This window comes from Protomyctophum parallelum (assembly GCF_964188405.1).
Source record: "Protomyctophum parallelum genome assembly, chromosome: 12".
NCBI lineage: Eukaryota > Metazoa > Chordata > Actinopteri > Myctophiformes > Myctophidae > Protomyctophum > Protomyctophum parallelum.
In genome coordinates, this window is record NC_139712.1 from 31,159,021 (window position 1) to 31,275,474 (window position 116,454).

Consider the following 116,454-nt stretch of genomic DNA (forward strand, 5'->3'; position numbering starts at 1 on the left):
ATCAGAAACTGTTAAAGGACCACTTCACCACTTTTCAACCTATCTTCATATAGGTCCTCACTACTAATCATGATAAAATTGCACGATTATTTTCTACCTAGTCTCATAGGAGGGCTGTGGGCAGTTTAGAAACCGTCCTCCAGTGACATCATAATTAGGCAGATCTTTTTTTTAAACAAGATATATTTATAAAAATGTTTCGATTTTTATTATCGATTAACGATGGCTTCCATTTTCACATTGCAAATTCTCAGGACTAGAAAGCCTGCCGTTTCTATTAGCTTGTATTCCCCATCGATGATGTCACTGGAGGACGGTTTCTGGACTGCCCACAGCCTGAGACACATACCGAGTAGAAAAAGATTGCGCCATTTTTTCATGATTATTAGTGGGGACCTATTATATGAAGATAGGTTGAAAAGTGGTGAAGTGGTCCTTTAAACAGCATCCAACTATATGTAGTGATAAATATATAAAGAATCCTTCAGACAGTTTATAATGTGCCTGTAATTGTACAGTATGTACAGTACAGTACCGAAAAAGGAAACTATAGTGCTATGTTGTACCTCTTAAGCAACCTACAGTATTATGCAAGTACATGCAGTAGGATATAGCCTTGAGATTGTAGTGGCTACTGGCTATAGCCACTACAATAAGAATCCCATGAAACATCAGTGCAGCCATCTTATCTAGTGCATCATTAAATCTCTAATCCTTCTGAGGATTAGCACTCTCATACTGTACATATTTTAGGCGATTTCTTCTTACTTTGACGTAATCTCTTATCTTTATAAGAGGCTTCTTGTGTACGCAAGAGCTCCTGAGGAGTTCAAAGCATGCAGTGACGGAAGAAATACTCAAATGTTTTATTCAAGTAAAAGTATCAATATCCCCTATTGTAGAAATAGTCCGAAGAAGTTCGGTATTCAAAATTTACTTGAGTAAAAGTACAAAAGTATTGGCATCAAAATATAGTACCAAAAGTGATTAATTATGCAGCACAAGGTCCCATTTCGCTAGTTTTCAAATGTATTAAAAATCCTTTGAAAATATCTACAAAAATAAATAATCTACAAGCTCACAACGCATCGCTTTGCGACACGAACTGAACTGAACTTGTAGACTATTTTCAAATTGCCAAATATATACAGGTATATTATAGGTCTGAAGTTTTGTAATAATAATCAACATCTACAAACTAACTATAACTAAAGAGTTCAAATATAAGTATAGTGGAGTAGAAGTACAATATTTGCCTTTGAGATGTAGTGGAGAAGTACAAATATTGAGAATTGGAAGTACTCCAGTAAAGTAACAAATGCCTAGAAAATATGTACTTAAGTACGGTACTTGACTAAATGTACTTAGTTCCTTAGTTTTTTCTTAAACACTAAAACTGGTTTGAGGAGTGTATGAATGAGACGCCCAGCAACAGACCGTTAAATACTGTAATCCTTATATGTACTACCAAATACATTGAAGCATAGATTACAGGTCAAATGATAGCTACTGTATAGTGCAATAGGTGATAGGAGTTACGGCAAACAAATTAACTTTCATATTCAACCTAAAGCAAACAGCTACACACCCCATGGGCCTGATACCATTCATGGCACAATCAGTTAGTTATTTACATTTTAATTAATTAATTACTATTATTACCCGCGTTGCTTCTTTTGAAGTAGTGCCACAACCACAGTGAAAGACATCAAACATTTAAAAAATACAAACAAGAAGAAAAAAGAAGGGAACAAAACACTTTGCTGATCATGTTGAAATCAGCAGATGAACTTTTAAATTTGTATGCAATCTGGGAACCCATTCGGTAAAAAAAAAAATCCTTTGTTTTTGCCTCTAGGGGCACTGCCTCTTTTTGTGGGTAGAAACAGCAACTCAGTTTGGCTCCTCGCCTTCCTTAGTCCACTTCCCCCCGGTGCTTCTGTGTTTATGTCTACTAACAACAACACAACATGGCGCTGCATGAGAGATTATCCTTTTAGCCTAAAATGTATGACTGTACCTTGTGCTGTTTACATTTCTGACTAATAAAGTAGTCAAGTAAGAAAATGAACGCAACAATATATTTTGAGCTGTGCCAAACTGCTCCAATTAATGAAACCGGCTTGCATGTTTATGTCTGAATACGAACAGCTGCAATACCTCTGGCAGCCAGCCAGTGGTGTTGTTGAGCAGCCTGCACCGCTTGATGCAAAATAAGTGAACATGAAAAAATTCTTCTTAAAAAAATTATAAATCCTGCTTCTCCTCTCCGTCATGCTCCGCACCATGTGGTGTATGGTGTAATTCTCCGGGGAGCTGCAGGGCAGTCAGTCAGTGGCCAACAGGTGGTAACGTGAGAGAACTGACCTCCGGCGGCCCCGGAGGAAACCTTACTCGTCTGGGTAATCCTAGCTCCTCTAAAAGTGGCATACCACCAAGAGAGTGATGGGGAGCAGCTTAGGGGTAGCAGGGGGTTCTGATCCACAGACTGTACACCTGCACTGTCAGCATCGGAGATCAGTGTATATAATAGCACTGGACTGTGGAGAGAAAGTGAATAAGGGAATCTTGTGCCAGGTTTACAGGTAGAGCGGCAGAGACGGCCAATAGCAAAGGGAGGGGATTTGACAGAGAATAACCTACTTGTTCTTATCTAGTCAGACAAAACGTCTGCTCTGTTCAAAAAGCTTCGTGAGAACACAAGAGAGAAAGCGAGAGCTAGGGAGGCGGGGGAGTGTGAGAGCAAGAGAACGTGTGAGAAATGGAGCGCTCAGATCCCCCAAAAAACAAACAATAGAATAATAATAAAAGAATGCATTGTACTGTGGTACAGGTTTGTCAAAAATGCTCGGTCAAACATACCTACCGGTGGCCTGATAGCCGCGCAATTGAAAAGAACCATTCTTATCAGTGTGGCTGGCTGCTGCATGGGAGTGAATTCAGTGATGGAGGTAGAAGTCAAATGTAGGTGACCTAGATATACTGTAGGCTTTACGCTGGTGTGGTGTGGTGTACGCGCGGTAGCCATACAGCAGGAACAGGACGGCCTCCCCAAGGTCACACACACCCCTCTGTCAAGGCCCCATCCCCTCTCTTATCTCACTGGAAAATACACAGGTAATACTGAGATACAGTATAGCTCACGCTGCTGGGAGGAACCGACAAACATACAGCTGCAAAGAGCCCTCGAGGACCATGGGCGTTAAGAGAGAGACATGTCAAATACGCATTGAGCAGTTAAATCAGTATAGTGAAATTGGCAAACATGCCAAGCGTTATTGCCAAGTGCAAAGTCAATATCTGTTACAATGGTCTGATGACCCAGTGTGATCTCATTAATGTTAGAGCGGCAGTATGTAATGTGGACTGGTTTTATTCCACGGCACTAATGTACTGGTGACCAATGGTGACGCATCAATGTTGTCAGTTACAGGGAAGTCGGAGGTTAAGAAATTCCACAGAAAAGGGAGTTCGAAGAATCTGGGGGAAGTTTACCGGACTGACTGACTGAGTAATCATTTTTAGAAAATGTTAACATGAGTTAAGATTGGATAAAGTAAGTGGGATAGGTTCTCAACAACAAAACAAAAAAATTCAAACATATTTGAACACATTTAACATGTTTATTTATTCATATTTGAAATGGACCACCTGCAGGCCTAATTATGCCCTGCACCTGGCGCTTATAAATAGCAGATGTGCGTGCCGTTTTGCTCATTTCCTAATTCAAAACGTAATTGCCTCAAACTTCTAGGTCCATGGACAAAATTGACATAATTAATGCACAAAACAAAAACAAAAACATTTTTGAAAGCTTTATCACGATAGATTAAAAATACCGGATTATCTTTCAATCTCACTACAATAATGTTTGCATTTTTCCTCCTCATCATGTTGACAGAGAATATGATTTGTTATCAACAGCATCCTTCCCACACGGATTTACATATAATAACATTACTGTTGATGTTTGAAACTAAATATCCTGTCCAAGAGCGTTCCCTCATAGTGTTAGGACACTACATTTGCAAGCTACAAATGACTGCATGTTGTTCTGGAACTTGATGAACTTCAATTCCAACTGCTCTGTAAAAGTGGAGATTGTATTTACTCTGGGTTTGCATGGGTCACAGGCTCAGCTTGTTACTTGTGACCCGGCCAGCTGAAAGTGAAAATGTATTGGTGTTGGTGCTTGGGAACCTGCCCTTTTGCCTCAAAATTACATTGCTTATTGCTTATTTTACTGTCCAATGACATGGTCCAATGACATTTTGGAACATTTGGAACATTGGATTACATTTAATCCAATGTAGCCTATTACATTTCTGATGTGAAGTACGCCTTGTGTGCACACCTTGCGCACCCAGTATCTATGGTATTGGTACAGTAGGTATGGTATATTATAGTAGGTCTATCTACGTATGTGTATACACTGTGAGTGGCATAGGCATGCCTTCATATAGTGGTGCAAAGGGGTTTGTTTGATGGTAAAGAAGCAATGATTAAAAATGTAAATCATTTGTTTTATGGCTCAAATTGTTTTGTAGTTAACTATACTACAACACTAGACAAATTTGAATTCAGTGGAACCACCAGCACTGTAAGAACACAAGGTCAAACTACAAACTAATCCCTACACTGGTGTCTTGCTCCACATATAACAGACATAAAACAGATCTTATGTAATACACTGTACATAAAGCAGGATATGTTCCAGACATACAGTAGTACACCCCTTTCTGCTCACTTCAGGACTTCTGTCCCTCCTGGACAACAAACTTTTTCATGTCAATGATCCCCAAATTGATATTAGCCCGCAGACACCCATTTCAATGCGGACAGAGAGCAGGGCTGCACAAGGCAATCGAGTCTAGATCGGCACAGACTCACTCTTGAGGGCTTTATAAGCCACTTCCACTCAAGGCTGCTTGGTTTCGGACGACACTTAATATGGCGCAGCCTCGCGTGAACGCGCATATCGAGGGCAAGTGTGTGTAGGGCGAGTGGCGAGGAGCTGGTTTCAGAAAGGGGGCTCTGTTCCCAGTGTTTCCTTGCTAGTACTTGTGAGATTGTCAGGTCGATTTTGAAGGTGCAGTTTACCAGGTCGTGATACATAAATTGGCCTCGCTCTGCGCACATTCGTATTATGAAAGGCATATCGGCCCGTGTTGAACGCACTCGGCCCGTGTTGAACGCACACACATTTGGCATACCGCGTCCCTGAATATTTTAGCATTGTGGGAGTGTCCATATGTTAATTATTCTCGCTTTGCGCAATTTGCTATTAAGCCCCTTGACCTAAAGACACTCAGCGCATAACGATTAGACGTGGGTCTGACCACCTCATAAACGCAAAAAGCACTGTTTGATTTGACACTTGAGCGGCTCTGGAAGGCTGGTAGAGTGTTGCCATGTCTGTTTATTATAAGCGGCTTATTTTTCTGTAAAGTTGCTTTGTGTGGTTGCTTTTCTTGTTTCTAAAGTGGTTATTTGGGCTTTTCTCCTAATGTTGTTTAAACCAGTGATCGTCACACAGCACATTCCCATGTCAAGGATCCCCAGATGAATGCATTTGCCCAACTAAGGACAGCTAATCCAAAAATTAAATAAAAAGATTACTTTTGAAAATAGCAGATCTATACCAGCTCACAATGCATCACATTCATTCATTAAAACTATGAACTCTGACTGCAGGGGGATATATAATGATCATTATAACAATGTGCAAGAACATATTTAAAAAGAAGGAAGAACTTTATATTTGTGGACAATCAAAATATGTTTTTTTATTTTAATGTGGTGTCATTCAAATTAATCTGGATATGGCAGACTCACTATTTAGAAAATAAAAACATGGCACTTCATTTAAAATAGGTTACAGACCCCTGTTATATGCGCTTATTTTTATAGACCTATTTACTTGTTTCTATGAGACATGGCGGTTTTGCGTCTTTTAAAAAAAAATGTTGAGATTAGAAACGGCCATAATTCTTTCATTTCTCAACCTTAAAAATAAATAAAAACATCTCCATAATCCGTGGGAAATGTGCTTTCATATGCTGTATCACACCCGATTCAAGTCTTCTTCAATAAAATGCTACGAGCGAACTCAGCGAAGACCATACCATCGGGGCCACAGCATTACGCAGCACGCATTCAACTCATTCCTTCGTCGTGACTTGAATGAAATAAAATATAATAAACGTTATTTTACTGGTGTTTTTCAATAGAAACAAATAAAGAGCGTGTGTAGGCTACTGTGTGCAAGTGCAACAGTGCATATACATGCATGCACTAGGCTATATTTCTTCCGTGTCGGGATGGTGATTGAGCTCTTCAAGTTCACAGCCCGTTTGGTCTTTCATAAAAAAACGTTGATATTAGCCTATAAACACTCATGGTTCTCTCATTTCTCAACCGTTTTATTAAATGTAAAAATCTCCATATTCCTTATGAATCTTGCTTTCATTCGCTGTATGGTACATGGTTCTATCGTTATCGAATTAATTAATTACGCATGGATTGGCAATTTGCCAATATGCTGCTATCTACTCGCAATTCCATTCCGATCTGAAAGGTGGGTCTGTTCTTTTGAGGCATAAAGGTGACAGCATGCAGTGCAATAGGAATAATTAACCCAAATGTGACAAAGGCATGTCATGTCTTCTATGGTGCCAGCCTGAAGAAATGTCATACCACGACCCCCAAAGTGCGCATTCCGTATGTGACATCAGCTGACTGGTAAAGAGAATAGTACGGACATGTTGATTGGGTACGTCTCAAACACGCCTTAAACACACCCATGACTAATTCAAGGCCGTTTTGCGCACTCCGCGGGGTGTCAAAAGCGCTTCTTAACATGCCCAAAATTGCAATATGACATACTACACGCCCCCAGATCATAATACTGTAATTAGATTAGTAATATAGAAGTAAGTAACATAGAAGTCCTAAATCGACCCCTGTGTGTCTTTTGTTTTGACATGCAGTTCCTTAGTTATATTCTTTGTGGCTTTATTAGGTTTTGAGTTAAAACACTTTGAACCAACGTGCCCTGCCTCATCCTGCATTTGGGTCCTACATGCTATCCTGACTTAAACGCACAAACATATTGTTTAGATAGATGTACAGGTTTATGTTTTGCTTGTCCACAGATGCTGAGTATGTTATTCAGACAAGTGGTTCTCAACCTGGTCCTTGAGGGGATTCTACGTGGTCCCCAGCTACATTTTAATTTGCAATGACCCCCTTAACCCCTTAGCATTACAGACCTGTTATGTAACATTATTGTCCACTCATTTTGTATGTCTGTGGGGGGGGGGGGGGGGGGGGGGGGGAGTATTTTGACAAAAACGTCCACCACAAAACAGCATGGAGATGAACCCTGCTCGCCTCATGAGGAATTATCTTAACTCTGCAAAAGCATAGAAGCTTTGTTGAATGAAACTATCAGCACATCAAAGACAAGTTTGACATTAAGAACAACAGAGTGATCTGGGTGTGTTGCAGCATAATCATACTTGAGATAGTGTAAAAAATAGTGATGGGTGATTAATCGGCAAACACATCGGTATCGGCTGATTTTAGTTGTTTTTAGATTAATCTGTTCGATTAATCAATCAGACCGATTAATTCATCAGTCCGATTAATCGGTCTGTCTTTACAGATAAACAAGCCTAAAGTAACAGCTTGAACAGATCTACAAGCTCACAATATTAAATATAAATCTGACTTGCCTAAGCATGCAGTTGTAACGGTTTCCTCAGTAGCTTGGGGTGCCAGGCAGGTGTGTACCTACCAGAGAGGACTTAGCCTCTCCTTTTTTTTAATGTAGCCAGGTGGTTCGAGGAAACTGACAAAGGACTCAATAAAAGATAAAGAACCCTTAAATGTGTTGGATTGGAGCAGTCTTTGTATTGAAACCAGGGGTGGGTTAATTAGGTTACAACATTATTTACTTTTCAATGAAAACAAAAAGCATCAAATGGCGATCAATATTCAGAACGAAAATCAACAAATAACGAAACCCCCACAAAAGATATTCAATAAATGTTCAACTCAAAATCTTGGGCACAAATGGGGTTATTAATTCAATTCACCACTCCTTTGAAATAAAGCAAAATTGGTCTTTGAGAGTTCAGTTCCAACAAAACAAAGGGACACAGATCCTCCTGCTGTAGGGAGTGGTTAAGAATGATCCTCTTTGCTTCTTTGTTTTTCACCCAAATGTTAAAGGGTGTATTTCTCCTGTTGTCAGTGACAGTGTCTGGGTTACCTCGGAGTAGTTTAGGCCGGGTCAACTCAAAAATAGGGAAACAATCCTCCTGCAGAAAATCCCCTCCTCAGTTTACTTCTCCTCCCTGGATCTCAGCACAGTGGAGTTGGAAGAATCTCGGCAGGCCTTCAAAATAAAAAACAGGTAGAGAAAATGCAGAGAGAGTGCTGGACACTGTCTTTGAGAGCTGCTGCCAGCATGCAAACTGTTTCTCCCACACCCAGAGTGACACACCTGTGGCAACTATAACCTGAGTAGGGAGATTGCCAGGTGTCAATCATCGTTACCTGGTGATGGCCTGTTAATTATTCAATTAAGAGTCACTTAAGAGTCACTTGTGACTCTGGCCGTCACACAGTGCTGTTACATGTATTTTTCAGAATGGACAAAATTATTATATATTTTTGCCTTTCACAGAACATTATCCAAAATAAACTTTTCCATAGTGTCAGTGTAATTGTGTTGGGTGTCATTATATTGATCTATATCAGTTGTTCTCAGCCAGTGGTCTGGGGACCACCAGTGGTCCAGGTAAATTGGTAACTAAATTGCCCCGTATTAGAGCTTCAACTCTCTCTGCAAACGCCTGCATTTCTTAATTTACAACCAGTCTACACAAATAAAGAATGTAGAAGAATTGTTATTTTGATCAATGTTTTCCTGTTATCTCTCCTAATGTTGCCACATCTGATATAAAATAGGATGAAAACCTCTGATTTAGAGAGATGATATACTTTTCATGTGCACATTCTATCTTAGTTACTTACATTAATAATGTTTGTTTATGGTATAATAATTATACCATAATTATGGTTTCATGCAAGATGTCTAGTATGAACTGGACTTTCTTATCTCCTTGTGAAGGATTAGGCCTTATAGCGTGAGCAAACCTTTGTGTTCAGCAGTTATTAGAATAGTCAACATGTCATATATCATGTTGTCAAAGTGATATATGACTCATGAAACTCATGAAATTAAATAAATGTTTCATTAATCTTTAGGGCTTTCAGATGTTTCAGCCAGAAGTGTTGCTGTTTACATTTCTGACTAATAAAGACGTATTCAATCAATCATGTCCTGATGAATGCAAGTTCCAGACAGTGTGTGGGATCTCTTTCTTTGGTATCTGCCATTGATATCATAATTTGTGTGTTTTTATATTAAAAATAATTTGCGTCAAGTACAGTACTTGGTGAATTGTGTCTTTGGGAGGACGACTTGGACAACTTGAGAACATGGAGAGCTATATACTTTCACTGTGAAATGTCCAGCATTTGATAGATGGCACAAATTATTATTGAGGAAAAGAGGATGCCTTAGTTCCAAGCTCACAAAACAAAGGAGGGAAGACTGTACAGAGAACTTACTGTAATAAGATCTCTCTCTCTCTCTCTCTCTCTCTCTCTCTCTCTCTCTCTCTCTCTCTCTCTCTCTCTCTCTCTCTCTCTCTCTCTCTCTCTCTCTCTCTCTCTCTCTCTCTCTCTCTCTCTCTCTCTCTCTCTCTCTGTGTGTGTGTGTCTCTCTCTGTGTGTGTGTGTCTCTCTGTCTCACTCTGTGTCTCTCTCTCTCTCTCTCTCTCTCTCTCTCTCTCTCTCTCTCTCTCTCTCTCTCCCTCTCTCTCTCTTGCACGCACGCACACACACATTCATGAATGAACGCAAATTCATGAATGAACGCAAATTCATGAACGAACAACCGAACGAATTCATGAATGAATGATGCGTAGCAATCAACCAACCTCTCAATTAAATGATATGCCACTGGTTGCCAGTCAAGCATTCTTTAATATTTACTAGGGATGTCCCGATCACGTTTTTTTGCTCCCGATCCGATTCCGGTCATTTGATTTTGAGCATCTGCATGCCGATAACGATTTTTCTCGATCCGATATTTATATTTTTTAGAACACGTTTATGCCATATCACAGTAGTACAATATCCAAAATCACAGACAATTTGCAGTCTAATCATGACATTGATATCATTCCCAGTCACCATATTGTCGTGGAGGGAGGACTATGGAACTGCCACGCAGCTACCAAAAAGAATATGCCTGAATTCATTTCAGGCCACGCCTCCCTCAAGTCTCTGCATTTCCTTGCTCTGACTGAAACCTGGATCACCCCAGATAACACTGCAACTCCCGCCGCGCTCTCTGTTTCACACAACTTCACCCACACCCCTCGCCAAACAGGCACAGGGGGGGGTACAGGGCTACTAACATCCCCCAAATGGAATTTCCGTGTCTTAAATCTCTCTCACCTTTCTCTGTCCACATGTGAATTTCATGCTATCTCAATATCACAGCCAGTCCCCCTCATCCTCATTGTGCTATATCGCCCTCCTGGAACTCTCGGGAACTTCCTGGAAGAACTAGACTCTCTGATCAGCTCGTTTCCGGAAGATGGCACCCCTCTGATTCTACTGGGTGACTTCAACCTTCCTACCGCAGAGAAGTATCTTCCCGTTACATCCCTTCTGGCCTCATTTGACCTCTCCCTATCTCCCTCCCCTCCCACTCACAGGGCTGGTAATGTTTTGGACCTTGTGTTCTCCAGAGCCTGCTCTCCCTCCACACTCTCTGTTACCCCCTTAAGTAGGTCTGACCACCACTTCATAACCTTCTCCCTCTCTCTCTCCACCCTCCCGCCTAAACATACTAACCCCCCGAACGTCACCTCCCGACGCAATCTCAAATCCCTAAACCCCTCCTCCCTCTCATCCTCTATTCTCTCCTCTCTACCCTCCCTGGAGTCATTCCTCTCCCTCTCACCTGACACTGCAACCTCATCCTTCCTCTCCTCTATCTCATCTGCATTCGACCAACACTGCCCGCTCTCATCCAGGCCAGCTCGCTCATGTCCACCGGCTCCCTGGCTATCTGAAACTCTCAGATCTGAACGAACACCTCTAAGGGCAGCCGAAAGAAAGTGGCACAAGTCAAAGCTACCAGATGACCTTTCACACTTTCACTCACTCCTCTCTGCCTTTGCCCACTCACTAACCACTGCTAAAACCTCCTTCTACCACACCAAAATCCAATCCTGTACTTCTAACCCAAGGAAGCTCTTCTCCACTTTCACCTCCCTCCTTAAACCCCCTCCCCCCACTCAACCCTCATCCCTCACTGCTGATGTTTTTGTCAACTACTTCGAGAAGAAGGTTGATGATATCAGCAGCTCCTTTCCTCCCCTCCCACATAAAGTGGCATCTGACTCAACCAACACCAACCCCAACATACCATGCATGTCCTCCTTCTCTCCTCTTTCCCCAGACGAGGTTCTACAACTAGTAACATCCTCTAGACCTACCACTTGTCCTCTTGACCCTGTCCCGTCTCCAATCTTCCAGACCATCGCACCTGATCTGCTCCCCTTCATCACCTCCATCATCAACACCTCAGTAACCTCAGGCTGCGTCCCATCTGCCCTCAAGTCAGCCAGAGTAACACCACTCCTCAAAAAACCAACCCTTGACCCCTCAGATGTCAAGAACTACAGACCGGTATCACTCCTTTCATTTATTTCTAAAACCATTGAACGTGTCGTCTCCAACCAGCTCTCTCTCCATCTCTCACAGAACAACCTGCTGGATCCCAACCAGTCCGGATTCAAGAAGGCCCACTCCACAGAAACTGCCCTGCTGGCAGTCACAGAAGCACTACATGCTGCCCAAGCTGCTTCCCACTCTGCAGTACTGATTCTCCTAGACCTATCAGCAGCATTTGACACAGTGAACCACCAGCTGCTCCTAGAAACCCTAGCGGAGCTAGGCATCGGTGGAACGGCACTAAAGTGGTTCTCCTCCTACCTCACCGATCGGACCTACCAGGTTTCCTGGAAAGGTCTGCTATCATCCCCCCGAACCCTCCAAACTGGGGTCCCACAGGGATCTGTACTTGGTCCCCTCCTTTTCTCACTGTACACTAAATCCCTTGGCACTATCATCTCTGCTCACAATATATCCTATCACTGCTACGCCGATGACACACAACTGTTCCTATCCTTCCCCCCCGCTGCCACTCAGGTGGAAGAGCGCATCACTGCATGCCTGGCTGACATATCACAGTGGATGTCCTCCAACCACCTCAAGCTGAACCCAGACAAGACTGAGCTTCTCTTCTTCCCAGCTAAGTCCTGCCCTATGCAGGAGCTAACTATTTCCGTAGACAACGCCCTGGTAACGTCTGTCCCAACAGCCAGGAATCTTGGTGTTGTCCTGGACAGTCAGCTCTCGTTCAAAGCTCACATCACAGCTGTCACTCGATCATGTAGGTTCACACTCTATAACATACGACGAATTAGACCGTTCCTCACCCAGGAATCAGCCCAGCTCCTAATCCAGACAACAGTCTTGTCAAAACTCGACTATTGTAACTCCCTCCTTACTGGCCTACCAGCATGTGCACTTAAGCCTCTCCAGCTGATCCAAAATGCAGCAGCTCGCTTGGTCTTCAACCAGCCAAAATTCTCACATGTCTCCCCCCTGCTCCGCTCCCTCCACTGGCTCCCGGTCGCTGCCCGCACAGAATACAAAACTCTGATGCTGGCATTCAAAGCAACCAAAGGTATGGCTCCCCCATATCTTACAAGTATGATTGAACCCTACAAACCCTCCCGCGCACTCAGATCAGCCAACGCAGGGAAACTGGAAGTACCCTCACTAAAAACGCCGGGACAACGCTCCACACGTCCCAAACTCTTCTCCCTTCTGGCTCCAAAACTGTGGAATGCACTTCCCATTGCAGTCAGAACTGCAGCATCACTCCCAATCTTCCGCCGTAGCCTGAAAACCCACCTTTTCAGACTCCATCATGGCCCATAGCACTTACCCTAACCCCTTAGATAGAATTTCTGTTGGCTTAGATAGCATTTGACTTAGACTTATAGCATGTTATGTAGACAGCACTATAATTGTATTGTATATAGTCATAGCACGCCATAGTACATATGTATAGCATAGTAGTGAATATGTATAGTTTATTATGTATAGTGTATGTATAGTTTCATCATATAGATATTCCACTGTTACCTTCTTAGCTTACGCATGTTTCATGATAAATGCTTTTATGTGATGTATTCCCATGCTTTTGTTCTTGCCTAAATGTAAGTCGCTCTGGATTAAGAGCGTCTGCTAAATGCCTAAATTGTAAATTGTAAATTGTAAATTGTAATTTTCATACTGGAATGTCTCGACCACGTTTTTTGGCTCCCGATCCGATTCCGATAATTTGAAAATGACGTGATCGGCCCCGATTTCCGATCACCCGATCCGATCGGGACAACTCTAATATTTACCCACAGTGGTAAATACTGTCTCCTATAAGCACATCAAATCGCTGTTCCCAGGATATGTGCAGCCAGTGCCTGTGTCCTTTATGTGCGTAAACCCCCTCCTCCATATCTCTGTCACTGTGACCTTCATCCTGGAAGACAGCTGGGAAGGAGGAGGGCTGCATGGGGGGTTGGGGAGTAGTGACAACTGACAAGTACATTGTTCTAACACACCTATAGGTGTTAGAGCGTATTGCTGGTCATACTGCTTGTGAATGCCATACGCAAAGGATACTTGTCAGAAGGCTAGTCATTGTAAAAAGAAATCACACCCGTGTGAAGTGAGGCGCAATAATATATTAAAGTCTAACATCTATCATGTTCATTAGGTGATGTAACTGTGATGTAAAACAAACGGTGCCAACACAAACATTAAATGACATTAACAATAAAGAGACAATATGACGTAATGAGGGACAATATGACCTCACACCGACCACTCGGTGGGGAGGTTCTTGTATTCTTGTATTTGTTTTATTGAGGATAAATTTAATTTAAGTTTAGGGTCAGACATAGTTTTACTGAGGTTAAGTTTAGGAACATGTAGCCTCGATACCCAGGCTTTCATTTCGTCTGCGCGAAAGATGAAAGCCTGGAAAAAGCCGTGGGCTGAACCAGTCTAAAAGTGGGAGTCAACCCTTCCGGGTGGGCGTCGCTCTAAATGATGTGACGTAGCGCTGCACTAGGGGGGAGAGGAGGGGCCGGGGGTGACGGACAGATCGATGAGATCCAATCAGGGTGCGCGCTTTTCTGAGGCGCGACCCTCCCATCTAGGCCAGAAATGTCTCTGCTTAGGTCAGGCTAAGGAACATGTGATGTGAACATGTGATGTGATGTCTTCTTACCCCCCCCCCCCCTCTCCTCGGGAGACAAATAATAAAGAACATTGAACAGGGTTAGGTTTTGTCATCGTTTTACTGAGGTTAAGCCATTTAGGCATAGTTTACTGAGGTTACATTGTGGAATACCAGGCAGAGAGCGTTCTGCTGGCTGTAAGCCTGAGGCCACTATGTTTTGAGGCGAGTGTTCTGGTATTCTACAATTCAAGCAGTGCAGTCATGGTGCTCACCGCTGAATTCAGCGATTGACCAATCAGAATCAAGCTTTCGCCCAAGCCGTGTAATAAAGCATAACATCGTCATCATCTGACATGAGAAATTTACTATTTAGGCATTTAGCAGACGGACGCTCTTAATCCATTAATACCTGAGGCCGATTCTACAAAATACCTTCTAAATCAGTAGGTTTTTTTTTTCACAATATGAGAAGACATTGAACCTAGCCTAGAACCTTGGCAGAGTACATGAATAGTCTGTGGAAGTGTGGAGGTAAGTGGAGTGCTGGTCAGCTCGGCCCTATAGCAACCAGACACCACGTCGACCCTATTCTGATTCTGGTAGTTGCATGTGTTAAGAAATGTATTTACATTTTCAAACTAAAATGACTTGCACACCGAACAGAAAGTACATTTGTCAAATTCAACTTACAAAATCGTAGAGGTGCTGAAGGGAGGTGAAAGTTGCGTGTTGGGAGGGAGTGGGTGTATCAAATTAACCACTAGCTCAAACCCTCTAATAGCCCTAAGGTAAACTAATACTTGGTAGACCGAGGTCAGCTATGTTACTGAAGTTGTAACGCCTGGCATTCTAACCTGTCCCCAGCGTCGGAAAAGCCACAACATCTCATCTACTGGTGCAGTGTTTCACAACCCTTTCAGGCCGTGTCCCCCAAAATAATCACGTTTGAACTGTGGACCCCTACCCTACACCCTGACAACTTGACAAGCACTTGGAACCTAAGAGTTGAGGCATTGCATTTAGACTCGGTTCCACTGTGGAACGCCTTGCGTTGCAGTGTGTTGAGCTAGGACTATAGATCAGCTATATGAATCAACTCCGGTATGACTGTTCACCCAGAATGGGGACGCTAGGGTTCAAGTGGTTAATTAATATTTACATTTCTAGTTCCGAATACATTGACGCTGACAGGATAATGAGATCAAAGGTTGAAAGCAACACAAATTGACATTGATTAAAATGGAAAAGTCTGCACACATTGATTGTACTACGGTGTTAAGCCCAAGGCCCACTATAATTCCAACACACTTTGCTATTTTGGGATGGCTGGTGTGACGTAAAGGGTGTTCAATAGCATTGATGTATGAATAAAATCAAAATCTCGGTCTTGCACATACTTTGACTCTGTCTCAGACCAAGGGACTCGGGACCCTCTCCCACCGAGTCCACTCGAGTCAGGAGTCACTACAATGCAATGAAATAAATGTATTAAACCCATATTATGACGAGCCCATTCACATTATAGACAGTGCTTATAGACAGCTATCTTGTTACGTAACGGAGCAGAGTGTAAATTACGCGCCTGTCTGTTCTTGCAATGTTTTATATACCTACCATGAGATTTATTTATTTTTTATTCATAATCTGGTCTTGGTCTCGACTCAGTCTTGACCCACTCCCACACTCGGTCTTGACTCAGACTTGACTACAACACTAGAAATATACAAACTATAGGATGGCAGGTCAAGAAATTATCCTAGCATCTGTTTAACTAAACTGACACCAACAGAAAGTAAGTTGGTCAAATCTAATTCTTACCATTCTGCATTAAAAAGACAATGCACATCATGGCTGAAGTGAGGGTATCAAATTAATCACTTTGAACCCTCTATACCTAAACTAATACTTAGTGGACCGGGGTCAGCTCTGTATTGCCTGGTATTCGAACCCTGATCTCCAGCGTGAGAAAAGCCAATCGTATCCAGTCCACTAGCGCAGTGTTTCTCAACCTTTTATAGCCGTGACCGTGTGTTGGTTCCCACAGTACAAGCTTTTTGGCCGGGAGTTCTTGGTGTCGGTGGCAGTGGCCAGCTAGTCTCATCATCCTTACTGCTATCTTCTCTGTTACACTTGGTAATGCCCCGTACAGACGCTTGCTGGTGATGTGCTCGTCCCTATTGGTGTTAAGTACAACACGTAACATTCTGGTGTAGCACCCGTCCAGGGATTTCTGTAGGGCTTGTGTTAGTGTCCAGCATTCACAGCCATAGAGGAGGACGGACTCCACGGTAGCAGAGAAGAAACTGATCTTGATGTGTCGGGGGACGTTGGATTTCCACACACTGGACATATACCATTAAGAGCTTGCCAGGCAAGTGCCTTCCTCACTTTAAGGTCCTTCTCTGTGGAGGCGACCCATGCGCCCACCCGCCCAGGTATTTGAAGTCACTGACCTCCTTTAGGACAGTACCCTCTATTGTCGTTCTTGGGGGATGTTATAGGTTATGACCTCAGTCTTCTTTGCATTTAGCCTCAGGCCAACGTTGGCGCACTCCAACTCCACTCCTGTGCCTGCCTTACGTGGTCAGATAGCAGGCAGATGTCATCAGCGTAGTCCAGGTCTGTGAGGGTTTCTGCAGGGTGTCTCGTAGACCTTCTGGGTGAGATAGTGAAGCCGAGCTCTGGCTCCCTTCCATTAATAGCTTGTCTCAATTTTAACAATATACAAATTGTTAAAATAGCATCTACAAGGCCTCACATTGCGAAGTGTGCTTGTAGATCGGCTATTTTCACAAAATGTTTGACCAGTTTTTAAACTATAGGCCTATAGATTGTTGATTACTTTGATGCAGTATATTTTTTCTTTTTTCAAGGTATTAAAAAGGTCTTAAAAGTCCTTACATTGCCACTTCACTGTCATGTGGAGACCTCCCCAACATCATGTGGTCACTAGCCTACAGATTAATTCTTCCTCGGCCAGGAAGAAAATCTCTTATCCACAGACTATAGATCAGCTGAGAGTTCACCCAGAATGGGAACGCTAGGGTTCATTTATAGTTCAGAAATATGTTGACGCTGACAGGGTAATGATCGAGTTCAAAGGTCGAAAGCAACACAAATTGACATTGAATACAATGTGAAAATCAGGGGGGAATCAATTCTACACAAACCCACCACAGTTCTGGTATAGAAATATCAGCATTTGTCGGATTTGTTGGTATTATTGTGTTTTTGTGCTATGTTGATTAATTTAATACATAGGACCACAATAAGTTGTCCTTGTAGCCTTATTCTTCATATAATTGGTCCTCACTATAATGTTCATGATAAAATACCACAATTCTTTTCATACTTGGTTTGTATCTCATAGGAGGGCTGTGGGCAGTTCCATGTCCACCAGTGACATCATCGTTAGGCAGATATTTAAAAACAAGATGGTATATATATTTTAATATTTAGATATTTTTTTTCATCGTGAGAACGATGGCTTCCATTTTCGCATTTCAGCTTTTCCGAAATAGAAAGCCTGCAGTTTCTATTAGCTTGGATTCCCCATCGATGATGTCACTGGTGGATGGGTTTCTGAACTGCCCACAGCCCTCCTATGAGACACAGACACATTTTATTATAATTATTAGTGAGGACCAAATAATTATTTTAAGACAGGTTAAAAAGTGGTGAAGTGGTCCTTTTTATGTCTGACTGTACCATGCCATGTGCTGTTCTACATCTGATTCTCTGAAGAAACGATTGAATCAATCAATAAACCAATCAACCAATCAAGCAAGCAATGTGATGGTGGAAGGCCTATACTAAAAATAAACCAGCTTATTATAGGTGGATGATGTACAGTATGTGTCTCTGTGATGAGAGAGAGGTGCAGTGTTGATGTGCCTCAGTGTGTCTGCCCTGCCCGGAGGGAAACGGCCACATCCACTGTCCTTGTCCTTGGGTTTCATATGGTTATACAGCGCTCACAGAAAGAAGTGCACCGTCAGGCCCATCGATCACATGCACTGCAGTGGAATCCATTAGCACCACCGGCTGCTCTCACACATTCTATCTCTGGACAGTCTTCTATTCCTCTCAATATACTAGAGTATGTATCCTTTTCCTACGCAGGCAAATCCTGTATGCGTTTGTAATCCAAATTTTACAAATGGAATGAGTTGAGGACCATGCGTGCATCTGTCTCTCTATCCTCTGTCTGTCTGTCTGTCTGTCTGTCTGTCTGTCTGTCTGTCTGTCTGTCTGTCTGTCTGTCTGTCTGTCTGTCTGTCTGTCTGTCTGTCTGTCTGTCTGTCTGTCTGTCTGTCTGTCTGTCTGTCTGTCTGTCTGTCTGTCTGTCTGTCTCTGTGTCTCTCTCTGTGTCTCTCTCTTTCATGGGTGTCTGGGGGACAATTGCAGAGGCGAAGAGTTATGATGTTATGCGTGTAGTTCCTGTCTGTTTAATATATGTCACCCTCTACGCTGGGTTATGTAACAAACAGCACCACAGGCATGGGGAAGAGGCTGGGAGAGTATAATATCGTCGCTGTCGGGCAGAAACCTCTTATCTCCATTATTCAAACTTTTCTTAAATTAACGCCCTATAAGCTTTCACAAAAAGACCTACAAGCTTTAAACGTGATGCTTTGGGCCACGCTTTTGAATTTCAATCCTGAACAGCAGGCCTAACAGTTTGGGACATATGAGGTTTCCACCCGACCGAGATGACATACTAAAGCATGGCTCACCGACAAGCGGCGAGTGAGTCAACATGGGCCGACACGCCTCAGCTGTATAACTGAGCCCCAATTCAGTTCCTCTCTGTTTGTTATTAATGCTCAATAAACATGAATTCAAGGTCAATAAAGATCCAGCACACATTGATTACGGTGTTGAGCCCATGACCCACCTATAATGTCAACGCACTTTGCTATTTTGGGATGGCTGGTGTGATTTTTTTTTTTTATCTAAAGACAGACGTAAAGAGTGTTGCATTGAATTATGATTTTTTTTTTTTTTTTTTAATCAAAAACCTCAAAAATTGAGTTAGGTGGTTTCTGTATTACAAGAAATGAATATACATTTTCTAACTAAAATGGCTCGCACACCAACAGAAAGTAAGTTTGTCAAATTCAATGACCATTTTGCATCAAAAGGACATCATATTCATGAATTCAAGGTCAATACAGATCCAAATAAAGACACAGCTTCACCCACCACCAGCAGCACAGAGTGGATGGGTGCAGCTGTGGCAGCCTGCAGGGTCCCTAGCTGACTGTCCTTCCTCATGTCCCTCACTCACAGCTGTCACAACAACACCACCAGGCCCGGAACTAAAAACCCAGGCCCGGTCTGAGGAAGAGGAAGACGGATATGAAAGAGCAGGGTGGGAGGGAGGGGAGGGGAGGGGAGGGGGGAAGAGAGGAGATCAATGAGATTTTGTGCAATCCAGCTGAGACGATAACAAACACACACAGTGCACTGCCTCGCTCCGTGTCTTGTCTTTAATAACTAGAGCGCCGTCGGAACGTGCATATCTCTGCTGTCGGGCAAAAACCAGCTAACTCCAAAATGTTTTTTTTTTTCTGGAAATGGAAATGATTGATTCACCTGGAAAATGAAGAAAACCTTGTATTTTTAAAATACTGCCTCATCAAAGTTGGTATTGTGACTTAATTGAGGTGCAGTTAGTTGCTTTAGCACACAGTTATAATATTTTTTTAACCAACACACAGATGTGAGACACCATATAGATTTATGAAATGCAGATGTACGTTAAGACAGATCATCAAAACATGACTCCCTATCCTCCTTCAAAAGCTGTAATAGAAGAGTACCTATGTCTGCAATTTGCAACTGGAAGTCTCCTAGCTTGCCAAAAGTATTGTATATGATCCCCCACTGCTGTGCCTGTAAATGTACTTTTACTGCTCCTAGCATTGATGATCTCATGTATAGTAGCAATGGCTACAAAGCCCTCTGGTCTTTTTGTGTTATCCCTTTAAAAGATTTGCATACAGTAACTGTACATATGTCCTTGCAAACTGTTAATAAAGCATCCAATCAATCCAAAAACATCAAAACGTTTATGGGCACTGATCGAGATTGCAGAGATTACAGTAAAACATCTGTCTATTATTTAGTCTATTGAATGTCATTTGGTGTACAGTTGGAATAAAGATTAGAGAGTGCACACTGCACTCGGGGGACAGGGCCAGCTCTGTTACCGCCTGGGGACAGGTCCAGGGACAAGGCCAGCTCTATTCACGGCTCTGTGTGGTCCGGCCAAAGTCTGTGTTTCACTTGAAACATTCCTGAACACGACCTCAGACCCGGCTGAGAAACCAGGAAATGCGTATACCTCCAATGAGGAGGTGAAAATGTTCCTTCGCACCTTTCATCTCATGTGTGAAGTTTTCTTTCTTTCTTTTTTTATCAAAGAGTTGTGAGCTGTGAGCTGTGAGTGACCACATTTAATTTGATTGAGATGGAGATCTGTTTTTTCCTGTTTCACCATTTAAGCCTATACCTAATTCATACTTCATTAAAGGCTCCATGCTTGTATTTCTTCGATTGATCTTTAAGACATAGGCCTACAATAACAGATTATTACAAGAATTAAAATAAATAATCAGCACTAGTAGTAAAGTGTGTGTGTGTGTGTGTGTGCGTGTGTGTGTGTGTGTGTGTGTGTGTGTGTGTGTGTGTGTGTGTGTGTGTGTGTGTGTGTGTGTGTGTGTGCGTGTGCGTGTGCGTGCGCGTGCGCGTGTGTGCACGTGCGTGCGCTTCTTTGCCATAATAACACAAGCCCATTTGTTCATTGTCCACGGTACTATATGAACCTATGGCAAATCTTCACCCATATTAACATGCCCCAAAAATATCGACACTCTGTTAGAAGTAGATAAAGTCTTAAATTGCATTGGTGAAACGAGCAAAAATTATTAATAATAATAATAATAATGATAATAAATCTTCTTGTCCCGTAATTTTGAACTTCACAACATCCTGACCATCGATCATGTGATCAGGGGTCATTTTCATAGGTGAAGTAGGGGTCAGATGTTAGCTCCAAATTAGTCAGACATGTGACGCTACGTACTGCTGGTCATGTGGGGGTTGTGTCAGGGGTCACGAGGTCATCATGTAGTAGTCACATCCAGGAGAGCACACAGAAAATAGCACCAGAGAAACAGCCTGTTCACTTTGAACATGAGGATATTATATCTAGGATAGGTAGCAATAGAGTTTGACAGTTTTTAATCAATATAGTGTAGAATCATGGTTAATGATTAGCAGTATTATAACTAACAACTCACTTATTAGATCGTACAATCAGAGCTGTACCATTTTAATTGTTTTGAGAAAAGAAACTTGTTTTACCCATTAAAACCAGAAAAGCATCTGTCATTTTTGAACAGTGGTTTAGAACGGTGGGTTCTCAAAAACAATAGCACATAAAAAATAATCATCTTGAGTTACAAGCTTGCAGCAGCACTGCACAAAGTGACATGTGCTCTATTGTATATCTGCTATGTTTGAGAGCCACAGGTTCAATAACAAAAAAAATTGTTCTCCATATGAAGTTAGGCCTATAGTTGCTCTGTAGGTTTTGATTGTTATTGATTGTTATAACAACTTCAACCCTATACACATTTCCGCCATTTGAAAATAGACAATCTACAAGCTCACAATGTGCCGTGGTGCGCATTGTGAGCTTGTAGATCTATTTTCAAAAGCTTTTACATTTGAAAACTTGAAATGGAACATTTTGCATAAAGAGTATAGGCCTACTTTTACATCATGTTGATGCCAATACCTTTGTACTTTTTTTTTTTTCTTTTTTTTTAAGATATTTTTTTGCGGCTTACGCCTTTATTGATTTTTTTTTTTTAAGGGATAGAAAGTAGGCTGACAGGAAACGGGAGAGAGATGGGGGGATGACATGCGGTAAAGGCCGTGTCGGGTCCGGGAGTCGAACCCGCGGCACACCGCGACTGGATCACCAGTCCGGTGCCCAGACCGTTACGCTACGGCCTGGGCCTACCTTTGTACTTTTACTCAAGTATATTTTGAATTCCGGACTTTTACTTGTAACAGACTATTTATATATTGAAGTATTGATACTTTTACATAAGTAAAACATGCGAGTACTTTTTCCACCACCGGCATCTCGATATGGAGACCAACAATAAAGAGATGAGAAAGGCAAACGCAGAGGACAGATTAATTAGCAGGCGTCAATTAGTCACAAAATATATTTATTTAACCAGTAACATCCACTTTGCACAAAGCACAACACCAAGACATACTCACAGGAGGGCCCTAACAATGGCTGGCATAAATAATTAAATTATTTTTTGATTTACAATCATCCTTTCAGGAAATACATAATTTGGTTGAACTTTCATTGTGCTTTTACAATTCTTTTTTTATTTCCATTTTATTGTTTTAATGCTAAAGGGCAGGATTTCTTTACTCATTCACATTATGGTCTCTGGTTTCTCTATAAACCGCTGGCATATTGGCGTAGTTCTTTGTATTAGCATCATAATATTACACAATGGGATTATAAAACAAAACATCCTAGTCATCATCTTGCCATATTCAAGACAACATAACAAATGCAGAGCTCTTGTACACAAATCACAACAGCGGAATCACGTAAAAAAACGCTTCTATTTGCATTATGCTTTCAAACAAAGTTAGTATTATATTATTAACCACTTAAACCCGTGGGGTCCCCTAGGGCTCTGTACTAGATACTCTATATAGTGTCTATCATTTCCCTCTAGTCTACACCAAATCTACAAGCTCACAACACGTCACATTGAACTTCTATTTTCACTGAAAGTATACACCCCAGCATAGGGACTCTAAAGGCCGATCTGAATGCCGAAGTGAGTGAAGCATGCGTCGACCTTAAGGTTCAAGTGGTTAATAAGGAAAACAGAATACAAAACAGGAGTTGACAACTACATATGGGGGGTTGAACACTATGCTGTCAAAACACAGAAGTTGTTAGCTCTAAAACCACGATGATATGTCTTCATGTCCGTTCAGTGTGTGCAGCGATCCGTGCGCCATGCGCCATGTACAGCACGGAAATCCATAACCAGGTCAGCGCCTACAGGCACAGCCAACGCGTTGCAACTGCGCCAGATTGCCTTTCATGTGTGTGTGTGTGTGTGTGTGTGTGTGTGTGTGTGTGTGTGTGCGTGCACATGAGCGTGTGTTAGTGTGTATGTGGCAGAGAAGAGGGATTTTGTAGTTCAATGATTCGAGTGTGATGGTGGAGTGGGCCACAGCGTTTCATTAAGCTGCCGTGATCCTGAGGCACAAAGTCAGTCAGTCAGAGATTACAGCCAAACTGGCAGGATGCATGTGTACAGTGTGTGTGTGTGTGTGTGTGTGTGTGTGTGTGTGTGTGTGTGTGTGTGACGTGTGTGTGTGTGTGTGTGTGTGTGTGTGTGTGTGTGTGTGTGTGTGTGTGTGTGTGTGTGTGTGTGTGTGTGTGTGTGTGTGTGTGTGTGTGTGTGTGTGTGTGTGTGTGTGTGTGTGTGTGTTTGCACGTGCACATGTGTGTCTGTCTGTATTACTCTTCTGTCCTCTGTACAGATGGAGAGTTGATTCTATGTCCTTGCTTTGTCGTGGAGTGTTTGTGTTTTTCGGCTGCCTATTGGCTCATAAAGCATCACTTATTGGGTTAACTAATATTTCTGCATTTCAAAGCATCAACTTTCCCTTCAGGCTACTGTAGCTGCTTGACATAACAATATCTCACACACAAACAATTGTTCATTTGCAAAAAAAAAAGAAACGATTAAAAAACAAAATGTACTACATCATTTCATTCATAATAAATAGAAACAATCTATATTTTTTGCAAATGAACCATTAATAGCCACCTTTTTGCCGGTACTTTCAGAGTTAAACTAACACTCAGGACTTGCAGTGTGATTTTTGCCACCTACTTGTTCATGGCGCTCTCTGATACATTGGAACCAGGTGCGACATTCTGGCTAACGCGTGCCACTGTGGAGTATTTCTGAGTCTGGACAGAGGGCACCTTATCGCTCGACTCGGGAGGCGATAAGATGGTGGCAAAAAACAAACAAACAAAACAAACAAAAACGCTGGACCCTTCAAGTTTTCCCTTCCGCACAGTAAGACAGCACCAAGTGTGCATTGCATTTCAGGGACGGACATAATTGGCAATTAAACTTTCTTCAAAAACATTACAACAAAAAGTGAATGATGTCGATACGTTTGCTTTGTGCTTCGTTGCAGTCTAAAGCGGGCGAAAGGTTAGGAGGGGTCTGCGAAAGTAGGGCACAGAGGGTGGGGGGAGCGATGTTTGGTTCTCATTGGAAGGAAGCACGAACTTTGCGACCCTTCAGGGGTTGCGGGGGCCGATAGTTGTCCATCATGCAGCACGCGGTCTCACCCTCACCGGAGAAGAGCAGGCACCGGAATTTGGCCATCTGTAAGAAGAGGAGAGAGAGAGGGAGAGAGGGAGAGAGACCGAGAGTTAGAGAGGCCACTGAAAGACTTCATTGAGCTGCCAGTGTCTTTTTTGCCATGCATTTTTGAGTGGTGCAACCACTCCAAGGAACAGCAATGGCCGTCCTAACCTATGTGACTATGTTTAGAGTACCAGTAGGGGCAAAAGTGGCGCTGTTGTGCCAGAAACGGAGAGAGAGATAGTGTTGCACTGTTGCCTGCTAATTACAGAGAGAGAGAGAGAGAGAGAGAGAGAGAGAGAGAGGCATGGGGAGAGGGGAGTTGCACCACTCAGTTCACACGGGTGTGATTGTTTAAAGTAAAGATGAGCCCAGTGTGTAGAACATTGTGTTTCAGTATACTCTTGGCGTCCACTCCAGTGTTTTCTTTTTGAGTACCCCCAGGGTCAACAAACATGATCCTCCTTTGCTGTGTCTTACAAGCCAGTCAATTTACGACCTGACGTTTTGTGTCCGCCCTGAGACTGGGAAGGTCAGGGCTTGATCCCTGGCCGGGTCATGCCAACATCAAGCTGCCTCACAGAGACAGAAGACAGGCTCCTTCCCAATGGGCCTTGTGGTTCAGGCTCAGGGTCATGACATTGTAGTGCTACTTTTAGAGGAGAAGGAAAAACAGCGCCCTCTTTTCCTTTGAATTTGCGTGAGTCAACAGTCTGTCTCGAGAGACTACTTTTTTTCATAACCAAAATACGACACACAATGTTTTGCGAGTTTTAGGATCCCATCTCCAGAAGTAGTAGTAGTAGTAGTAGTAGTAGGATAGATCCTATATAGCCCAAAGGGACAGTCGGCAGAGTCAGCCGGTTTATTGGTTGTTGTTGGTTGTCAGGGCGATATCACAACCACAGTGGACAGGCTTTGCCTCGCCTTGTACGTTGCAGGTTGCGGTGAAAATGTTGTCTTTTGTGTAATATGTAAACAAACTAAATCAATTGACCAAAACCCTATATGTTTAGAAGTGAGGGATGCCCAATCCCCCGCACTCCCCCTCCACTACACCCTGGGTCATAACTGGCGTTACCGCAACAAGTCCACGTTTACTGTTATTTCAGCAAGGTCTGCTGATAATGCAGGTGACACAACATTTGAACGTTGCAGGTGTGTCAGTAATAAACACTCTGGGCATGATATCCAACGTGCTCCTCGGCTTTCTGTGGCCAAGGAAACTCAAGACATGTTCCTTGACCTAGAGCTTCAATTAATCTTCTAGATATTGGATCACAGGAGTACGCAGTGGCTATGAATTCACTCTACTATTATGCCACCAAAATGTACCCTACACTGTTACACTAATACGTGTAACAGCCAACAAAAATGAGATTCCCTACCCTCCTTCAAAACCGCCATAAAGAGCACCTGTCTGCAATTTGCAACTGGACCTACGGTCTTCTAGCTTGCCAAAAGAAATCCCCCCCACTGCTTTTCTTTAAATATACTTTTACTGCTCCTAGTACTGATGATTTCTTGTATTCTTCTATATCTTTATCTTGATTAATTGAATACATGGGACCACAATGGAAACAAGCCCTCAGGGATTTTTGTGTTATCCTTTTAGCATTATTGTATAACTGTACCTGGACTTTTTTGTTTGTTGCAAACCATTAATAAAGTAAAGTAATTAATCTGAATTTTGCTGTGGCCCTTGTTGTGTGGATGGTTGATGATTGTAACGTGGGGAAGCTTAATTTAGTTTGACATTTTTGTGTAAAGAAATCTCTGTGGGATAGAGTAGAGTAGTAGACTAAATGCCTAGAATAGTATTCTAGCTGCTGACCTCCTGTGACTGTCACTCAACTCAACACATGTACGCATCACTGCTGCTCCGTGTTGAATGCTGATGGAAAGCTGGAGTCAGGGACTCGGCTCGTCTGTCTGGCACATTTCTATCCTCAACGTCAAGCTTAGTGGCTCTCTAGTTGGTGCTTAACTCTCTGACTCACAGCTGTATGTATAATGTGGCGGATCAAGCAATCGGCTTTCAGTAACACAAATTAATTGCAGCTTTTCCTTGGGCTTTAGTTTCACCTCTTCAGCCTTGGCGCCCTTATATTGGGTGTGTAAATTACAGGCAAACCTTTAGGTGCCATGGACGACAAGACGTCTTATTGCCGTCTTTGTAATGGATGCCACGGGCGTTAAGACGTCTCTCCCTTGGGATTTATTCTTACTTTCTTTCTTCTTTTTTTTTCAACCATATTTTGAAAGTTCCTCTAATCTGGTGTACAGGTGATGACATGCACATTACATGCATAATAGAATTACAAATTATTTCTTTCTTTATAATGGGAGAATTGGCACTCAGAGCCTAAACTGGTGACCACCAGGTGGTGCTGAAAGAGAGGCAAAGCGATCGTTCATAAACCAGCTCTGCTGTGCTTAACAAGCAGAAACGAAAGAAAAGGCTTGACAAAGTAGCAGATCTAGTAGCTCACTATATGTGTCACATTGTGAGCTTGTAAATCTGCTATTAAAATATCACAGTTGTGTGAAGTGAGGGGTGCTCTTATCATCATACATGATCCATTTATTGTCAGTGGGAATTTTGTGTAGGACAAAAATATCTTCAAACGCCATGCATTATATATAGAGGACTATGGCCAAATACATAATTATTGTTACTGTCAGGGTGTCCAAAACCGTTCCCTTTGTATTACTATAGAAAATAATATAAAATAGAGAAAATAGCCAAGAATCTACAATGGAACCAGTTCTATAGAAGCAAAGTTCATTTGGTGGAAAAGGGGTCATGTGTGCTGCCATTCTCCTCATCTTCAGAGGAGATGAGGTGGGTGACCCCTGGGCCACTGAACAGTGCAGCAGCTTCAGCTATACAGATAAGGAGGAAGTGGCATGCAGGCGCAGCACCTCTACAACCACTCTCTTTCCTATAGGCTGTGACAGGAAAGATGAGGCTGTGACTTACGATCAACACGTTTGTCTGAATTCAAGCAGGAGCACACACACTCACTGTAGAATAGAATAGGCCTCACTCCTTGGGTGTTTTTTTGTCACAGTATGTTTGCAGATAATATGAAATGTGTCCTCTGCATTTACCCAGCTATAACAATGCGGAGCAGTGGGCAGCCATATACGGCACTCAGGTAGTATATATACTCAGATTTATTTTCTTATCAATAATTTATTCTTCGATTAGACTGTCATTGACTTCATAATAGGTTTGGGATTCAACATTGAGGGACCAGGAATCTGTTCCATGTCAGAGCTGGTATTTGTGGACTACACGTTAAAGGTACCAGAATCGTTAAAATCGTCAAAATAGATCCATATATTAAGACAATATTTCTACCCTGATGTGGTGCCCCTTTGAGGGAACAAAATATATAGAAAATGAGAATATTTCAAATTTTGCTTGAAATAGTAACAGCATATTGTTACCAACATTGGTTTTCTGTGGCTATACAGACTTATCAGCTGTGCCTGGTCTATATGGCAACATGTTTAAAGGTTATGTGTACACTCCCCATGTTTACCCTTGAGACACTGACTGGCTAGCATTCATTTTCACATGACTTAAAGACTCCTGCTGCAAGGGCAGACTTGAGAGAGAGGGAGAGGAGAGGGGGATTACAGGGTTTACTGATTGTAAAGATATTGCTGGGTATTGGCTATTTTCAAATGGCCAAAAATGTATAGGGCTGAAATTGTTACTGTATAGGCCTATGTTTTAATAATAATAATCAAAATCTACGAAGTTACTACTAACTAAAGTGTTAAAATAAATGTAGTGGAGTAAAAGTACAATGAGATGTAGTGGAGAAGTAGCCTACTGGAAATTGGAAATATTCAAGTAAAATACAAATAACTCAAGATTTTACATAAGTGCAGTACTTTATGTACTTAGTTGCTTTCCACCACTGATTATGGGCATGATGTACAGTAGGCTATGTGTTGTGTAGACTAGAAATGTAGACTAGAGTACAGTACATACAGATACAGGTGTACTGTATGCACTGTGTTTTTTTTGTTTGTCATGTAAGAAAGTGTAGAAATGCAATTAAACGGTTTGTTGTGATGAGATTAACCTGTGATCGACTTGTGGTTAATTCACCTCTGGCTGCCAACAGTTGGTTATACAGAAGCATTTACTGAATACTGTTGGGCAGTGGTGGAAAAAGTAAAAAAACAAAACAAAGTCAATAGTCAAAGTCAAAGTCAATACTGCAATGTAGAAATACTCTGTTACAAGTAAATGTCCGGAGTATTCCTATCAAAATGTACTTGCAGTATCAAAAGTAGAAAGTACTTTTTTGTTATTATGTAGAATGTCCCATTTCACAAGTTTTCAAATGTATAAAAACGGCTTTATAGTTATAGATAGCACAATGCATCTCTCTCTCTCTCTCTCTCTCTCTCTCTCTCTCTCTCTCTCTCTCTCTCTCTCTCTCTCTCTCTCTCTCTCTCTCTCTCTCGTTATAGATAGCACAATGCATCTCTCTCTCTCTCTGATCTCTCTCTGTCTCTTTCTCATTCTGTTTCTGTCTCTATCTGTCTCTCTCTCCCTCTCGGTTGCAGTATTGTGTTTCATCCAGCTACAAGAGGTTTCTCATGTGTCAGCGAGCCATGCTGCTAATCTCAACAATCAAGTCCTTGATTTCGACAGCAATGAAGAAGGAGAGAGAATGTGTAAGCCAATGAAGCCATTCCCAGACCCTTGGAGTGTGTCCAAAGTCAAAGCCCTCCCCCTAACTACACAGCATGAATGGTGTGGTGACCATGTGTGTGGGCGTGGCCAACACCGGGCATACCTGCTCAGTGCTGACACTGATTGGCTCCTTGCAGACGATCCAGGTGACGCTCTCCAGCAGAGGGGGCGTGGTCAGAGAGCCGTCGTAGGTCCAGTAATCTAACGAGCCTGGCAGCAGGGTGGCGGGGTCAAAGTTGGGGAAGGTGGTCTGTTTGCCCTGGAACAGAAAACAGTCGAGTGGGATTAAAAACAAAATCACACTCGATCGTGTGAAGTGAAGGGCAGCAGCCCTAAAAAAAAAAACAGATATTAAAATCATTTGTATAGAACCGAAGTCTTTAAAATGAAATAGACTTACCTTGGCCTGTATGGCATCAAATGCATCAAGCAGCTTCTGAAGTGCTGCATTGGCAGAACCAATCTGGGGAAAAAGGTGGTTTGAGTTTATGAAGAGTTAGCAAAAAGTAACAGTTACAGTATACATTCATGCTAAAAGGTTAACACAAAAGGTCCTGAGGACTTATTTCCATTGTGGTCCTGTGTATTCATCAAGACATATTAGAGACATACAATACTGTACAAGACATCATCAATACTAGGAGCAGTACAAGTGTATAATTATTAATTAATAGTTAGGTGCACAATGCAATCTGCTATTTTCAAAAGGTTTTTAATAGGCCTACATGTTATACATATGATACCTTGTGTAATGGGGACATTCTGCATAATGGGTACTTTCTACTTGATATTCTAGATTCTAGTTGATATACTTTTGTACTTTTACTCAAGACAATGTTGAATTCCAGACTTTAGTGTTTCCAAATTGCAGTATTGATACTTTTATTTAAGTAAGTGGAATTTGAGTACTTTTCCCACCGCTGATGAATTCTACTGTGGTCCACAACAAAGGGCTAGGCAGGGCATCATTTATCACTGTCCTAAGTACATACATACATCACAGCATGATACTGACTGTATACCAGTAGATGATTTAATGAAAAAACATCACTACTGACCTTCAGGAACACTCCCACAACAGCAAGCCCATCAGGCTTGCTAGCAGCATCCCCGAAGCTGGGGTATTTGGTGTTCCAGTGCACCAGATGGAGCTAAGAGAGAGAGACACACACAAAGGCCATTTGTAAATAGATTATTCAGAGATTTGCTCGCTTTTTTCTTTTTTTTTTACCCTGGGAATCCTTTCAATTCCGTCTGGGCTGCCGGGCTCTTTTGTATTCATAGTGAATCTGGGTGAGTTTCATACGCCCAGGGGACCTTCATTCAGATGAAGTGAAAGGTTTAGCTGCTATTCAATAAAAAACTGAACATTTTCAACAAGATGTGTCAGTAGATCAGAAAAGGAACGGGGGGGGGGGGGGAGATAACGTTCTTGATAGTGAAATAAAATAACTGGTTTAACAAAAGTATAGCAGAGCAACAAGCTCAAACCGAGCCGCTTCGCGCCATATTTCGAGCTTGCGGATCTGCTAAATTTGGTGCGTTTGTGTGATGCTGTAGGGACGCTAATTTACAAAAAAAGCACACAAAAAGTTAAAATAGGGCATTGGTGATAAGAGGCGCTCTGCAGTCAAGCATGGAGTAGAGGAGTCTGAAAAGCGCTGAAAAGCCGAACTGAAGCCGAATTTATTCCCATGCCTGCTCAGCAGCAAGCTATGTATACACTTAGATGATTTTGGTTTGTATTAGGTAAATTTGTGTGACTGCAAAGACAAAACGGAAGCGGGGTGGAGGCATGAGACCAGCCCGACAGAAAGGATAATTATGTGAGCAGTGGTTCCTACCTCGGCAGGATACATGGTCCCAGACACTGTGTGCTCAGAGCCCTTCACGTCAGTTGCACCCCAGTGGAAGTGGAACTGCTTCAGCCTGTACGTCCCCGAGATAGGTCCGTTTGTCAGAGCTGGAACACAGACAGACAGTAGTGTTGATTTTCACAGCACGTTTGATTTAGTTTTAGTCATAATTCTTTTTTTTTCAAATTTGTCACATTTTAGTCATCTGAAATGTTTTAGTGTTAGTCTAGTTTTTAGTCTCTAAATCTACAGTTGATATATAGTCGACTAAAGTGTATTTTGGCAGGCCAAGATGGCGTCGTAATGGCTAATTTTACACTTGGTCGAGTTGGTTGCACATTATGAAAATAGCCGATCCAAAAGCTCACAACGCGTCCGTCCAAGCAGGGGAGGATTATCCAACGGGGGCCCCTGAGCTTAAGCCTCCGCGCGACCGCGTTGATGTCACACGGAGGATCAAGCTCAGGGGCCCCCAAAAATTGCAAAGTTAATAACAGTTATTAACTTTGAACTTTTTGTCAGACAATGGGCTTGGCTTATTCATTCATGTCAATAAAATAACCCAAAGGGGGGGGGCCCTTTGCATGTTGGTGGCCCAGGGACCCTTTATCTCATGATCCACCTATACGTCCAAACATTAAACGACTGGATGTCTTTTCCACTAGTCCCTCCCTAACATTTTAGTCTAGTTTTTATTAGGGATGCACGGTTATGAAATTATGACCGATATTCAATCTCCAATTATTTGCAGTGTCATATCTGCCAATTACCGATTCTGTTTTTTTTTTAATATATTTTTTATCCCATGATTTTGTAACCCATTTTTCACCCCTGTGTCAATCATCTAATGTGATCCTGGACTCTACACACGCTCCACCAACCTAGTCCCCATATATGGGGGACAAGGGGAGAGCAACGGACTTGAACTCATGCTTCCTTCATGCCTGAGTGTCCAAGTTGCTCCTATACACCTGACAGGGGGGAGTTTCCCTGGTTGGACGTAGCGCGTGGAAGGAACACGTTATTCCAACCAGTTCCTTTCCCCTCCATCAGGCACCCGGCTGGCCAGGGGGAGGCAGTTTAGTGACCAGGATTACTGCATGTTTTTGTGAGGGTATCTACCCTAGGGGACACGGGGAGAACATGCAAACTCCACACAGAAAGGCCCTTTCGCCAACCCCGCCTTCGGGTATGGGCACTGATGACGTGGAGGAGGAAACACGCCGCCAGCACCCACAGCGTCCCGAGCGGGAATCGAACCCAGGACCTTCTAGCTGTGAGGCGACAGCACTACCAACTGTACCACTGTGCCCCCCCAATTACCAATTCTGACCGATTCCGATATTATACAGAGGCCCACAATGGAATCAAGCCTATAGGCCCTATAGAGGTTTGGCCCAAAGCCTGTCAATAAAGTATTCAATCAATCAATAAACACCATACTATTTTCCAAGTGTCTGTTTTCACAACTGAATGACTACTGAATAAGATAAGTAACAAATTAGATTTGTTTTTCATTTTAAATTTTTTTTGCTGGTGAAAACCGATCAAATAATCTGTATTATGTTGAGACCATTCCGATACCGATATGGCATTTTTATGGCCTATCCCGATTATGCTACAGATTAATCATGCATCGCTAGTTTTTATTTGTTTGTCTTTTTTGGTCATAGTTTTAGTCTGTCTTGTACCCTTTTGTAATGTCTATAGGCAATGTGCTTTTGTAACGTTGCTTGCTTTCATTATGCTATGGATGGAAATCTGCACTCTTGCCAAATCCGGTGTATGACTATAGGCCTACATTGTATTGTAATGTTGCTCACTATGCGCTGACCCGTCCAAATAAATGGATAAATTAAATAAATATGTCACACATCATTTTAAAATCGCATAACTTGCAACGTTTGTGTATTTGAGATCAAACGGTTAAATACTTGGCTCTTTGCCAGACAAAAAATAGGCCTAATAAATAATATCAAGCAATATTATGAACACAGTATTTGGTTTCTAATTCAAGAAAATCTTAAAATAAATGGAAGCAGTAGGTTCGTGGGAACCATGTTGACGCAATTTATTCGTTCATAAACAGGACATAAATATATTCCGTTTGATTGTATGATGCAACAGCTGCCTTTGTACTTACAGTACACATCGTCATCACGACATACAAACAAACACACATGTACGCGCACGCGAGCGCGCACACACACACACACACACACACACACCCTGACACACACACACACACACACAGGGGCAGGGCAGGCAAGCTTCCTTATTTGTTGGACGTGGTCTGAGAGTTCCTGTCGTGATCAGACTGAGAAGAATCGGATCAGATTTAGCCCAGGATGATGATGATGATGATGATGATAATGATGATGCTACTGTACTGAGGTATTTTAAGATCTACCCACCCCCTCCCTCTTCACTGTCTGCAGGACATTTTGTATTCATCTATTATTTTACAAATATGTAGCTGATATTTATAGGTCTCAGTGGCATGCTGATTGCTCTGATATGCCAGACGAACTGCAGTTTCTCTATATGGCCGGTATTTTATTTCGTTTTTTATTTCATTTTTAGTTTTTGTCCAAAGATAAATCAAATATTAGAAAGAATGATCTTAAATAATGAATGATGATGTGCATATCCTTCAACTTCTCATATATGCCCAAAATGATTGGATATACAGGTTTTGTAGCAATGTGTAGCAATTGTAAAAAATATTAGACACTAATTGTCAAAGTTCAAGCATGTTCTAATCATATACTTCATATTACTTATGACCATTTTCCAAATATTACACAGAGGTGCCCATACTCACTTTTCCTGTTACCATTTTACAGCCCAGCTGAAATACATATTGCTTGAGCAGTGTGCAGACAAAGAGACAAAGGCAGTCTACTTTCCACTGCACGTGCATGACGCACACACGCACACGCAGACACTGACACACACACACACACACACACACACACACACACACACACACACACACACACACACACACACACACTCCGGCCGATGCATGACTATGACGAGTAGGCTTTAGTCCCTATATAATATATCATCTCTGTTGGGTGGAAATCTCAAATGTACCAAAAGGGTTACTTTTCAGAATAATGGTTTGAAATAAACATAATGCTCAAAATCTTATAAAAGGTTAAGGTTCCTTACACCATAGTGGATGTGACATTTCGATCCAAGCCCTATAAGCATACTAACTAAGATACTTAAGTCATAGTATAAAACAGCTTATCTCTTCTTAGTGCAGACCACATGCTGTTAATCCACCCTGATGCAATTATTTCTCTCATTGTTTCTATACCGTAAACACAAGCAACGATTCTCAATCCAATTTCTTAAAAGGTTTGCACACACATTTCACTGATCACAGCATTCAAAGGCCTGCTATAAATGAGAGCAGTTCAAGGACATGCACGCTAAAACAAATACAAATCTCCAGTTACGACAGGCTGACACAATAGCCTGAATGTTTAGTAGAAAAGAATGAAACTTATCCTGCTATCCTTGTTTCGTTCATTTGCCAAAAAAGGCTGAAGCAATTTTAATTATTATTTTTCAATGATGTAATAAAAAAAAACCCATTTCATAAATAAATGTAAAAATCACACTTGAACTGAGGGGCGCTAAACTTTTCTCCATGACTGACAACACATCACATTCCGTGCTCAGCCAATCAAATAATTTCCGTGGTACACATACAGACAGACAAAGCTGGGCATAGGAGGGGCTAGCACCCCTCAAAAATCTAAGAAATGTCATAAATTATGGGAAACAAATAACTTTTAATAAATATAGTGAAAATACCAGATCTACGAGCGTGTATACCAGCTATTTTCACTAGTTTGAGTCCCGGCCCGGGCAGACATCAAATTTCTCTTTTGGGTCTGGAGTTAAAAGGTTTGGGAACCACTGCTCCAATGCTATAACTACCTCGAGATGAGCTCAACCAATGCGAAAGAGGGGACATTACAATTTCACTCCACATTATTATAAGGAAAGGGACTGGGATGCATGCTTTGTTTTAGTTGGTGACTAAAAACACATTCCAGTTGCACTTGAAATGTAATGTTTAACTAGTCTAGAGAACCGGTCCCATTTTGTAAAGAACCCTCTGTTCGTGCTCCCTTGACCTCACTCAGAATATGAAAAAGCCAGTCGTGGGAAAAGCTTTGCACCGGGTTTCATTACCAATTCAATCACTATTGTCTGCACGTTTTTCACTGGATCTCCTGCATGGCCATGGCTGTGCACCGTGCAGTTCCACTTTCCTAATTTCTTTTGTTAAATATTCCTATATGTGGTTCTCAGCCTGTGGGTCTGGACCCCCAGGTGGGTCCCCATGCATGTCCCAGATATGGCAACTTAAGATCCTTAATAGCCTATACCTCAAAAAGACAAGAAAAGAAAAGAAAAAGCCAATAAAAATGGTAAAAATGTGTATTTTAGAGTCTGTGAAACCGAAAATGTATATGCCTCAACTCCTACATTCCAAGTCTATAAAATAATGATTTGGGGGGGGGGGGGGGGGTCATGGCTTGAAACGATTGAGAAACATATAGTCTACATGCATGCATGGGTTCTTCAGTGGATCTCCTGGGCAATTCCCCAGGCTCTGCACCAGTTGCCTATTTGATTTTGTTAAATATTCCCTAAAATGTGCAGGGACCTGGGGGGGGGGGGGGGGGGGGGGGCTGCATTACATAACACTCTCATGCATAATATTAACATTAATTTCCCACTAACTTGAGCTGTCGGCGTCATCAAGGAAGGTCACTTGGAAGGAATGTCCGTTGTTGAGAATATCTATTGACGTGGAAGGGTCGTACTTGAGGCACAGCGGCTTCAGGCCGCCGTCGTAGTCACATTGAGCAGGTAGGATGTCAATGGGAGACTGGCGGGGTCCATCGGCGATGGGGAAGTTAGTAGCCCATTTATCGGGTCCTAAAATAACGGGAATGAAAGGATTTTAAGACAGACAACAGGCTGTAGCTAAATCCATAAACACAGAAAGGAGCTAGGAATAAAGGGGTTCATTCAGAATGGGTGATGTGAGGTGATGATCGGGTGATTAAAATGCACAAAATCTGCAAAGAGGGATGATGATGAATGAATGAACGAACCAACGAATTAATGAACGAACGAACCAACGAATTAATGCATGCAGCATTTATTTATTTATTCCGAACATATAAACGAGAAAAGACAAAGTAAATATTAAAACAAAAAAGATGCGTCGAAAAATACGTCCTTTCATAATCCTTAAAGCATGAATGAATGAATGAATGAATGAATGAAAATTGCCTGTTGCAGTCACAGTGTTATTAATACATTAAATGCATGGACTGTGTGCATTGTTCCAGAGTCCGCAGGTATATGTTGGCTATGTATCATAATTCATTAACAGGTCCTGGTGGTGGTGGTTATAAAGCAATAACAACAAGGACCATGCATGCACTATATATGACTATAAGGTGAAAGTGCCTCACCGTTGCCCGCTGCGTATCCCCATGCGTGAGACATTGTAGGTGAGACAGAGCTGTGTAATAATCCCTTGATAAGTGCGTCGTTTCCCGAGTGCAAACAGCCAGTGTCCTTCTACTGACAGCTGACAGCCTTATATACGGTCTGTCTGTCTATCTGTCTGTCTGTCTGTCTGTCTGTCTGTCTGTCTGTCTGTCTGACCCATGCTGCCGGTTCGCGCAACAGCTAGCAGGAGGAGTTTTGGTGTTTGCGCGCAATACGGCGATATTGATGAGGAGGAGGATCCCCCTCTCTCTGTCTCTCTCTCCCTCCCTCCCTCCCTCTGTCTCTCTCTCTCCCTCCCTCCCTCCCTCTGTCTCTCTCTCTCCCTCCCTCCCTCCCTCTGTCTCTCTCTCTCCCTCCCTCCTCCCTCTGTCTCTCTCCCTCCCTCCCTCTCTCTCTCCCTCTCTCTCTCTCTCTCTCTCTCTCTCTCCTTCTCTCTCCCTCCCTCTCTCTCTCTCTCCCTCCCTCCCTCTGTCTCTCTCTCCCTCCCCCCTTTCTGTCTCTCTCTCTCCCTCCTTCCCTCCCTCCCTCCCTCTCTCTCTCCTCTCTCTCTCTCTCTCTCGTCTCTCTCTCTCCTCTCTCTCTCTCTCTCTCTCTCTCTCTCTCTCTCTCTCTCTCTCTTCTCTCTCTCTCTCTCTCTCTCTCTCTTCGCAATTGAATGAGCTGGTGAGTGGAGCGTCTTTTCAGACTGATGGGCGTTTATCCGCTTTATCGCCTATATTGACAGGATTGAGAAGTAACGGGATTGCATCATTGCAGTTCACTTATTTAATGCTACGATGGGCGGATTTATATGCTATTTGTGAATTGATTGACAATCGGGGTTCGGGGATTTGTCTGCAGATGATTGGCTTAAATAAATCCTTGGATTGCAGCATCATGGTTCTCAAAGTGGCGGGGTTCCAGAATCCACAGTCCACATGCATGCACCCACTAGGTGCAAAATGTGTTATAGGGTTAGGGCCCCCTCCATTATAGCTACCACGCTATTAAAACAAACGTTTACGCCCCTTTTGGGATATTTTGCTGTAACAAGCTATGATGGATCGCTGCAAGCTAGCTACATTTATTTGAAATATATATATACATAATACAATTAAATAAATTAATATTATAATATATGATTGTGAAAATATTACCTAAATGGGTGTCGCGTACACATGTGGGACTTGACATGAAAAAAGTTTGAGAAGATAAAGATAAAGAAAACTTTATTGTCCATTACATTTACATTTAAAATGGAAATTTGGCACCCGGCAGTCAGTTACAACAATAAAACATTACATAAAATACACATTGCATTAAAATACTATAGCATTCACATACACAGCAACAGTGATCATGAACAGTGGGGATTAGGTGAACTATCTAAACATATTCTTATTTAAAATGTCCACAGCAGTTGGCACAAACAAAATTTGCCCTAAGCCTCCTGCCCGATGGCAACAAGTCAAATTCAGAGCTAAGAGGGTGGGTAGAATCATTGTAAATCTGAATTGCTTTTTTGGTTATGGAGCAATGGTTGCTTGCAGTTTAGCTAGGCTACTCGTTGAGTTATTGGATTAGTAATCATTACTTGGATTACTTAGAAGCTATATATAGGTTCATTGTGACCATCAGCATCAGTGGCATTAAGATTACATTGGAATTAGCTACTTCACAGACATATCCCATGACCTTTAGTCAGACTGCATCAAACATTAATCACTTTGCGGAGTGCCACTTATGGACACATGCTTGAGGAGCTTGTGGAGAGTCTATTGGACGGGGGACCAGATATTATGCATCAGACATTAGCTGTTCACCATACCAGTGGTGGAAAAAGTACTCAAATGTTTTACTTATCTACTGCTATGGTAGAAATACCCTGTTACAAGTAAAAGTCAGGAATTCAGAATTTACCTGAGTAAAGGTAAAAAGGTTTTTTTTATATCAAATTAAGTGTAATTAAAGTACTAAAAGTAAGTACTCATTATAGGCCTACAGAATGTCCCATTTTCAAATGTATGAAAGTCGTTTGAAAATTGCAAATCTACGGTCAGTCTATATCGACTATTTTCAAATGTCCAGACCACAATGTATAGGGCTGAAGTGGTTAATGTAGCCTAATCATAATAAGTCCTGGCCCCTGGGGACAGGTATGGCTGTGCTCTAGTCTAGCTGGGTTCTATGTTGTTGTGTTTGACAGTGTTTCCCATAAAAGGACATAGTGTCTGATTGGCAGCCAATTAGGTGTGTTCAAGCTACGTGCAACAGCTAATATGGTTTCATCTGCGGGTTTGAGTAAATGGTGTGCTGTGACTGGCCAGTCGCTGTGATTGACAGCCTACACCTAAACATAACCCTAACCTTAACCTCAGTAAAACCGTTCATTGAACTGAATTGAACTGAATTTATGTGATCGGTTAGCCGATTTGCTACATATGACGTAAAATTTCCCTACATTGTCATGGCATTTAATGTTTGTGTTGCCACAAATTTACATCATTTTTGACGGACATTTGACCTAATTTCTACTTTCATTGTCAATGGCAAATATTGAGACATGTGTGGACAAAAGCTGTATATAGGAGGGGCTAGTGCCCCTCAAAAATAACTTAGACGAAAGCCATAAAAAAAATATTTAAAATAAAACTTTCACCAATAGAAAACAAAAAATGCGATGTGTTCATTCTATAGCCACTGTTGAGTGCTATTAACCAGATGTCCACTATAGACCGATTCACAGAGGGTTTCCTGGGTGCGGCCATTACTGAGGTGTACCATTGAGTGCAGCAGCACTGATTAGCTACACCTGTCCTACGGAGCACCTGCTCCATGGATTACCCCTCAGTAATGGCCGCGCCCAGGGCACCCCTCTGTGAATCGGTCTATAATGGTTGTTGGTGGCGTCATACGCAGCCGCTCACCAATCCCTGATTGGCCGAGCGACGCCACCGACATTCACAGCCGATTAGGCTTTGTACACACATATCAGACGAACATTTTTTTTTTCTTTTTTCGATGCAATTGTGAACAATAGCCAAGTAATACATAGTAAGATACATATCCATTGGCCAATGAAATGGTTCACTGCAGCTCAACAGTCAGTGTGAGGGGTGGTCAGGAGATATCTGTGAGCTCTGCGTTTAAAGGCTTGAAGGCCGTTGTCTGTGATGGAGTCCACTACATGCTCTGGTAGGCTGTTCCACACCTGGACAGCAGTGTGGAGAAAGGTTCTGTCCAATGTCTGTGTTTTGGAGCCTGGGGGGCCGAGAGCATGTCCTGGAGGTCCCTAGGGCAGTGGGGAGTGTGCATTTTGTACAGGACTGTAGCGGCGGCAACGTGTCTTCTGTGGCTAAGGCTGTTGATGAAAAGTGTCGTACTGGCAGTGTCTTGGTCAACTCCAATTATTTTGAGGGCCTTCCTCTGAATATTGTCCAGCAGACCAAGATGTGTTGGTGGGGCACTCATCCAAGTGAGTGAGGCGTACTCCATGACACTGCAGACCTGTAACTTGTAGACCGTTGCACGGCTCTCGGTGGTGAGTTTACTGGCCACACTCCTCAGTGCTGCCAACTTCTGACTGGCCCGGATGGAGATTTTGGTCAGGTGTTTCGACCAGGACAGCTTGGGGTCTATTTTGACACCCAGGACGTCAAGCTCATTTGTGGAGGAGAGCCGGTGCCCATTGAATTGTAGGTCCAGCTGTGATGGGATCCTCTTTCTTGAGGAAGGAACATGCTCTGTGCTGTCCGTGTTTCATGGCCGCCTCAATGCTTTTCCAATGGAAGTCACGTGGTTTGACCAAACAGTTTTGTGTGATGGGGAGAGGGGGGCAATCAAACAAGTGGGAGAAATAATAATTACACTTCAATACCACATCGTCAATGTTACATTTTGAACCAGCAAATACAACATCCATAATACACCTTAAAGTACCTATGCATAAATACAACAAGTCACCTGTCCTACTTCTTAGTAGCAGGGCAAAATACACCATAGGCTAAGGCTATACACAATCTACACGATCTGAGCCGATATAATAAATATATAGGCATGAACATAGGCTAGTACATATCCAAACATGTGCAGGTGTTGGATTGTACATCAAAGATGATCCTTTTGAAAGTTCTCAAGGGAACTTTCAAAGCCATTTTTAGTCTGGACTGTAGATCATTCCACGACCAAGGGCCAAAGAAGGCCAGACATTTTTTACCCCCCTCGGATTTGAATGCTGGTACTACACACCGCAGCCAAGCATTTGACCTGAGGTTTAGGCCGTTTTGGTTTTGGTATTCCCAAACTGTTGTGCGTGCACCCCTTGTGGTGCACCTTCTAGGCCGGGGGTGCGTGACATGAAAAGTCTAATGGTGGTGCTATGGTTTTATTTTAAATATATTAACATATTATGCCAATATATGGCAAGTAATGCAGAATATAGCCTATGCTGCATATATTATGCCATATTCAGGTTCATATATGTGCATATATGTGGATAAAAAGGCAATATATGTCTCTATATAGCTTATGCAGTTTATATTTCCATGTGGGAGGGTGCATCAGCTAGGTCGGGAGGTAACAGGGGGTGCATGGCCAAAAAGGTTTGGGAACCGCTGCTAGTGTAGGCTATTGATGTGGTGTGTTGGGAATGGAATTTATGATAAACCGGAAGTGCTTGTTACCACCACAGGTGCTTTCTATGAGACTGTATAAACAGTAAACACGCTCAGTTCGTTGTCATGTCGACTGAGTTCCAGCAACGCTGATGCCTCCCTGTCTGTTCTTTATATAGATTTAATTATTCCTCTATATTTCCTCGTCTATATTCTTCACTTCATTTATTTCTGGTACGCCTAAGATTGCTGCAAAACTCAACACCAAAATGGACTCGATCCGGAGGGATCCCATGCAAGGCACCAACCTGCACATCGGGAGCAATTAAGTGTTTAGAGTCTTGCTCAAGGACGCTAACTCTGTGGGAGCCCGGGTTCGAAGGGATAGAGACTGATCTGGCGCGAAGCTCCGCCCCCTCCGCTATTCATGTCAGTGGCGTTGCTCAGTGGCGTTTTGAAGCCGCCGGAGGGACCGTTTATTTCCGCCTTTTTGGGCGCATTTGACCTCCAAAATTTGGAGGTCAAATGCGGAAGTGCAACCGAGCGCTCAATGTTAAAGTCCAGCTGCACGGGTTTCCTCGTCATGAATCCACGGGTCCGCCTGCAGTCCTTCCTCTTACCACTAGGGCCCAGCGCTTCAACGTTGGAGTGCCTAGCTGGCCCCTTGGTTAGAACCTTGTGGTTCCCATCCGGTCACTATCTCTACCCCTGAGCCCAATGGTTTACGTTTAGAAAGGCAGGAAGACCGTACGGTGGTGTTACGATGCCATCTTCTGGATACAATAAATATGGCTACAGCGCCTTAACCAGACTTTAGAGTTAGGCTGGGGGACTTAAATTGTAGCCTATATTCATGATATTACATTTACAGTCACAGTTAGTGGATTGAATATTATTATTGGGTTGCTTGAAATTATTAATTCCATTTCCATGCACCAAGTGGAAAGTCTCCCAGGCCCTCAAACAGCTGAAGGGTGCATAAAAGATTGGGTCTCGAGAGACAGCCGCCCGTCAACAAAAACACCTTGAAGACCCTAACGCCTGGACTTCGAGGGTATCTTGGTGGTGTATCGAATCTTATGGACCAGACCCATTGTAAGATGCTGTACTCTGTTGTCGACCCTAAACTATTCCAGCCTCTCAAAGTGTACAATCAATCAATCAAGCCAATGTAGCCTATACCTATAAATACTTCCTTATAATGTCAATTAAGTCCACACCCACAACACCAAAGGCAGTGCAACAAACCATGTGCAACCCAGATTCAGCACAAACAAGGGACTACATTAATTTTACAGTTTTTACTCCTATGCCACCAAAATGTGGAACGCCCTACCAACAGTCTTAAAACATGTTAATCCCTTGACTCCTTCAAAACCGCTCTCAAAGGGCACCTATACTGACGACTGCAATTCGAAACTTGCCCCAGAATCTGAATCCCCCCCACCCCTTTTCCCCTCACTGTTTATGTTTTTTTTTCCAGTTTACCTCCTTTTATGATGATTTTCCTGTTTTCTCTAAATGTGCTGATGAATTGAAAGGGGTGGACCCTATTGTAAACAATTTAGTGTAATGCTTTATGTGTCGTCCACAGTTAACAGTTTTTGTATTGAGTTGTGGTTGAAATGTACTGTAATTCTCCAATACTGTTAATAAATACTTCAATCAATCAATCAAACAGCGGCAGTGTCTATATTTTCAGCCCCATGTACGGGGGCTTTCTTTGACCCTGCGTTTCCGACCTGCCTGGGCCGGTTTTCCCAACCACTATTAAAGCCCCCCCGCTAGCCCGGGGGAACTGTCCCTCTGAACAGAGCAAGCGATCCACCTTAACTTGGATTACAGGCGCACGCCACTGGGCCAAAAACACAGGCACTTTTTAGATAAATCAAGTCATTGGTAATACTGCACTCTTCACGTAGCTCTTCACCACCATCTGGCGATGGAAAAGAGAATTGCCAGTATTGAAGTTGAAAGGGTTGAAATATGTGAGAAAATATGTATTGGAATGAAAAAACGAGTCGACATCTTCCTCTTATAAAATAAATTCCCATTTAAAGTGCAGCGTGGGACAAATTGTGACTGTTGTGTGTTGTAGTGTACGTGTTTCACGTTCCAAAAGATTTGACCCTGACGTGATTTGAACACGCAACCTTCTGATCTGGAGTCAGACGCGCTACCGTTGCGCCACAAAGCCTGATAGTAGTGGTACATTTTATGAGAATATCTATGCTCTATCTAATCTATTAATTCTTTTTTATTTTTTTGCAGGTGCATTTCTAGACAATTAAAGCAGCAACCTAACTTTAATATGGACTAAAAACTTGACTTGAGTTCACAATGTGTCAAAGGCGAAGCACAAGTTGTGAGCTTGCAGATCGGCTATAATTGAGCTATATTTGAAGATGTCCAGAATATCTTTGGAATTTTATTTTTTTTGGGGGGGGGGGGGGGGTGTAACTTAAATACACATCAATGTGTATTGATATTAAAAATAACTTAATTTCCGGTAAATTTTGTTTTTTATGGCAGGCACTGACTTTTTCAAATGTGACTGAATACATTTCTACCACCACTGATACAATCTATTATTATTATTATTATTATTATTATTATTATTATTATTATTATTATTATTATCAACACTATATAAGACATGATGAAAAAACAACTCTTGGTTGTCATCATGGTTGTCATGGGTACTGGGTACTGCTCCGTCGCCGTCGCACACATTGTGCGTCATCGGTAAAGGACACGCTTTCGTCGGAATCGTCGCTTTTCGTACATGAGGAGGGAATATCAACAATAGCTTCTAGACTAGGTTTGTCTTCTAATCTACTCCATTGTGTAAACCCAAAAGTGTTTATTTATTATTAATATTATTATTATTATTTGTGAAGTGCGTTGTTTAGCCAGTATACACGCTCTTTTTTCTTTTTTTCTTGATTGAATACTTTATCAGTTTGCAAATAGTAGTGCTAAAAGGATAACACTTTTAATTGAATTTAGTTTATATTGCATACGTTTTTGTGTTAATCTCTGGGAATGTACTGGGACCCTAGCCCCTCTCGGGACCCCCTGGGTCAGCTCATTCTAAGTCTTAAAAATGTCAGAAACTTTACTACCATTGGGTTCTGACTAGCGGGGCTACTGGGACCCTAGACCTAGACTGCCTGTGATCATTTAATTATACTTCGTAAATTTGCATGTATGTGAAATACTGTATTTACTGTATGAAACAACAAGGGCTACTGGGACCCCAACTCTGCTTGAAAATGGAAGACCCTGATGTAAACAAGTCTCAGTGCTTTTTCTGGTTTCTGGTTTTATCCTCGTAGCAGTTTTCAATCAATCAATCAACACTGTTACTACTATAACTACCACCTGAAGGAGCCCTGAATATGTAAACAGATTATTATCAAAATGTCAACCCAACAATACAAGGGGATGTGATCCCAGCTGTCATGAGGCCAAGCCAAGTGATATTACATTAGTCTTATCTGGATTTGTTGACGCATTCAGATCATTCTGCTGACCATTGTATGTTTAGAAAACTAAAATTATCCCACTGTAGGGATAATTAAAATGATCCCACAAGTCTGTGCTGTAGGCCTAATGATGGCCTCATTTTCACAAGTTCTGATTGATTGAATACTTAATTCAGAAATGTTAGTTAACAGTCAGCACTAAGGTACAGTTTGACATTAAGGCTAAACTGGATAACAATACATTTCATCAACAAATACAAAACACTATATTCTAAAGGAGAAATGGTGAAATGGAAAAAAGCTGCCACAGTGAATTACAACTCCTTTCTATGGGAAATTGCATTTACCTCCCCTTGTGGTCTTCTCACATAGTGAAGTGAAATGTGCTCTCTCAAAAAAAAAAAAAGTACTTGAGTTAAGGTACTTGCTTAATTTACATTAATGAATTAATTATGAAAAAAATGCATGCTTTTAAAAATGCCATTATTCAAAACTGCATAAAAAAAAAAAACTTCTCTCTGGGGGGTCCCTGGCATGAAACATTTCCAGATGGGCCAGGGCATACGTGGCCAATAGGGTCCATGTCTTAAAGTTTGTGAACCACTGGTATAGGTATTGTCATGCTACTATGTGTATACAATGCTTGTGTTTAGGCTTTCACTTAGAGCTCCATATATGGGGATAACCTATAGTCCCATGTATGGAGACAACAGCGATATCCAGCACTGACATCAGAAACCCCAAATATGGATATACACGGGTGACATCATCGTGACACGCATCTAATTAACCATATTAAAGAAGGATCATAAATGTGTTAGAGTCTGTTCGATTGCGGCTCCTTCTCCGGACTAGAGAGATACTCCAAGTACCACGCAAAGAAGATTCAGGCCTTGCAACTCTACTAGCATTGTATTGGAAGCTTCAGCATCCCGGTTTAAGTTCGGATCGAACACCACTGCAGCGGGCTCTAACGAGACAACCAGCACTGGTTCGAGCTATCTTATAATTATTATTACTTGCGCAAGCAGAGCGCGGTCTCTTTTCGCCCGGTCTCTTCCGCCGTGACAGCTGTCCCGCCATTCGATGTTTATGCAGAAAAACATCAAATCTGTGCCTGTTTTGCTGGGACCAAATGACCACAAATGACCATATTTCTTACGTCATCATTTAGAGCTAGTCATACGTATACTATATACATAATCAGTAAGAATAAAATAGCAAATTGTGCCTGATCTGCTGGGACCAGAGTACGTGGTGTGTGTATGTATGACTATCTCTTAATGATGACGTAAGAAATATGGTAATTTGTGGTCATTTGGTCCCAACAAACCAGGCACAGATTTGCTGTTTTCTTGCATAAACATCAAATGGCGGGACAGCTGTCACGGTTTTTGGCGCAAAGTAACCACAGTATACCGCTAATCAACTTACAACTACACACTTTATACAGTATAGAGTATATATGTATACGTATATAGTATATGCCTATATACTATAATATATACTATATATATTTCTTACGTCATCATTTAGAGCTAGTCATACGTATACTATATACATAATCAGTAAAAATAAAATAGCAAATTGTGCCTGATCTGCTGGGACCAGAGTACATGGTGTGTATATGTATGACTAGCTCTTAATGATGACGTAAGAAATATGGTAATTTGTGGTCATTTGGTCCCAGCAAACCAGGCACAGATTTGCTGTTTTCTTGCATAAACATCAAATGGCGGGACAGCTGTCACGGTTTTTGGCGCAAAGTAACCACAGTATACCGCTAATCAACTTGCAACTACACACTTTATACAGTATAGAGTATATATGTATACGTATATAGTATATGCCTATATACTATATATATACTATATATATTTCTTACGTCATCATTTAGAGCTAGTCATACGTATACTATATACATAATCAGTAAAAATAAAATAGCAAATTGTACCTGATCTGCTGGGACCAGAGTACGTGGTGTGTATATGTATGACTAGCTCTTCACCCAAACTTATATAGATAGAAACTTGAATCATACTTAATAATACTAGGTGTTTATATGCATAAATTAGGTAGGTAGCAAATAGTTACATCTAAAAATTATACATTTCAAACGTTCCTTCACAGAGATACTGAGATTTGACAGTTTACAGCGGTCGAAAGGACTTGCGCGCTCTGCTTGCGCACTAGTTGGCCATTTATGGCCTACTAGTGTGCAACAAGCAAGTATGCACTCGACAGAGTGCAGTTCTAGTTATTATTATTTTCCTTCTTACATTTAACCACTTTAACACTCAATACGAAGTCAACTTGACCTTTGGCTCATGTCTCTTGGTTTGCTACTTTTCACCAAACCATTTTGCCAAAAATAGCTGATCTACCAGCTCACAACACAATGCGTTGTGAGCTAGTAGATCTGCTGTTTTTGTCTAATGCCCCTCAGAATAGATGCTAGGGTTTAATTCAAGTGGTTAATGTACAAAATCACACAAATGAGGGCTAACTTTGAGGACCCACTAACACTAACTAGGGTTCCCCGACCCCCGCATTGAAGACCCCTGGTCTGCTTTGTTTCAGAGCGGTTTGTTTGTACTTTGTAGCCATGTAACAATAACAAGCAACAATTGTAAACTGAGACAAACTAGATACTAGAAGGTTTATCTTCAGTTGGTTTTGCTTTGTAATCTGATGAAGAAAAACAGACCATGCAACTGCTGTGTTGACACCACCAGGTGGCACTATAGGTCAACCCAACCTGCAACACTGTCAAGATCTGCTGTACATTATCATAGTTTTGGTTTGAAACCAAGGATGTGAAACCAACAACAAGGCATAGGTCTTGACTCATGATAATGTCAGAAATATTTGAAAATGACTGGTGTTTTTCTTTTCCCATAGGTTAATAAGCAGGCATGGCGAAAAACAAGCAAAAAGGCAAGAAACAGAAACAGAATGTCTTTCAAATTGCATCCAAATCCAAATCCAAAAACAAGAACAAAGCGAAGCCTGTCACCTCTTCTCTAAAACACGTAAGTGACCGGTGGTGGAAGAAGTGCTGAAATTCTTTACTTGAGTAAAAGTATCAATACAACCACAATGTAGAACTATAAATACATATTAAGTAACATTGTCTCAATTTATTTGAGGAAGAGTACAAACGTATTGGCATCATCAACATACAGTCTTGCAATGGGTCTGGTCCACAAGATTCGATACACCACCAAGATACCCATGTACCTGTCTAAATACTTCCTTAATGTAAACGAAGTCCACACCCACAACACCAGAGGGAGTGCAACAAACCATGTACAACCCAGATTCGGCACAAACAAGGGACTAAATACTTTTCGCTCCTATGCCACCAAAATGTGGAACGCCCTACCAACAGTCATTAAGACATGTGAATCCCTTGACTCCTTCAAAACCGCTCTCAAAGGGCACCTACGGATGGCTGCAATTCGAAACTGGCCTCTGTAAAATCTGAATCCCCCCCCACCCCATTTTCCCTCACTGTATATTGTATCTTTTCCCTTTTTTGCTTCCCATATGATGAATTTAGCTACATAGAAATGTCTATTTGTATGTCTCTAAATGTTTGTATGTCTTTAAATGTTTTGATGAATTGAACAATGTGGACCCTGTTGTAAACAAGTGTAATGCTTAATTGGGTCGTCCACTCACAGTTGACAGTCTTTGTATTGAGTTTGTGCTTAAAATGTACTGTAAATTCTACAAACTGTTAATAAATATTTCAATCAATCAATCAGTATACTTAAAGTACCATTGGTAAAAGTACTCGTTAATCGTTATGCAGTCTATCCCATTTCACAAGTTTGTCATGTATAAAAAAATCTTTTGAAAATAGCAGATCTACAAACATATAATAGGTTTGAAGGGGTTATGGGTATCTTAAAAAGTATTATTATTATTTTAAATCTTCTGTTTTTTCACATTTTCACGTGGACAAAGCAAGTAACAATGCTGTCCTCAATTTATTGGTGCGTTCACACGGGCAGATGCAACAATGCAGTCTACCATTCATTGTCAATGGAAGCCAGCGCCATGACGTTGAAAAGACGTAATGATGCATGTAGCTGCTCCAAATCAACTCACGTGTCTTTGCGTCGTTGTGTCTGCCTGTGTGAATGCACCATAAGCCTTTAGATTCGTGGTATGACATTTTAATCCAGTGACACAAGGTCCAGTTTTGCAATTAGTTTCATTTGCGACTTGTGGAATTGTTGAACAGGCTGACAGTGGATTGTTTTTTGCATTACACATGCATTAAAGTTCTCAGTCGCTACCACTGTTTTCAGACTTCAGTCATATGGATTCCATAGAAGCCAGCATGTCTTCTATGTTGCGCAGTGAAAATAGCCGATCTACAAGCTCTCAATGCGTTTGTAACTGTAACGCACTGAGAAATTGTGGATAGACTACTTTCGGTTATTTTATGATCGGAGCATTTTAAAGTGGTCAAACTAGCAATATGTTCAGAAGCATCGTCCATAAAATCTTAATAGTCTGGGGTATTTCATATACAAGCAAAGGTGCCTTTCATTGTGTTTCACAAATCACATATTAGGACCTGGAGTCGTGAGATTTTCCTTTGCTTTAATCCATGATTACAGATCAATGCAGTGAAGAATGAGAAAGTAGAGAACCTCAACCAGATCTTCACAGAAATCCAGAGGGATGTAACGAGTGTTTCAAAGTCTGTCGCTCCTGAACCCATGAAACAAGTCCAGGTAAATGACGGTGGTGGGCTGTATCAGTCTGCTATTTGTTTTTTACGCACCATTATAATGTTCTTATTTTGATCATAAATCCAAATGACTGAATGTCAGTCTCCAGTGGACAGCGGTTCTCAGAGTTATGGGGGTCTTTGGGAATAAAACATCTGAGAGTGTACAAAATTTACAAATGGAACCAAGGGTTTTTGATTGATTGATTGAAATATTTATTAACAGTTTGTAGAATTTACAGTACATTTTAAGCACAAACTCAATACAAAGACTGTCAACTGTGAGTGGACGACCCAATTAAGCATTACACTTGTTTACAACAGGGTCCACATTGTTCAATTCATCCATTTGGTTCCATTTGTACAGACCTGTAATGGTCATTTAGGGCTAGCTCTTTAATATGTTTGTGTACTCATTCGTATGCCAGTGGCAAAAATAGAGGCTACAGGCTACAGATTGAAAATTATGTATTCATGAAAGAAAAGTTACATAGTGCCACTTAAACTTGTTAGAAAGTTAAGGAACACATTTTTCAGGCAATCGGGAGAAAGTACCGATTTATCGACAGTGTTTCAGTTCCAATTTTGTCTGCTAAGTGTTTGTTTTATCACTTCCAAGTTCACTTTATTTATCCTGTACGAGAGTTCTCTCTCATGAAATTGGTATACAGAGTGACCTGAAAATGCATCTTCTGTTAACTGCTAGGGGAGTGCTGGGGAAATGGGGAGACCAGTGGCGATTTTATATTTTTCATTTCATTCATGCTTTGTAATTTTTAAGGCCCAATATGTCTAGGGGTAATGGGTATACATATAAACTGGACAGGAAACCTCACTCAAAGTTGAAAAAGTCTTTACTTGTACTTCTCAGTCAAAAGGTTTACAGATTGTTCTTAAATACAAATGGCTCAATTACATGAAGTTAATCGACTTTCAAGTATATTGGCAATCATTTATAATAGCGAATCAATAGTAGACGATATTATAAATAGGATATATATTTGAGTGGAACAGTGCAACTTACAATGGTATGGTTTCCCTCAAAGAAAATGGAGAGACTAAACAGTAAACTGACCTAACTAAAACCTAACGACAACACATGGCAAAACTATAACTTAACCTGTTGTTCCTTCCCGAAGGGAACTAACATAAAACAAAAAGGATAAGCAAAGTTTAAACCAACGGAATGAAAGCAAACAGCTAGAGCTTAGGTTAGCGAATGAGTCTTTTTTTTATAGGTGACGGTTCATGGCCAATGAGCCGTCACATGACCGGTCTGACCAATGAGGAGGGATCAAGACCTCACGCCGTTTTCACCGGTTCTCGCGAGAGTTGGCGAGCGAGAAGGGACACTCTAGTCTGTACTTGAGAAACAGAGACAGTAAACATGGCAGCAATACTGGCCGCAATGGCACAGCGTAAACAACACTGCTGACAGTCTTGATATGTATTATGTAAGCTTAGCTCCACAACTGTAAGGAGCGAACTAATGGCTAACGTAAATATATATATATATATATATATATATATATATATATATATATATATATATATATATATGGAAATTAGAATAAGTACATATATATTTAACGAACCATAATCAGAAAATCAAAAATAACATTACATGATTGACATTGACTCACATGCTGATTGGCTATATAGTATGCTCCAAAATGAGCACATATATATATATATATATATATATATATATGTATGTATAAATAAAGAGCTGGGAGAGCCAAACATTGCCTATGGGGGAGACCCTTATAGTATATATATTTATAGAGAAGGCACCCAGAGGAAATCTTGAGGCGAAATGGACATAGTGGCCGAATGAAGGTATTGCAGCCTGGCCCCAAACACATGAACGCGCTGTCCGTTGACTATCATTGTACACGTTCACGACGGACGACGCTCGTGCGCGTTCAACGGCAGCGCGTTCATGTGTTTGGGGCCACTCACCATTGCAATCCGTCCCAGAATGCACTCTGTTCCTACCCGGAAGGAGGAGTGAATCCGCCTCATGCGCTTTTGAGCAACTCAATGCAAGTGGATGGGAGGAGAACTCAGGTGTCTTCTCTATAGATATATATACTCTATGGGGAGACCCCTGTTACTGAACAAACACTCTATAGCAGTGATTACTATTAAAATATAGCTCTTCAACACTTATTTGAACGTAAATATCACTCCAGCTTTCTAAGGTTGAATTCTCATGCCTTGACTGGTTTTCTTATTTGTTTCTTATCAGGCTGTCAGAGAAGCGCCAAAGGAATTGGTGAACGTGGACAATGCCGCCCAGCTCTTCTCTCAGCTTTAGCTCACCATACAGTACAGTGGTTTAACTGGTTTTCAACCCTTTTTGCATCAAGGCCCATTATTTATTCAGCATTTGAGCCACGGACCACCATGAGATTTAACCTCTCAGACCCGAAGCATAGAATGTTTTGTTGTCGTCCACAATTCCATGCTGTGTTGATGTTGGTACGTTTGGACTCTGGAGAGATAACAATTCGATCAAAATAACAATTATTCTACAGTCTCTAATTATGTATGTCGACTTCTTGTAAGTTAAGTAATGCAGATGTTTAACAAAAATGTTACTCTTGAGAGCGTAAAATGTTTCATTTTACGCTCAAGAGTTAAAGATCTAGAAGGGTCCATTTGGTTACCAACTCTCCGTCATTTCACTGGGGGACCATCTGGATCCCCCTCAAGGACCACTGTTGGTCCCCGCACCACTGGGTGAGAACCACTGCTACAATACACTACCGTGGTTCTCAACCTGTGGGGCGGTCCCTAGATGAGACCTTTTTAATACCCCAAGAAAAAGACCATTACTGCATGGAAAGTAATCGACAAACTATACTATAAAAACTGGTCAAACATGGTCAAAATAATAATTTCACTATATGTATCTGTGGAAACTAAATGTAATGCCTCAACTCCAACAATTCCAAATGCTTTGTCAGGGTGTGGTGTCCCCAGTTCAAATATGATTATGCTGGATTGTATACTACATTCAGTGGTAGTGCAATGTCAACTGAGCATACGAAAATATTTGATGACTACATTTTATAATTACATCGGAATGGCATAGACTGGCACACTCGCCAATACCTGCATTTTAGGCAGTGTCGGCAGCTTTTCCGATGCTGGTATCGGAACTCTACTCCTCATGATGTGCACATCTTTTGAGTTCTTGCAGAAAGATCTATGTATTTAATGCCCATGCAGGTGTTTGGTCATTTGATAATGACAAAAAGAACTGCATTTATGTATTTAACCACATGAACCTTAACGTCCCAATTCTACGTTCAGTGAAAATTGCAAACGAGGGATTGCGTATTTTCGGTAAAGTCGAGTCAGGATTACAGTCGTGTCAGGATGATGATTATTTTCTGTATCCCTTTTCGTTTTACCACTGTTAAGTATTTTAGTTTATAAGCTGGGGCTATGCAAGATGATTCTTGATTTAGCCTTCTTTATTAAATAAATAATGAATTCATTTATGTTTATTTCAAACAATAATAAAAAAACGAATAAAATGCGAAACAAACAAATAAAACACGGGTTTGCATATTTATTTACATAATCAAAAGAATACTTTTTTTATGTTTGTTTTTTATCTGCGATAAACATTACTACAGCTACCGGTACTCTGAACTAGTTTCTGCCAGCATATCTTGTCCCCATTTCTGCTACTTTGATCTCTGTGGTGGGGGAATTTTGCATCTTTCATACAAGACTTAACTCACAAAAGACTTAAAATTCATAGCAAATGAAAACCAAAGGCTCAGGCTGCCTCAGTTGGTATTTGTATTATATAAATGTATATATATTATTTCAACCCTTTCCATGTCAAGGTTCATTGTTTATTCATTTGGCATTTGAGCCACAGACCACCATTTGATGAGATTGGACCCTGTAGGAGCCAAAGAATGCTTATATACAGTAATTGTCACTTGGTTGGTGATGCGTGTGGGCACCGCATTGACGTTCCGTTATTGGTGGGAGCGTCTCTGTGGGTGGCCCCTGGTAGTCAACACGGGTGTCTGCACCAGCTCGCCCCTAAGGCTGTTTGAACTTGGAGGCAGGGTGAGCTGGGAGGATACACTTAGGTCAGATTCTCACCTAATACTTCGGTAGACTCAGATCCGTATGGGCGGGGAAATTGGGATTCTTGCATATTTAATTGGCTGCGGTTTGCCTTCACACTGTCATTCGCAGCAATTGGAAACGCAGCAGGGGGGACCTTTATCAATGTGTTCCATTCATAAACTAAAGCCTAAACAGTGAAATCTGTGGTGATAAAATTACACTCATAACGTGCATGTGTCGTGCCGTCTGGGACCCCCTCTCTCTCTCTACGCACGCAGCCGCCACACACTTCTTTTGGGCATGCAGCACAGCGCTGCATGAGCGCACTGATATAACTCCCCATGCAGTCCCACACAGTGACAGCACTCCATGTTTACGGCACGCACAGACAGACAGAATATTATGTAGGCTATAATACACTGCAGTGTTTTTATGTGTTTTCTTAAGCAATTGATTAATGTACACGTCCTCATTTCGATCAGGGCTTCAGTCTCCTTATTCGACCACGTCTATCCACAGTAACGGGACATCTTTGCGCTGCGTAAAATATGCCTTCTCCGTCTCCAACTGTGTTCAGCTCCTCACCCGCCACATTATGTTTGCTTCATTTCCTTTATTTACTGCGGATTGCATTCACACCTGCACCGAATCGTAGTCAAGTGTGATTCGAAGCGAAGCGAAACCCACGTTTTTGGGCGGAGTAAAATGCGGTTATTTGCTGCGCATTAGGATTCGAATGAGCCTTCACACCTGTCAAACGAAGCGCACTTTCTGACAATGCGCAGCAGGATTCGTTTTAATCGCAGCAAAGCTCTCTGGTAGGAATGTGACCTTAGTTGACCGCACATATACTTTGTTAGTTTGATTCATTCATGTTTTGTTTGCTCACTGTTTTGATTGTTACTTATTAGATTCTTTGCACATATTTATTATATATATTTATTGTATTGTAATATTTGGTGCACTGAACTATATAAACATTTTAAACTTTGAGCTCGTTTGGATATGAATCATTTTATAATTGTTTTATCGCGCGTCATTACAGTTTGTTTTAGCTCCCAGGTTTAGCCTGCCGGCATGAATAATTTATTGGTAATTATTATCAGCCACAACAGACCCAAAACATAGAATATTGTCATTGAGAGCTAGTGTGGCCAATTAGAATGCTTATGGGCACATGTTTGTGGCGAATTAGAATGCTTACTGGCACAAATGTTTGTGGCCAATTAGAATGCTTATGGAATATGGGCACATAGGCACATCTTTTGCGCACATGTTTACACTTGTATATATAGATAGTGTAGCTTGCTACAATTCTCTGGGGATAGCTTCGTTGTAGTTGAGCTATATTTATTAGAGAGTAACTGGTAGTGTAGCTTACTACATTTTCCAAGTAGCTTGCCCATCACTGGTGGAAAGTATTTCCAATTTCCAATACTTTTACTTCTACTCCACAACATCTCAGATCCAAATATTGTACTTTCACTCAACTACAATTATTTGACAACTTTAGTTACAATAGTGTATATACTGTGTGTATATATATATATATATATATATATATATATATATATATATATATATATATATATATATAATATTATATTTTACCATTCTTATAGGCCTACATATTTAATTCCAGAATTCTATTTGTAAGAGTAATTTTACATTGCAGTAATAGTATTGATACTTTTACTTAAGTAAAACACGCAAGCACTTTTTCCACCACGGTCATGGAATGATGGATGCCATGCCATCGTAACCTGTTCCCTGGGATGCAAATAAATCACTGCCTTTTGGGCCAATCCCAACATTTTCAAGGAAAGAAAGAAAGGCCTGTGATGTGTTAGGTTAGGGTGTCCTTTGGGAGGTGGACGCCTCCCACTGGGATCCAGATGGCATGGGACCAGCCAGTGCCAGTGCCTTTGGGTGGTGGTGCCAACCAGGGAGACCATTATGAGAAAGCTGAATATCATCAATTATAGCTTCATATATGGTGCTTTAAAGGTTTCATGACATTAAAATTTCCTATTTTCTTGTAGGTTTTATGACCTCAATTACACCCACACAGCCTGAACTTTGAGCATTCAGTGGACTTTCTGTGGTCTGGGGTTTTCTCCCGTGTTCTGCAGCTTTTTAATCTACAATGAAAACAGTGACATCTGCTGGCAAATTGTTATATATATTGTCATATCATATATGGGATTTGTGGACTCTTACATTAGGCCTACATACTGATTTTAGAAGGCATTTTGTAGAATCGGCCTGCAGGTCTTGAACTGTCCACAGGATGGAGCTCTGCTTGTATTTATTAAAGGGCACAGTGAGTGACAGCAGCAAGATTTGTGAGTTGCTGTGATAGGAGAAGGATATCAAATGGAACACAACCACCGTAAAGACTAATCATTGTGTATATTCCTGCACTATACCTGCATCGAGTGATCTTGGTACATAGAAGTTGATCTATTGAAGATTCTGACAAAGTACATAATTTTTTTTTGGTTGTATTGCTGTATTGTTGTATTGTTCTTTCTGCTTTGGCAATGTAAACGTATGTTTTCTCATGCCAATAAAGCCCTTGAATTGAATTCACTAGCAGAAAGTTGCATGGCTGCATGCTGTGCTTCAGGGGCAGAGGGTTCACTATGAATGCCAATGAGAAGCTGAAGGTTTATTTGCAGTATGTCACTCTTACATGCACAGCTGGGATTACTATCTGACAGGCACCTTGAGAGAGAGGGGGTGTGTGTGTGTGTGTGTGTGTGTGTGTGTGTGTGTGTGTGTGTGTGTGTGTGTGTGTGGGGGGTGGGGTGGGGTGGGGTGGGTGGGGGGGGGGGGGGGTAGGCCCGGGGGGGTAGGCCCGGGGGGGTAGCCCCGTGATCAATATGACTTCTCATTTTGAAGGAAACAACAAACCATGAGGTGTTTTACAACATTTTACTTTGATTCCTTACTCCTTTTATTCCTCCTCAGGTGGCATTATGGTCTGCAAATAAATTGGAAAGGGTCAAATTCAGACATCTAATAATAGTGCATTTTATTTCCTTTTTCTTAACAAATGAGAAATTAGCAAGATTAAAACATATTAATTACTCAGACAGTGGTAGTACCTATAGGCTATAATCCAACCATATTAGACTACCCTATAAACACAGTAGACCTCATAGAATAATCGATTAATCAGAGGGTTTGGCCTCAGTCGACCAAGACGTTGTTCGTTGATTAGTAGTTTTCTTTTGTAATCTCTAGATACTTAATATTGTTGCTGTTGTTTGTCCAATACTGTTACTTTTCTGAGTTCAAAAATAGCTTGTCGATCATGGCAAAAGTAGGCTATGGCATTAATTTACAAAAAATATATATATATTGGGAGTTTCTGCCTGACAGCAACAATTAAATTGAAATGTTCAGTTCTCAACCTCCACTGACTTGCAAAAGCTGGTCTCTACATGGTCTCTCCACTATTTAACATAATTTGACGATTAATTCAGCTATTATTAGTCAGTGATTCTCAACCTGTGGACCAGGGACCACTGGTGGTCCGCAAAGGTATTGAAAGTAAACACTAAGATTTTTAATGATAACGTAATTTGTTGTGGGCCCTGGTCCAGAAAAGGTTGAGAAGAACCACTGACTAGGAAAAGTTGACAAGGAATTATCTTTAATCGAAGACAGCCCTAAAACACAGATGCAACATGGCTTACGTCATAGATCCAGTCAATGAAGTAGGAGACTCGGGTGAAGACGGTGGGTTTGTTGACCTGGTTACACCCTCCAGCTGGACCATAGCTGACCACACCATGGACTCTCCAGAGTGCATCATCACCTTCTTCAGTCTTGCAGCTCAGAGGCCCACCAGAGTCGCCCTGAGAATAAAGGAGAGTTGTGGTCAACCTCCAATTGACTATGACTGCATTTATATGGACAATATTTCTTCATTCAGAATGAAACCATTCCGATCAGAGATTTCCAATATACGGATGGGAAGACAGCTGGGAAGATGGCAGCCAGCACAAGTATTTACTGCAGAGAGACATGGACCCTCACAACACAACAGGAAAGGGCCCTGGATGGAGTCTACACAAGAATGATACGAATGGCAGTAGGTGTCACATGGATGGATCACATCTGAAATGTGGTCCTCAACGGGGACCTACCACGGGTCACAGACAAATAAGTCTGAGAGAGAAGGATGAGGCTGGCAGGGCACTGTGTCAGCCAGGCACCTGGAACTAGAGGCAAGCAAACTGACACTATGGAGCCAACCCAGGGTAAAGCCAGGAGAGGCGCACCACCTACGTAGATGCACTATGGCGTGACAGCTTAGCTAACAACACGAGTCCCGTGTTGGTGTTGGCTAGACCACACTCTCGCATCACATCGCACTGCAGTGCTGAGTCTCTCAGTCCTGGAGAGTTGTGTTCCAGTACCTGGCAGCCTGCGGTGACTCCATCCCCTCCAGCACACACCACAGTCTTCATGATGTCGCTTCCCCACCACTCAGGCTGTGAACAAATCGATGTCTCTACCACATTCAGAGGAGCCACTTGCAGCCTGTCTGGTGAACCGTTTTCACCTAAAAGAAAATATACATATGTATTAGGGATGTCCTGATTCGTTTCCGATCCAATACCACAATTTCTGTGTTAGCTGATACCGAATACCGATACCAGAGAATAAAATGTTTAATACAAAAAGAAAAAATATCTTATCCACCGACCGGGAATAATGTTTATATCTTTCTAACTATATATCTCGTGTTGTGTTTATAGCAGACTCCTCACTCAAATGTGCACTTGCAGTTTGTGCAACTCGAAAGCAAACCCCAACATTTTACCTGCCATAGTGTCAACCGCTTACCCCTGGTGGTTAGACTTATTTGCTGATACCGATATGACCAAATATGGGCCGATACAGATACAGTATCGGGACATCTCTAATATATATACACACAATATTTACACTCCTCCCCAATTTTTGTCTTTGAGTAAGACACTAAAAAACTGCTCCTAATAGAAGGGTTAAATTCAGAATACATACCGCCAAGCCGCCCCCAGCCAGTGACGTAACAAGTGAAATTGTGGGGCAGCGTTTGTTCAGCATATGGTAGGGCGGCCAGTTCCACAAAGCCGTTGTCATATACAGCTTCGGCCAGTTTCAGCAGAGCAATATCATTTCTGTGAGGCAAATATAGAAGAATACTCGTCATCTTACTGAAGAACAAACAACTTTAGTTGGTAACCGGAAGACTGGGCACCAAGGAAGAGTGGGCATCTCGATTTTAAATTGCCATTGGCATATTTTCTTTTAATAAATAATGTAAAGTAGTGTAGTGATTAGTTAGAGCATATGACATTCGAACCCATAACCTTCCATATGCCATATTCCTTTCATGCGGAAGGTTGTGGGTTCGAACCCTGCCTGGGGTCGACGTCAGCAAGGGCATGCGGTCGCAACAGATTCCTAATGCCAAATCAAGCCTGTCCTGGATTGGGATCCGGACGTAAAAACAAATCCATACATGATTAGGCCATGCTTGACAATTAAAGCCTAATATTTCTACAATTGCTACAAAACCTGCATAGCTAGTCATTTGGGGCATAAACAAGTCTTATTATGTTGTACCGTGCATGTTTAAATCATGTACTTAAGACCATTTTCAAAATTCTTCTTAATATATTTTTTTACATTTTGGAAAACAATGCCAATTCAACATTGAGGTGCCCACTCTTTCTTGTATCCCTTTAGTCTTTTAAAAAACATGAGCAATTGCACTGTGAGCTGAAATGTGCAGAAAACCTTTTAAAGTTCTGATTGGTAGTTTAACGTCTACAGTTCCTAATCAATATTGTAGGGTTAGTGACGTGATAATCTTTACCCAATGCCAAGGTCACCTTTCCAGCCCGGATGGATAATAACTTTCTCCACGTCGACTATCTGCTCAGTGCCACCGTCTTTATAGAGGTCATGCTCTCCAAGCACCACACGGTACTTACCATCCACACTGTCAATAACACAAAGATATGAAACACAATCAACAACACTTTCAGGTTAGGATACAATATGTATGATACAGGTTGGATTATACTGTAGGCTCTTAAAAACATATAAAGCCATAAATTGAATGATTATTTAGACATTTTAACACCATGCTGGCATTGTGTGAAAAATAATCTACACACTGGCTTTAGCATATTCCAATTTGTAATAAAATAAGGGTAGCCTAAATATATAGAATTAAAGAAAGATAACAACTAGATAAGTTAACAGGGAATTTAACTTCTCTACAAAGTCTAAGGAGGGTTCTCGTGTGGATAACAGTGAGAGTTCTACCTGACACAGTGGGCTGCAGTCAGGATGTAGAAGGACTCAACAAGGGTGCCTCCGCACATGTGGTAGTAGCTATCACCACCATCGTGTGCTTGGAGAGAAACCTACAAAATATCAAAACAATATGGAGGCAGATGCCACTCAGCTCATTCATTCATTTATTGATTCATTTATTTTGTGGATTTCTAAAGACTCCATTTTACAATTACACTTTACACTTTACCACGCTACATTCCAAGATATTAAAGCTCAGATTTATGCAAAGTGTCATCTCTCCCAAGCTTGAGATATACAATTTGACACAACATAAACTTTCTTGTAACATACATTCAGATTTTCATAATCAAATTACCACTCTCATGTCATCATAAATGGGGAAGTACAATAAAAAATTAACTGATATTACAGTACGTTTCTTTTTTCAAGACGCTAAGGTACAGCCCTGCAGAGCCTATAAGGCTAATAGATTAATGTGTTGCAAAACAGCAAAAATACAAAGCAAAGCTAATGACGAAAAAAGCAATGTGAAGCAATTACAAAAAATACATAATTCTACCACAGTCAAAATTATAAATGTATAAGCAGTAAGCACATTGCATTCAATATGGCACAGCACACATAAACTGGTGTTCTTTTCCAACTGTGATGTGAACTTTATGGATAAAGAATTGCAAGCAAATCAGTACAGTAGTGAAATGTGTAGAGGCCTATATTTCTACCTGGTATTTCCAGGAATGGGGTTCAGCCTCGGTGCCTCCTACCACCCTCTCATCGTTGCTGAAGGGTGCTTCAGCACAAATCAATCCTGCACACAGAGCAGTTAGTATTTTTTATACATTTTGAAAACTTGTGAAATGAGAATTTCCACATAATGAGTACTTTTACTTTTGAAACTTTAAGGATATTTACTACTTTAGTACTATTTATTACTTCAGTACTTTTACTATTTCTACAATATGATAGATACCTTTACTTAAAGGACAACTTCACACATTTTCAACCTATCCTAATTGGTCCTCATTAATGCTCATTAAAAGATGGCACCATTTTTGTCTACTCAGTCTGTGCCTCAGATGAGGGCTGTGTAGTAGACAGTTCTGAAACCCACCTACTGACATCATCGATGTCGATATTTCCAAGCTAATAGAAACAGCCTGCTTTCTATTCCTGGAAAGTTAGCCTGCTATAATAGAAGCTATTGTTCTTACACACTGTTCTTTAAGTAAAATATTTTTTACTTCTTCCATCACTGCCAAAATAAAACTGCAAGAAATAATTCAAATAATAATCCAAACTCATCATTGTGCCTCTTCTGTAAGACTTACCAATGCAACACAAGAGGGCCGTGAGTCGTATCATCTTGGATGGGGAAGTGACCAGATACAGTGCGTTGGTTGTGATATACCTTCTCTTGGTGAGTGACGCAACAATTTGGCTACATGCCAATGTCAATGATGGGAATGATGAAACACCATGTCAAAGACATGTTGAATCTTTTCTTGGTGCTGACTAATTCTCATAAAGTTTAATAACATTAAATTGGGGTAGGCCTATGTTTTTTCATCATTGAGAAATTAAAAAAAGTGGAACCTAAGATGTAAACAGTTAGTCTTTATTTATTTTTTGTTTTGTCATTGGTAGCTGATAACGACACAGGTGGGTCAAACTTTAAGCAAAGTCAGCAGAGCAGGTGTGTAAAATAAACCTAAATGTCCTCACTGATAGCAGTGTACTATAGACGGCTCAACAGCTGCAGTTCTTCTTGGAGAAAGACATGGTTCTGCAGTTCACATGGACGCAAATAAGACAAAACTAAGTGTACGAATAATCTAATGTGTGACGATTCATTTACCCCCCGATACGATTCAGATACCTAGGATGCCGATTCGATTTATATTGTGAGTCTTTAATATATTGTGATTTTTCTCCCAAGTTACTTTGCTTTTATTATATTAGAACTTTTTTAAACAATACTAAACAATATAAAACATGTAAAGTTCAATCATACTATAACATTTGAAAGCAATTCTAAACAAGTAGACCATGAAAAGTACAATCATGCACTTCAATGCAGCCAGATAAACTCAGTATTTCTGACATGAAAAAATAAATAAGTACATAAAAATCGCGATATATATAAGCTTACAGCTTGTTTCCATTGCGGTCATTAGTATGAGATGTGTATAAAATCATGTAGTGTGTGGTAATGTATAAAGTATACCTATCAAATATAAACTAATTTAAACCAAAAAAGAACAAAATATAATTTTCATATCAAGGTCTATGGTTTTCCTTTGAGCCACGGACCACCATTTGATAAGATATAGCCTTGCAGACCCAAATGTTTTGTCCACCATTCCATGCTGTATCGATGTGGTACCATAGGAGAGATAACAGGCAAAACATGAATCTAAATAACAATTCTTATATATTCTCTAATTGTGACTGTACATTATGTAATGCAGATGTTTAAGAATAATTTAACTCTTAAGAACGTAAAATGTGGTTTCCATTTGGTTTCATTTTATGCTCTCAAGAGTTAAATATCTATAAGGGTCCATTTGGTTACCAACTCTCCATCATTTAGCTAGGGACCACCTGAAATCCCCTAAGGACAACTGGTGGTCCCCGGATCACTGGTTGAAATGAAAACCACTGGAGCCTAGGGGAATTAGGCTTTTGGTCAGGCAGAGGCTCTGAGACACTACTGCTACGGAATGCTCACAATGAGCTTGTATCTGCTATTTTCAAATAGGCAAAGTAACTGTAATGTACAGATGTGAATGAAATAGAGCTGAAGTGGTTAATTATGTTTTGTAATAATACATTTATAAAGTAACTATAGTAACCAAAGTTATATAGGCTAAACATTATAGAATTGTGGTGGAGTAAAAAGTACAATATTTGACTCTGAGATAAGTGGAGTAAAAGTATAAAACATTGGAAATAGCCTACTCCAGGAAAGTAAAAAATACCTCAAAATTGTACTTAAGTCCACAGTACTTAAGTAAATGTAGGCTACTAATTCCACCTCTGGCATTTAGTGAGGAGTAAGGCAACATGAGGCTGGTGTCCTGTTGCTAGGCAATGACATGGGAATACCATCCAGGTATGCTAATCGAACATAGCATGGTTCGATAATGTAGCCTACTTTTGTAATAACATGCATTTAACTGTGTGTGTGTGTGTGTGTGTGTGTGTTTTTTTTAACCTTTCTTTAACCAGTAAAAACACATAGAGACTGCATCTCTTTTACAAGTGGGAACTGGCCAAGAGGCAGAACTAAAATTACACTAAAGGGCGTGGTCGCGTGCATGCATCCGTCCTAGGTCACAGCAGTGTCTTGAGTGTACATGGTTTGATGTGGTCAGATTAACATAATAATGTCAGAACAGATCAGCTCCATATGGAGATCCAAAGGTAGGGCTAGGTGGGGGTCAGATCAACATATGGAATGAAGCCTGTACTGGCCATATATGGAGCGTGACTTGAGTCCCGGCCTACATTTTCGGGCCTGATAACTCTAGTGTGGCAGTGGGGGCAGTGTCTTGAGTGTACAGGGTTTGATGAGGGCCCAGCTAGGTAGGGCCGGGCCTTAATTTTTGGGCCTGTTGAAAACTAGTTTTCGCCGGCTGCCGGACGCGGCTGCACTAATAACTTTAATTGTCACCATGATTGATCACTGGTGAAGTGACCAGATACAGTACGTTGGTTGTGATATACCTTCTTGTGGTGAGTGACGCAACAATTTGGCTACATGCCAATGTCACTGATGGGCATGACGAAACACCATGCCAAAGACATGTTGAATCTTTTCATGGTGCAGACTAATTCTCACCTTTTTATATGTGTTATGTCTCATAAAGTTTAATATCTGAAATTAAATGAGGTAGGACTAGGCCCATGTGTCAGGAACCCTGACATGTAAACGTAGTCTTTATTTATTATTTTTTTGTCATTGGTAGCTGATAATGACACAGGTGGGTCCTAAATGTCCTCACTGATAGCAGTGTACTATAGACGGCTCAACAGCTGCTGTTCTTCTTGAAAAAATACACCGTTCCGCAAACCTTGTACAGTTCACATGGGCACAAATAAGTTCACTGCATGGTGGTAAAAGTTGGAAGAATATAGTTAAATAAGATAAATGCAGGACAAGGACATGTTGGTGGGGTAATTGATTGATTATTCATCAACTGACATTATTGTTTGTTATTATGTTATGTGTTTATGATCAAAAGGATAGCGTAAAAAAAGAAGCTTTCAGCCTGGTTGGATAATACTGCCCTAACAGGGCAACCAGACTATTGTAATTGTAACTCTTTCTGTATAAACTTTATTTTGATTCGCTATTCTCAAATCTAGCAAAAATTGCCGATCTACAATGTCAAAACGCATCGCAGCGCGACGCATTTTGAGCTTGTAGATTGGCTATTTTTGCTTTGACAGAAATATGCAATGTGGCCCTCTGGAGTGAGTGTGGAAATATAGTGGTTCTCTCCACGGTCAAAGTTTCCCATCACTGTTGTAATTGACTAGCAAAATTTGTGGGGTGGGCCTATATAAGCGATTGCGGCAACCACACTTTGCAATTTAAATTGCCACTTTTCTAGTTTCCATTGCTGCCCTTAGTATGAGATGGGTTATGTGTATGATGTAGCATGGTTTCTCAAGGGTTAAAAATCTATAAGGGTCCATTTGGTTACCAACTCTCCATCATTTAGTTGGGTACCAACTGGAATCCCCTCAAGGACCACTGGTTTAAAACGACCACTGTTATATAGCCTAAAGGGGAATTCCTCCTTGGCCGGGGGAGATATTCTTTTGGTCATCAGGCAGAGGCTCCGAGACACAGTCAGACACATTACTGCTACTGAATGCTCACAACAAGAAGCTTAAGTTATGAGCTTGATGATCTGCTATTTTCAAATAGGCAAAGAATAGGAATAAGAATTAAATAGAGCTGAAGTGGTCAATGCATTTTTTGTAATAATAATCTAAATCTATAAAGTAAGTAACCCACGTTTTCTAATAATTGTACTGGAGTAAAAGGTACAATATTGGACTCTGAGATACATGTAGTGGAGTAAAACTATAAAACATTGGAAATAGCCTGTTCCAGTAAAGTATAAGTACCTCAAAATTATGTCCAATATTTAAGAAAATGTAGGCTGCTATAGTTACTAATTATTTCACCTGGCATGAGGACCACTTAATTTGAATAACATAGGTTGAAAATGGGTGATGTCGAACTCTCATTAGCATATAGCAGACAATGGGTTTCGTTCAATTTAAAATGCTAAACCAGCTGGACCTGTCACAGTCCAGTCGACATGTTTTCAGGTCATTCTCAGTCAAATTCGTGAGGCTGGAGGGGGGATGGAGCGTCCTGTTGCTAGGCAACGCTGGGAATACCATCCAGGTCGGCAAATCGAATGTAGCATGGCTCGATAATGTAGACTTTTGTAGACTTTTGGTAATGTCGTGGCTCGTGGCCTGGCCGGTATTAAAAATAATATGCATCTAACAGTGCTTATGTAGTCATACGTTTATTGTATGTGTGCGAGTGAGTGAGTCTGTTTAGGCATTCACTTATATTAGACGAGTGAGACGACACTCCTATCTGGTATCATTATTTATTAGCTGGTCTGAATGTGGCAATAGCGAGGAAACGCCTGCCTGTCCTTTCCAATGCAGGATGCAGCCAGATAGTTCCTGCTTCATTAGCTGTCACTGTTGTTAGTTAGCACACGTTAGCTTAGCTTGTCGCTCCAGACAAGTAATGCTTTTAATTATTATTCTATTTCAGTGACTGTAACTGTAACGGCGGAGAGCGATGGGGCTGCCGCAGAGTTCCTTTCTGTCAGACGGGGGGACGAACAGTGGCTACCATGTCCATGGGGTAGGTAGAGTAGCCTATGTTTCTATATCAAATCACTGTAACTTGATATCTAAAATGTATGAGAAGAGAACCAAGCAGCCACTGAAAAGTGCACACTTCACATATACTGACATTCATGCTAGGAGTTGTTTACAAGGTTATTATTTGCATGTTATTGTTTTGACAGTGTTGTTGCAGTTGCACTCAACTATTTTGTAGCATTCATTGCCCTGTGATGATGAGGTGGCATTTGGCTGATATCCAGCAAACTAATTCACTTCACAGTGTGTGTGTGTGTGTGTGTGTGTGTGTGTGTGTGTGTAAGCAAGAGAGAGAGGGAGCTGTCAATGACATTCCAGACAGTGGTGGACAAAGTATTCACATGTACAAAATTGCAAATTACATTTTTTCCCACTATATTTGCAATTGAAATATGCCTTAAAGAAGTAGTTCACCCAAAATATTACTTATTTACACACCTCATGAAGCTGTGAATTCATAAATATTTTGCCTGAGCCAACAATTGAATTAGCCGCAATTTGCAATTTTAATAATGGGTTGAATCTAGAGTTGCAATACCCTCCATTGACAGCCCATTGATCCAAGCACTGATCTGTTTGTATTAAACAAGGTTAAACTCGCCAACATTGCAGCTGTAGGACAAGCTTGATTTATCCTCTCAAGCGTTTGTTTCAAAAAACTCCACCGTAGACATGTTATGAGCTACTTTCTGTCAGGACATTCCGTGCACTCATGCAGGTGATTATTAAGTATTGGAGTTTGGAAGCGCTCGTTTTCATTAACACGTCGTGCTGCTGCCTCCTGCATTATTTCAAATTCGAAACAGGTGATACACAGGGCCGTTCAGTGACTTTGATGAGTGCTTCCAAACTCCAACACTTAAAATAATCACCTACACGAAATGTCTTGACAGAAAGTAGAAACAAATGCTTTGCCGATTGAAAGAGGATAATTCAAGCTTGCCCTACTACAGCTGCAATGTTGGTGAGTTTAATGTTATCTAATACAAGCAGATCAGAAATTTCTATTTAGATCATTGGGCTGTCAGTGGAGGGTATTGCAACTCTTTAGAGACATACTTCCCACAGATTACAATCACCCAAGGACAGTTGGAAAACATGACTAATGACAAAAAACTCCCATATCAGCTGGGCGAAGTACATATGTGCAAACACAGCAGCAAAAAATGTGAGCTGCTGTGATAGGAGTAGGATATCAAATGCTACACAACCACCTTAAAGACTACTAATCATTGTGTGTACTGTGTATTCCTGCACTGCATCTGCATCGAGTGACCTCTGTACATATAAAATTATAAATCGATTTACTGGATCTTCTGACTTTCAATTGTACGTAACATACATTTTGATTTTTGCACTTTTGCTTTGGCAATGTAAACGTATGTTTTCTTGTGCCAATAAAACACCTTGAATTGAAAAAAATCATTGACTGTCAACTCCACACCACTGATTATTAAGTTAATGATGTTTAACCACTGGGACATAATTGCCATAACTTTGCCCAATACAATGCCTTGAGTTGACACATGGTGGTGACTCTGGTCACCCCCCTTGGGTTCAAGACAAGTTAAATCAGTGACGCTGTATTTTAACATTTCAGATTCAAGATAATTCTCCTGCTCAAATGGCCGGTCTGGAGCCCTTTTTTGACTTCATCCTGTCAATAGGAAATACCCGACTTGTGAGTAAACTGTCATGGGCTGGTCAAGCAAGACAAGCGACAACTGTCCATCTGTTATCTTATCATACTATAGGGGGGCAATTTCAGCCAATCAGGAGAGAGTACCCATTCATCAGGTAGTGTCATGATAGTGTTTTAGTTTCAATTTTGGTTGTTTATCCTGTATGAGTTCTCTCTCCTGGATAAAAGCTGGAGAAACGTACTGAACAAACACACAATATAAGAGCTATTTATTACGGAGCCACTGAATGGCCATGCATTCAAAAGATAATAATTATCTTGTACGGACAAGACAATATCTTGTACGTTATCTTGTAATGTATCCCTTATTTTAAATAATATCACTTTCCCTCCCTTTTATAGTACTTTTGAGTTTGCACAAAATTATTGAAATATATATTTTTTGATATGAAGGCCTTTATGCGCTTTATAAGTGTCTAAATTTGCCGTGCCTTTTTTTTTGCTCTACTCTCAGAACAAAGAGAGTGACCTGCTGAAAGACCTTCTAAAAGCTAATGTGGAGAAAGCAGTGAAACTGGAGGTGTACAACACTAAAAGCCAGCGGGTCAGAGAGCTCCAGGTTGTTCCCAGTAACATGTGGGGTGGTCAAGGCCTGCTGGGCGCCAGTGTTCGCTTCTGCAGCTTTGAAGGAGCCAATGAGAATGTTTGGCATGTCTTGGTAGGTGACCACTTTCCCAGTTTGATCTCCATCTCACAAGGGGAGATACTATTGTCTTTATCCGGAGATCTTCTAATTTGAAACTGTGTTCAAAGTAAACTGCTTCAAACCTTTGCTTAGATTTTGATTATAAAAAAATAATGAATAGTGAAAATAGCTGATCTACAAGCTAGGTCAAGACTCAAGACATCACACTGGTGCTTTCTGCTGAATGAAAGTGTTTTAAATGAGTTTTTAAATGTACTATATAAACACATTTGTTTTGAATTATCGTATAATTTTCAACTCTGATTTCTTTTTTTTAGGATGTAGAACCACATTCTCCTGCAGCACTGGCAGGTTTACAGGCACATCATGACTTCATTGTGGGAGCTGACCAGGTCATGCAAGATGTACGTTTTCATTTTCCCCCCTTTATTAATAGTTCAAAGATAGATAAGAATTGTATTTTATATATTGATAATTAGGTTTATGATTTTTCCCTTGCAGTCGGAGGATTTCTTTTCTTTGATTGAAGTCAATGAGGGGAAACCTCTGAAGCTGCTGGTGTACGACACACACACTGAACAGTGCAGGGAGGTAGTGGTGACGCCTAATGGAGCATGGGGAGGAGACGGAAGGTAGGGGCAGACCAAACCAGCATCAATACACACCATTAGCCGACTGTCTGTGTTCTCATAAATTATCAAGTAAGAGAACGGATTGGTTTTCTCTACAGAAACGTTAGTAGAAAGACTTTTGTTCAATCTTTAATAATGTCTGTTTTTGATTATAGTGTGCTGTACATGCACGATGAAGCCTCTTGAAGCAGACTGCTTCAAGAGGCTTCAGCGCAAAGGCGCTCGGGTGGCGCCACTGTTGAATCCACTGTGGTGCAACCGGCATTGTCGGGCGTCTAATACCGTCTAATATCTATGCAAACACAATTGGCCTGTTCGGGTGAGGGAGGGTGATATTGGGCCTTGTACAGTATGTACTCCTACAGGCTGGGATGGCACCTGTCAGCGGGGAGTGTTGGGCGAGGGGTAGGACGAAGGTTCTGAGTCTACATCCTCCCGGTGGGGGTTGCTCACTGGCAGGTGAGTCAGTAGGATACAACAGCAGCACAGAAATGTCTGTGCTGCGACAAAATAACGACAAAATTGGGGAGAAAAAGGGGGCTAGAAATGATTGGCTGAAGAGTGAAGCATGCATGTACACTCCTCTACGATTTATTACTGGCGATACTAACTTTTGAAACGTCGCATAAAGAATCAGGCATGTTTTCCACCCACTATTGTTATGCGAAATTAGGAGTTTGGTTCATTAAGATAAGCATTAGGTGGCACTAATTCTCTAGTCAGTTGAGACATGTATAATCCTAGCGTTGTTGTTTTCTTTGACTGTGGTGTGTCTGAGTGAGACACACGTACTGTACTGTACTCTTACTGTACTCGTACTGTACTCTGGGATTGTATAATAGGTTTAGACATTAACTGAGATATTATTATTATTATTATTACTTAAAATGACCTGCCACCACAGGTAGTCCACCATGTTGGGAACAAGCTGCGCAGTGTGCACATCGTTTGGAACGACCCCCTCCCCAGTGCTTTCAATGCTGCCCACTGTCACTGACTGTGGATATACTGAAATGCCCAAATCATATTCAATTCACCTCAGGCTAGTTTTTCATAATTTTTCAATGAACATGTACATGGCTTATACTTATAATTGTGGAATATCAAGACTACCTACTGTATGAGAGTTACAGTAAATGTTTGCAATGTCATAACGTATTTGGCTGTGAGATGCTCTTATAATCATACATAAACATACATCACATTCCGTGCTCGGCCAATCAAATCACAAAAGTTATTCACGCAAAGGTGATTACCTTTGGCGTCTTTTCTGCCCTCACTTTTATCGTCAATATGTACTTTGCTCAGCCAATCAAATCATCGCTATAGGCCAATCACAAGCCAATGTTTGTGTTCACACAAACCCGGAAAGCTGGGCATAGGCTAGCGACACTCAAATATTGAAGATGTTTTTCTTACTTTTTTCTTTCTCTTTTTTTTTCTTACCGTTTCCATTCCACAGGTATCACATTTTCTGAAGATACACTTCAGAATTAGCATAAAAACACATTTATGGAAACGTGGCTACTGGCTATTGTCTATTCACACCTTTGGCCATACAGTAGTACAGTATATATCATAATATCGTGTTGTTGACAGTGAGGTGGTTTGTTCATCTTTTATTTTAGCCTTGGCTGTGGTATTGGCTACGGATATTTGCACAGGATCCCAACCCGTCCACATCAGCCCAACGCTCCAAGCGAAACCACCCTGGAATCCACTGTGTCTCAAGTTGGCATCACTGAGGACATGCCAACATGTGACCACAATGAGGTACAGCTGCTTATTAAATCATTTGACTACATTTGGCCTAATTAAAATTATTGAATGGTTCCCATTTTGGGGGTGTTTTAACAGTCTAGCAGGAAATCACATGATTGCAAAAAAATAATAAAAATTAAACAGCCATCATCCACTTCCATGTTACTACATTTTTAGAAATGCCTTTTTCTTGGCTTCTGTGTTGTTCCCCATCATTTTTGACCATCATGCTATTTTCAACGGACCCTAACTAGGGAACGGATGGTTGCGCTGACTCAGGGGTGTTCCCCAGTTCAAATATGATTATTTTACAAATATTTTTGTCTTTTTGTGCGCTATAAAGATGATGTGACTGCTATTAGGATTAGTGGAAAAACTCTTGTTTTCTCAACTCAGATGTCATCGGTTGCTGTACCGAGTCCCTGTGGTGAAAGTGAGGTAGATCTCAGTCAGAGAGAACAGGTTGTTCTGGATCCCTGTCTATCCCCATCCACACAGACTGTTGCAGACCTTGGTATGAATATTTGTTGTGGTTTTGGTTCATTTTGATATATTCCTAATTCCCATTATGTTATGAGTTAACGTTTGAAAAATAAACATTTGTTCTCAATACCTCCAATTTCTCAGAGGCAATGACCCCAGACCTATCAGAGATGGTCTCTGCCATCGATATGAGCAACAACTCCATGTTTGTTAATTACGGAGATGCATCTAGTGATCAGTTTAGCTTGGGTAGGTACAGCCGATTGGAGTCGATGGGATTAGATCCCTTTCCGTTTTATAATGTCGTCTTTCCATTTAAAATTTTAAACCATTAAAAGAATGCATCTGTGTCATTTTAGATTGGTTGGATATTCAGTACTAGCAGATATACAAGCTCATAGCATGTCACTAAATCTTTGAAATTGACTCAAATCTTTGACTATATACGTGATTTGAGCCAATTTTAAAGAAACAAACAGTCCTTGACGCTTGAAAACTATTAGAAGACATCTGTAGAATCGGCTTCAGGTCTTGGGTTAATGTTTCCTATATCTTACAGATAACTCATCCATTGGCCAGATAGCGCCTTCATCACCAGAGGGGGAGGTGGAATTGAGCGTCAATGAGGAAGCTGAGGACAAGCTTCTTGTAGACCTGGTTACTATTCCCGACACTGAAGCCACAGGTGACATTGTTTGCCCTGACGTCACCAAAGAAGCTCCATACAACACTATTACCTCACTGGCACAAGGTATGGACATGTCCAGCTCAAAGTCTGAGTACACGGAGGAAGACGTCACAGAGTCGCCTGAACTACAATAGAAGAGTAGCGCTCAATAATTAGAAATACTACTCCTTTGAACTGTAGCTAGCGGAGGAGAGGGGGTTACTATAGCTATGCTTGCGCCCATATCATGTCGCCCTTTAGCTCAGCCATTTTATTTTCCAACATCACTGTAGGTAGGCGTCGAAAAAGAACCCGAGGAAGGTTTGCCTTTCCCCCCCACATAGGAAGCATTTTGAAGCATCCTGTTACTGTAGAGTTATTTTGAATAATAGCTAGATTCGAGCTACTCCACGAGTAGCATTCTTTCTAGTGCATTCTTTCTAGCTGCTAGGAAGAATGCACTCAGTGCAGAGCTTTGAGCTTTGACTGTTTGTCTCCTAGCAGGAGAAGTTACAATATCAGTATGTATGAACCGATACACGTTACCTATACAAGATAAATGTATCTGTTTTTTTCAGGCCATTTGGCCAAAAGGGGACATAGTGGGGATTGGTGTGGCTTCTCAAATAGGCATGTAACAATGATGGGCTAAAACTGGGTGGACACAATTCTCAAAATAATAACTGCTTCAGACTTCAGGTCATATGAGATAGCATCAGGATTTGTTTTCAAATCAGTTGGGAGTAGGTTGGTTGGTTGGTTGGTTACCGCTGGTTTTCTCCAGTTTCAAGCCCATTCCGTGACTTTTAGATATCGCCAGATGTATAAGTAGGCGAATGTCTCTGATTGTCGGGCTGCGTGAGACTGCACCTACAGCGATGTTGGCAAGACACATGACGGACCATGTCTTTGGAATGGCTTCTATACTTATCACGGTTAGGCTAATACCGTAGAAACCTATCACTTTTAAGTTGTGTCACTGGAATGCACTGGATTCTCGAGAGTATTCTTTTTTTAAGGGTTACCTTTGCTGAATGCAATATTATTGCACATCTTAATTAATTTTATTTAGATTTATTGCACATCTTAATTCATTTTATTTTCATTGGGTTTTGCTGGTCAGATTCTTAATACACTATGAATGTACCCACATTTTTCTTGACGCAAATGTCAAACCGATCAAACTGAGCCTCAGTTGCTGTTAAAATCCCATTTGCACACACAAAAAAGCCAAATCGGTTTAAGACGTTTCATGCACTTGTTGCTGTGTAGCCACCGTCACTGAAATGCTAAACTTGAAGGAAAATATAAGCCTTTCAACTATATGCAGTTCCATAAATGTACCATCATGCATCTGTTTTCTATACTATGTTTATAATTCTGGTTTCTGATGCTGATTATATGTTTTATGCAAATGTATTTCTGATCGGAAGGAGTCTTACTAGACACAGTCTTGTTTTCCTGAAACACCTTTTACTACAACTACACTATGTAGTATAGTAGCAAGTATTGAAGTATAAGATTTCTTATCTTAGCAAAAAAAAAGTATGTTGATTAATGGGGATGGGACAAGATACAAATTATTGCGATTACTTTTGTTAACCACTTGAATCCCTAGCATGCCTATTCTGGGGACTGGGGGGATGGGGGGTGGGGATATCCAATCTACCAGCTGACAATGCAGTGTGAGCTTGTAGATCTGCTATTTTTAGCAAATCGAGTGAAATAAAAGTGTACCAATGCGCTCTTTACAGGTCTAGAGGGATTAAGTGGTACGGAATTTGCAGCTCAACAAAAGCCAATTCATCCTAGTGTATAACGGAAAACAATTTCCAGAGTAATAATTAATCTCCACTTAGTCCACTATACAATTGTTGTGAGGTTTTTTTTTATCACGATAAACGTAACGATTATCGTCCAATCCATATTGATAATTGATACAGTCCACATCAGCTGGGGTTTCAGTGCTTTTATGGGTCATATAGCTTAGTGGGTAGAGGCCGAAGTGTGTGCCGAAGTGTCCCTGAGCAAGACACTTAACATCAGAGCGCTCATCATAGCTATCTGAGCAGCCATCAGCTGGGTGAAGCTGAAACTGAATTTCCGCCATGGGACAAAAACGTCTCCATTTCCCATCTATTGTTGAAAGATGTATGCACACAGACCCAGTTATCTTATTATTTAGCTTATAGCTTGGCATGAAATTGTTATGAACGAAAAGCCAATCTAAACCAGAATTAACTTGCATTGTTTGTTCCTATATGATTTTCATAAATGCAAGGCTGTTCAGCAAATACAAACTTTCAGACACTGATATTTCCCAGAAATATTTTCCCACGGCTAAATTCATTTTCTGTTTGTGCTACAAGACAATTACACAAATGTCATGTCATCTCTTAACGTACTTATATGTTGTCCAGGAAGAAAGATATGTTCACATTGGCTATTTTAATGTTTTTTAACCGTGACGTCCCTATGTTGTGTAAAAAATAATATCATATTATATGCGAAGTCATAATATGCGAACATTATCAAACCTTCACTTCAATCTTGGTCAATAGTTTTTTTGCCTGTGCATACTATACACACATACACATCGTGATACGAACAGATAATACAAGGGAGTAGAGACATTTGCCTTTCACTGCTAAATCACCTCTGAAGCCTTTGGTGTTTTTGTCGGAGTACTACGGAGTACTACGTTTTGAGACGTTTAAATTGTGTAGATTGATTTGTATATACATGTTCACTGCTAGCCTTCAATTTCATTTTAATTCAGCAACTTGACGTCCGTGACCGGGTGCTTTTCCAGGCTAGTTCACTGCAGCCAGTCGTCATAGCCATTTTCTCAGCCTTACAAAATTGCAACCGATACCTTAAGATTGAAGAAAGAAGTTATTTACTATTTGGACTACTTCTGGATATTATTCTCAAGTCAAGAGATTTAACATATCCAAATCCATCAATGTACATTGTTGATTTATGTTGGGTGTTTCTTTTAACTTGAATTACAAAGTTGTAATGTTTTATGTATTTGTTTCTATTGAAGGAGACACAATGAAAATATTGTACAATTTAGAGCTTAATTGTTGTATTGATAAGAACACAAAATGCCACTTGAAGTAATAAATGAATACCTAGCAAGATTATTAGTTTTGAATTTTGAATTATTTTATTATTTAGACCTTTTTTCTCTGTTGAACTTCACTTTGATTAGTTTTCAAGGTGGGTTTGCGCCACTACGCGAAACGTTGTGTACTGGCTATTTTCACTGGTTTTCTTTTTTTCAGTCTTCAGGGCAGTTAGTTATACAGGGTACCGGATAAACAAATTGAAAAGAGACTAGACTGGTGCCCGAGTCGGTAACGATGGAAGTTGGAGATCCATGCCCCACCCAGCTATGCAATACCCGTTGTACCCGTGCCAGAGTACCCGTTCCACCATCTGTCTGTCCCTTTTATGCCCATATATGGAGATGTCTGTGTCCCTTTATTCCTATATATGGAGTTCTGGCATCTCATGCTTGGTCTGACTCAGCTCCCCGTGCACGGTGTTGTGCGTCACGCATCCGGTTGCGGTATGCTCGGGTACCTTTTGGCATAACAAAGGTGATCTGACTGTAACTGACCTAGACCTGCGTCTATTAGCCAATGTATCATTCTATTGAGCTGGTCAAGTCAAAGTGATGTACGTACTGTACAGTGACTTGGTGCATTTATAGATACTATAGAGCGGTGCCCGTTGGAGCCTCTACAGCTGTGTCCGTTGGGCACTGGCCTACTTGGAACGATGCAAGTTGGAAATGCATGCCCCACCCAGATATTATGTCTGTGTCCCTTTTATGCCCATATATGGAGTTCTTTGTCAGGCATGCCCAAATATGGAGTCTATGCAGACGTCAGAATGATGTCAGACCAGGCCAGCTCCATATATGGACACTGGGCAGGGGCCCTGTCCAGAGCCCGGGCAGAGGCCTTTTTGGGGCGGTTCTGGACAACCGTGGGTCCGACCGACTCGACACCAGGCACTGCAACCTCTGTGGGGATGTGGAACGTGTGTGTCGAATTTGAAGTTGGTGGGGCGAACGGTTCTCAAGTTACGTGAATCACACACACACACACACACACACACACACACACACACACACACACACACACCCATATCTTATCAAACATCTTCTGTTTATTCTTCAAAGTATACGTGATTCTTTCCAGAGGAAGACACAATGATAACTCCCTAAACCACTGAGCAATACTGGGTTTGCCTATCTTTTTCTTTTTCCACGATAAGGCTATAGCCCTTTTGGCTTGTAGTAAACATAAATCTAGAAATCTTTGTTCACTACTCTGAATCTTATGGCCAGGTGGGTAAAGACCTAATAGAAACAGTTTTGGGTCAAGCTCAATATCTATCGACAATATCTTCTGAATCTCCCTCCTCACTTCTTCCCAGAATTCTTTCACTCTTGGACATGCCCACAGACAATGGAAAAGTGTACCTTTGTCTTTACCACATCTGATACAAGTATCTGGAATATCTGCACTAAATGTATTTAATTTCTCTGGAGTGATATAGACCCTGAGCTTTAACTTCTTAACAGAAAACGGTTTCAATTGTAGTTTAAGTTATTCCGTTTGTTTCAGTTAACTACAGTATAATAACCCATCAGTTCTTTTCATTTCATGTCTAGAACCAGTGGCAAAAAGAGTGAATTTATGCTTTAGGACAGCAGGTGTCAGCAAATACCTCATTATGCTGTAGATCTCATCCTATACAGTGCTTTTTCTGTCATTGCACATGGCTCCAAAATACACTCCCTTTTTGTCTTGTTTTCTTTAATCTTTTTTCTTTTTAAAATAATAAATAACGTAACATAAATCAAATACATTATGAATGGGAGTGATTCGGATTGCGGTACCAACTTGACAGCACAGAGGCTATAAAGGTCCTGGTGAGGCAATACATAATTTCCCATGAGTATATATTATTCATAATATCCCACTGCAAAATGTGACCCTACGGATCCATTTGTACACTCAGAATTAAATGAAAACTCGGCATGTTACAGTATAGCTGCAAAAGCCCCCCCCAATAATTATACGTATATAAAGCTGCATTTGAAACCTTCAACATGGCAAATAAAAACCTCAAATTAATAGCGTATTGTTTTTTGTTTTGTTTTTCCTCATTGAAAGCACAACACTAACAATAGTGTTCCGAAGAGAGAGCAGCATTTGTGTGACACCATATGTTTGAGCGTGCGTCTTGCAGACGTACTTTAGGGAGCCTGCGTGAACTGATGATATATACTGTAGACACTAGGCAGCAGCATGTGTGTCACTGTGGTGTTAATATTAATGACCTACCCTCGGTAGAAGGGTACAAACAAACAAACAAACCAAATATATTTGTTGATGCTCAGCCTTTAGGAAACATTGGGATTAGAACAGCTACGGTGCACAGATATATTGTACAGCAGAGGACTAATCTGCCTCAATTATTTACCAGGGCACTCCTCCTCTGTGGAAGATGGGGGGATGGGCAGGTACTGTAGAGGCAGAGAGAGGCAACAGTCAGTGGGGGAAGAGTGCGAGAATGAACATCAGAGCATTTCTGCGTCTATCCAACAGAGGGCTCGAGGCTTTCTCAAGGAGTGCACTGATTTTAAGCAGCTTTTTCTCACAGCACATCAGCAGAACTAGTATTTTTGGACAGGGGTGGATATAATCCTCAGCTGTCAGTCATAGCTTATTAACTAGCTACGACTCTTTCTGATGAACACTGACGGTCAATTGAAGAAAGGAAAACAAACTTGTGTTTAACTGAGTGGTGATGATGATCACCACTCATTATTCAACGTCAAATTTACAGTAAATTGTGTGACAATACGTCACACAATGAGCGTGAGACACGCTCAGGGTAAACAAAAAAACAAACAAAACGACTTAACTGTGTGTACTCTCGTGACATCATCCAGTTGAAAACATGTGGTTTGTAGAAAGCAACCAGCAGCTGGCTGGGTATCAGCCAGCAGGAGCCCAGAGAGACGTGAAGCCAAAAGGAGGCCACCTCCTCCGGAGGAGCATGCCTTGTCTTCGCCTCTCACGCTGCCTCAAAGGACATTGTGACGCAGATGAGTCCACTTGTCAGTTCGGCTTCCCCTCAACCATTTGTGTGGTGGTCCTTAATTGCTCTCAAGCATCAGCATAGAGTACCCCTTAAGACCAGCTTTGCAGCATGTCCAGCTGAGAAATGGCGTGATTACAGAAGGAGTGTGTGGGGGTGCGGAGAGGATGCATTTATAGACATAAGTAGGAAAATGAGAATTAAGAATAATTGCTTCAAATGGACTCATTTGCTGTGCTGCTTTTTCTTTCGTTCCTTTCTTCCTCCAAGCAAAAACTGCAGCAGCTCTCCATCATTTCTCATTATGACCCTCTGGGTGGTGTGTGTGGGGCCATCCTCTTATGTCACAGGGTTAATCCCACCTCTGGCAAAGTGACATTTCACGATGCTCCACTGACTAGGAACTAAATGACACGCTCGTATTCCTGAGCAACTGAACGAGTTAAAACAGGCTAAACAGATGTAATATGACCATAGATGTGATATCGGGTTGAATTTCCTCTGCAAAACTTGCCCAAGATGTCTCTGTCGTGTTGTGCCTGGGATCCAGAACACCTTGTTCTCCCTGACTGAGTTCTATACATCCCTTTCACCTCTGGGGACTGGTCGATTCAGCAAACTGATGACATCCGAGTTGTTTGATGTGTCATTTTCATGTGAGCATCAGGGAAACATTGCATGCACATGCACCCACCAGTAAAATAACCCCTGCTGTATGTTAGGATTTTACAGTACATGTCATCATTCCCCTCATGCAATTGAACAACACACACTGCAAACCCCATCCCCACTCCCCAGTGATATTGGGAGACACATTAGCATACAAGCTGCATGTCGTGTTCCTTCACATTGTTCATTATACTGAGCCAGAGACTAATCCCAGTGAGTGCCTGCCGGTGTTAAGACTACCACTGTACTGTACCAGTCTATAATTGCATACAACAGATCATAGCATCAAAAGGGCTAAAAGCAATAACGGCTACAGTGAATAAACTTGGTATGCGGTTTTGCAATTTTGGAATTATCAGCTCTACAGATAGTGTCTGCTTCGCAGCATCACCTCTTCAGACACAACTTCACCCTCTTACTTTTTCCAATTGGCGTCTGGAAAGTAAAGAGGAGAACGCTATAGCTTCAGCCTGATGAGTTGGTATTTGTATTCCCTTTGGAGGGCCACCAAACAACGCCGTTATTGGATTGACATCTATAGTTGAGTTACAAATATACGAAAAGGTATTAAATATCTCTGTCCAAAATGCAGTCAGTCTGGGACACGACCAAAACATGTGGCCAAGCGTAGCTGACTCCTGACCACACCTGGCACAGCCTGGAACTGAGTCTGGATAAATCTAGTCTGCTAGGGGATAAATGTAGTCTATGTAAAACCTTAAATTGTAACAACCCATGTCTACTGCATATTGAGGATGAATGTACCAATGAGACTGCCAACTGCCAGGTTAAATCTGGTAAATCCCTATCTATAGCTCCTCCCCCTTTTCACACGCTCAAGTGATGGAGAAGCCACCCTCTGAATGGTGTCATATAGCCTAGAAACTATGCCCCTGTCAACCGGGGTTTGTTTACTGTTGAGTGAGAAAACAATGTTTATGTTTAACATTAAGCTAATCATCTGGGGAGTGGGGACCCCCAGAGTCACGTGGGGACCCCCCCGGGGGTTCCGGCCCACAGGTTGAGAACCACTGCTGTAAGATCATGAGTGATGCTTTTAACGTGCCTGTCAAACTGTCAACCCATTGTTCATTTTGATCAGGAGGGTGAGCTTACAGTATATCTTCTGTTCTAATCTGAAGCCTTTCTGCAGGGGTGAGGAAAATGAGTTAACATTCTGATCACATTGTTCCGAACATATTGGGGCTGCTGTTAGTTTGTCCATGATGATGTCCAGCCTTAATTCCTTCGCCCATTTGCTGTCGTGCCTCTGTCCCCCACTCAATCACACACATGAATGGAAGAAGGTAGAAGTTGGTTCCAGGCAGAATGATCGCCTTGTCCCTTTTAATGATGCCAGCATTTCTCTCTGCTATCCAATACCTTGCCAATATCAGGTTCTTTCATAGTCAGTCAATCCTACTTCCTAGAAATGTCTGTCTGTCTGAGACACTGCATTTTCACACAGGCATTGACCATTATATTATGGAGGGCGTAACACAGCCCTTTTTTCAATTTAAAGCTGTTCCCTTATTAATAGGCCACATTGTCGATCACATAATTTGGTGTTCATATATTCAAACGGTTAAGGACTAGTATAATGTAATTTCATTAAATTGGTAGTGGCAGTCGGCATGTCATGATGAATTATATTATTTAATTTATTTTGTATCACATCTTCAGAGCTTATTTGAACCAATGATTGGCAGAACATATTACATTCTTGTTGCCAAGCTTTGAGTCATTGCCTCATTACAAACCTGTGCCTGCCCTTGTTTTTACAGAGCAGAATACAGAAAAACTGTCAATGAAGTAGGTCAGATCAACATGAAAACAAATCCTGTACGTTTCTCTGTACTCATGTTTTACCTTCTGCCAGTGCTATATGCAACAAAACATAGGAAAGACAACTTTCATGTTAGGATATTTTGCATAGCATTTTTCCAGTGATGGTGCTATAGGAGGCAAACCATCTAGAAGTCTATTATTTATGCTCAGACACAGCCAGGGACACAGCCAGCCAGGGACACACATAGCTGTCTATAGGAGTGGTTGCACCACTCCAAAATCACGGCACTCCATCTTTAATGCAAATGTGCATGAAGCACACGTGCGCTCACGTGCACACGCGTGTCTTGGTCAAGATGTCATCAATGTGCCACTGTGCCGATCTCAATCCACATAAGAGAAAGAACCACAGCAAAAGAACAGGCCTAATATTTTTCCTCTCAGTTTAGTATTGATTTTTCGTTTCGTTTGGTCAGTGTACGGAATGTGATCGAGAACTCCTTTTGGTCGAGGCGGGAATGGCAAATTGTCCTGCAGAGGAAAGATTTGATTTGGCAAACCTTCATCCTGAGTGGATGAAGGTTTGCAACTCAGCATATAGCTTCTTCTGTCGGCTTGTGTTTGAGACATATTTGTTGTGACACCTCCATCACTATCCAGGGATAGCTCTATGACCAGTTAGGGAGTCGTCTCATGGAGTTATTCTCATTTTCACCTCACTTACAGCCCACAGGGTATGCCGCCCACACGGCAATGCACCTCCTACTCCTCATATATAACGTATGGGGGATAGTGCTCTTATTTCTAAACCGATGCAAATGTGCTTGGTCAGAAGGTTTTCTGTTGTCAACAAACTCAAACAAAGAATACAAATAAACATAAATAGTATATACCTACATTCAGTAGAGAAGAATATAAAGAATATACCCTATTGGCCTGAATATAAGACTACGTTCTTTTCCAATGGAAATATCCTTAAAAACCCGGGTCGTATTATAATAAGAGACTAATTGACATTCATTGTTCTTTTTCCGCAAATGAGTCTTGAAAAAATGGGGGTCGTCTTATAATCAGTCATTTTATATTCTGCACAATATACGGTAGTATAACAACTAACATTAGTTTTAGACTGTGTACATGTACAGCACATCCTCAAATATATAAGTGTAAAAATCTAATGTACGTAAATATCAGCAAAATGGTCTATAAACTAGTCAAATATTGTCCCACTAAAATCTCCGGCTGATATCGGTCAGCCAGCTGGTGCAAACAATGTACATGCACACAGACATGGGGGCATCACCCAATTCCCCGTGTAGAGACCAGATGTCGGCCCGTTTACTCTCATTGAGCCCACCTCTTCCGGTGGTGCTCCTTTGTTTTCATTCCAACAACTCTATATGTTATAATAGGAGTTGCCGACAGATTCAGTTGTGTAGCTCTGAATCTGTCTAGAGAGATTATGCACTAATGGATCTCTGACTGTGTTCAAATGTACTTAAATATTGAACACAGCCTGAGCAACTAAGCCGGGAGTTGTAGACGTAACCTCGATGTCAGCGTTGATAACGCTGATGAAGGCCACAAAGGCCGAAACGCATTCGTTATCCACGTCAGAGGTAAATAAATTCATACAAAAAGGACATACAATGAGTGCTGGCATTTTCTTCATTTCTATGTAACCTGGATGTCACCTCCACGGCCAATGCGACCATGCGTCATTCTTTTGTCATTTGGAAAATGTCAGCACTTAATGTTACATCATGTTACATGATTGTGTTACATTAAAGGAACATACTGGTGGTCCGAGCTACTCTATGTAGACCACCAGTATTTTGCTGAAACACAAATCAGTCCAACAATTAATTTAACCACTAATTTCAGCCGGTCGATTCTGTTAAGAGAGCACTAAAGACCTACCTTTTTAACAAAGTGTTTCTTTTTAACTACACTGGTTTTACCTCGAGACTCTATGCCCTCATATGTTTAGTTTCCTTTTCTTATTTTTGAGGGCCTATGTACAGCTTTTGTCCCCACATGTCTCATATTTGCCATTGACAATGAAAGGAGAAATTAGAACATTATGTGCCTCAAATATGATGTAAAAGAAAACACAAACATTAAATGCCATTGACAATGAAGGGAAAATTTACATCATATGTAAATACATAAATTCAGTTGGCAATGAGATGATGTATGATGATGTATAATATGCGCCCCTCACTTCACACGGGTGTGATTTATTTAAATGTAAATCCTTATTGTAGCGTAGCACTTTGAGATTTACACAAATATGAAGTGCATTATGAATGAAATCCATTAAATCTTTATGGTGGAGGTGAGGTGACATCCTGCCATTTTGTGAGGTTGTAGATCGGTTATTTGCTAAACGATTAAAGTTTTTGGCTCAATGGTTAAACATGAATATTGTATTTTTGCTCTTCACTGAATTATTGTCACGAGTCAACAACACACATGCAATGTGACATAGGCACACATACACACACACACACACACACACACACACACACACACACACACACACACACACACACACACACACACACACACACACACACACACACACACACACACACACACACACACACACACACACACACACACACAGTGTGACCATATGTGGCTCCTATGATAAAATGTGAGACATGGCAGAATACATCCCAAAAAGCCCTTCAGTCAGCTTTGATGGGGCTCTTCTCGTGTTAACGCTAAACGGCACTGCTTTATCTGATGGCACAAAAGGGTGTGTTTTTGTAGGTTGGCAGAAAGGATATGGCATTTAGGGGTTTTCTCAGCGGCATGGAGGAAAACATCCTGCTGGTGACAGGCAAAGAGGGATTTGATAGAGCACTGGTGCAGACAGATAAAATGTCCAGGAATTAAACTTCACAGTGCTTTCCAAGGCGTCATGTGGTGATGTAAAATGTGTTTTATCTTTCATTTCTGCCAATCTTTGCTCTAGATATTTCAAATATATAAATTATACCGTGCTTTTTCAAGAGTATGTGGGGTTTGTAACATGAAGACATACATTTGGTATACAGTGTAGCTAGTACTATAGCCTACTACCTACACTGCAGTATAGTAGGCTACTACTTTCATGCTCTGCATTGAATGTTTGTTTTGTTGCTATTTAGCATTTTGTAAACTCCTGATAGGGGAAAACGAGAAAGCTTCTGCTGTTCAGTACTTAACCATGGCCGTGTGTGTGTGTGTGTGTGTGTGTGTGTGTGTGTGTGTGTGTGTGTGTGTGTGTGTGTGTGTGTGTGTGTGTGTGTGTGTGTGTGTGTGTGTGTGTGTGTGTGTGTGTGTGTGTGCGCGCACGTGCATTTGCATTAAGTAGAAAATGTGCTGTCTGACTGTTATCACTTTGGGCCAGAGTCACGTTAAAAAGCAACAGCTGAGCTATAACGTTCAGCCTCTGCAGCAGAAACCTTTCTTTGTAATTACCCTCCACCTGGGGAAGAAAGATACCCCCCCGTTCCTCCCCCAGGTGTGAAACTTGCTCATTTTAACAGAACTGCTCCAACTTGCCTGTTCCCTGCCAAGAGTCGACCCCTTTCCACGGCATGCACATCCCTAACGTTGCGTCACGTCAGCAGCCATTTGTTAGCCGAGTCATTAAATCTCTATTAGTATGTGTACACGGATGACAGTCAAGTCGACAGCATTATAATGATCTATCATAATTAGGTGCTGGTCGTTTCGGTCAGACATAATTTGTGTTCTCTCTCTTTAGCACGCGCTGGCACGCGCGCACGCACACACACACACACACACACACACACACACACACACACACACACACACACACACACACACACACACACACACACACACACACACACACACACACACACACACACACACACACACACACACACACACACAGTTCAGTGTGTGTGTGTGTGTGTGTCAGTTCAGTGTGCATGAGCTGTGAGAGGGTTCCGTGTTTCATTGCGAGTGTCCACTGCAGCGTGAAAGGGACAGCTTATTTACCTTGTGATAGGCAGTGGTGTAAAGTAACTAAGTGCATTTACTCAAGTACTGTATTTGAGTACAACTTTGAGGTATTTCTTATTTTCATTACTTTTACTTCTACTCCACTATATATCGGAGGCAAATATTGAACTTTTACTCCACGAAATGTAAACCTGTAGATTTTTATTATTATTACAAAACCCACTTCAGCCCTATATAATAATTCGGCCATTTGAAAGTAGCAGATCTACAAGCTCACAATGAGTCGCGAGCTTGTAGAATGTAGATCGTCTATATTTTCAAAATATTGCAGTATTTTTCCTTTTGGTAAGTATATTTTGATGCTGATACTTTTGCACCTTTCCGTAAGTCTAAGGCCCGACTCACACCTTTTGATCTAGCGTACAACATTGATGCATGCTAGATGTATACAAAGGGTGTGATACATCTTGCCCCAATGCATTTCCAATGGAAGTCACATGGTTTGACACAACATTTTTGTGTTGTACGGCTTTCGGCTGTGTTTCGACTGCCCCCCACCCCCTCATACAACACAAATGTTGTGTCAAACCATGTGACTCCCATTGGAAATGCATTGCGAGCTTGCATCAGCTATACATCTCATACAACAAGCATTCATCAATCTGTTGCGAAGGTGTGAGTCAGGCCTTAATTGTAACGGAGTACATTATATCTTCATTGCAGTGTTCATACTGTACTTTTACTTAAGTAAAACATGTACTACCTCCATCACCGTGGTATTTTCCTTTGTGATAGGAGGTAAACGGAGAACACCAGCTGGGGCTCTGACGGCCGTCGGCACCTGCATGCGTGTGATTAGTGTGATTAGTGTGACAAAACATCAAGGTGACTCAGAGAGAGAGAGAGACCTGGCTGATGATTGTTATCTTCAGTGTGCGTCAACACTGGTCTTTCAGACGTTAGCGGTGAGCGGATGGCAGGATAATGTAATGTGTATGCACATGTTTGCGCCTGGGAGGCAGTGTGTGTGTGTGTGTGTGTGTGTGTGTGTGTGTGTGTGTGTGTTGGAGAGTCTGTGCACCTGCGTATACAGTATGTGGTTTGCCTTTTATCTAGACTCAGGGTGGCATGGGGTGGGGATTAGGGATCAGGGGCTTATTGTACTCTGGACTATAACCCAAAGGTTCCCCAGGAGCATCTAACATTTCGGTGCTCTTGGCAGATAAGACAGATGTGTCTCCTCTCCACAGTGATCCATCTGTGGCTCGGATCTCAACCTGCTCCAAGCATGCTCTCTTGAGTCTCGACACCCTTAAGCTCTCACAAAGCAATTCTCTGAGACGAACAGAAGGTTTCTTCGGACTAAATAGTTTCTTTCCATTATTTAGGGGCGTGGCGGTGGCTCAGGGTTAGAGTGGCCGGATGGCAACCACAAGGTTCCCAGTTCGATCCTGGGCTCCCCCAGAGTTGGTGTCAAAGTGTCGTTGAGCTGCCTGGGCCGTGGCTCAGCGGTCCAGGCAATCCAGTCTGGCAGTGTGCCACGGGTTCGACTCACCGATCCCCACAGCCTTTACTGCATGTCACCCCCCTCCCCCAACTCTCTCCCCATTTCCTGTCAGACAGTACATTGTGCATTAAAACACATAGGAACAGTAAGCTACATAACATACTGTACTTGGCATATTATATTCAATGGGGAAGTTTTAAGCATGGGTTGGCAGTTCAGACCCTTAGGCTTAGAGCATAGATTAGGTGATGCCAGCTAAAAAATACCCTGAAAGTGATCAAGAATGTTTCATGCATGCACTATACAGCTCTCAAATAGCAATTAGCTTTGCTGGTCTCAGTGGCATAATAATTATAACTATAAAACGACAAAGTCTTCCCATATAGATTTAGCGGCAAATTACTGTGTTGTACGCTATCGTTGGATTAGTCTGGATTGGCAGACCGTTTGATTGCTTATCTTTTGTCTCTATGGCAACCCAGGGCCGGTGTGTAGGATGCAATTGCAGGGTGCTGCTACTGTCTTTCATTCCCTCTGTTTGTCCACCTGCTGCCGTCTCCTGTTTTCTACCCATTTATATTCAAATTGTTTAAAGCACTGCTTTCCAACCTTATTTTCTTGGAGCCCATCACACACATCACCCCTATACTGGCCTCCTTCCTAGCGATGGCCATTTGGAGAAATGTAACCGTTAGGCCTTACCAATTAATTACCGATTAATCATTAAGGAAGGCGTAGAGCAGCCAGTTTTACGAGCAAGCTCCTCAAAAATGCTATTAGCAGAATCTGTTTTGAGTGATGACTCCAAACAGACATGGCCTCAGTTTGACTATGTCAAATAAATGTATTTTTTATGGTATAGGGCAGGCCTTCTTAGAAACTGGTCAATGCTGTCACTATTATTTCAAACTTTTGCTTCGATTACAATTAATGAACGATTTATATGAAAGAAATATAGTGAAAATCGCAGATCTACAAGCTCACAAGTCACGTGTTGAAATGTTGTGATCTTGTAGATCGCTTTTTGTACGCTGCCAATGAACGATGATACAGGGTTACATGGTTAATCAGACTAATTATTTTTGTTGTGTTTCCTTGCTGAAATGTTCAGCTTTTTCATGATTGACATATGGTTGTTTTTGTTGCAGTTTCAGGGAGAGTTAATTTGCAGGTTATCTCCTCCAGCAGCTTGTAGGCAGGAGTCAAAAAGTAATCTCAGGGGAAACCAATGCTGGATCTGCACGTTTCCATGATGTGCCGTGAAGTATGAACAAGCCCCACTTCACAGCACGACTATTCTGAGAGCTCTATAGATTAACATTTTATATCCGTAATCGTCGCAGAAGTGGTGCCCTGAAGTTTACCATCTGCCTCGTGCTGCATCACCTCCATTTTCCGCCCACTTAGCATTTCAAATTTCAGGATTTGTTAAACCATTTTGACCTGAGATCAGATTCTAAAAATGTCTTCTACATCCTGACAGATTTCTGAAAAAGCTATGTTTCTATGTCAGTGGTTCTTCGATTTTTCAAAAATAGCAGACCTACAAGCTCGTAGCGCGCCACTGTATGAGCTTGTAGATCTGCTATTTTTCAATAGCTAAAGCATAACATAATGCTAACACCAAAAGGGGTTCCCGCCCAAAATGGACCATTATTAAGTCCTGAGGCCGATTCTACAAATGCCTTCTAACACAAGTGGTTCTCAAGTGGCTAATGTGAAATGGCACATACACATACATGTGCGTATAGACACTGATAAACAGTATAATCCCACACGACCGTGGCATGAAGCATATAATGCAACCGTTGGTATACAGGGTGATGATTGTGTAGATTAGCAAAACTCAGGCTTCCTTTATGTAATGTGTGGTGGCTCTAACGGTAGCACATTGTCATCTTAACCACTTTTAAGCTGCATTAAAAAATAAACATTTCCCCAAAACATTGTTTAAAATGCACAGACATTGTGCACAAGTATCAACAGCACGGAAAGAAAAACTGTTCATAAAACATTGTGGCGGACTACATGATTCTTTTTCACTAATGTGTTCTTTTAGACTCATGAGGCTGCCCAGTCAAACAGCTTATAAAACAATTAACAGGGAATTAATGAGAAACAAGGGAAATTATGTTGGAAGTTGTAATAATGCCATGCAATGTACTTTGCATACTGTAACTGCCCCAGGAATTTCATTTCTACACTCAGCTACACGGTGATATTAGGCTTTGATCTATAAAATAATTGCTTCATGGTGAATGGTTTTTATGATTGCATTTGTCCGGGGCTTCTCTGCTAATATTGGTCTCAGACTATACTGCCCTACAAAGATAAAGTGCAGTAACAATAATTGTAAATATGTTCTTGAGGTAATTGTTTATCCCCCCAAAATCACAAAGGCTAATTTGACCTTTGGGATACACAAATAAGTCGGTGTCCAAAAACCTAGTAACTGTAAAGTTTGGCTTTGTCGCAGATACGACGATATGAGTGCTATGAGCTTGTATCTCAGTATATTATGGAATAGTCAACCATGTGCTATATTCATACAAATATCTAAAATGGCTCAGATGGGTTTTAATGGGTTAACGTTAAATGAAAGGCGTTGACATGCTTTTCTGTCTAAAACGGCAAATTAAGTCATTTCTGAACCTTCACATTTTAAAAGCTGGCATTCCCCCCCCCCCTCTTATCAGAGGAGGCAAAATGGAGCTATAGATTTCCTCCAGGATTGCCATTATCTTGACAGTTACTGTACTGTAAAGGGAGGCGGTTTCTTGTGGGTTCTGAGTTGTCACAGTCAGATACATAGACACTGTGGCTTCCGGGATCCGTATTATAGGGGTCCTCAGAGTTAGGGGACGTGCCTACAAAGGGCATCTACTGTACGGACGGCTACAATTCGAAACGGGCCCCCGTAAAAGTCTGAGTCCCGTCCCACCCTCCTTTTCCCCTTACTATATATATTTCTTCCCTTATATGATGATTTCCTGTTTTTTTGACAGGTGAAAACCTGACCTAACCACGCTCATGAAATCACTCGATATAACTTTCAAGTCATACCAAAACGCGGCTGAAACAGCGCAGCCAATGCAAAGCCACAACAAAACACAGTCATTGAACCACACACACAACGTTGGAAAAAGACACAACGAAGACAGCGCTTCTTTCACCTGACAATTATATCACTATGTGATCAATTCTTGTTTATATAGAAGTGTATATATTTGTACGTCTCTAAATGTTCGGACAAATTGAAAATGGTGGACCCTGTTGTAAACGAGTGTAATGCTTGTTTGTAATGGAATTGAATGTTTATGGTGTCGTCCACATTAACAGTTTTGTATCAGGGATCTCCATATGGGCTTAATATTGATGACATCACGTGATGACCATATATGGGTGTGACTGACTGACACTGATTGACTGACTGGAAATGCACGATTTCATAGTTAACTACGACCTGTGGTCGCAATAATTCAGAAACAGATAAATCCATAGAACAATATAACATAGTGACAGTGCTCATGACATGCCGATCAAGAGACAGATTGTACGTGGGATACCAATCCCACGTGTTTTTGACTTTTTGCCTTTATTGATATTTATTAGTGAAGACAGACAGGGAAGTGGGAGGGAGAGAAGGGGAGAGACATGCAGCAAAGGTCTTCATGAACGGGACTCAAAACACGCTGTCAGGCCAGAGCCTATATGTGGCATGCGCCTGGACCACTTGGCCAGCGGGCGCCCCAAGATACCAATACTTTTTGCAATTTTAGTTGATATAGCCATAATATGTGGTCTCCGGGATAACGATTCATCAAGCATATTGCAGAGGAATCGTGTGGAACACATGGGGATGTAATCAATGTTATGTTTATTTAGTTATTCAAAATATGTCAAAACATATATGTGGCTGAAGGCCAATAGAAGTGACACGTGAGCTTTTCCTATTTTTGTGATATTGTAGTATATGACAAAGTAGGGCATCCTAAAAATACATGATTTGTTTGTTGGGTCTGCCTATAAACTACCTGTCTGCCCAATACACAAACCCACTGTTGTATGCATGTTTGTAATAATAGTTTGTGCTTTAAAACGGCTTTTAATGTAAAACCTAGATATTGGACATATTTAGTATAGTCGTATGGGGTATACACACACAGACTGTAGAGAAAAAGGTTTAGTGCACAATAAATGCCATGGTAAAGTTATTCATATACTGTCTTCTTAGATACTGTAAGCTCTCTTTAATACTCTGCTTGGACGAAACATGCATCATCTTTCTGTCTGGGTTGAAAAGGCAAGTCAGGAAGGGCCATAAGAGCCATATCAGCTCCATGGCCTTGTGGCTAGAATGTCTCCCCCGAGACTGGGAGGCTGTGATTCAATCCCTGGCTGAGTCAGACATAAACCTATAAAAATGGTATCTAATGCCTCCCCTGCTTTCCCTTAGCATCAAGGGTTGGATTGGGTTAAGTCCCTGCGACATACTAGCGTATATACAGTATATATACAGTATATATACATATACAGTATGTCCTGGGGGTGTACAGTATGCTCGTACATCAAGGCAAGCTGCCTTATATGCTACAGGAACAGGAGATATAGACACCTGTTGCACAGAGACATGGACACAAAGAAATTAGAGAAATTAACGGCTGGATGGCACTTCCTTCTAATGAGAGCGCAAAATCTCTCTTGGAAGTACTTCTTCCACCACTGTGGAATAGACGTCAGCAGGGATAGACCAGACGTCAGCAGGCGTCTAACCTCCCAACATGACTCATACCTCAATCTGATCTCCGACTGTTTTATTATTCTGTTCTGTTCATCCTCTCACTGTTCACTGTCTCGTCTCTGTCAGAATAATCATGCACCCCCCCCCCCCCCCCCCTGCTGCTCTCATTATGCTTGAGCCGAGCACAACATGATCAGCTGTAGTTGGAACAGAGCTGGCTGGTTTCACAGGAGAGGAGCAGCAGGCTGTGGCACACAGACTCTTATGTATTCCGTTGGGTTCTTCGAGGAATAGGTCGCATGGCTGCGCTTCAAGTCAGCCAAGGTGCACTGACAGCTGGCCTGTGTGGTCATAAGAGAGAGAGAGAGAATGTACAATCGGCTACACACTGGTTATAGCACTGGTTCCCAAACAGTAGTGGGTCACATTTGTGGGTCACGGACCAATTTTTGGGGGTCACGACTTGAGTAAAAATCCCATTTTCTTTTATACATTTCATAATTATTTTTTATTTAAAAATGTTTAAAAATAAATACATCATCTATACATCTATATTTAAATAATAATAATTAAGAAGTGGCCGCACAAAGTGTTGCAAGCTTGTTGATGAGTGATTTTCACTAGTTTGACCTGAAAAGTTTGTGAACCACTGCTATATTAGCCCCGCCTCACACATGATGTATACCTCAATATTTAAGCACACAACAAAGCGAAAGAATTTTACTCTGGTGTGTATTCCGAACATAAGATGTAACAAGAAATCTTGAGTCAACGCGAGAGAGAGACAGAGAGAGACAGAGAGAGAGAACAGATGGAGGAGGGGAGGAGAGCAGGGTCAATGTGACAACACACAGTACATTACGTTAGCGTCACACAGTGAAGAAAGCAAACGCAACCTGACAGAAATGTGAGAAGCTCTCCTGAAAACTCCACATTATCATCCTGTGTACATGGTCAGGGTAACCTTTTGTGTACCATGTCGATGCCAAAGGAACGCAGACGATGTCGAGTCAATGTGCTTCGTGTAGGTTTAGTATTTTGTGTCAGGGTAAGGTCAGTTTCTTACATGGCTTGCTGTCGACACACGGTTAGGTTTGTCACGATTACTTATGTATTAAGTTGGATGATTCATTGTTACACTATTGCGATTAATTATTTAATTGTGTTTTTGCCATATAACATTGAAATACATGAATAGAAATACATTTCTAGCTGCCTTTTAGGTTTGTTATAAGAATTACACTGAAATATTACTGACATTTATTAATTTTATACAAAAGAAAAAGGTCAAATCTATAAGATTTGTTAGATTTCATATCGGCTATTTCTGCTTTTTTATGTATTATGTCACGGTTGTGACTAAATGTGATTATCTCAAATAATTGCGATTTGACGACTTTGTGATAATTGTGACAGGCCTTCACACGGTCTGCATTCCTTCAGCATCCACAGGAAATGCAAAAGGTTGACTGAACAAGCATAAAAAAATAGTGTCATGATTTATGGTGATGATCCTCTGTGTCAGAACTTGCCATGTGATACTGCCTGGTGTCATCTTGTTCTGCACAAGCGCGACTCAACTGAAACATCAGTCTCCAACCATTTTGGGCGGGAACCCCTTTTGGTGTTAGCATTATGTTATGCTTTAGCTATTGAAAAATAGCAGATCTACAAGCTCATAATGCGCCACCGAGTGGCGCGCTACAAGCTTGTAGGTCTGCTATTTTTTTTAAATCAAAGAACGACTGACACAGTAACATAGCTTTTTCAGAAAACTGTCAGGATTTAAGGTCATTACACACTGGCGAATTGGCGACGCGATTTATTCGTACGAATAATTCGCTTTTTTTTTTTAAACCAATTGAAGTCAATGCAAGCTTCCACATCAGTGGCGAATGCGCGAATATGCGAAAATGCGACCGTTTTCGCTCTTTATTTGTTCGCTCTGGTGTCGAAATAAAATAAATTCGCCAGGCGAATATTTCGCATTTTCAGATCGCTTATTCGCATCGTGTCGCCAATTCGGCAGTGTGTCATGACCTTTAGAAGACATTTTTAGAATCTGATCTCAGGTCAGAATGGGTTAAGTTAGATGAAGACTCTTAAGGGACCACACGTTTGGACAACCGAAGTCACAACACTTAAGGTCATTACACACTGGCGAATTGGCGACGCGATTTATTCGTGCGAATAATTTGCATTTTTTAGATCGCTTATTCGCATCGCGTCGCTAATTCGCCAGTGTGTAATGACCTTTAGTAGGGCATGAATGTGTTGCCAAAAACCTATTTACACCAATGAAAGCTGCATCTCTGGCCACCCAGGAGCCTCAGACCTCCCCTGTGGTGACTGTCTCAGCATCAGACTGCTAACGCGCTGAAAAGGAATTGGTGGCAGGGAGCTACAACAGACAGTGGCACAGAGGGGAGCTTGGTTTTCTTGTGCAGTATCGATTTCCCGACCAATGGGTTATTTTCATTGGCCAGGTGGTTCTCAAAGTGGGGTCCTTCAGGGGGTCCCTAGCAAACTGTTAATACAGTTGAAAAAAGTTGAACCTATGTCCAAATACACCTCAAATTTAATTATTAAACACTCTGTTTAAGATCTGGGCACAGTTCAGACGTGCCTTCTCACTTACTGACTTCTCAATTTGTGCTCCTATAGTAAGAAATCATAGTTTCAAACCTTCAATTATAGATGGACATTTGGACTGAAAAAGGCATCACTTCAATCAGAGATCTTTTCGACGAAGGCGTTTTTATGTCTTCTGACCAGATACGGTTGAAATTTGATATCCCCCGCTCTCACTTTTTCCGATTTTTGCAGCTTCGTAATTTTGTAACATCATCTATTACGGATTTCCCATCACAACAGACTCCCTTTTAGACTAAATTCTAAAGCTCAATCCACACTCTAAAGGGGTAATTGGGCTAGTTTACTCCTTATTAAACTCATTTGACCTGGAACCACTTACCTCATTAAAGAATCAATGTTCGTTCCTACCATGGATCCTATGTGATCGTTGCAATCAAGATCAAGCTACCCTTGCACATGCTTTTTGGTTTTGTCCAAAGCTATATACATTTTGGCAATCAATATTTAAAACATTTTCAGATGTATTAGAAGTGCCCATAGAACCCTCTGCCACTATTGCAGTGTTTGGAGTTATTTCCCAAGATCTACATCTTAGCCGGCAAAACAAGAATATGATAGCCTTTGCATCTCTTTTGGCTAGGCGGCAAATACTATTTAAATGGAAGGAGAAAATACCACCAACCTTTAAATCTTGGGTTAAAGATGTTTTACATCATCTGACATTGGAGAAGATTCGCTACTCCACAAGAGGGTACGCCGGTGCTTTTACACCATTTGGCAACCTTTTTTGACACACATTGAGAGGATGAACGTGGCTGACATCAACAATCCTTAACTTGTTACACTGACCCTACTGTAATTGTTTTATTTTTTAATTATTTTTTTATACATATTTTTTTTTAATAATTTGTTTGCATATTATTCTATTATGTCTACTAGTCCTTAACCGTTGTGAGATATTTGCCCCCCCCCTTGTGGCCGTGAAGGGTACTGCGCCCGGGTGCTTTTGTAATTGACTAATACATTAATTAATGTGTCAAATCGAAAAAAGGGCTTCGTTACGCCCTCCATATTCATATGGTCAATGCCTGTGTGAAAAGTGGGAGTGATTGGTGCAGGCAGTAAGGAGTTACGGCACTGTTTGACAGACACACACACACACGGACATTGTTAGAATTATAGTATGATGTATATCTGTATGTGCCTTTTATTTCATATGGTGCAAGATACCGGGGTTGTGGCTCTTTCAGAGCGGGAACTCTGGGGGGAGGGGAGGGGGGAAAAAATGTTGTATAATATTTTCATGTGTGAAAATTAATAAAGAAAACTTTGATAAATAAAAAAAAGTTGAAAATGTATAGGCCGGGTAATCACTTACTGGAATAGACTTCCACAATATTTAGTATTAATCACCAGTAGAGTTGTTTTTAAGAATAGACTAAGAAGAGATGTTGAGGAAAGAGATTGTTTTAGATTGTGTTTAATGTTTGTCAGTTTACTATATTTGTCATGTCTGGTCATTTATTTTCTTATTACATTTAATTAACATAAGTTACCATTTAGGATAATAGTTTGTCTTTGTTACTGTATGTACATGAATGTGTATATTGTAGGCCATTTGCTCGAATTTACATTTTTGCTAAAAGTTATTTTGCATTTTAATGCATTGTAAGAGTTTTTAATTGTACTTTGACCCCAGAAAGAATAGTCTCTGCTGAGGCAGTGACTAATGGGGGATCTAAAACAAACAATCATTTTAATCCCTTTACTTATTGTATACGTTGGATATTCAGAAATGGCAGATCTACGTCCACTGTAATGTCTCTCCATCACCCTTACTGCTCTATGGGCAGTTCTGAACCTTTTCAGGCCATATGACCCCCAAAATAATCACATTTACGCTGGGGACCCCCCACCCCGACATGCACTTGTAGGAGTGAGGCAATACATTGTTTGACCACAAATAAATATTGTGAGGCGTTGTAGATATTCCCTCCATCTGGTAACACAAGATAATGGCAAGCTAATCAATAAAGCCATTGGAGTGATCCCTTGGTCGATGGGATTCTCCACTAATTATAAGGGAAGAGAGAACCTTTATACTGGTTGAAGCCGTTGTTCAAGGGAAAACACAAAACCTTAAGCCAAATGAAGGATAAACCAGACATATACCCATTGGGTGCATTTAATAATGTCAAGTGAGAACACAATCACAGGAATGACAGAAACAGGAGCAGATCTCATACAACCCATTTCCCCCATCCCATTACTTCCGGCCAACGGCAAACCGGAAGACAAAAGTGGCTTAGAATTCTTCATCCTCCTCGTCATCCACCCCAGCACTGTCAGCGCCCACCTCTTCGTAATCCTTCTCTAGGGCAGCCATGTCCTCTCTAGCCTCGGAGAACTCCCCCTCCTCCATCCCCTCGCCGACATACCAGTGGACGAAGGCCCTTTTGGCATACATCAGGTCAAACTTGTGGTTAAGGCGTGCCCAGGCTTCAGCGATGGCCGTGGTGTTGCTGAGCATGCAGACAGCCCTCTGGACCTTGGCTAGGTCTCCTCCAGGAACCACCGTGGGAGCCTGGTAGTTGATGCCCACCTTGAAGCCTGTGGGGCACCAGTCCACAAACTGGATGCTGCGTTTGGTCTTGATCGCAGCAATGGCAGAGTTGACATCCTTGGGCACCACGTCTCCACGGTACAGCAGACAGCAGGCCATGTATTTACCGCGCCGGGGATCACATTTCACCATCTGATTGGCCGGCTCGAAGCAGGAGTTGGTGATCTGGGCGACCGACAGCTGCTCATGATACGCCTTCTCTGCGGAGATGACTGGGGCATAGGTGGTCAGTGGGAAGTGGATGCGAGGGTAAGGCACCAAGTTGGTCTGGAACTCCGTCAGGTCAACATTCAGGGCACCATCAAAGCGAAGGGAGGCTGTGATCGAAGACACAACTTGACTAATGAGCCTGTTGAGGTTGGTGTACGACGGTCTCTCAACGTCCAGGTTCCTTTGGCAGATGTCAAAGATGGCCTCGTTGTCCACCATGAAGGCACAGTCTGAGTGTTCCAGGGTGGTATGCGTGGTCAGGATGGAGTTGTAGGGCTCCACTACAGCTGTGGACACCTGGGGAGCCGGGTAGACAGCAAACTCAAGTTTGGACTTCTTGCCATAATCAACAGAGAGCCTCTCCATCAGCAGGGAAGCAAAACCAGAGCCGGTGCCACCACCAAAGCTATGGAAGATGAGAAACCCTTGGAGGCCAGTGCACTGGTCAGACTAAAAAAAAAAAAGACAAACAAAGTTCAGTTAAAGCTGGATTTTGATTGATGTCCTTATTGATCATGAAATAAAAAGCACATTCTGTAACCAAGATCTGATCCACAATAATATATTGGATTGGATAACGCAAAAAAGCTTATAGCTAGTTTCCATTGAGGTCCTTTAGTATGAGGTGTGTATATGACGACATGTAGTGTGGTGCATGAATCACATAGTACCATGAGCAAGTCTCTGAGTGAATGCATGAGTGTACCTGCCATTCAAAGTGTGTGTGTGCTGTGGGCTACATATTCACAATATACCATCTACAATAGAAAAACCAAACAGATACATAGATCTACAAAAATACAACTTTCACAAATACAATTATCCAAGTAGTTTGCCAAGAAAATCAAAGGCCCTCACCAGCTTGCGAATTCTCTCCAAGACCAGGTCGATGACCTCCTTGCCGATGGTGTAGTGTCCGCGGGCATAGTTGTTGGCTGCATCCTCCTTTGCTGTGATCAACTGTTCAGGGTGGAAGAGCTGGCGATACATTCCTGTACGCACCTCACCTGTGAATATAGGTTTACAGGAAACGGTTCACAATTAGTACTTTAATTTATTCTTCTCTTCCAAGTTTTAAATTAAAGTAGCAAGGGATTTGTTCAACCGTACCAATGACCGTGGGTTCCAGGTCAACAAAGATGGCTCTGGGGACATGCTTTCCTGCCCCAGTCTCGCTAAAGAAGGTGCTGAAGGAGTCATTGCCCACCGAACCGGGCCCATCACTGGCCTGTCCGTCAGGCTGTATGCCATGCTCCAGGCAGTACAGCTCCCAGCAAGAGTTGCCGATCTGGACTCCGGCTTGTCCAACGTGGATAGAAAGGCACTCACGCTGCATAGGAAGAGGGGATGGGGGGGGGGGGGGGGTAATGTTATTGCACTGCAAGAGAATTCCTCAAAAGGGGGGGCCAGGGCAGGCTGCTGTACATGACTGGGGAAGACATTAGTTGTGGGAAGCCAGCCAACATCACAAATGTTGATGAGTTTGTCATTACTGGGTTTTTGATATCCCTAGTGTCAAGAAGACATTTAAAATTCCAACTTCATATACACAACAGGGTACAATGGGTGAAATTATCCACATTTGGTTAAGATTTCTTCGATAGTTCTTACACATGGATCAGGAACAGATAATCTAAAAATAGACTCATTGGAGTATATTGCATGGTGAAATGGCTTTCATAAAAAACAAGATTTCCTTAAATGACTTCATGTTGATATTACAGTTTTAATTGGTAAGAAGACCTGGACTGACTCTTGAAATTTTCAACAATGGTGTTCAGGGGCGTCAACTATGGGCGTTGCCTAATTTAAGATAAAGTGGGATTCATCACACCTGGGTAAGAATGCTGAATCCTGCAGGTTGGATTTTGTTTTTCCCTTTTAACAGCCAGTTAATGTTTTAACTGAAAATATAAATTGAAATGCAAGAGAAATTTAAGATAAAATTGCTGAATGAGGCCCATTGTGCTTTTTGACCCAGCTATATTGGCAGTGGTGAAAAAGTACACAATTCTTACTCAAGCATCAACACTGCAGTAGGCTATAGAAATACACTGCCATATTTATTGATCTACAAATTAAGCTCCCAGCAGGTTGCTTTGATGAGTTTGTATTCAAATAGGATGAAGTGATTAATGCATGTTTTCTAATAATCAAAACCTACAAAGTTAACTAGCAACTAAAGTTTTCAGATATTGTAGTAAGAAGGTACAATAATTGCCTTGCCTCAGATTGAAAATTGGAAAGTAAAGTATAGTACTTGAGTAAATGTACTTGCAAACTATTGGCAACACCTTCACAGATGTTGCCAATGCTACGATTTAAGGTTGTGTTCTATTTAGATGCATGGCCATTGGCCTCTATATAGATTAGTTCATCATCATTAGTTTGACATCAAGAGGTCAGTCAGCAGTGACTTACTCACCATTTTGCCCTTTGAGTATAACTGAAAACCACAGCGCTGTTAATGTTTTCTCACTTGAGAAGTTCTGATGTTATTCTTCCTTCCCACAGACAGACACTCCTTGAGTTGTAACTCATGGTCCTCTTTTTATTGGACACTAATTGGCTAGGGAGTGGCTCTGTAGTCATCAGCCATTGGCTGATACGGAGGTTGTGCTTCGTGAAATCTAGAAACTAAAAAGCTCATCTCAGTGGTATCACGATGGCTCTCTTGTGTTTAAAACTATTCCTTCAATTTCAGTAGGACTTTTGCAGTAGTGGAAAAGTTATTCAAATCTTTTACTAAAAGTATCAATACTGCAATGTAGAAATACTCTTTACAAGTAAGGTACAGCCAGGCACCAAAATGTCTCATTATAGCAGAATGCTATAATGAGACATTTTGGTGCACTTTTGAAATAATCCTATTTCAAAAGTGTTCAAAAGTGAAAATCCTTTGAAAATAGTGGTTATTAGTATGTCTTGTAATAATAATAAAATCTACAAAGTAATTAAAGTTTTTATTATTGTAGTAGCAGAAACAATTACAATATTGTTCTCTGAGATGTAGTGGAGTAGAAGTAAAGGTATTGAAAATGATGAATACTGAAGAAAGTTTAAAAAAAAAAATACCTCAAATTTGTACTGTATACTGCACTGTAGGTGGGTCGCGACCCCTCAGGGGGGTCACCAAATTATTTTGGGGGATCCCCAATTTCTTTTCCAATTTTTTTTTTTTCAACTGAATGGCTGGAAAGTGGAAATGAAGAGTTTACATATAGTACACATAGTACATGCATACATCTTCCCTAATGATTATATCTGGTTTCAGTATTTATTTATGGTGTATTGTCTCTATTATTAAGGTTATTGTAGCAGTCAATTTATATTGGGGGTCGGGAGGGGGCAGGGGTCCCGAGACATTGCCAAAGCATTTCCGAGGGTCGCGGGCCAGAAACGTTGAGAACCCCTGCTGTAGGTGATCATTACTTTGTGCTTACGCCACATATAAAAGTCACACCTCAAGCGTTTTCACAAACTTTTCTCCACACGACCATTTATTCACACTCAACGTGGGTGGGTGCTGCTGAAAATTGCTTCTATTTTGTCTCATTCTTCTTTTGAAGCTGCAACTTGTCATTCAACCGCTTAATATGTTCTAAATCAGTTTGAAAAAACTGAAGGAAAAGAAAATATGTATTTAGCTCCAGACCCTATAATATATAGGCCTATATGCTATTTGAATAGCCAAATAAATCTAAAATTACAGATGCTTTCCAAAAATCGAAGAACGACTGACATAAACATAGCTTTCTCAGAAAACTGTCAGGATTTAGACATTTAAGACATTTTTAGAATCTGATCTCAGGTCAGAATGGGTTAAGTTAGATGAAGACTCTTAAGGGACCACACGTTTGGACAACCGAAGACACAACACTTAGTAGGGCATGAATGTGTTGCCAAAAACCTATTTACACCAATGGAAGCATCTCTGGCCACCCAGGAGCCAAGCCAAATTCCAATACCCCAAATCCCGGCAACTCGCTCACTCACACTTGCTCACTCCAGCATGGTGGAGTTACAGTGAAATTGGTGACCTGCTGAACTATGTGACCCTCTTGTGGACTTCACATAACTTACATGGAGGTCTTTAAATGCGTGGCCTGAAAACCGCTAGGTTGAACTCTGCTAATAAACAAACCACAAAATGTACATTCGGACACTGACATTATGTGATGTCAACACGATTGTCACATATTTCAGCAGGTCACCGATTTCACCGTAAAACGGCCATGCTGGAGTGACCGAGTGTGAGTGAGCGAGTGGTCGAGATTTTGGGTATTGGAATTTGGCTTCAGACCTTCCCTGCGGTGACTGTCTCAGCAGACTGCTAACGCGCTGCAAAGGAATTGGTGGCAGGAAGCTACAACAGACAGTGGCACAGAGGGGAGCTTGGTTTTCTTGTGCAGTATTGATTTCCCGACCAATGTGGGTTATTTGCATTGGCCAGGTGGTTCTCAAAGTGGGGTCCGGGGACCCCCACGGGTCCTTCAGGGGGTCCCTAGCAAACTGTTAATACACTACATTTGTCATGAGTCATGTCTGGTCATTGTCTCCACCAGGCCGAAGGCATGGGGGGAGAGTATGTTTTGCACTCCGTCCGTCCGTCCGTGTGTGTGTCCGTGAGCAGCTAATCTCCGGCACCGTTAACCCGGTCGATGCCAAATTTTGCACACACACTCCCTGGATGCTAACGATGAACCTCTGCCCCAAAATTTCCAGAACGGCCTGTTATAGCGCCACCAGGAGGCCGTCCGTGTGTGTGTCCGTGAGCAGCTAATCTCCGGCACCGTTAACCCGGTCGATGCCAAATTTTGCACACACACTCCCTGGATGCCAACGATGAACCTCTGCCCCAAAATTTCCAGAACGGCCTGTTATAGCGCCACCAGGAGGCCACTTTGTGCAAAACAAGTTTTTGCACAGTACACCTACAGATTTTGTCCAAACATCGCAAATTGGTACACAGTCTCTCTAGAGCCATTCAACGAAACGGGTCTTTCAGATTTCTCAGACTCCATCCTGATTGGTTAAGATTGGCTTCCAAAGTTCACAGGAGTGCTCAGTTTCAAACAAAATGCTGCAAATCATGAACACATCGCGTGATTTCCGTGAAATTGTGCACGCACATTCCCACTAGGCCGAGGAAGAAATGCCACATGAACAATTTAAACTCAGCATCAAGGTGGCGCTATAACTGGCCGAAAAGTGTTTTTTACCTCTAACTGCACGGATCTGTGGATAATTTACTTTTGTTGCCCTTTTATCCAACCACCAGATGAAGGCAAGCTGCAATGTCCTACATTCCTATCCTGGTGGAGACCTGTGCCCAGAAGGGCACTTTTTCTAGTTCTCTATCGTTTGTCCACCTTTTTAAATGGCATGCTCATAATTAGCAGGGCAGCTTGTTTCATAGCCTGGCCTTTGTGTGTTTACAGAGATAAATACTGTGGACGCTTCAAGTCAATTTCCTGCAATCTCTGGTGACAGTGAGTCTTAGACAGTGAGTCTATAGTGACTCAAAAAAGACAGTGAGACAAAAACAGATGACTATATGATCTAATTCACTGGGAGAAAATGGCATTTTCTGTTTCACAGAGTGCAGCAGACCTCTCTAAAGGCATAATGACAAATTCAGGCAATCTTATTGAATTAAAAACAAAAACATGAAAGTGGAAGTGATCTGTTCTGACTAAAGCAGCTGGCCATGCCTGAATCAAGAAACTGCACAATTGCTAGAGTCACCCGTTTTCACTATATAGGCTACCATAGCCAAGTATGGCTTGCTAGGCAAAAATTGGCCATGGTATTATTCACTCAAACCGTGAAAACAGCGTGATGATAGTCTAAATATCAAAATATGCCAACATCAGCATACTGAATTCTTATCCTGTGGAGCAGTATGCCTGATTTATGCAGTGGTGGTGGTGGTGGAAAGTAACTATACATGTATGCACTCAAGTAATGTACATAATTAAAATGTTGATGTGCTTTTACTTTACTGGACTATTTCCAATTTTCTATACTTTTGGTACTTTGATGCCAATACTTTTGTACTCTTACTCTTAAGTAAATTTTGATTATTAACACGGCATTTCTTCATTGCAGTATTGATACTTTTTACGTAAATATATAATAGTACTTTTTTCCACAACTGGATTTATGTTTAGTTGCACACCTGGGGTCTTGCACTGAAAATAGCCGATCTACAAGCTCTCAACTTGTAGATCTGCCATTTTGTGGCGCGAGACACGGATGTTTATAACTAAGAATAAATCAGGCTTAACATAAGCCAATGTGATTATGAAGCATACGTTGCAGGGCTTTGATTTAGGCCTGTGCTTGACATAAGGCCTCGCCATTCAGTGGAATCCATTATCTTCATCTAATAAATCACCATGCCCTTTCTAAAATGACACCGCTAGATGTTCGGAATTGGACGGCACACCGCTCCTACACTATATAGATGATGATGATATATTCTCTCTATCAAATCATGGCTCCTCCCTCTCTGATAACATGGCCCTCATTTGTATACTGTAATCACTGGTGTCTATCACAGTGCTGTCTGCTGTGAAGGGAAGGGATCGCCTGGTCGGGGATGGATGGTCTGACTCCTCTGTCAGAGGAGTGAATTGATTGTTTTCGGGGCTTTAGAAATGATGAATATTATTCGATGCCTAGACAGTTTGTATTGTCACACGGCGATAACTCCACAAAAGGGCTCTGAGCTCAGCTAGGGGAGAACGCTTTTCCGTTGGCTGAGAGATTGATTTGTGATGCCGTTCACCTCAGTGTGCTCATTCCTGGTGCAGCTCAGTCTGACTGTCTCTCCCGTTGATCAATTTCAGCTACGGTACATTACGGTATAACTGATGATTCTAAGCTTAAGGTTTTAAACCCATTAAGACCTGAGGCCGATTCTAAATGCCTTCTAAACCAGTAGTTCTCAAACGTTTTCGTGTCAAGGAACCCCAAAATTAATAGGCGCACACTGGAGCGGACTTTCTCAACATCACATTATTCTCTGCAACCGAACAGCAATTTAACCATATATCTCCACCGGTAAAGGCACAGAGCTGTGTTGGCCATCATTATGCTGTTCCAACAATGTGCCACACAGATGGATGTTGTTTTGGCTAGTTTCCCCCCAATATTTGCGCCTAGGTATAAAGACAGAGAGAGAAACATAGAAGGAAAGAGACAAAAATGACAAAAAAAGATTATTGCAGTGCAGCAGTTAGTTAACATTATATTCTGCAAGTGAGAATGAACTATTTTGTGCTCACTCATCTGTCACACATTTACAGTACTAGACCTGTATGTGCCCGTCGGCTACCGGCCTACTTGAGAATGATGCAACTTGGGAACCTAATAATACCCGTTATCAAGTGGACTGGTTAAGTAGGCTAATCAATTGTCAGGTGTGGGGTTGCCATGGCAATCAATTGGCTGAGGCAGAGGCTAGGAAAAATAAAGAGGAGGGTGCACGGAGGTGTGGCCCGGTCTCCTTTGGGAGGTTTGCACATGCTCAGTATAAACAGGAACTGCGATGATGGAGTGTTCCAGCAGATGTGCTAGTCTTCTAGAGGTGCATGAGAGTTGCTGACCCTGAACTGAAATAATGAAAAGGATATAAAAAAAGAGAATAGTACAATGTTGATTTTGTTTTTATTTTAAAAAGTAAATCAATTTCATAACAATTTCATAACTGAAAAAATGTGTATAACAAAGTGAAAGACAAAGGACAAGTACATTTACTAAATGTTAATGTTTTTGTATATTTTTCTTTTGTGGATTTTCCATGTTCTTTTGATGCTCGCTTTGATTGTAGTGTTAAACTTTTATTTATGTGAAATTACAAAGGAACATGGATACTGTTCATTCAAGTGCTGTGGATGATATAAAACATTTGAAAAGGGAAGGGTGACTGCTGTTTAATTCTCAACTGTTCTGATCTCATTATTTACATCACAAGTTATGAGCTTTCTATCTAGCACCTCTGCTGGAACACTCCATTATCGCAGTTCCTGTTTACACTGAGCATACGTGCAAACCTCCCGCAGGAGACCGGGCCACACCTCCGTGCACCTTCCTCTTTATTTTTCCTAGGGCAGAGGCTGGACATTGTACAGGTGAGGGGATTCCCACTGAGGGGATGGCTAGTATGAGAATAGACTGAGATGCAGCGTGCCGTGTATACAAGCCTGTAGAGAGCATAAATCATTCCTGTTCTACTTGATCATTACAAGCTGTAGTTTCAGAAATAGAACAGTAATAGCACTATTAGAGACCTCTATGCCAGGTCAGATTTACAACGTGGTTTCACTACTGTCTGCACCAGTCACAGTGTTAATATTGGTTATTGAGCCGCCAATACCAGACTATTGTTGAATATCATTAACAGATATAACCTTTCTGATGTTACAAATCTGACTGAAGTCATCGTATACAAAGTTATAGAACAACTTTCTTTTCTCTCCACAGGCACACTGTGGAATGGAACGTGCAGGTTACATTTCCAAATCTATTTCTTAAATCTATACATTTGTAAGTACATTTGTAAGAGGTTATAAGAGCAGCGGTATGCCATGTTGGGGACCCCCTTGAAAACGAGTTGTTGCAACTCAAGGGACTTATCCCCTAGTGACATTTCTAAATAAATAAAATAAAATCATCCACAGATGCAAAGTTTGTTCGAGCTCATATATAGACAACTGGGTATGATGTCTGCTTTATTCACCTGTTTTCGCTCTTGACCGCATATAGCCTACGACACGTTGTTGTTGCTTGATACAGTTTGTGCCATTTACTCTTTTTAAGTATATGGTTGTCGCAAAATATCCCAAGGCACCCTTGGACTTGTCTCATGCCACATGGCCATAGCTTAATCACACACTCTGATACAAGGTTACACCAATTGGGGGAAACTACCGTAGATATTATTACTGTCGGATGGTCCATAAGGGAATAAAAACAATGTTAAAGTTATGAGAGGCGGTGCGGTGCAGCGTCTTTCATTCATACATCTTATATTGTATTGCTGAATGGTATAATAAGTGTGATGTGTCCTATTTTATCTTGTAAATACCGGGAAGGCACCCATGTGTCATTTTAACCCACTTATTGTGCTATGAACTTGTAGATCTGCTATTTTCAAAAGAAATAAAGAAAAGCTAATCTTAAATTTATATATTCTTTAAGCAAACATTTTTTACTCAAATCCTCCCCCCTGTCCCTGGAACAACAGATTTTGAGATGGGGATCGGAGGTCAAATACATGTAATTTAGGGGGTCCTAGACATGAATGACACAAAGGTGATGAAGCAACATATATTTGTTAATAAGATGTTAGGATTTAGAAGACATGTTTAGAATCGGCCTCTGGTCTTAATGGGTTAATGTGACAAAACAGTGTGTTCAAAAGGCGTCATTAGAAGTACCCTGCGGTCCATTCCCTAAAGGGGACTCGTCATCCGACCTATTATCAGACGATTGTGACGGAAAATAAGGCTCTCCTAATCCACCTGTGAAGTGCAGCCACAGAGAACACAGCTTACTGTCAGCCCTGGAGGGCTCTCCGCTCAAGATATCAGCTAACAACCAGCTAGCTATACATAGTCAAGTACTGTACTTAAGTAAAATTTGGAGGTTACTGGAGTATTTCCAATTTATCTACTTTTACTTCCACTCCACTACATCTCAGAGGCAAATAATGTTGTTTTACTCCACTGTAGAATAATTTAAAAACTTTACATTTTGTAGAATTGTATTATTACTATAGGTGCCTGTGGGGCACTGCCGCACAGGCCTACTTGGAACGATGCAAGTTGGAAATGCATGCCCCACCCAGATATTATGTCTGTGTCCCTTTTATGCCCTTTATGTCAGATCCATATATATGGAGTTCTGTGTCAGCAATGCACAAATATGGAGAGTTGGGATGTCAGAACAGGCCAGCTTATGGAGTTCTGTGTCAGGCATGCCCAAATATGGAGTGTTGTGAGGTCAGAACAGGCCAGCTCCATATACTGTATGCACCCTGGGCAGGGGCCCGGTCCAGAGCCCGGGCAGAGGCCTTTTTGGGGAGGTTCTGGACAACCGTGGGTCCGACCGACTTGACACCAGGCACTGCACTCCCTGTTGTGGTGTGGAACGCGCGTGTCGAATCTGACGGTTCTCGAGTTACGTGGATTACAGACGTACAGGTGTACACACAGACTTGGTGCATTTATATGGTTATAGATTACAAAACATGTACATTAACCACTTCAGCACCATTTCAACATTGGCCATTTGAAAATAGCAGATATACATATTTAATGATAACTTGCGGTGGGACATTCTGAACAGTGAACAATGATGCTGTTGTGCGACTAGTATAATATATTAACTCTTACCTATATCCACTTCGTGCCTTGTGGCACTTCACAGAGCACTTCCACTTCACTTCAGCTGCTGTCAGCTGCTGCAGTCCTCACTTCGCACCATGATTAAATCTTGCTTTTTTCTTTCTTTCTTTCTCAACGGTACACCTGCAGGTGGTCGTTGGTCTTCCTTTTCTTCTTTTCTAATCTGGTGCCCATGTCATTGTTGCAGTCGTTGTGGTCCTGCCGTAGTATGTGTCCAATCATCTTCCATCTATGCAGCTTCACTTCCTCCCTCCGCGCCTTCATCTCAACTCTTTCTAGCAGGTCACTGACGTGATCTTCTTGCCAATCTATATGGAGTATTCTTCGTAGGCATCTATTATAGCAGTGGTTCCCAAACTTTCTCATGTCAAGGCCCCCCACATTGACACTAATTAGCCCACGGACCCCATTTGAAAAGATATGCCAGGGACCCCCCCATAAGAGAAGATTATTTTACGGCTCTAGCAGTGATTTTCAAGCCGTTTCATTTCAAGGACCCCCAGTTTGACATGCATTAGTCTACGGACCCCCCATGTAATGGCATTTCTATCTCAATTTATATTGTAAAATCACTGTTAGTTTAACTTTGAGAGTGTACAAATGGAACCAAATGAACCAACATCAACTGCCTTTTGTTGTCTCCTCACATCCGTATAGCAATACGGCACTACTAGCATCTTGTACAGTCTAGCGTGGTTCTTCTTGTGGTCTTTTTTAAGTCTGATGAATGCACCTCTTGCTTTAGACAATCTGTTCTTCAGGTCCTTCATGCCACCTCCCTCTTTACAAACTGTGGCTCCCAAATAAGTAAACTTACTTAGTATATATGGTATAATATATGCCTGATTTATACTTGGATGTGCGCTGTATATTTTGTGTAAAAAAAGGAAAATAATAACGAAAAAACATTTATAGAATTGCAAAAACCTGAAATTAATTAGCAAAACTTGATTTCATCAAACTTATATATATTATAATATAATTAGCCCTTTGCTAAACCCCACCCCAAAAGCGATTGTCCAATGCCAGTCCAAATAGTTCAGCAACCGTTGCTAGGGATGCCAAGCACATGGCTGTGTTGTTGAACACGTACACAGCTTGAAGTAGCTATAAGCAATAATATGTCAAAAATGTTATTGACCTTTTTGTTTTTTGTATTCAGACAGCCAGCAATGAGTAAAACACTCCCCAAACATTTTTTGTCTCTGTGACACATCTACGGGCTACAATCTGCATTGTACACTACACTGCATTTAGATAAGGGGACAGGGAGGCTTATAGCAGAGCCAGAGCAGCCCTGAAAAGAGGCATTAAAAATGCAAAGCAACAATACAAACAGCGTATTGAGGACAACTTCAGAGACAACAACTCCCACACCACCCGACGGTGTTCCAGGCCGAGCACTGAAGACGTTTGCTGGCCAGCTTGCTGCAGTCTTTGCAGACATCTTCAACCTGTCACTCAAGCCAGCGACTGTTCCGACCTGTCTAAAAGCCACTACCATCATTTCTGTCCCCAAAGCCTCAGCCATCACCTGCATGAACGACTACAGGCCGGTCGCTCTCACGCCGGTGATTGGAAATGCTTTGAGAGACTGGTGCTGGCCAACATCAAATCCTGTATTCCCCCCACCCATGACCAACACCAGTTTGCCTACAATTCCATGTACACATTTGTCCAGTGCATAGCCTGTACTGCAGGCCTGGTTGACTAGATTTAGAATACATTTTGAAGCTCTTTCTACTGAAAATATCGATTATTTATATCCTAGGTTGAAAGGCATCTGTCATTAATTGCTGCTACAGCTTATATTATTTCTATGCCAACTATACAAGAATTCTCGTACTTTCCCTCGACACCAGTTGTTTGCCAACTACGACAGTTCTCGTAGATAAAGTTTTATATGAAATATGAAACGGTTTAGCTGAAAACCAACTTTTAAGCCCAACTCAATAATTTTAAAAAGCTAATTTACAAATTAGGCATTTAACAGACTTTTATCCAGAGTATACACCAGATATAGACTGCAGAGAGATTGGATAGTGCCTCAGGAAACTATAGGATCACAGGTAAACCAAGAACATAGCCTTGGTTTAAACAATATAATATAAAAATAATAATCTGTACATGTTGCTGACGCTATTTTTTTTAACAAAATCAAAATATTCCGCCAATCGCGTACCCAAAATTGGGACACCAGTCTGAAAGTGGTTACAAATTGGGACATATCAGCTGCATAATTGCCAATACTACACCAATGAAAAATTTGTTGTGAATGACACACTCAAACAAATGATCTATAAATGTCTACATATCAGTTAATAAAAGAGAAGCAATGAGGCAAATCATAATATATTTTAGATACATCACTTCCTATGGTAAATCGCATGGCAAGTGTCTAGGCAGCACACTCAAGCTTGTGTGAGCTATTCTAGAATTATAACCAAACTAATGCATGATTTCACAGTAAAGCATCAGATATGGCATTTTACAACTATACTTTTGGGGCTTGGGGATCCAATTATGAGAGAGAGAGGTGGGGGGGATGCCCAATAATTGCAGGCTGTAAGTTTGATTGAGTCTAGGCAGAGGAAGAGCTTTGTGCTTTCAAACAGGATGCCCATTCTCTTACAACTTGCCTCTGGCTCAGTGACTATAACTGCAGGTTCCGTCATCAATCCATTTAGGACCAATAGCAAAAGGATAACTTAATAACTGCTGCATAATAATGAATACACCCAAAATATGGGTGTAAACAGCTTAGTGAATCGGCAGTATCTGAGGCAGATTCAAAGAAATATCTGTTTTCTGATAAACCTATGTATGTTTGTGCAGTGGTGCTAAAAACATTTCATGTCAAGGACCAGACAAAATTATATTTATTTTGTCTCATAAAAATGGATGCATTTCGTCCACGAATTAGTATAACTCAGCAGTCAACACGCCCATTTCCAATGTTGTGTGATCAAAAGCAAATGTAATCCTAAAGAAGATAAGCCTATACCTTTGTACGATTGTATTGATAATTTTCGTCACGTGTAGGATCACATATGCACTCGGCTGCAGCGCATATCTGTAATTATGTGTCAATCGATTCGCGTAACTGCCATTCCCACGGCGAGAAATCATTTCCCATCGCTAGGGAGTGGACATAAGGAAGCCAATTACAGGCACACAAATGCCATATTGTTACTCAGTCCCATAAACTATGATGCGAGGAAGTCCATATAGAAAACAAAATTGATATTGTATAGACTGATGATAGGTTCTTCGTGGTTTACCTATATGATCCTAGATGACCATTTGTCTGTATTACCTTGTGTTTTCCTTGCCTTACTGCAAATCGCTCTGGTTTAAGAGCATCTGCTTAATGCCTAAATTGTGAATTGTGTATTACATCCAACAGATTAGTGAATCGGGCCCCTTGCCTGGAGTCAACCTCAACCAGGGCATGAGGTCGCAATGGGCGCCAAATCAAATGGGTTCAGATCTAAGCCTCTAAGTGTCTGGCAGGAGATGCGTCTGAAGCCTGTCCTGGACAAGTGTCTCCGGACGTAAAAACAGATGATGATGATTCCCTGACCAGAATGTCTTCCTCTGGTTTCTCTCAATTGCATAAATTGATTCACAAATTCACAAATTATATATAAATAAATTATCTAGGGCAGCTGTGCGTGGGGATGCCATTAGTGTAACTATGATTTATTTACTTCTCTGCCATTCGAATGTCCACCCAACTCACCCACCCACCGACCTACCATCATGACAGGCCAATTCATTATTTTCTTCCCTGTCAGCAGCTGTTTGACTCAATTAACATTCTCTACATTTTTCTACGTTTTTCCCATTAGTAAATTGACGTATAAGTCTGTCAGTCGCTTAGCCTTAGCCAACAGAGGAATAGCAGGTTTTTGAGTTCCACAATCCAACCCATGAAAAAGAGATACAGCTGCCGAATGACAATGACAGATGACTTAATCCCGGACAAAATAAGATGAATGAGCCATTTGTCTATTGTGAAAACCCATTAGAGCTGTCTGACAGGTAGGCATCAAACAACATTATGTGTTGAATGGGGACTAGGGACACCTCACAACTCTTTTCTTTATCTTAAACATTCACCACCAGAAGGAAAGATAACGCAAGACCTTTGTGTCCATAGAAAACTATAGCAGAGAGAGACAAAAGTCATCGGATACAATGTGATTTTGCAGCTTTCTATTTCTTTAACACAGTATGCTGCTACAGTACATTGAAATGAGGAAAGAAAGGCTGCATACAGAATCAAGTATTCATGAATACCATGCATGTTCTGTTCCTTTGTTTCTATGATGTGACAACCTTTGTTTGTCATGTGTTTCCGTGTGTCACCCGATCCCCTAGTGCTCTTTCTGCAAACAAACGGGGCTGGCTCACAAATCAAAAGCAGAAAACAACCATGTTTGACTCCTGCCTTTTCATGTTGGATTACCAGATAATGCGTGTGTTGTTGAAAAACGCTAGAAATCTTAGAACATCTTGGACGGAAGCAGAGAAGATCGGCCAACATCGAACCAGCTGGAAGAAATGTATAAATGACCTATGCTCTACAAAGAGGCAGAGCAAAAGAGTTTAAGTCAAACCTTGACTACAGATGCTTCAGTTGAAGAATCAGTTGAAATCACAGGCCACGAAACAGAACCACAGAGGTGTCAGGGAAAATGAGCTGGGCCGGTGGTGCTAACGCAGAGAAACAGGACTGCATGGATCATGGAGACAAGTACATGATCTCTGACTCGATAAATGATCTATATCATGTAAGCTCACATCTCCTTGACTGTGTATGTCAATTGTTGCTTGACACCCATTCCTTATTTAATAGACTAATCACTCGGCACAACATGTCCCAAAGATATGATATAATGAATCTTGTACGCTAGTTAGATATGTGGATGACATGGGGAAAGGAGGCCAATTGGTATGCTGAAGTAGATTGTCTTTGGAAGAGAAGCTTTTTCACAGCTTTTTACCATTATGAAATCACTATATTTAGTTTCTGCCATCTGTCAACGTGTAGAAGTGTAAAATACGGCTTAAAGCAACTGTGCTCTGGCTGTGTGAGCGTGTGTGTAAGCTACTAACATTTTCTGCTGCTTGCACTCTTTTGTCATTTAGATTATTGTTAAATATTTTTTTTGCTCCATGTTAAATTATTATTCAAATGCAAGATGTTCAGTTAATCTGTTTGAGGATGCTCCGTACGTTTCTTCCAGAGAGGTACTTCAAATCCTTCTTCGGTTGCCTATGGTTGATAGGTTGTTCGACTTCGACCTGAATGGTACAAACAAGCACTGTGTTATTTGCTCTACCGTCGGTTACATTATGGTTCAATGAGCTGAGAGATAAGAAGAGAGGTTTCAAATGTACAATGGCTTTTAATTCCTTACCCTGTGTCTTTGGCAATGATGTTGAAATATAACAACCACACAAGCATGCTCTCTCCACCCCCTATGAAAAACATTTCTTTTGAAAATGGATGTGTTCTGCCAGGCAAGCATTGTCATTTGTCAAAGTCTTGTGAAAAACATTGCTATAATAAATGATCTACTTGGCACCTTTGGACTAATCCTGCCTTCAACCATAGCGTATTAATAATACATTAACTTTGTGTAGCCAAATATGTTAATGTGCCCAGTTAATCAACTGTACATTACTGTAGTATTACTTTACAAGACACAAGCATTTACTTTAATTAATGTCTGTAATTTGACACCCGCTCCAATTGTTTTATTTCCATTTCTAAACCACATTTTGTTTTACTGATGAAAGTCACCAATTAATCACTTTTCTTTTCTTTTCAAAATCTTTTTATTAAAGTTTTTTTGACAAACCCAGGGGCAAGCATTAAACAGAGACATATCAAATATGAAAATAAAAAATAAAACTCCATCCCCTATCCCACCCACCCCCCACCCACAATCCCAAGGATAGTCGGAAAATACATAAATCTATATACACATACACAAAATACATGCATACATAATTACAAAAAATAAAATAAAAATAATAAAGCAGATAGAGCAGAATTTGTTTCAGTTGTGGTTGGCGTGGCCGAGGCATAGGCACGGCACACTATACCGTTTGTGTGTTGTGGTAGAATGTCATAAACGGACCCCAGGTTTTGTAAAACTTTTTTTCAGAGCCGGCAATTGAAAACCGTAACATCTCCAACTCGAGACAGGACATTATATCACGAAGCCACTGACGGAGCACGGGCGGGGCAGCATCCTTCCATTTGAGCAGAATGGCACGCCTAGCGAGCAATAAGGCAAAGTCGACCATACGACACTCTATGCGTGTTAGAGGAAGGTCATCCCTTCCAGCAGTGCCAAGGAGAGCCATTAAGGGATCTGGGTCTAGATTTTGGTGTAAAATGTTGGACAGAGTCTTGAACACATTCCCCCAAAATGGTTGTAATTTTGGACACATCCAATACTGATGGAACAGAGTTGCATCACCGCTCTTGCACTTGTCACAGGTAGGACTTACATCAGGATAAATACTAGCCAGTTTAGCCTTAGACATAAGAGCTCTATGGACTATTTTAAACTGCACTAAGCAATGTCGTGCACAGAGAGAGGACCTGTGTATAGAAGAGAAAACAGAATCCCATACTTCCTCAGACAGTGTGAGCCCCAGATCATGTTCCCAGTCGGCCTTTATCTTATCTAAGGGTGCTGGCCTCGAATTTGAAATGGTATCATATACTATTGAAATGGCGCCCTTAGTCATTGGGTCAAAAGGCAGAAATTCATCAATAGGTTTAGGATTAGGCTTATTAGGGAAGCCAGGTAATATAGAGCTCACATAATGCCGGACCTGCAGAAATCTGTAGAAGTGTGGTCTAGGTAGACTATATTTCGTTTAAATTTGATCAAAGGATGCAAACCCCTCTTCCACAAACAGGTCTCTAAACCATTTGATGCCCTTTCCATGCCAACTCTGAAAGGTCACGTCTTGCATTGATGGAACAAAAAGGTGGTTGACGCACCACCGGGTTAGTTATTGAATCAGGCAGGGGGCGGCCAAGCGGTGAACTAAGAATAGCTGGAAGTGATCCAATTAATCACTTTTATGAAAAAATAAGTGTTTCTTATAGACTCTGGCTAGTGCAGAAATACTGCCTGATTTTTAGGCCCCCGTCTCGGGGTTGATGAAGTTAAATTAATAAGTACTCCTCCTTTTTTTAAGTACTTAAGTACACTACTTGAGTAAATATTCTTCGTTACTTTCCACCACTGCTGAGATTCCTAGATCATATGACTGGGGGACATTTGCTCCCAGAGACCCCAGACTGTGGAACACTATTAACATCAGACAGCCTACACATCATTAGTGACATTTAAATCCCTTCTTAAAACCTTCTTGTATAGGAACACATTAATGGATTCTTGTTTCCATTCTAGTTACTTGATTTTAGTTATTTTTTACATGTATATTCTCCACTGATCCTTCTGTTGTTGTCTCCACCAGGCCGAAGGCATGGGGGGAGAGTATGTTTTGCACTCCGTCCGTCCGTCCGTGTGTCCGTGTGTCCGTCCGTGTGTGTGTCCGTGAGCAGCTAATCTCGGCCACCGTTAACCGGTCGATGCCAAATTTTGCACACACACTCCCTGGATGCCAACGATGAACCTCTGCCCCCACTTTTTTGTATTAGTTTCATTTGAATCCTCTGTCCCCCGTGTTGCTTTTGTGCCGTTATAGTTTGACGCAGTTTGTACCGCTGTTAAGAAAAGTGCTATATAAATCTAATGTATTATTATATAGAACTCAATAATGACATTTATCTAATGTAGATACTAAAGAGTCTGCCCTAAACAAAGTCTGTCCTAAATCAAATGGCACTTAGGCCTATACAATATTGAAATCAAGTAAATGTGAACTTTTATGTTTTGATCATTTTGTAGGGTAACAAGGCAGAACACGTCATGATTGAGTATGCATAACCTTTACCCCAGTCATACCAAATCAATAACCGGATGAACCAGGCTGTCCATGGTTAAACGTGTTTTTAAATAACTAAAGAGCTGTAGTAGACACTGGCCACACCATCATGAATAGATTTGGTGCTCTATTAAGGTTCATATCGGAGGGATGTTGGACCTTATCAATGTCCTCATTGTGGTTAGTTATCAGAGGTATGTCGGTTTGTATCAGTCTGGTCAATAACAGCAGCTGAGCTTTATTTATTTTCGCCCTGCCTCTGGGATAAACACACTAGGGAATCTAATTTCCATGCTTTCCGCTTCCCCCATGCCTTCCAAGAATATGAATTCCTCCCTGGCTTTCATGCGCCTGCTTATGGCACTTTATTTTATTTTTTTGTTGAGTGGCCCTCCTATATTCAGCTATTAGTGTAGATTTTCGTCTTACACAAACATTAAATTCCCATTGACAATGAATGGAGAATTTACGTCATATGTGTCTGAGTAAATGATGATGTACGATGATAAGAGTGCCCCTCATTTCACACGGGTGTGATTGTTATACCCTCTGTCTGTCATGGTTTAACAAAGTAAGCTCCACACAAAAAAACCCCACTGAAATCCTTATAATCTGACAAGAGATCGTTGTAGCTTTTTTGGTGCCATTCAAATTATGATCAAGCTCATTAGTGTACTCTAGCCAGAGCAAAGCCAGCGTGTTCACTGCTCCCCTATGGACAAACCAGAGGACCACTGGGCTCATCATTTCCATGTATAAAGAGGGACTCCTCAATGAGGCTTGTGGAATCCTAGCAGGCAAGCAGGCTGTGATGTACTGCTGTTTAGTGGTGACCAGATGTCTTTACTCCAGTGCTACTCAACCCGAGGCCCGTGCATGCAGACCCTGCTTAATGTATCTATCTGTATGTCTCTAAATGTTTTGATGAATTGAACAATGTGGACCCTGTTGTAAACAAGTGTAATGCTTAATTGGGTCGTCCACTCACAGTTAAAAGTCTTTGTATTGAGTTTGTGCTTAAAATGTACTGTAAATTCTACAAACTGTTAATAAATATTTCAATCAATCAATCAATCAATCTGCGGCCCGCCATGGTCATACTCATACAAGTATAATTAGTTATTTTCATTGTTTTGAACAAGATTGTATTGTATTGTTTGTTCCGCAAGAGAAAGTGATATGGCCTGATGTCAGTATTAACCACTTACTTATTTATTCACAGGTCTGTGATAATCTGTTCATTATGTTCTCTTCACATTTTGAGAATGAAGCCTGATTTTGTAACATTAATCACAATGTTTTTGTTCACTGAGGTTATTGTAGGCCTAGTCTACCTGTATATTAAAATAAACATCACACCCGTGTGTGAGGGGCGCTAATATATTAAAGTCTAACTCATGTTGATTAGATTAGGTGATGTAATGGTGAAACATTAAACACCATTAACAATAAAGAGACAATATGACGTAAATGGCACATTATGACTAATACATTTTCCCTTCATTGTCAATGGCGTTTACAAAACAAACATTGAACTAAAGACAAGCATTAAACCTGTGTATATAGGAGTGACTATAGGGCCCCTCAAAAATCACACACTTTGAGAACCAATAAAGGGCGTAGGTAGGTAGGTAGGTAGGTAGGTAGGTATATGGGTAGCCTACAGTAGATAGGTATAGGTATAGGTATAGGTATAGGTATAGGTATAGGTATAGGTATAGGTATAGGTATAGGTATAGGTATAGGTATAGGTTG

The 116,454-nt window shown here is 41.2% G+C and overlaps 5 protein-coding genes across 6 annotated transcripts; 2 read left to right on the top strand and 3 right to left on the bottom strand.

Moving 5' to 3' along the window:
* Positions 1–22,636: 22,636 nt before the first annotated feature.
* LOC310867468 (carbonic anhydrase 1-like) lies at positions 22,637–37,104 on the bottom strand. Its single transcript, XM_083777580.1, has 7 exons — positions 36,948–37,104; positions 36,205–36,402; positions 31,423–31,541; positions 30,637–30,729; positions 29,979–30,041; positions 29,682–29,837; positions 22,637–24,876 (listed from the first exon to the last, which is right to left on the bottom strand). The coding sequence occupies exons 1-7, from the start codon at positions 36,979–36,981 to the stop codon at positions 24,757–24,759; spliced, it is 783 nt and encodes a 260-aa protein (XP_083633706.1). The 5' UTR covers positions 36,982–37,104; the 3' UTR covers positions 22,637–24,756.
* A 7,218-nt stretch (positions 37,105–44,322) lies between these two features.
* On the top strand, positions 44,323–53,382 carry rbis (ribosomal biogenesis factor). The gene is made up of 4 exons (XM_083778417.1): positions 44,323–44,400; positions 47,969–48,099; positions 49,702–49,818; positions 52,066–53,382. Exons 2-4 carry the CDS (start codon positions 47,983–47,985, stop codon positions 52,132–52,134), a joined length of 303 nt encoding a protein of 100 aa, XP_083634543.1. The 5' UTR covers positions 44,323–44,400; positions 47,969–47,982; the 3' UTR covers positions 52,135–53,382.
* A 436-nt stretch (positions 53,383–53,818) lies between these two features.
* Positions 53,819–61,604, bottom strand: LOC310867641 (elastase-1-like; the record flags this gene model as incomplete). The annotated part of the gene is made up of 8 exons (XM_083777759.1): positions 53,819–53,917; positions 57,620–57,781; positions 58,346–58,491; positions 58,956–59,092; positions 59,794–59,919; positions 60,249–60,349; positions 60,965–61,050; positions 61,571–61,604. The coding sequence occupies 8 exons, from the start codon at positions 61,602–61,604 to the stop codon at positions 53,819–53,821; spliced, it is 891 nt and encodes a 296-aa protein (XP_083633885.1).
* A 4,357-nt stretch (positions 61,605–65,961) lies between these two features.
* LOC310868012 (Golgi reassembly-stacking protein 1-like) lies at positions 65,962–73,676 on the top strand. 2 transcript variants are annotated; one of them, XM_083778214.1, is made up of 9 exons: positions 65,962–66,147; positions 67,768–67,848; positions 68,324–68,527; positions 68,833–68,919; positions 69,017–69,147; positions 70,776–70,920; positions 71,305–71,422; positions 71,518–71,640; positions 71,951–73,676. In XM_083778214.1, exons 1-9 carry the CDS (start codon positions 66,082–66,084, stop codon positions 72,211–72,213), a joined length of 1,218 nt encoding a protein of 405 aa, XP_083634340.1. In that variant the 5' UTR covers positions 65,962–66,081; the 3' UTR covers positions 72,214–73,676. The 2 variants fall into 2 exon arrangements, with proteins under 2 accessions (XP_083634340.1, XP_083634341.1); XM_083778215.1 differs by having other exon boundaries at positions 71,536–71,640.
* A 22,097-nt stretch (positions 73,677–95,773) lies between these two features.
* On the bottom strand, positions 95,774–97,637 carry LOC310867781 (tubulin alpha chain-like; the record flags this gene model as incomplete). The annotated part of the gene is made up of 3 exons (XM_083777905.1): positions 95,774–96,751; positions 97,160–97,308; positions 97,412–97,637. 3 exons carry the CDS (start codon positions 97,635–97,637, stop codon positions 95,774–95,776), a joined length of 1,353 nt encoding a protein of 450 aa, XP_083634031.1.
* Between the last annotated feature and the right edge of the window lie 18,817 nt (positions 97,638–116,454).

Coding starts and splice junctions, on each gene's coding strand:
- rbis (XM_083778417.1), top strand. CDS start 47,983: ATGGCGAAAAACAAGCAAAAAGGCAAGAAACAGAAACAGAATGTCTTT. Junction 48,100..49,701: donor TCACCTCTTCTCTAAAACAC/GTAAGTGACCGG, acceptor CCATGATTACAG/ATCAATGCAGTGAAGAATGA. Junction 49,819..52,065: donor AACCCATGAAACAAGTCCAG/GTAAATGACGGT, acceptor GTTTCTTATCAG/GCTGTCAGAGAAGCGCCAAA.
- LOC310867468 (XM_083777580.1), bottom strand. CDS start 36,981: ATGTCTCACGCATGGGGATACGCAGCGGGCAACG. Junction 30,042..30,636: donor TTGTGGGAGTGTTCCTGAAG/GTCAGTAGTGAT, acceptor CTTTTTCCCCAG/ATTGGTTCTGCCAATGCAGC. Junction 24,877..29,681: donor TCAGTGTCAGCACTGAGCAG/GTATGCCCGGTG, acceptor CTCTTCTTACAG/ATGGCCAAATTCCGGTGCCT.
- LOC310868012 (XM_083778214.1), top strand. CDS start 66,082: ATGGGGCTGCCGCAGAGTTCCTTTCTGTCAGACGGGGGGACGAACAGT. Junction 68,920..69,016: donor CTGACCAGGTCATGCAAGAT/GTACGTTTTCAT, acceptor TTTCCCTTGCAG/TCGGAGGATTTCTTTTCTTT. Junction 70,921..71,304: donor CAACATGTGACCACAATGAG/GTACAGCTGCTT, acceptor TTCTCAACTCAG/ATGTCATCGGTTGCTGTACC.